Source organism: Sphaerodactylus townsendi, linkage group LG15 (assembly GCF_021028975.2).
Source record: "Sphaerodactylus townsendi isolate TG3544 linkage group LG15, MPM_Stown_v2.3, whole genome shotgun sequence".
Classification (NCBI taxonomy): domain Eukaryota; kingdom Metazoa; phylum Chordata; class Lepidosauria; order Squamata; family Sphaerodactylidae; genus Sphaerodactylus; species Sphaerodactylus townsendi.
In genome coordinates, this window is record NC_059439.1 from 39,127,580 (window position 1) to 39,228,892 (window position 101,313).

General features: G+C 52.1%; 6 protein-coding genes across 13 annotated transcripts; 3 read left to right on the plus strand and 3 right to left on the minus strand.

Annotated features, from left to right (window-relative positions):
• Window positions 1-2,656: 2,656 nt before the first annotated feature.
• On the plus strand, window positions 2,657-7,245 carry PPP1R35 (protein phosphatase 1 regulatory subunit 35). 2 transcript variants are annotated; one of them, XM_048516985.1, is made up of 5 exons: window positions 2,657-2,832; window positions 3,223-3,405; window positions 3,646-3,964; window positions 4,435-4,565; window positions 6,904-7,245. In XM_048516985.1, exons 2-5 carry the CDS (start codon window positions 3,223-3,225, stop codon window positions 7,075-7,077), a joined length of 807 nt encoding a protein of 268 aa, XP_048372942.1. In that variant the 5' UTR covers window positions 2,657-2,832; the 3' UTR covers window positions 7,078-7,245. The 2 variants fall into 2 exon arrangements, with proteins under 2 accessions (XP_048372942.1, XP_048372943.1); XM_048516986.1 differs by having other exon boundaries at window positions 2,823-2,906.
• A 337-nt stretch (window positions 7,246-7,582) lies between these two features.
• MEPCE (methylphosphate capping enzyme) lies at window positions 7,583-14,544 on the minus strand. The gene is made up of 4 exons (XM_048516966.1): window positions 12,745-14,544; window positions 10,412-10,630; window positions 9,882-10,008; window positions 7,583-8,410 (listed from the first exon to the last, which is right to left on the minus strand). The coding sequence occupies exons 1-4, from the start codon at window positions 14,188-14,190 to the stop codon at window positions 8,358-8,360; spliced, it is 1,845 nt and encodes a 614-aa protein (XP_048372923.1). The 5' UTR covers window positions 14,191-14,544; the 3' UTR covers window positions 7,583-8,357.
• ZCWPW1 (zinc finger CW-type and PWWP domain containing 1) lies at window positions 14,492-34,878 on the plus strand. The gene is made up of 14 exons (XM_048516847.1): window positions 14,492-14,529; window positions 17,138-17,274; window positions 19,763-20,040; window positions 21,499-21,577; window positions 23,042-23,090; window positions 25,745-25,902; window positions 26,255-26,407; window positions 27,450-27,566; window positions 28,181-28,301; window positions 30,971-31,046; window positions 31,770-31,874; window positions 32,247-32,330; window positions 33,398-33,452; window positions 34,143-34,878. The coding sequence occupies exons 1-14, from the start codon at window positions 14,492-14,494 to the stop codon at window positions 34,463-34,465; spliced, it is 1,773 nt and encodes a 590-aa protein (XP_048372804.1). The 3' UTR covers window positions 34,466-34,878.
• A 4,130-nt stretch (window positions 34,879-39,008) lies between these two features.
• On the plus strand, window positions 39,009-68,461 carry LOC125444496 (phosphatidylinositol 4,5-bisphosphate 3-kinase catalytic subunit alpha isoform-like). 5 transcript variants are annotated; one of them, XM_048516942.1, is made up of 24 exons: window positions 39,009-39,479; window positions 39,919-40,131; window positions 42,145-42,403; window positions 42,880-43,042; window positions 43,170-43,379; window positions 44,727-44,977; window positions 45,724-45,966; window positions 46,311-46,396; window positions 47,605-47,710; window positions 48,153-48,305; window positions 49,392-49,526; window positions 49,609-49,733; window positions 51,207-51,288; window positions 51,413-51,577; window positions 53,411-53,514; window positions 53,845-54,016; window positions 54,327-54,433; window positions 54,596-54,717; window positions 62,115-62,193; window positions 63,537-63,707; window positions 64,728-64,845; window positions 65,184-65,335; window positions 67,562-67,630; window positions 67,662-68,461. In XM_048516942.1, the coding sequence occupies exons 3-24, from the start codon at window positions 42,215-42,217 to the stop codon at window positions 67,753-67,755; spliced, it is 3,096 nt and encodes a 1,031-aa protein (XP_048372899.1). In that variant the 5' UTR covers window positions 39,009-39,479; window positions 39,919-40,131; window positions 42,145-42,214; the 3' UTR covers window positions 67,756-68,461. The 5 variants fall into 5 exon arrangements, with proteins under 5 accessions (XP_048372899.1, XP_048372897.1, XP_048372895.1 ...); XM_048516940.1 differs by having other exon boundaries at window positions 39,010-39,479; window positions 54,333-54,433; window positions 67,562-68,461; XM_048516938.1 differs by having other exon boundaries at window positions 39,011-39,479; window positions 67,562-68,461.
• A 770-nt stretch (window positions 68,462-69,231) lies between these two features.
• TFR2 (transferrin receptor 2) lies at window positions 69,232-87,343 on the minus strand. Of its 3 annotated transcripts, none has more exons than XM_048516954.1 (19): window positions 87,213-87,343; window positions 84,312-84,368; window positions 83,987-84,207; window positions 80,163-80,349; window positions 79,499-79,639; window positions 79,305-79,416; window positions 78,355-78,477; window positions 78,051-78,167; window positions 77,817-77,956; window positions 77,471-77,643; window positions 76,647-76,766; window positions 76,281-76,363; window positions 75,616-75,679; window positions 75,414-75,481; window positions 75,007-75,083; window positions 74,371-74,455; window positions 73,076-73,303; window positions 70,941-71,081; window positions 69,232-70,175 (listed from the first exon to the last, which is right to left on the minus strand). In XM_048516954.1, exons 1-19 carry the CDS (start codon window positions 87,293-87,295, stop codon window positions 69,933-69,935), a joined length of 2,463 nt encoding a protein of 820 aa, XP_048372911.1. In that variant the 5' UTR covers window positions 87,296-87,343; the 3' UTR covers window positions 69,232-69,932. The 3 variants fall into 3 exon arrangements, with proteins under 3 accessions (XP_048372911.1, XP_048372913.1, XP_048372912.1); XM_048516956.1 differs by having other exon boundaries at window positions 83,987-84,212; window positions 87,213-87,257; XM_048516955.1 differs by lacking the exon at window positions 87,213-87,343 and adding an exon at window positions 85,649-85,727 and having other exon boundaries at window positions 83,987-84,212.
• Window positions 87,344-87,795: 452 nt separating this feature from the next.
• EPO (erythropoietin) lies at window positions 87,796-92,486 on the minus strand. The gene is made up of 5 exons (XM_048516988.1): window positions 91,908-92,486; window positions 90,780-90,910; window positions 90,247-90,336; window positions 89,966-90,136; window positions 87,796-88,869 (listed from the first exon to the last, which is right to left on the minus strand). The coding sequence occupies exons 1-5, from the start codon at window positions 91,918-91,920 to the stop codon at window positions 88,726-88,728; spliced, it is 549 nt and encodes a 182-aa protein (XP_048372945.1). The 5' UTR covers window positions 91,921-92,486; the 3' UTR covers window positions 87,796-88,725.
• Window positions 92,487-101,313: the final 8,827 nt, after the last annotated feature.

The window sequence follows — 101,313 nt, forward strand, 5'->3', positions numbered from 1 at the left end:
ATAGGCTCCAGAGCCATTGCTTTCACCTCCTGCATGTGATCTCCCAAAGGTGGGCCACTGCGAGTAGCAGAGAGCTGGACTAGAAGGACTCTGGTCTGATCCAGCTGGCTTGTTCTTATGTTCTTATGTTCTTATTACAGACATTTCTGATGTACAAATCAAAAGTACATTCAAAAGACAGACAGATAAATTGTATCTAGAATTGGACGTTACTTAGAAAATTCTGTCACTTGTAAAAGAAATTTTGCTACTTTTTCCAAGAGGGCCTCTGTGTTATTTAATAAAAGCTCCACAACAGAGTTGTCAGAGTCTTTTTCAGATTTGTCTAAGACCCGCCCAGGAGAGAAATTCCTAATACCCACATATCTCGGACAGTCAAGTATAATGTGAGCAAGAGTCTCCATGATGCTGGCAGGGGATGATGGGAACCGTAGTCCATAACATCTGGAGGGGCACAAGTTTGACACCTGTGCTTTAGACAGATGTTAGCCAATCAGCTTAAAAGTCAGCTGTCCAGTCTCGACTGGTTTCAGTAAGTTTCAGCTAGGACCTTTGACAGATACATTACCCATAATTCTTTGGGAAGATGTGTCACTTAGATCATTGTGATCGTTCTGTTTACAAGATGCTCTCAGTTAATTGCTATCTCTGACACAAATCTCCTGTGGCCAACGAGAAGCCTCCTCGCTGGGCAAAAATGACGCCTGTCACCACCCACTCGACAGGCACCTGACAGTCCTTTTGGCAGGCACCATGTGGGGGGACCTCTGATTTAACAGATCCGATTGCAAGTCTTTGGGGCGTGGTCTCCCGCCTCCGGCTCCTTTTGCGGGACATCCAGCTGCCGGTGAGGCCTTAAATAAACAAACCACCCTGCTCAGTCAGTGCAGTTATGAATCAAGTTTTCACCAGAGCCATCACGCTTCAGGCTGCCACCTTGTGGGAAAACCCTCAGAGCCTACATTTGGAGGGGGACCGTCCTCTTATCTTGGTTGATCTCACATCTGGTTGCTGTGCTGTGCTTCTGCTCACAGGAGACATTTCTCTCACATCAATGGCGCATGAAGGCCACATGTGAAGTCAATGCTGGTGAAGTCCTGGGGGCTTCACTCAGCACCTTGCAGACACTGGGTTGCTACCCCTCTCAAGCCACTATGCATCTGGTGTCCCACGTAGCTGTTTTGCACAGGTGAAACCCTGGTTCCCAAGATGTTCCACTTGCGGGTGAGTTGAGAGCCAAAACTCCTCGGAGAGTGGTCCAGTCTCAGCCAGCGTTATGGTTAAAACAAAGAAGTCTGAGGTCCTTGGCAATTCTTACAAGACAGCTGGTGCGCCAGGCTTAGATGTGGGAGGCCCAGCCTCAAATTCCTGCTTAAGGCACATGCTTTTTATTATCAGGTTATTGATAGTCTGCCTTTCTCTCACTGAGACTCAAGTGGATTACCTCCTAGTGTAAGTCACGTACAATTACCAGGATGAGACTCCCACTGAACAGCGCAACAGGGTCTGGGCCACAGAAATCTGAAAGCAAACCGAAGTCTCGAAGCTAAAAACAAGTCGTGGGCTTTTAAAGGTGATAAATGGTGCGGAGCCACAGAGTCCAGATAACACATACAGAGACGGACAGCAATACGGCCCTTAGCCCTGGACCAATGCAGCTTTGTGAACTGTTTCATCACAGTGCGGCCGTATTTAACCTTTGCAAAGAAGCCCCTTTGAATAAAATAATTCTGCTTTGCATAATTCGTGGAAAGCCAGGAGAGTGCGACCTTCCCTGACTGACCTTGTCAGGGAAGCTATTCTACGTGGGGCCACACCAGAGCAGGCAGAGGGCAGGCTTCCCATCCCACCCCTTGCAAGGGGGCTGTGGTTTCAAGCTAGAGCCCCCGCCTCGCATGCTCTGTCTGACTTTAGGCCGGCGGCAATACTGAGAAACACCAAGCCAAGCTCTGTGGTCCTGCAGTCTGGCTTCAGGCGCCCCTTGGAGTCCAGCGCCAAATCATACCACTAGGATTTGAGAGCAGCTACCTTTTGTGCACCCCCTTTGCACGGCTCTGAGGTTGGCTCTTGAAAAGTGGCAGGGAATCCCTCCCCCGACTTGGCACTTCTAGGAACAAAAATAACAGATTATTTGGTGTTTTGTGTGAGGGGGAGAAGGGGGGCTGTGTGTGAAGACTAATTGGCTTCAATTGGCTGAGGGCGAGTCTGGACTTGCAGATCATAAAATTGCAAAATGTTCCTGGGATACTTTAAACTAATAATTATCTCTAGGGATCAAACTCCTGCTTTTTGGCTTCAGCACTTAAGTTTGCCCCTATCATTAAAATGGATTTTGCATTAAAAAAAAAACTTTAATCACAGAAACCGCAGAGTAGGACTCGAACTCTAAGCAAACGCTTTTTCCAGGCGTCTTTCTCATGCGCATGCGTACTGTCACTGCCATCTCCACAGGGAGCTGTCACCAGCGGTCAGTTCGGCTCTATATTGGCCATAGGGCGGCTTCACTTGGCCGCCATGTTGGCTTGGCAAGCGACTTCAGAGAAAGTTCCCCGCCCCCTTTGATGTCATCGGAACGGCGCGCCCTCATTGGCTGAGTGACTCTGTGGGCGGGGGTAAAACTTTTGTCATAGAGATTGTTATGAAGACCAGAGAGATGTGCATCAATGTGCGGCGGAAAAGGAAATCCGCCCTTGCCCCGAGTCGGCCTCGTTGCCGCTCTGAGCTCCTGCAATCTATCGTAGAGCCCCTCGCAAAGCTTCGAGATAGGGCCCTTTCTGGGTGGGCCGTGGGCGCCATGCTTGAGCTGGGTGTCCTGAGGCTTCGCAGGGCCAGGGTAGAGGGTAGCGCTTTTCCTGCCCGCAACGGTCCCTCCGTTCAGAGGAGCTGCGGGGAAGGCTTCGGGGGAGGTACGGCAGGGGGGCGACGGAGGCTGGAGAAGGACACTCCGCTACAGAAGGGAGAGAGGCTGCAATTGGCAGCCTGCAAACTGCTCCCGAATTCGTGGGGGCTTGCAATTGGCGGGGGAGGGAGGCTGGATACTGCCCCCCCCCCCCGGAGAAGCACTGCCCGGGCTCCCTCCTTTCTCTTGCATGCAAAAATGCAAAGGGGGGGGGGGGGGGGCTAGAAAGAGTTTCGTGCGGCCGGTGGGGAGGCCGAGGGGGGCCGCATCACCTGCCCTGCCGGCTCGGACCGTCGCCCACGCCCGCCTCCTTTCCCTTGCAGATGGACGGCCCCGGGGGCAGCGACGAAGACAGCCGTCCGTGTGCGGCCCCCGCCCCCCTGCCGGCCCCGCCGCTGCAGCCCCTGTTTCCGGACCCCGAGGTGGCCCTCACCCCGGACAGGGCGGTCTGGGCTGGCGGGGGGATCCTGCGGCGCCATGGCCCCGGTAAAGCGCCCCGCAGACAAGTGAGTGCAAGGGAGAGCCTTTGCGGGGGTGGGGGCGCTCTTTCTCAGGAGCCTGGATCAGATTCTGGAAGATGGCCATTGGGGTGCTTCTCTGAGCATGTGCAAAAGGCCCCCCAATGCAATATTCTGCCAGATCTGGGCCCCAAAAGCGCGTCTTTAAAAGAAGTTCGTTTACAAATGGAATCCCACCCCACACCCGGAAATGTCCTCCCTGGCCGCCTGGCCTCTCTTCCCTCATAGGTTCGTTTCCAGCTGGACTCGGGTTACTGTGAGGCCAGTGGCGGCAGCCTGGATCCACTGGGGCAAGCAGAGGAGCCCCAGAGTGCCTCTCTTGCTGCCAGCCTGCTGAGGAGGGAGCCGCCCGGCAGTCCGATGGAGGACCAGCAGCCGGAGGAACCCCACGGCCTCCTCATCACCCCTGTTCTCCACAGCACGGCTGCCTTGGGGGCTGAGGTCCAGGCCACACGGGAGCAGGGCTTCGATGCCCAGCGGGCAGCCAGGGACCTCCTCCAGCGCTCCTTCCTCACCCGCTGCGCAGTAGAAGCTCGAGTAGGTGAAGGTACGTGGGAGTTGAGTTCCAGTATATAACCTCCTTTTGTACCACTGTCTGGCAGCGTCCTGCAGCTCCTCCTCCTCGGGCAGGGCTCCCCACCCTTTTTGAGCCCGTGAGCACCTCTGGAATCCTGACACAGGATAGCGGGTGCAAACCATTATGCAGAACCCAAGCAGCAACTTCAAAATTCCAGGCAGAAGTCATGTTTACCCTTTAAAAATATTTCTGTGCATGTCCGTCACTTCACTTCAGTTCTGCAGTAAAAGAACCCTGCACTCTGATGGCACCTGGTCCCAAAGAAACGTACTTTAGAAATCTGCACAGGCAATCAGAAGCCCGGTCGAGCAGAACTCGATCTAGTCCCACCCACTTTCTAAAAAGGCACTATTGGTGGGGACCCCTGTTCCAGAGGAGAGCGGGACAGACACGGCTTCTGCTCCTTCCCAAACCGTCCTTGGCTTATTCTTCCCCCACAGGGATGAACATCCCTCGAGAACAGCAGCTCTACCAAGGACTGATCAGCCTGCAGGTGCCTGAAGAGGAATTGCTGAGCTCTGCCATGCAGGAGAAACTAGTGCTTGTTGAGCCCCGGCGTGAAGCCAGAAAGGTGAGCGGGGGAAGAGGGTGACTTCCTGAGCACCTGGTAGGTGCTTATACCAATCTTGATCCTCCTTGATCTGAGGTTGCAAATGCCTTAGACCAGGTGCTCGGGAGCACCATTGCTTTCACCTCCTGCACGTGAGCTCCCAAAGGCACCTGGTGGGGCCACTGCGAGTAGCAGAGTGCTGGACTAAATGGACTCTGGTCTGATCCAGCTGGCTTGTTCTTATGTTCCTAAGGCCATTGCTTTCACCTCCTGCATGTGAGCTCCCCAAGGCACCTGGTGGGCCACTGCGAGTAGCAGAGAGCTGGACTAGATGGACTCTGGTCTGATCCAGCTGGCTTGTTCTTATGTTCCTAAGGCCATTGCTTTCACCTCCTGCATGTGAGCTCCCCAAGGCACCTGGTGGAGCCACTGCGAGTAGCAGAGAGCTGGACTAGAATGGATGTCCTGGTCACAGTCAGCAGGCTCCTTCTTATGTTCTTAAGGCCATTGCTTTCACCTCCTGCACGTGAGCTCCCCAGAAAGGCACCTGGTGGGCCACTGCGAGTAGCAGAGAGCTGGACTAGATGGACTCTGGTCTGATCCAGCAGGCTAGTTCTTATGTTCTTAAGGCCATTACTTTCACCTCCTGCACGTGAGCTCCCCAAGGCACCTGGTGGGCCACTGCGAGTAGCAGAGAGCTGGACTAGATGGACTCTGGTCTGATCCAGCAGGCTCTTTCTTATGTTCTTAAGGCCATTGCTTTCACCTCCTGCATGTGAGCTCCCCAAGGCACCTGGTGGGGCCACTGCGAGTAGCAGAGAGCTGGACTAGATGGACTCTGGTCTGATCCAGCAGGCTCCTTCTTATGTTCTTAAGGCCATTGCTTTCACCTCCTGCACGTGAGCTCCCCAAGGCACCTGGTGGGGCCACTGCGAGTAGCAGAGTGCTGGACTAAATGGACTCTGGTCTGATCCAGCAGGCTCTTTCTTATGTTCTTAAGGCCATTGCTTTCACCTCCTGCACGTGAGCTCCCAAAGGCACCTGGTGGGCCACTGTGAGTAGCAGAGAGCTGGACTAGATGGACTCTGGTCTGACCCAGCAGGCTAGTTCTTATGTTCTTAAGGCCATTGCTTTCACCTCCTGCATGTGAGCTCCCCAAGGCACCTGGTGGGCCACTGCGAGTAGCAGAGAGCTGGACTAGATGGACTCTGGTCTGATCCAGCAGGCTCCTTCTTATGTTCTTAAGGCCATTGCTTTCACCTCCTGCACGTGAGCTCCCCAAGGCACCTGGTGGGCCACTGCAGGAAGTAGCTTGAAGAGCTGGACTAGATGGACTCTGGTCTGATCCAGTAGAGCTAGTTCTTATGTTCTTAAGGCCATTGCTTTCACCTCCTGCATGTGAGGCTACCCAAGGCACCTGGTAGAGGCCACTGCGGAAGTAGCAGAGAGCTGGACTAGATGGACTCCTGGTCTGATCCAGCAGGCTAGTTCTTATGTTCTTAAGGCCATTGCTTTCACCTCCTGCACGTGAGCTCCCAAAGGCACCTGGTGGGCCACTGCGAGTGGCAGAGAGCTGGACTAGATGGACTCTGGTCTGATCCAGCAGGCTCCTTCTTATGTTCTTAAGGCCCTTGCTTTCACCTCCTGCACGTGAGCTCCCCAAGGCACCTGGTGAGAGACCCTCTGAGAGTAGCAAAGAAGCTGGACTAGATGGACTCTGGTCTGATCCAGCAGGCTCCTTCTTATGTTCTTAGAGCCATTGCTTTCACCTCCCTGCCATTTGAGCTCCCCAAGGCACCTGGGTGGGAGCCCACTCTTGGTAACAAGGTACTTTGGACTAAATGGACTCTGGTCTGATCCAGCAGGCTCTTTCTTATGTTCTTAAGGCCATTGCTTTCACCTCCTGCACGTGAGCTCCCCAAGGCACTTGGTGGGCCACTGCGAGTAGCAGAGAGCTGGACTAGATGGACTCTGGTCTGATCCAGCAGGCTAGTTCTTATGTTCTTAAGGCCCTTGCTTTCCCTCCTGCAGGTGAGCTCCCAAAGGCACCTGGTGGGGCCACTGCGAGTAGCAGAGTGCTGGACTAAATGTACTCTGGTCTGATCCAGCTGGCTTGTTCTTATGTTCTTATGCTGGGGCCTAACCTTGCTCCTCTTGAGAAGCAGGCGAAAGCAACCGAGTTCCTTTTCCTCTACACCAGAGCTCTAGAGGACAAGTGTCCTGCTGCTAGAAAAGTAGCATCAGTTCTGCAGAGCAACCTCCCACCCATTCCTGCTTTCTCTGCTGCTCTCCCTACGCTGGAGTAGTACAGAAACATCCTGAATAAAACACTAACATCCTCTCCAACCTTGCCTGTTAGGAGCCAACCTGCAGCGGCCCAGACCTCATGGCCTTCTATGACGCGGAAGAGATGTTCACAGAGACCGCTTTCTTGGAGGTGGAGGGGCTGCCCCCCCTGCAACTGAAGCCTCGCACCCGAGATCCAGCAGCCACCTTCCTGATGTACCACAAGCTGCGCCAGTGGGACAGTTGAGGGGAAAGGTGGGAGCACCAGCCACCCTCTGTGGATTCCCCCTTCACCGGACCCAGAAGAGACTCTCTTGTATGGAGCAAAGAAGCTACAGGGCTGTTTATTCACAGGTGACTCATTCATACTCTGCGTCCAGCACACTTTTATACATAAACCAAGATACCAGCACTACTCCTTGGAGTTCCTGCCTCCTTCTGATACTGCTGAGGGTGGGGAGGGGAGCCCAGAGTCCACAGGGGTGGGGACACAGGCTGGTTCTGCCGCTCAGTGGCACGGCCTCTACTTGGCGTGGAGAAGGTCACAAGTTCTACCCCCAGCATCTCCAGCTAAAAAGACTGGGTAGCAGGTGTTGCGGAAGACCTCCACCTGAAACCCCGGGAAGCCACTGAGCAACCAGTCCTGATGCCGACAGGCCAGCTGTCTATCTCAGCATAAGGAAGCTTTACACACATGGACCGCAGCGTGCCCCGCCCCCTCTCCAATGGATGGGCACAAGGCCGGCCGTTGGTAATTGGTAGGCTTTATTTATATATAGAATCAACATCTGTGTAAAGATCAAAGTCCTGGGTGGAACCAGGGCCCCCCTCGCAGCAAGGGGAGGGCACGGCAGGGAGCTTGGGGCGGGGGGTGGGCTGGCTGGCTGGCTGGCTGCAGAAGGGGAGAGTGATGGAGGTGCCAGGGCACTGTTCTTCCTTCCTGGCACGCCAAAATCATCCAAGGGAGCTCCTGGGGCAGTAGTCCAACCAACGAACCAGGGGAAAAGCTTCAGTGTTGCACGTGAAGAATTTTGCCCTGCTCTGGGGAAGTAGCTGTTTAGGAGTTGCCCTGCCCCCTTCACTGCCCCACTCCAGGAGCACTCCACAACTCCTCCAGGCATCCGCTGCTCCCAAATGGAGACCACAGAGGCTGACGGTGTGTTTGTACGAGTTCTTATTGTGGGCTGTGAGCTCAGCATAACCACTAGGAGGAAAGAAGCCAGCCAGCCAGCCCCCATGCAAAAAGGGGCATCACCCGCTCACTCGCCCCTGCCCCCAGTCAACATAAGGATCTTGGTAGCAGCTCCAGGCATCTTGGCTTGCTCTGTTCTTCGCTCTGCCAGTCGCAGGCAGGCAGACAGGAACCTCACAGGTCAAGCAGCTCCCATTCACTCCAAGGGCTCAGGCAGCCAACCTGTTTCCTGCGATCTTTCCCGTCCAGGTGCTTCTAGCAGACGCCCCCGGGGGGCTCAGAAAGATACGCTGCAGCCCAGCTGCGGACTGGCTCTCAGGCCTGGGCCCAGGTCCTCAGTGCGTTTTCAGGGGGGCCTTATGGAAGAGATAGATGGGGCGCTGGAATCCTGTGGAGAGAGCCCAGACGAGCAGTCAGTGGGAAGGACCCCTAAACTCAGCCCACGGGGCCCATCATGGGGGTCTGCCACTGCTGTGATCAGAGGAGGCAATTCTGTGCAAAACGGGCCAGAGGGAGGACGCCTCGTCAGCACGCCTTGGGGGTCTGGTCAGCAAAGAGACCCCTGCTGCTACTCCTAACACAGGGGTGGGCAATTATTTTTTCCATGGGGTCCCATAAGAAACAGAAAATATTGTGGAGGGCCGGGCCAAAAAGCAGGGGGGCGAGGCGCTTTTGAAAGCCCCACAGAAGCTGGCAGCCAAGGCAACCGGCTTCTGCAGGGTTTTCAAAGACGCCTCGCTCCCCAGCACAGAAGGGAGGCCAGTCAGGGTCATCCGGCGGGCCAGATGTGGCCCTCGGGCCGTATAATGCCCAGGTCTGTCCTAACAGATCTCAGAAAATGGAAAGGTGAAACCCTAAGTACTATCAAACAGAACAAAACACTCTCCAAGAGCGTTTTGTCTGACCTTAACTTGCCATAATAGTGTGCTGCAGCACTGGGGAGACAGCATGTAGCAGTATAAAAACAGGTCATGAGCGCTGGGGGTTTCTTTTGGTTTTTTTTAAAGGGTTCCTTGGAACAGCCCAGCCAGGATGCTGAGGCCCTCCGCTGGGTTCGTGTTCACGGTTCTATAGTGGGGTAGCCATCTTGCCTCCTGCTGGCGCTGAACAGCTGGGTCTCATCCAGCCACAGCCCTCTCCATCCGACCTTCGCTAGCTCAGTCTGAGATCAAACCCGCTTCTCCAGACTGGAGTCCACATCTCTGAACCCCAATTCAATAAGCCTTCATTGGCATATACACGATAGTATAAAAATACAGTTCCAGTTAAAAAGTGAATAGTAAAAAACTATCTCTGAACCCCACTGTATGGCGCTGGCTCTTGGAGGCATTTGACTGGCCCAGTGGTCTGCAACCTGTGGCTCTCCAGATGTTCATGGACTACAATTCCTACCTCCTGATTTGGCCATGCTGGCAGGGGCTGATGGGAATTGTAGTCCATGAACAGCTGGAGAGCCACAGGTTGCAGACCGCTGGACTGGCCCCATTTCAACAGTCTCAAGTTTGCTTGGCCTTCTGGGTCAGTCTTCATGCTTCCTACACACTCCCCCTGGCTTGACCTGGACGGCTGAGGCCAGCCTGCTCACACCACATCTGGGAAGCTAAGCAGCTTCAGCCCTGGTTAGGATTTAGATGGGAGACCACCAAGGAAATCAAGGGCGGGCAACGGCAAAGCCCCTCTGCTCACCCCTTGCCCTTGGGAACCCTCTGAGGTCGGCCAAAGTTGGCTGCAGCTTGTCAGCCCTTTAGGCACACAGCCTGGTTTGTGCAAAAATGACTGGGGAGCCAGGGGCATCACTCTGCCTTCACCCCCCCCCCCAAGCCCACCTGACAGACTCCAACCTGACCTGCCCCACTTGCCTTTGGAGGTGTGCCTGGGCGTGGCCACCAATTCATAGCTGGAAAAGCCCACATCAGGTGAAGTCAGGTAGGAGGGGAACTGGTCCGGCTTCAGCTTGATGCGGTGAAAGTTCTTGCATGTTGTTTCCTGGGAGGGGGAGGGAGGAATAAAACACCTGGTCAGCAAGGCCCTCACGTTCCCACATTGGCAATCAGCTGGGCATGCTCAAGCATGACCTTCAACCAAGCAGGCAAGGTCAGAGCCCCCCAGCATCCTAGTCAGAGGCTGGACCAGGAAATATCACGAAAGCAGCCCCCATCAGAGTGGGCAGTGCCCGCAATGGATGCTGCTGCTGGCCGCCTCCCCCGCCTCTGCGACTAGCAGCATCTCTCACGGAGATCTCTGCCCTCCTACATGGGCGCCCAGCCGAACAAACCACCCCAGCTGGCTCTGCCTCTAAGGCTACTCCTCTGAAAACGAGCAGCCACAGAAAGCCAGCTGGCCACCCCCTGCAGGCTCCGCAGCCAGGGAAGGCCAGCCTGCCACTCACCGTCAGGTTCTTCCTCTTGCCATAGGAGGCCCAAGCTTGGGGCTCCAGCAGAAGGATGCCACCGGGCCGCAGGTGGCGGAAGAGGCGCTTGAAGAGGCGCTTGAGGCCCTCGTCCCCCCAGTTGAGGTGCACCCACTTGGTGAGGCTGAGGCAGAGGATCACGTCGTACTCCGGCTTCTGAGCCTCCAGCAGCTCGTCACGTTCCAGGACGTAGTTGCCCTGTGGGGGGAGGCAAGGAGCATTGAAAGGGGGGCGGACGGCACCAACTGGCTCAGAGCAATCCTAAAGTCAGTCACACACACACACCCACACCACTGAGGCCAGGCAGCCAGCTTCTGCTAGAGGCCGCTCAAGCTGCTGTGCCAAAGCCAGACCGATCCTAGCCCAGTAGAAAAGCAGATAAGCTGGGAAGATTCTAGCATCCCAGGCCAAGGGGGTGGAGAGAGAGAAGGGTGGAAGTGCAGGGGGTTCCAAGGCCAGTGGAGCGAGAGGTGGGGCTGGCATGGAAGGGGGTGGGGGGGTGGGAAAGCCTGCACAGCTGAAAACTGCCCCCCCCGGCTTTATTCCAAATTCCGCCCTTTCCACCCCCACCCAGTGGATGTGATCCCTGCAGTGCCTCTCAAGTCAACCTCTCCCAAATGCACTGGCAAGATGCCGCTTTCTGCGCCCGCTGGGACTGTGCTCTTTGGCAGCAGCTGCCCATCCGCCTGAGGGCAGGGGTGCGCCTGGTACCCTGGAATCCAAAGCATTCCTGCAAAGTGCAAAAGCTCTTCCGGGTCTGGTAAGAGCTCCTTTCGGTGGGGCTCCTGCTCCTGCTGTTCATGCTCTCAGAGGCTCTGCCAGGAGCCACGAAGGGCGAAGGGACAGGAAGGCCCACCTGCAGCCAGGCTGCTTTGGCTCCTCTGCTGCAAGTGTGGAGCTGCAGGCATCCTCCGCATGGATTGCTGCACCTGGCCAGCACAAGACTCCTCCGCATGGATACGCTGCCGGAAGCCAAGGGACCACTGGCTGCTACCTCCCCCACTGCCAGCCTCTTTCAGGCCTTTCCGCCACCCTCCTTGCTTTAATCCAGCCAGGTGGCTGAGAAAGGAGGCACAACGCCCTCCACAGGTACTAACCAAGATCATTTTAACTGGGGGTGGGAAGACTCCGGCTTCCCTTGCAGGCCAGGCACGCAGGATGCTGATGGCCAGGCCCTCTCTGAGCTGCCAGGATTTGGAAAGCAGGAACCCATTTGAGACAAACCACGTCCCCCTCCCCAAGGTGGACAACTACTCCTCTCCACCTGCACCCGGCTGGCTGCCTAAAACCATTCCCCTCCCACGCAACACCACACCGAGGCTCAGATGGCCACAGACTGCTCCTCAACCTCCCGTGGTTCATGCCTCCCCTGCAACCCGGCGAGAAGACAAGCAAAGCACCTGGCGGGGGTGGGGCAACAGAAAGCCAGGAAATGCCCAGCAACAATTGTCAGCAGAACCAGGGGTCCCAGTGGAAAGCAGGACTTTCCAAGGCAAGCAGCTCTTCTGGGTCGTCCCGGCTCCCAAGGCAGCCATACTGATCCTCTAGTCCTGTGGAAAGAATGCCTCTGCTCCCTTGAGGGCTGCTCAGCTGAGCTGCCACCCCCACCCCCAGATCCCTGTCTTCCCCCAGCACTGGGACACCCATCTCTCAGTTCTCCAGAGCCAAACATCCGGGAGAGTGACCCCAAAGACCCAGGCCTCCTCCCGCCTAAGGAAGTGGGGACCCCCCTCCCCCCAAGAAAAACCAGCCAACCCTTTCCTTTCACAGCTACCAGAGGATAGTTGGGTGGTTGTGCAGCAGAAGAGCTGGAATCGAGTCCAGCAGCACCTCAGGAAACCAACAGGACTATTATTCAGGGTTTGTTCAGGCAAGAAGTTCTGACTCTCAGCAGCCCCCACCCTGAAAATCTTGTTGGGTCTTTCAAGGTTCTATTGGACTTGCGATCTGGACGATCAGCACTGATCTTCTACTCTTCCCAGCTTAGATGGGCATTAAACAGAAGACACAGGCTAACTCCTCCCATATAAGTCCTCCTCCTCCTCAGAGGGGCAGGGCTGCACATGTAGATAAGGCAGCGGCTGAGGCCCACTCAGGGTCCCGGCTTTCAAGAGCCCAGGAGCTGAAAAGTGGCTGAGAAAGGAGGCACAACACCCTCCACAGGTACAAACTAAGAGCCAGTAAGAAACAGGCAGGCCCAAGAACCCCTCCGCTGGAGCTACATCCCGCCCCAGTTAAGCCAGCGGAGCAGGTCGTGGACTCCTGCAGGCGCCCAAACTTCTGCAGAGGCTGCTGCCCCTTCTCTGCCTGACCTTGACAAAGATCACGTTGTTGGGGAAGACGGCAGCATCTGACCCGTCCTGGGGCACCCTTGGCGCAGCGATGGGCCCTCGGCTGGCCGTGAGAGACACAGGGAAGGTCTTCTTGGCGAGGCTGGCCCCCCCGCCGCCCTGCTGCTGCTGCTCCTGGATCTCCTCGGACAGGTAGTGCCGGATGTTCTGGCGCGCCGAGTGGATCAGCGCCCCATCAATGTCCACGCCAACCATCCTGCGGGGAGCCCACTTCTTGGCCACGGTCAGAGTGAGGTGCCCCACGTTGCAACCCACATCCAGGACCTCCTTCCCCTGGAACCACTCGGGCCTCATCGCCCGCAGCCGCGAGTCCTCACAGTCAGGGTTGCGGTAGCCGTAATATTTGCAATAGTTGCCGTACTGGAACTTGCGATGCGACCGCCACCGAGGTTGCTGGGTGGAAAGAGGCAGCTGGTGCCGGCACCCGGGTGCGGTCCGTCCCCTGTCCGGGCTGTTCCGGTAAGGCGCTTCGCTGGCCACAGCTGCCCCCTGGTGCTTGGCCCCTGCTGCCCCCTCCGACTTGCTGCAAGTCCTGCGCCTCTTGCGGTGGTGGTGGTGGCTGCGGCTACCACCCCCCGCAGAAGAGGCCGCAAAAGCACCAGAGGGGGTGATGCCACCAGAGCCCTGCTGGCCGCCTCCACTGCCCGGCAGCAAGGGGGACACCACCTCGTCCCGGCAGTTGATGGCCGTGTTGAGTTCGTAGGGCTGTGGGGTGGCCCCGTTGACTGCCTTCTGGCACGACTTGCATGAGGGGGCAGCCTTCACCGCCTCGGCGTTGCTGGCTGCCCGCTGTGCCCCCCGGTGGCGGTGCCGCTTGCGCCCTGTTTTGACTGGCGAGGCCAGCACCGGGGGATCGTCCTGGGCATTGTTCAGGCTCAAGGGGTCAGTGATGTCCTTGGGGATGAGAATCTCCACGGGGTCGCGGCCCTTGGCCGGCAGGGGCGACGACTTGGGGGTCTCGGCATTGAGGGCCTGGTTCACCTCCTCGTCCAGCAGGCTGTTGAGGTTGAGTGGGTCGAAGATGTTGCCCCCCAGGAGGAACTCCGACGGGAGGACAGGGTCGCAGTCCGAGTTGACCCGGCGGCGCCGCTTGAAGGCGGGGTGCTTGAAGCCACCCACGTGACAGCTGTTGCGCCTCTTGCCCCCGCCGGGGGGCTTCTGGTGGGGCTGGAAGCCGTTACGGGGCCGCTGCAGCTCGGCCACGCTGTCCTCCGCCTCCGCCGCCCCCTGGTGCGCCTGCGCGAGAGGCTCATCCCCGCGGCCGCTCTCGCCACCCTCCGCCGCCGCGTCCCCCTGACGGAGCCGCACCGGGGACGCCTCCACGCCGCCCCCTCTGGGCGGCGGCTTGAGGGGCGGCGGTGGGGCCGGGACGAGGAAGGTCTCCTTGTCCGTGGCCATCTCCAGCATGCCTCGCGCGCACCGGGGCTCCTCCGCCCGCGCCCGCCGCCTCAACCGCTGCTCGAAGCGCTCGCCGCTCCCCCCCGCCCCACCCCGGCCCCTTCCTACGCGTGCGCCGTAGGGCTCCTTCTTTCTGCGCAGGCCCGGTGCTTCCCAGCGCGCAACCGCAGTGCTCCGGTGTCAGTCAGGTTTCAACGCCCATGCGCAGACGCGCTCGTCTATAACCGTCGACTACGCCTCCCCTCCCGGCGCATGCGCAAGCCCAAAGGCTGCTAGAGGAGCAACGCTTCGCGCCTCCTGCCTTCCCGCGATGGCTCGCGTCCCCCTCGACTGGGAGTTATATATGCGGTGGGCGGGTTCCCAAAAGGCCTCGCCTCCCTCCCTCAAAAGAGGCCAATCGGAATTCGGTATTATGGCCACCCTCGTGGAATTAAAACCAATCGCGGTCTTTCCTACGGAGAGCTCTAGAAGCCGCCTCCCCTCTCTTCCTCCCGCCTCCTCGCTTCCATTTCAGCCAGTAGATGAATAGATTTAGAATGACTGGAGCCAATTCAATCGCAGCAGTTTTTCTCCAGAGGGCGGTTGAGGGTCCTCGCCTTTCCCGGGTAGTCTGTGCTAAGCGCCTGCGTCAGTATTTTCCTGTCGCCAAAATAACCATAAAAGGATTAAATGAGTACCATTTGCCTACCTAGATCCATTAATAAAAGTTTTCGAAATAGAGCGGACGCTGAAAGTTGTGGAAAAAATATGTTTCCAAACGCTAGCGACTGTTTTTTTCCAGGCACTGACTTAGTCTCCTCAGAGAACGCCTGAGAATAAAACGTTGCGGGTTTCTAAGGTTTACAGAGACCTTTCCACAAAGGGCTCGGGCTGAAGGGAGAGATTATTGTGAATCGGTGCACCGAACCTTTTGTGTACACAGAAGTAAACACATTTAATGCTTAATAGCCTTTCAATACGGACAGTTGTCAGCGATCACGTGACACCAAATGTCCCTCGCAAACTTGTCTTGCGCTAGTGGCACTGGGACTTGTAGTTTCAAAGGGCGCCATCCCTGAACTTTGCGCCTGCGCGGAAGAATTTTGACTGGCCAAAAGTGGGAAGGCTAGATCAACGCGCATGCGTGCTTTCTGTGTAAACAAATAGCTTCCTCAGTCCCGTGGTGGAGGAATTACACAAAATGGCTCTGCGATTTGTTCAAAAGAGGCTACTCTAATAGCTCAACCAGTTTTCAGCGATTCTGAGCATGTGCCAAGTGCTCTCCCAAACCTGATAGAAGGAGGTATCGAACTTTCAGAAAAAGGGTGGAAAACTTCCCTTGACAAGTCCTTCTTGCTAATAACAAAACCCTTCTGGTTAGCAATAATATCTAGCATATATCAAAGCGCTTTTGCTCTTCAAAAGGTTTCACGCACATTGTCTTGCTGGAAACTGTGCAACCCATGTCCCTGTAGTCCAAATGAGGACCTGAGGCAGGGAGGGACAGTATCTTTCCTAAGGCCATCTAAATGCATTTGTGGTAGAGAAGAGATGTGAAAAGGACTACCAGGTCACAGCTTCCTCCTTGGCAACACCAACTCTGCACAGTAATGAGCAGCAGAGACAGGATCTTTTTTTGTGGTAGACCCAAGGGTAATATTCTTCCTCCAGTCCTTCACGGAAAAAAGCTATCCTCTGATGGAGGATTGGTTGAATATTTGATTACCCTCCAAAGGAAGAGCTGATATTGCCTTGCAGCTGTCTCTGATAAATCTTGCCTCTTCCACAAACCGTTCAGCTGCACGTTTTCAATATCTTTCAGCAAAGCGGAAGCCAAGATCCTGTCAGGCAACAGTTTTTCTACAAAGGAGATAATGTTCAGGAAGTCCTTTGAACTGTGAACACAGTTTGCAACAGTGTTGTTATTTAATGGACAAAAACAAAAATGCTCTTAAATTGTCCTATCTTCGATCACTGTCCAAAGGCTGTCTTCTGGCTATCACATTGCCCAGCTTTGCCTTTTGCCAGTGTGTAGTTAATCACAAATATGGAGCAAAACAGTAGGTCATGCACCACAAGGGATTCAGGCATGAATGGTGGAGATCTGCCCCACCTCCGCCTCCCACCATGAAGGACCTGAAGTACAGGCAGATGGGCCAATGTGGGTGGCCAGGTCCAGAGCAAGCTGAACGAAGTTCAGGCCCAGAGCAAGCTGGACAGCTCCTTATGCATGGTCCAGGCTTGGTTGCCACTTGATTCAGCAAACTCCCAAGCTGAGCCCTGCAGAATTTATCTACTTCATTTGTGCAGACTTTCTCCCCAGTGGAGATCCAAATCAGCTTACTTCATTCTCCCCTCCTCCATTTTATCCTGACAACAACCCAGCCAGGGAGGTTTAGGCTGAGCGCATGGGACTGCACCAAAGTCATCCACTGAGTTTCTATGGCAGAGCAGGGATTCAAATCTAGGTCTTCCAGATTCCTAGGCCCACACTCTAGTTGCTACACACACCGCCTCTTAAAGGATGACCACACTTGCCCCTGCATCCCAAGAACCCTTTGTGGAAACACACAAAAAGGGGGTTGTGGATTTTTGCTGAGATTAGATTTTGTTGGTTCACATATTTGCATTTTCTGCACTATGTGTTTTCATTTCTGCCCTGGAGGGCTTTTTCCCCTCAGGCAAGAGGGAAATGCACAAAAATGTGTTTGAATAAATAAATACTCCCCTGCATTCCCATGCATGCATTCCAAGGTTACTTTTCATTACTTTCCTAAGGCCAGAAAATCCCCAGCCCCACTCTCAAATGGTATAAGTAAACAATGAAAGCACTTTGCGCATGCCCAGAGTCTGTTGTCCCTCTGAGAGGGGTGGGGCTGAGGCCTGGTCCACGACGGGAGGCAGCCGCCTGGAGTAAACACCACGGAGGGGCGGGCACCCTCCGCCTGCAATGCCAGTGCGCATGTCTGTCGTGCAGCTTCGCTCCGAACCTTTGCGCATGCGTCGTGTGTACCTTGCCAGCCCTGAGTCATCCGTCGCCCCTGGGCAGCGGGACTGGCAAGGGGGAGAGGCGGGGGCGCATGCGCAGCTCGCGTTTTCTCCTCCAGCGCGCGGGTTAGGGGAGGCGCAAAAGTGGCGGGGACGCGAAGGGGGGAAAAAAGGCGCCAAAAGCCCAAGCGGGAAACGAGCCTTTGCCTCAGTCTTTGAATGCTTTTTACTCTCGTGAGGCAATTAAACAAGAGGTCCAGTTTGGGTTTAAACAGCGAGTGAGCGACGAATAATCCAACAGGCCCCTTTTTTTTACCTCATTAAAAAAAAAGCTGAGGTAAAATCCTTCTGTCAAGATGAAAGGCATGATTTGTGGGACAAAAACACGTCGTTTTTACTTTGGTGGGCAAGGAAGCGCTGGTGCTGCCAGTCTCATCCTATGAAGTGCTTTCTGGGAATCAAGCCTCAGCCCCACTGAATAAAACGAGACTTACTTAAAAGTAGGGTAATTTGGTTAGCTGTGGTGGGTTTTCCAGGCTGCGTGGCCGTGGTCTGGTAGTTTTTGCTCCTAACGTGTTGCCTGCGTCAATGGCTGGCATCTCCGGAGGCATGTCAGATATGGGCAGGTGGTAACAGCAAAAACTACCAGGCCACGGCCACGTAGCCTGGAAAACCCACCACAGCCGGCCGATTCGGGCCACTAAAGCCTTGGACAGACCTGCTGTGTAGGTTTGCTCCCTGTGGTTTCTTAGGCCCCTTCCGCACACGCAAAATAATGTGTTTTCAAACCACTTTCACAACTGATTGCTAGTGGATTTTGCTATTCCGCACAGCTTCAAAGAGCACTGAAAGCAGTTTGAAAGTGCATTATTCTGCATGTGCGGAATGAGCCTTTATACCTTTCCAGAAAGGGACAATTGCAGTCCTGAACAAAAGCAATGGGGCATCATCTGGACACACCTGGCCTCATGTTCAACGAGGGGAAGCCGCCCTTTGAGGCAAAGCCAACAAAACAGGTTGGCAAAGGGGAGCCCAGGTTGACATGCTTTGGACAGGTCCCAGCCAAAATCTCAATTTTTAACTGCCTGCCACCATGGATTTCTTTTTTTAAAATTTTTTATTGTATCATTTGAATATTCCATTTTATATTAATACTCTTCTTCATTCATTTTCAAACAATACGTTTTCCCCTCCCCCCTGTATTTTCTTCATAATTTTATCAAACAAACAGCAGTAAGTTCATTCTTTGTAATCTCTTCTCCCATTTCTCCTCATTGACTCCAGCTTCTTTCATCCAGTCCGCATATATTGTCCATATCTTCAAAATTTCGCTCTGTTTATCTTGCCCTTTTTTGTTATTATATCGAATATATATTATATTATATATTATATTGTATATTTTTGTTATTATATCGAAAATATCCAGTGTCACTTGCTCCCAGATGTATTCCAACCATTTCTGGATTGTCCATTTTTTCTTTTCTTTCCAGCCTAAAGCTATTGTTGCATGTGCTGCTTGGATCATTATTTTATACATATAGCTATATTTTTAATCTACCTTTCTATCCTCCGTTACACCCACCTGCCCATCATTATGTTACCACCTGCCCATCATTATTTATCCCAATATTAATCTTCATCAGTTTCTCGATACATTACGGTTGTCCAAAATTTTTTCACTTCTATACATTCCGTCCCACCATGGATTTCTGATGCAAGTGAAGTCCAAATGTTTCAGTCACCCCTACTGAAAAAAAATCAGATTTCAAAGTGCTTTCAGTATGACTGGATCATGCCCATTTCATCTAGAGCCGGCTTTCAGGGATCCCTGAAATTGCTTCATTTATACTCTCCCAGTCTTCATCTTCTCAAGGACCATTACAGTTTTGTTTTTAAGGAAATGTGCTTCTTTATTGCTTGTTCTCTTTTTCTCTCTCCCCTTCTTTATAAAAAAAGTTAGGTTGGAAACAAATACAAAGTTGGATTGGACTGGAAACAAATACCTCCAAAACACACAGGTTGATAATGGCAAGTCAGAACAGCGGTAAGCTCAGCTTGTACTCTATTTATGTCAAAGGAAGTACAGGGAGGGGCTCTTGTTTCACTTGGGCTTCTTATCAATGCAATCCTGCAATGCACAGACCAGCCGTTTTCTCGCTTTAAGTAAATTTCTCAAGGAAATAAGAACGTTCTGTTTAGTCCCTTAAGGATTCTAAATGAGCAATGGAGAAATAGCTGTGCCTTTGTTCCCCTCCTTTTTAAAAAAGCAGGCTGGATATGAGCACACCAATGGTAGGGAGAGGGGCTGCATTTCTGTATTTCAGCACAGTTCCTGCTGTCCCAAGGCTGTGACTGAAAATCCTTAATTTTACTTCTTTCAAAAGAAGGCAAGGGAAATTGACAAGAATAATTCACAATGCTGTGAGGGGGAGAGAGGGGACCCACATCCAAACAATTCACTAATTAATAAATGATGTTTTCTGTGTATTGTCGAAGGCTTTCGGTGCCAGAATCACTGGAGTGTTGTGGGACTGCTGGAACACGGCCATACTACTGGAACACGGCCATACAGCCCAGAAACCCCACAACACTCCGATGTTTTCTGTGATTTCAGAACTCCAGAAGGTGTCAAAGAGACTCTTTGCCCCTCCATTAATTAAATCCAAAACTGCCTTTGCTCAAGGGGAACAAAAGCCTCACAGGAAACAAGAAGACGACCGGGCAAATGCTGTTCCTCTGAACCACACATCAGGCAATGGACCTGCAGCCAAACTCAAAAGAGCACATTGTCCAAAGGTCTGTACGAAAGATCAAGATAAGAAGCAGACTAAAGTAGAAGAGGAAGTAAAGCAGAAGAAGCAACGAGACATTACCAAGAAGGAAGGAGGAAAGGTAGATTTGGCTCCTTGAGTTTGTAGTGGCAATGAGGAATTGTGGACGAGCAGGGAAATACATCCAGTTCTCCAGATAAGAATCTACCATTCATGTAGAGGAGTGGGAAAACCTGGTTCTCCAGATCAGAGTCCACCACTCTTAACCACTACACCATCTGACTCTCTGACCTTGATGGACCAAAGATCTGATTCAGTAGAAGGCAACTTTGTGTGTTCCCTGTAGTTTTTCTTCTGCCCATGGGACTGCCAGTTCAGCTCAGCAGCAGCAAGGGAGCTTAGCAGTGGTGGATTTCCCACACTTGCTCTGCCAGGCTGCCATTCCCCCTTTTGCCACTAGAGGCTTCTTCCATTTTTCTTTTTCTTTTTAAACCAACCATGGCTAGATAGTGATACCATTTCAATACAATCTGTTAAGTTCTCTGAATTCCCAGGGTTTTTAAAAAAGTCCCTAGACCCCTTTGTTCTGGAGAAAGAATTTTAAAAAGGTATATCTGGATAACAAGAAGAGTTGGAGGCTTAGTTTTCTTTAAAAAATGAAATCTAGAATTTAGAGGATGTAATAGGTAAATTGTTATAACTATCTAGCTATTGCTGGGAGAGGCACTCCCCCCCCAAAAAAAACCCCTCCAGTGGTGGCCTGGAAGGGGAAATGCCAGCTGTTGGGTGACAGGGCAGGAAAATGGTGGCCAAGTGGGTGACCCCTTTTGAAGTGCAGAAGGCAAATGTGCTTTGGTATTTGAGAACCTATGGAGGAAAGCATGGGAAGAGATGGATGAGCTGTGGTGTCGTGTGGGCATTTAGAACTCATCCATTGCCTTTGGGAGCCAAGTCAGAGCAGAAATTCCCTGTAGAAGTCCTCTGCGTGATGGACAGAGGATATCTGTGCCTCAGGGACCACCTTTGCTCTTAAGTGTCCTTGGTGTTTGTTTCTTCTCAAGGGAAAGTTTAGAAATGTCTTGTTTGAGAAGACATAGAGGAAAAGCCACAGCTCATGAATGTCTCTCTTTTCTTGAGAGACAGTCGCACTTAAAGCCCTCAGTAGTTCTAATTCTCCACCCACACACACACACCATGATATTTTGCATGATAGTGGATATTGTTTCTTTTAATTACTCACCATCTTGCATCAGATGTTCAACAGGGCCTCTCCAGCAGAAATTAAATAACAGTCATGAAAAAAGCAAGTAGTATGCTGCCCAGGCATGAATGAACTTAACTAATGTGTGGAAATAACTTGGGGCTAAGAGAGAATGCAGCCATGATAAACAATTAGACAAAACTTCTCCTGGGGGAGAGGATGAAACTCTATTGCACTGAAAGAGCCCCATTACACTGTCCTTATCTTTCAGCTATGTATTTGTGTAAGCCACCGCTGCTGGCTCGGGCCCTGTATTTACTGCCTGATCTAGTTGCTGCAGGCTTGTTGTAACTGACCTATTTTTTCATCTTTTGACAGGAAAGCAGTTGCCTCAAGGACTCCGTGTTTGAAGAGGTTGTTGAGAGTGTGCTTAAGAAGTCTTTGGAGGAGTGCATGGGTATGTGGTAGAGGCAACTTGAGAATGGGCAAGAGTGCTTCTCAAGAAAATAAGTTCTTTGCTCACATAGTAATTCAGTTGTGGAGTTCTCTGCCTCTAGTTTAGATGGCTTTGAAAAGAAATTAAATGGATTCAGTGAACAGGATAAGTCTGTCAATGGCTGTTAGCCCTGGTGGCTCAATTGATCACCATGTTCAAATAGGCATAAGAACATAAAAAGAGCCCTGCGGGATCTGACCAATAGTCCATCTAGTTCAGCATTCTCTTACACACACCAGCTGACCAGTGACTCTGGAAGGCCAGCAACAGGGCATAGTGGCTGAGGTTTTCCCCTGATTGTTGCCTTCTGGCACTGGGATTCAGAGGCTGACTGCCTCTGAATGAGCAAGTTCCCTTTAGTCGCCATGTCTACTCGCCACTGAAAGTACTATCCACGTGACAGTACTGTTCTGAATTCTAGTGCTCTGGGGGGTCAGGAGGGGAAAGAGGATTTTGTACCCTCCTGAAAGGACTTCTGCGAACATCTGGCTGGCCATGGTGTAAAAAAAGATACTGGAGTAGATGGGACATAGTTCTGATCCAGCACAACCAACAGCTGCTCCAGGTTCTTATGAGAGTGATAAAAAGAAACGGCAGTGTTATCAGTGAGAATTACAATCTGTGCTGTTACACAGAGCTGGTCATAATTTAATCTGTTTTTACTTTTTTGCTTGTTTTTTTAAACAAGTGGGAGGGAGCAGTCCAAGTATCTTGTACTGTCTCCATTTTCCTTCCACATGGCCCCATCATTTTAGCAGTAATTTAATATTGTGCCAGAAGAAGGCAGGAGTGGAAGATTTTAAGGGGAGGGTGGTGTTAAGAGATAGATGGTGCAGAGCTGAACATAGCCAGTTGGGCCACTTTAGCTCTTGGTATGCAAGAGCTTTGGTTCAGATACTTGATGGTATCTTGGGCAGTTGGCTTTAGACGTCTGTCAAATTTTGAAGATCATATCTAGGAAGAAGAAGAAGAGTTTGGATTTATATCCCCCCCCCCCCGCTTTCTCTCCTGCAGGAGACTCAAATGGGCTTACAATCTCCATTCCCTTCCCCCCTCCCCACAACAAACACCCTATGAGGTGGGTGGGGCTGAGGGAGCTCCAAAGAACTGTGACTACCCCAAGGTCACCCAGCTGGCGTGTGTGGGAGTGCACAGGCTAATCTGAATTCCCCAGATAAACCTCCACAGCTCAGGCGGCAGAGCTGGGAATCAAACCTGGTTCTTCCAGATTAGATACACCAGCTCTTAACGTCCTACGCCACTGCTGCCCATACCATCGCACGAACTCTTAACCTCCTATGCCACTGTTGCCCATACCATCGCACAACACAACATCAACCTTCTTTCGTTTTTCACACTTGATGAAATCATGCTTTGAAGCTTAGGTTGCAAAGCTGCTTAAATACATTTAATTTTTATTTCCAGAAGACTTTAGGAAGATAGCTCCGTCAGCTGAGGAACACAGTCTGGAAAGGTAAGTTTCTCAGATCTGTTTGTGTGTGGCGGCTGTCCTGACTCCATATTGAAGGCAGAGCACATTCAGCGCTTTTTTCCAGGCACTCACTACTGTAGTGCATACAGTGTTGGTGTGTGGTTGTTTTCTGCAGAGGACCTGACAATAAACCAAAGTGATACAAAGACACAAACCTTAAAATGAATCTGATTAGAAATTGTGAGTAACACCTGTTTCATTGATCTTTCGAGTCTGTTTTCCTTCAATCCATCATAGGGTGCAGTGAACAAAGGCTTTTTATCTTGCTTTGCAGGGATGTTGTAAATAGAGATGTGAAGGTTTGGGGGAAAAACAGGAAAAATGGGGGAGCTGAGTTTTTTTAGACCTTTTTTTCCCACATTTTCCAATGGGAAAATTGGGGGAATTAAAAAAACACTGTGAAATATCTTCTCTTGAATAAGTGAAATGCTTTTAGAGATTGTAGATAGACATACATATGCAGCCTTTATATCCAAGCTTTTCTTCCCCTTATTCTTATGAGGGGAGCAGGCAGGGCTTTCATTGCTTTTCAAATGTTGCATGCCTTCTGTTGTCCTGTTGTCCTTTTGACCTGATTTGTGGTTGACCTTGTGGTTGGCCTTTTCACTTCTTCCTCTAACCACTGTAAAACATATACCCGCATGTTGGGTAACAAGTAGTTAAAGAAGAAGTTTGTTTTTAACGCACTTTAAATTTTAAATTTGCATCCCAGTTTAAGCCTTGGGTCAAGAGGTGCTTTTTGTGGCCTCACAGAAGCAACTTGTGAAAACACCCAGATACTCCCCAGGACAGAAAAAAATTCCGCAGCCTATATGTGTATGAAATTACATTTTTGGCCTCTGGGTGGTGCTCACGTGCAGGCTATGAATATGGCCACACTTCATTCTTGACAGTTGCCAGCCTCTCCCAAGCACACCCCTGACTCCACATTACACACAACTTTGTGTGATGCTGTTTGTGCGTTTTATAGCATAGAAAAATTAGTGAGTGGCAAAAACTGAGTAGGAAAACAGTGAATGGACCGGAGAAGGTACGTAAAATTTCCCCATCCACCCCTTCGTTGCTGTAAACAGAACTTCCTAACCACTTCCCTGTTTGCGGGATTCAAAATTCAGACTAAAAACACATTTCGGGCCCTGCTACTCTCAGTGGGGAGAAGATACATCCCAGGCAAGTGGAGAAAGAGAGAGAGACATACAGTGGAGAAGGGCTAAGTGCCCCTTTCAGTGGCGTGTCTGCCTAGGGACAAGGGGTACCCCTCGCCCCCGGGCGCCACTCTTCTGGTCACGTGGTGTGCAAAATCAGCCCCCCACGTGACCAGGAAGTCCTGCTGTCTCATCGTTTTTGCGTGCCTCTACCCCGTCCGAGGCATGCAAAAATGACAAGACAGCAGCACTTCCTGCTGCCTCCAAGCACCCTCAACCCCGCCCTGGACTCCTCCCTCCCTTCCTTCCCCCCTGCCAGCTGGGCTCCCAGCCGGCAGCCGGCAGTCTCTTCTGACCTCCCCTCTGGGCAGGCCAGAAGAGACTGCAGTCCCGGCCTCGGAGACCTTACTTTATAAGCACTGAGGCTGGGGGGTGGGGCTTGGGGAGCAGGAAGGGATGGGACTTCCTGCACCCCCAGCCCCACCCCCAGCCTCAGTGCTTATAAAAGAAGGTCTCCGAGGGGTGGGACTTCCTGCACCCCCAGCCCCACCCCCAGCCGGCAGGGGGAGTCTGGGGGGAAGGTGGGCACCCTAAACCTTGCCCATGTCCATGGTGACATGGGCGAGGTCGAGGGCAGCGGGGGTGGAGCTGGGCAGGGCGGGGTGGGGGCAGAGCCTGGGGGGTGTCCTGGAGACAATTTGTCTCCGGGCACCATTTACCCCTGGTACGCCTCTGGCCCCTTTCTCTTTAAAAAAAAAATTGTATTGGGAATCCTTTCTGTGTGTTTGTCTACATATAACAATCAGCTGGGCATCTCAGGCAGAAGAGCACGAGTGCCCGTCCTTTTCTTTCTCCTGAATGCTAGGACATCCAAGAGGTGCTCACTTGGAAACATCTCTTTCCCTTGGCAGTGAAGTTGTGTTCTGAGCTGGTTCCGGTAGAAATGCAGGAGACCAAACCAAAAACCTTTAGAAGTGAGAGGAGTGATTCAGTGCTGCTCTACATGCAGCGTTCTGTCAGTGGGACTCACTCCGGACATGTAATTTAGTTCTAAAAACCTGGAGAAATGGTCAGGGGAAGAAAGGCAGATGTAATTCTTTTCTTCCTGTCCCCTCCAGGCTGTTTCCCCTGCAGGAAATCTGCACGCATGCACATGTGCATGGATTTACACATGCGCACATGTTAGAGAAAAATACTAATATCTCTCTTGTCCCTCTTGAGTCAAGCCTGGAGAGGAGGGATTTCTCAATTGTGCTCTTGGTGGGAAGCCTTGGTCCAGATAAGGCCTCCTGTGGCTATTTTTAGGGCCAAATGATAGTGCTGAAATTCTGGTCACATTTGTACCACATGCCATTTGGCCCCTCGGTTTCTCCTTGAAAATACCCCCCCCCCCCCCCGTGGCTAATTTTAATTGCTTTAAGAAGCCATGAATGTTCATCGCAGGGGAGGCTGAACTGTTCCTCGGGCTTGTGCTTTCCCTGTTTGTCTCAGAGAGAATGTGGCAGCCTCTTTCCCTACAGAGGAAGCTGTTCCAGGAGAAGCAGGCAGAGTTGAAGATGAGAAGATGCTTCTAGAAACAGAACAGCAGAAGCCTCAGCCCGGGAAGAGGAGACTCAGCAGGGCATCTCCAAAGGACAACAGTAAGAAAAGTATGTCTCTTGTGTGGAGCAGAACTCCCTGAGAAGCATCCTTCCATGGAAAGAATGGGAGTCTTGATAAGGCTTAGCACCAAGAATGTGTCAGGCCCAGGTTGGGTGGGAATCAGGGTAAGGGGGAGAGACAGCATTCCCTAGTGAGAGGGTCCATGGGGAGCAACTGTGTAGAGTGGACAGCCGCATTCTTCCCTGGGTTTAAAAACAAGTTGCTTCTGTTGACTGCTAGACAGCGCCTGGTTTCCTCCTCCAGCCGCTAGGTCCAGTGTCTCCGTCCCATCACTCCTCTGCTGTTTTTCTAAAGAGGCAACAACACACACAAAGCTTGTTTTTCTTTGTCTCCTGGCAGATGAGGACCCAGAAGCAGACAATGGGGGGCGTAAAGAAAGCCGGAAAGGAGCGCCCAAGAAAAAAGTTCAAGGCAACGCCCAGATTGTTCACCAAGAGGAAAAGCAAAAAGAGGGGGAGGAGGAGGAGGAGGCAGCAGATGAAGGAAGTTGTAGTGAGCCTCCCCACCCCACCCCCACCCCCTCCAAGGGGTTTTAGGACGGGCAGACAACATGGGTGGTGGCCAAAGACCCTGGGTGTCAGATGAACTTGGGAGCACCGAAATGCCACACAGCTGTAACCTTTCAGACAGTTCCCAGACAAAAGTCTTGTGTTCTTAGTCAGACTAAAAACAGTCTTCAGTAACTACCAATGAGAAAATAAACTCTTTGGCTGTCGTCATTATAAGATGCATGACATAAAACCTATCAGAGTTGGTGGGTTCTTCCCTTCTTCTTTAGTTGCCAGTGCCAGCAATCTAGATTTCCCATCAGATGGGCTCAGAGTTGTGAATAGCAATAAATTAACAATTAAAATTCGACAACTTTGAAATTCCCAAATGGTGGAACCCATCCATATACACACCAGTAAGGACTAGGACACCAGCATAATCTAATAACCTAGCAATCAAAAGAAAGAAGAAAGAGGAAAGGCCAACTAAGCTGGAATACCAAGGCTGCCCTCAACTATCGGCCTGGCAGAACAACTCTGTCTTGCAGGCCCTACAGAATTGTAACAGATCCTGCAGGGCCCTGGTCTCATGGGACAGAGCGTTCCACCAGGCTGGGGCGATAGCCAAAATGGATCTCCAGAAAGTTGTTATTTGCTTAGGTAACAATCTCCAAACGGGCGAGGCGGTCACACAGATATGCTGATCCCAGACCATTTAGGGCATAGGTGTCAAACTCGTGGCTCTCCAGATGTTATGGACTACAGTTCCCATCACCCCCTGCCAGCATCATGCTGTGGTCCATAACATCTGGAGAGCTGCGAGTTTGACACTTGTGATTTAGGGCTTTGAAGGACAATTCTGTGGAAAAACCTCCTCCTGAGACCTTGGACAGCTGCTGCCAGTCTCAGTAGACGACACTGACCATGAAGGACCAAGGGTTCAGTTCAGAATAAGCCAGCTTCATGTGTTCGTTTGATGCCTCTTCACACCACACCACGAGCAGCACCAAACATGCTCATTCTGCTTTTTCTGTTTCTCAACCCAGGCTGGTGCGTGGTGTGGGTTCAGTGCTCCTATCCAGCCTGTGGGAAGTGGAGGCGCATCCGCAGTGACGTAGACCCATCAGTTCTGCCTGATGACTGGACCTGCAGCCAGAACCCAGGTAAGCTACAAGGCCCATTCTTTTGCTGGCATTTGGCAGCTTCTGTTCCCCTTGGTTCATCAAGCAAGATGCGCCAGTTTTACTTCTGCCTGTTGTTTGTCCTCAGAAATCACTGTCTACCTAGATAGAAAAGATTTGACTGAGTGATAAAAGGTAGTGAGCACAACATCAAAATGGCTGCCCCGGGAGATGGAGCCAGCCACGAAATGTCAGGGGTTATGCTTGATTCTCACAGTAACTTAATCTGCACCACCAGTCAGAAGGCTTGCTGGGCGCGGCCCCCCACCCCACCCCCATGCCCTGCCCACTTCCTAAGAACATTTTGTAGGTATTGTTGGGAACCCTCAAGCAGCCCCGGCCCAGCCACACACTGGTGAATATTTACACTAAGTCAGGTCCCTTCCTTTGAATGTTTCAGAGGATTGTAGAGAGCGACCGTATTTCTCTGAACTGTGACTTATCTATTCGCAGCCGTCTTGCCCCACAACTAAGGCAAGAGGATGACAAATTATACTCTAGCAAAATAGGGACGCTAATACTAAGCTTCCTCTCACAAGCACAGGAGCAGGTCATTTGTAAAATGTAATTGTCATCGTGCCACTTCTTTGTTGCAGATCTTCAGTACAACAGCTGCAGCGTTCCTGAAGAAATGTGGTCAGAGTCTGAGAGTGAGGTGGTCTATGCAGTTTATATTCCCGGGTCGATTGTGTGGGCGAAACAATATGGATACCCGTGGTAGGGACCCCATCCCCAATTAACTCTATTCGTATTAAAATAGTATATCACTGCCCTGAACTTTGTCTGGGATTCTAAAGATGTGTGTGTGTGTGTGTGCTCTTGAGCTCCACTTAAATGAATGCCACACATTCATGTGCCAAATGAGCAAGAGGGACCTTGTGTCAGACTGAAAGGATATTTTACAGGGGGGGGCTGATATTTTACAGTGGTGGGGAGGGGGACAGTGCAGTCCTAAGCCGAGTTACACCCTTATAAGCACGTCTGCAACCTGCGGCTCTCCAGATGTTCATGGACTACAAATCCCATCAGCCCCTACCAGCATGGCCAATCTGTCAAGGATTCCACTAACAGTGTGAGAACGTGGTTCTCTGCTAAGCTGACAGATTCTGTGTTTCAGCTGAGAGCGCAAAACTATTACCTCATGCTGCCCCCCCCCCTTATTCACTATAGTGCAAATACTTGACTAAGGCCCCCCCAAAGTGATTTTATTTTGAAATTTCCCAGTTCCACTCTACTGTAATCAGATCTACAGTTCCCAGTCAAATGGCTCCCTGCAGTCTATGCTATTGCTTATCCTTGCTGAAACACTCAGCCACAGTATCCAAGCTTTCTCAGCACCTTTGCCAGTGCAGCAGCTGCCGGCTTTTGATGGAAAACTGGCCAAGAATGGGGCCTCTGGTCCACAGAAAGGGAAATTCCAAAAGGCGGCCCTTTTAATAGATTTAAGAGATTCCACCTAAAACATCAGGAAGAACTTCCTGACGGTCAAGGCTGTTCAGATGCGGAATATGCTGCTGCCTCGGAGCGTGGTGAGGTCTCCTTCTTTGGAGATTTTTAAACAGAGGCTCAGGCTGGATGGTCACCTGTCAGGAGTGCTTTGATTGAGCATTTTTACATGGCAGGGGGTTCGACTGGATGGCTCTTGTGGTATCTTCCAACTCTACCTCACAGGGTGTTTGTTGTGGTATCTTCCAACACTTGTGGTATCTTCCAACACCTACCTCACAGGGTGTTTGTTGTGAGGGGGGAAGGGCAAGGAGATTGTAAGCCCCTTTGAGTCTCCTGCAGGAGAGAAAGGGGGGGATATAAATCCAAACTCCTCCTCCTCCTCCTCCTCCTCCTTCTTCTTCTTCTTCTATGATTCTAATAATCTGTATGCTTCTTTGATGTCCTTCATGCATCTTATGTTCTTGAAGGAGTTATTTGAAGCAGGGCAATGATATTTTACTTTTTTGTTTGGTACCTTCCATGAGGCTTACAGTTAATGGAGTACAAACAAAAAATAAAATAAAATCCAAAATTTGACACAAGGCAGAAGAGTTCAAGGCAGGGAAAAATGGGAGGGACATGTACTCATTCCCATCCCAGGGATGTAGGCTCAGGGTCAAGCTGCCTGTGACTCTGGAATTCTCTGCCTGGACTGCAGACATGCAGTTGGGCCCACAGAAGCTCAGAGGGAATACGTGGATTGGGGCCGTGGCACTCAGCTCCCCCAGGCCCCTTTCCGTAGTTGGAAATCCCCCCCTTTCCTCCAGCTGCTTTAAGCTTTAGTAGGAGAAAAGAACATAAGAAGGAGCCTGCTGGATCAGACCAGTCCACCTAGTCCAGCACTCTGCTACTCGCAGTGGCCCACCAGGTGCGTTTGGGAGCTCCCATGGTGTGTGTGGGGGGGGGGGGAGGCCTTCTGCTGCTGCTTCTGCTCCTGAGCACTTGGTCTGCTAAGGCATTTGCAACCTCAGTTCAAGGAGGATCAAGATTGGGAGCCATAGATCGACTTCTCTTCCATCAATCTGTCCAAGCCCCTTAAAAGACAGGTGTCCAAACTGTGCTGCTCTTTTGATCCTTAAATGATCAAAAAGGAAGGGCTGTGGCTCAGTGGTAGAGCCTGCGCTTGCCATGCAGAAGGTCCCGTGTTCAATTCCTGGCATCTCTAGTTAAGAGGTGATTTGAAAGGCCTCTGCCTGAGACCCTGGGGAGTGGCTGCCAGCCTGACACGACTGACCTCGATGGACTATGTTTGCCTCCAAATTTCACCACTTCACATCACTTTGCTGCAGCTTCTGTCAGACAGTCTCATTATGGAAACCCGATATCATGTGTGGCTTGACTCACTCAGTCCCGCTATGAAGAAGCCATGGTAAAGAAGCAGCAGTGGCGTAGTGGTTAAGAGCAGGTGCATTCTAATCTGGAGGAACCGGATTTGATTCCCAGCTCTGCCGCCTGAGCTGTGGAGGCTTATCTGGGGAACCATATTAGCTTGTGCACTCCAACACATGCCAGCTGGGTGACCTTAGGCTAGTCACAGCTTTTCGGAGCTCTCTCAGCCCCACCCACCTCACAGGGTGTTTGTTGTGAGGGGGGAAGGAAAAGGAGATTGTCAGCCCCTTTGAGTCTCCTATAGGAGAGAAAGGGGGGATATAAATCCAAACTCTTCTTTTTCTTCTTCTATTAGGAACAGGTTGTTTTTGTTAGTTAAAAGGTCAGCAGTTTTACATTTGAGATTTTTGGGTGTTCCCAGGTGAATGCCTTCTGGAAGATTTTTTTTTTTAACCAAAGAAGCCTTTTCTTGAAAATATACCTCCTGCGGAAAAGCTGTTATTAGAAATCAGGGCTGGTCTGGTACGTCATAATAGTGTTTTCTGCTGTTTCTCATCTGTGCCTTACAGGTGGCCTGGGATGATAGAAGCCGATCCTGACATTGGCGAATACTTCCTGTTTTCTTCTCCTAAAGATTCACTTCCTGTAAGTATTATAAACATGTTTTTTCATTAGCAGAGGACATATATTAGTAGCTGCCTCTATCCCAAAGGCAGTCATGTCTTGGCTCTGGCAAAGGGTGTCCACAAATAATGACCTTGGGTATTTGAAAAGAATCCAGGATGCTGCATGGTGAAGGGAGACGAAAACGCGATAATCCATGAAGAAGGCAGACGAAAACGCGATAATCAGCGCGAAGCGTTTGGGAAGTACAATGGAGTGGATTGAAATATATACAACTGAAAATGATGAGAAATTTGACTGCCCTTGAATTGGGACAGTATTTATAAGTAATTCAAGCCACCAATTCAGGATTTTCATTAATTGTTATGAACTTGTATTACAGTCACAACGGGTGACATTGACGCAATAATATTTACAAGATTATGGACATTGTTGGTTTAACAAATACATGATTATGGACTTGAGAGAAGGTTGTCTTGTAATAAATTACAGCATGAATTGGATTTAAAGCGGAGATATATATATGTAAGGTGGAGATATAATAGTTTGATAAGTCTAATAGCCAACAATTTGGCATACTTTACAAGTCACTAACAGGTCATATAAATTGCTTGAGCCAGCGCCTATGTGCCACGCGAGTTTGTGAATCTTATATTGTTTTGGACGTAGCACATTAATTTCATAGATTGAGGATTCAGGTCACCTACAGCAACCAAACACAGTCTATTTTATTTCCAATTGCAGTCCAAGTACCATGTGACATTTTTTGGTGACCCTGTATCCCGGGCTTGGATCTCTGCTTCTATGCTGAGGAACTTTGGTGAACCAAATGCAGAGGAAAATTGTCTGGTAAAGAGCCTTTTGTTAGTGATTGCTAATTGCAACAGAAGATGACTTGATTGGTAACCAGGCAACAGGAAGCTATGGGTGATACCTTTTGACAGCAAACACAAATCAGCAGGAGGTAACAAAGATTTGGGGATAGTGATGCCATGGCCTATGGGCACAGCTGGGAAGGAAGAGAGGTTGTGTGCATGTGTCTTGGGGGGAGATACTAGTGATAGGAGGAGTTCAGTTCCTATTTGTTCAGAAAGTCAAGAGGGTTAAACCTATGCCTGCTTGTAGTGTGCATAACCTGTGGAAAGCAACAAAGGAGTCATTTTTGTTTGGGGGCTGGGAGGACTGAGAGAAACAGTGGATCAGCCTCACTTTCTCTTTCAGTCCAAGCCCAAGAGCAAAGGAGACCCAAAGAATCTGAAAGCTGCTCAAACAATGGCTAAAGAAGCGGAACAAATAAGCATTCTGGTAGGATGACGGGCAACCGCCCTCTGCATTTGGAAATGTTACCCTTTGGCCTCTTTTTGGAGTTCTTGGGAAGCTTTTAGAACACATGGAGGAATTCTCCAAGTGAAGAGTGCTGTCCAGAGCTGCTTCATGAGAGAACAGCCCTGCTGGATCAGGCCAGTGATGGTCCATCCAGCCAACATCCTGTCTCACACAGTGGCCAACCAGTTCCTCTGGAGGCCCAACGGGGCACAGAGGCTGAGGCCTTCCCCCAATATTGTCTCTTTGCATTGGGAAGTCTGCTGGATAGCCACCGGGTAGCCACTCCTCCATGAATCTGTCTACTCTTTTAAAGCCATCTATGCTTGTGGCCACCACTACATCCTCTGGCAGCAAATTCCACATTTTAATCACTATTTCTTGCTTCTTTGAGGCTTGCGGGGAGGGGGCTGTAAAACCCCCCATTAAAGTGAGGGGAGAATATACATTCCTAGTTTGCCCCTTAGTTTGGCTTTTTACCTTTAGAACACTAGTGACAAAATTCAGTTTTTTCTCTTGAAGTTTGCCATGACGTGCTTCCGATATTTTAAAAATATTTAATGGGGAAATGGTGAGCCCTGTCCTATGGTATGACGACGAAATTCAATTGAAAACATTCTCACAGCACTATATTGGACTATCAGATCCAGTTCTCCATCAGTTTCGTTCCCTTTTGTCCTGATGGAGGTGGCACCTGAGCCTTTAGGAAGATGGACTGCAGAGATCCCCAGGGCTCTGCACGGACACTGATCTTATTTAACATTGGCATGAAGTCACTGGGGGACATAGCTGTACATGATGATGATGTTTTGATGCGCAGCATCACATTATACTGATAACACCCAGTTCTTCTCACAGACACCCAGGCCTGGCCTGCTCTGACCTCAGCCAGTGTCTGGCAGCTGCAACTGGGTGGATGAGGCAGTCAGACTGAATCTGAATCCAGACCCTTCTCATTTTGGAATGCAATCGGTCCAGGTTTTTTTTGTTGCTTTGTTTTTGTAACAGTATATTAATACCTATCTTGTTCTTCCCTTTTACTGCACCAGGAGAGAATAAGAATATTTGGATTCTGCAACCGATTCAGTGGGAAAGACCACAAAGGTATTTTGGCTTTGTTTCTTGGAGGGGCAGGAGTAACCCAAAGCTTGATAATTGTCACAGAAGCCAGAAGGCACCCAAGATGTCCCTTACAGACTCCCTGTTCTTTTGTTGCATTGAAGATCTTGACAAGATTTCAGCCTCTTTTGCTTTACTTGTGTACAGGAGAGGTTTGTTCTGTTTGATGCTAAAAATATGTTGTTTCCAGCTGGGCAACTGTGTTAGTCTGTTGCTGTTAACCTTAAAGGTTAACACTTTTATTGTGGCAAACATTTTTGCACACCCTGGGTCAAGCTCAGCCAGTAGTGTGCACTGCTTTAAGCTTTAGTAGGAGAAAAGAACATAAGAAGGAGCCAGCTGGATCAGACCAGAGTCCACCTAGTCTAGCACTCTGCTACTCGCAGTGGCCCACCAGGTGCCTTTGGGAGCACCTGTAAATATTATGTAAGCAGAGAGGCAAAAATACACAAGTGGACCCAGAAGGAACTTTGTGAGTTTCAACTGGGAATGGAACTCCAAGGTCCGACACCTTTCTATAGTTCACATGATTATTTACTGTTCATTTAGCATTGCCAAGACAAGGCTATGGAAGAGACTGGTCTTATTCAGCAGGAAAGGATCTTGCTGTGCCACACAGGGCAACCATGTGGTCCAGGGGGCGGAATCATAATTGGTTTTTGTGTTCCTTTCAAGGTCATAAGATGCCACTTGTTGTGCCAAGGTGTAAGGACGCTAAAGCCAAACAGCCCAGTTCTTGTACAGACAGCAGCCATGCTAACTTATTGCCACCTGGCCATCCTGGTGAGAAAGGCAGCTTGAACAAGGCTAAAACTTCTCAGGTGGAAGAAAATAATCTGGTGTTGAATAAGATCGCTACGAACCACGAGGAGCCAGGTGCGTTGAGGGTGTTTGGAGATGAAGAAGAGGAAAATTGTGGTAGTCAGAAAATTACTGTCTTTGTTGAGGAGAAAAATAACTCCCCTGAAGAGTTCTCCTTGGCCTTGTTTGAAGAGTAGCTCTTTGAAGGGATATAGCCTTTGGGAAAGATGGATTCTTTTCCCCATGCAGTCAGTGAGAACAAAAGTGCACAACCAGACTATTGGAGAAGATGCCAATATAATTTTACTTGAATTTAATCTTAAATCTGACTGGTTCTAAACATGGCAGCAAAACATTTGTCTTCCATTTCTTGATTAAACTGGGAACTGTGAGCATAGCCATAAACATGACAGAGAAATTCTTGCTCCAACCATGGTGCAAAAGAAAATTCAAGCAAAATTGTATTGCAGTATGGGCATTTCCTGAACATTGTGTGGTGATTTGTTAGTTCACGTAGCGAAATGTTCACCTTCAAAACGTATGGCTTTTTGGTGAAATCAAATTGTTTAACTGTTGTTTGGTTTAATTATAATTAAAGGCTACTTCTGGATTTAAGTGGGAGTCTTCTGGATCATTTCGTTTTGATTAAAACCACAGTTGAAACTGTGTGCATGCAGTTTCAGAGGGGAGCCCTTTGTAGTAAAAGAACTAGATTTGAGTTTAGAGCCATCATGAACAATTACTGTATAATATTTGATACTGTATAATATTTGACTCCTAATTTTATTTTTTCCCCTACCTAATTGTGGTGTCCCTAAATCTAACAGATTAAACTACTGGTACAGTTTACCCTTCCTCCTATAACAGACAAGGGTCGCTCATTCCCATTCCAAGGAAGGGATATGAGAGAGAGTTTGAGAGGTACATCTCGCTAGCCAACAAAGAGGTCAGCATAGGGCAGTGATGGCGAACCTATGGCACGGGTGCCAGAGGTGGCACTCGGAGCCCTCTCTGTGGGCACGCACACACAGAGTTCGACATGTGGGGGGCAGAAAATCACCACACACCCCCACACACACATCTAGGCTGGCCTGGGCCACTGAGCACGGCATGCGTGCACTGTGGTGAGCAGGAGGACACAGCTGGCAGGCCTGGTGCCTGTGCTCCAGGTGGTTGCTACCCGAGGGGGGGGGGGCGCAGAGGAGGCAAAGATGCTATAGAAGCACAGAGCGGTGTGTGTGGGACTTGCTGGAGGCTACAGCAGGCTGGCCCCTGCTTGAGCGGGTGGGGTGGAGGAAGAGGGAGCCAACCAGTTTTTTCTAAACTTAAACCTCAGCATTCAGGTTAAATTGCCGGGTTGGCACTTTGAGATAAATAACTGGGGGTTGGGTTGCAATTTGGGCACTCGGTCTTAAAAAGGTTCGCCATCACTGGCATAGGGCGTTTCCCCACTCATAGGGATCCCCCCCATGCCGCGCGCCCAGGCGTCCCCACGACCCCACGGGGTCATCAAAAGGCGCCGTTTTCTCTAGCGCCAGGGATGCCACGTGCTGAGGGGGCGCGACAGCGGCAGTGTCGGGGCGGCTGTGCTGTTGCCGCCCCTGTCGTGGGGGGTCCAGGGGGACCCCGCGCTACTTGAGGAGAGTAGCGCGGGGCTTAAGGTAAGTGGGGAAAGGCCCCTTGTTACAATCCTCAACCCTGATTTTTAAAACACCAAGCGTTTGCACAACTGCACAGAACAGACTGAGACTATCTTGATATCCTCTTACTCTCTTTCTTGTAGTCATCTCCCTGCAAAAATGAGTATTTAAAAACACGTATCAAAAAGCAGAATAATATTTGCTCTTTTTAAAAACAAGATTCATTTATAAGCTTATTTACATAATTTATTCTAATTATGGGGTGTGGCCTTTCTGTTCACAGAATCTAAATTGTATGAGTGCAGAGGTATACACTGTTTGTAGGGTTTTAAGATTTGGTTTTAATGTTCTCTAGGAATTCCCTTTCAGTTAAGTTGGCTCTAGCTCAGTTGGCTCACTCAGGGCGTGCTGGCATTATGGGGCAGAATGACATGAGAAGGTGGGTGGACCATTCCCACTTCCGCTTGTGTGGCTTCCTCTGGACCTCGCTTCTAGCTGCCTCCAGCCTTCTGGAAGAGGCTCCCTACATCCTGACCTGAGGAGTCAGCCCTCACAGGCCTCCCCACCGCTCTCTCAGTCCAGCTGCCTCATGCCCTTGGAGCAGGGAGGAAAAAGATGCACATCACAGTGCTGGGAAGTGGCTTTTTGCCCAAGGTCATCTCAGACAGAGACAGGAATAGAAAAATCTCCATTTCCTGGCTTCCTGTCCTATGTGCGCCACAGCCTATCGATAGAAAATTGGCGTGTAGTTCATAGCAATTTAATACATGGCTGGACACAATCACACAGAGTCCATTAGCTGAAGAGTATCTAACAGAACATGCCTTGCCAGCTATACTCACATGTGATTTAAAAAAAAATTCGCTATGTCAAATATAATAAATTTATGATGAGTAAACAGTAGACTCCTCGCACAGCAATTTGTCTGGAATTGCTGAATAAATTAGTGAGACATGAAAGGACTGTAGATTTGTAAAAACAAAAAGTCCAACCAGGATTCCCCCCCCCCCCACACACACACACATTTCTTTCTTTTTAAAAGAAACATTCCAAATTGTTGGAGATGGAGGGAGCATTTTTGGGCGGTGACTCAGCATCTGTTTGCCACAGGCTGAAAACGGCAGATGAATGGTCCGTTGCCCTGGCGTAGAGGTTGAGAAATTTTCATTTTTGTGGTCTGCAGCTTGAATGAAGTCAGTCTACCCAGAAAGCATTATTCATACAGGAATTAGTATTTATTTAACAAGCTCTGAGGGAGGGCACAGCTGCCCCTCACTCTCTCTTGGTTCACTATTGAAGGAGTCCTGTGTGTCTTATGTCCCATCAAGTCGCTTTCCAACTTCTAGCAATCCTGCGAAGGAATTACCTCCATAATATAATTATCTGCCTTGCTCAGGTCTTGCCACTGAAAGCCATGGCTTCCTTTGTTGAGTCAATCCATCTAATTTTGGATCTTCCTGTTTTCCTGATGCCTTCAACCTTTCCTAGCATTATTTTTAAAATGTATTTAAAACATCTACTAGCCACCTTTTCCAGGTAGTCTTTGTAGTGTATTCCAGACTAGTCATTTTAGCTTCTTGGGTGAATTCTGGCTTGATTTGCTTTGATCTGGGATCCACTGATTAGCTGTTTTTGGCAGCCCAGAAAACTCTCCTCTGACACCACATTTCAAATGAATCGATTTTCTTCCAATCAGCTTTCTTTGTTGTCCAACTTTCACACCCTTGCATAGTAATGGGAAATAATATAGTATGAATTATTTGGTCTTGGTTTTCAGTCACGCCCCCTATGCTTCAGGATCTTTTCTAGTTCTTTCGAAGTCTCCCTCTCCTGAATTCTTGATTGCAGTTTCCCTTTTAGATGATGACTGAGCCAAGGGATTAAAAAAATGATTAAATCATCATCTCCAAAGTGTCCAGTTTGATCCCCCCCCCCCCCCGTTTCTTCCTGAGGTTGCCCTTTTAATTTGGGTGAGACTGACTCTGGCAACACCAGAAGGCAGAACTGTGGGCAAAACTCCCCCCAGGCGATGTGAGATGGGCTGGCTGAAACCTGGGCTCTCTCCTAGACCCATTTTATTCCAGCCTTCCTCCCAAGAGCCCCAGGAGGCTTACCTTTCCCTCCAGGGCAAGATCTCAGCCCAAGACAGCCCAGCCACAGCTTGGAGTGACACCTGGGCATCTCCCCACCATTGGCACAGGGGAAGATGATCCTTGTGGCCTGGAAAGACCCCCTACCACCATTGGCTAGGGGCTGCCACCTGAGGCTCATCTCAGATCCAGCTAGGGCCACTGTGCTTGAGACAACAACTTGTGGTTCTGGTGGGTTTTCCGGGCTGTGTGGCCATGGTGTTGAACTATCCCTGGACCCTGACTCCTTCCATCCCCACCCCACCTCCAATGTCATCCTCACCACCAACCTGTGAGGTGGGTTTCCTTCCATCCCAAGTTCCTGCCCAGGAGTTAAGATTGAGGGGAGAGAGAACCCCTCCTGAATTTCCTAGAATCTCGTTGAAGTGTGTATATGTGTGTGTGTGTGGGGGGGGGGGTGTTATGCTGGAGAGGGACTTTTTGGTGGCAGCCCCAAGATTGCAAAATCACCTCCCAAGAGAGAGGGGCATCTGGTCCCCTCGCTTCAGTCTTGCAGCTGGCTGGTTTTATTTAGAACCACATTTGGGTACGTTGACTAGCAGTCCCGAATTGTGATTTTTAAAGCTTTGGCTTTATCTGTTACAGCTCCTTTCTTCTTCGTAGTATTGTTGGCCGCCTTGAGCTCAGTAAAGAAGAAAGGGGGGCAACAGAAGCGTTATCGTTGTTATAATTTGGGGGGGGCATGAGGCTTAGAGCAGCAGCAGGGGCCTGGCTTGAGCTCAGGTGGGGAGCTGTGGGGCTGAACCAGGGCCTGGGTGCCTGCTCTGTCTCTGCCCCACTGTCCAGCTGTCCGGGGGCACCTCAAGGCCTCCGTGCCCCCCAGCTGGCACTCCGAGCGGGTCTCTCCCAAGGCTACCCCCTAGCGTGCTCTCTGTCAGCGTCTCTGTCCATTTGCCCGAGCAGGGATGAATCCATTTTCTCCAGCCGCGCTGCTCTTTTCTGCGGGCGAGGAGGAGGAGGAGGAGGAGGGAGGCGAACCCTGCAGCAGCTGCCTGCAGCCCCTTTCTTCTGCCTCCTTTTGCAGCCCTCTTTCTCCCCAAGCCGCCCCCCCCCCCCAAGCGCCGGTGCCCTTCCTGGAGGCGAGGGGGGTGGGGGGTGGACTATGTCTTCACTGGCACAGCCCGCTTCCATTTGGGTGTTGCAGGAAAAGTCCCGTTTTTCCTCCCTCCCCTCCCAGCTGCGAGGAACCGTGGATCCAACGGAAATCCTTGCTTTCCCATGCCGGATACACCACTCGCAAACGCACTCTCTAGCTGCTGGCGGGTGGAAGAGGGGATCCGATGGTTGCAGTAGCAGCGGGAGGGGAGGGAGAAGAAGAACCCTTCGATGTGGGGAGGAGGAAGAGGAGGAGGAGGAGGAAGACCAGCTTTTGCATCCTGCGAACCAAGACGGAACCTGGTGACTCCCGGATCCAGCGGCACGTAAGTGGGGTTCTTTTGTTATCCAAAAGCCTTTCCAGCAGCAGGTAGAAGACGGAAGCGTCGCCGGGACAAGTTTCGGGGGAGGGGAGGGAACGGCTCTCGGATATTGTCCCGGGCTCGCCGCCGTCGAGGTGGCTACGGCTACGCTCGGGGGACTCGCTCGGCTGGCGAGGGGAGGAAGGCGGCGTTTGGGTTTTTTGCAACGGTCGTGAGCCATGCGTCAAACACATCCTTCGCTCCCCCTCCCTTCCTTTGCATCGTGTTATGCACAGAAGAGCCCTTGGCCCGAGACTTGATCATAAGAGCTATACTAGTGGCTTTGCCCCCCGGGGGGGGGGGCATTGTTACAGAGAGGCAGACATTCCAGACGCCTATTAGGGCTTGGGTTTACATCCCCCTCCCCTTTCAGACGTTTCGAATTAATTTATTTTCGCCACAGTTTTTGACTGCAGAGAGAAGGATGGTCGGTTGGCAAAGAAGGGGGACAGCTGGAAGGCCAGGAACGGAGGACAGAAATCCTGCGACGACGCATTCCTAAGGAAGCCTAAGGAAGCCTGCCTGCCTGCCATCGCATTGGAGCAAAGCCCACCAGTCCAGCCTTCTTCAGGAGCCTCTCTTCAGCCCCAGCCATTTGCTCATCCTTTGCTCTTGAGTAAGCTGCTGCATGCATGGCTAGGATCCTTCAGACCCTGGTGGAAAGGGATCCCAGTGGAGACAGCTGAACAAAAAGTGTTTAGTGGGAAATCTTGGGGCAGAGGGAAGGCCTTCTGCTCTGATGCTTGTCATGTTGCGAGTGTGAATCAGGCCAGCGTAGGGTTTCCCAGCCGTGGCGCTGATGGCTGACTGGTGTTACTCTGTGGTATTTCAAAGCTGGTGGGGGTGGGTTTTTTTTAAGTAGCTTTGAGTGTGCTTCAGTGGGAAATTCTCTTGTGCCCATCTAGATGAAATGAGCAGGATTACCCAGTTATTCCAACGGGGTTTGCATGGGAGAGGTTTCCACTGGACTGTTCCCCAAGCCCCTCTCACAAATTGGGCAATGTAACCCCTCGGAAGAGGACCTCTTCCTGGACGCAGGACTGTCAGGAACCATCATGGGCCCTCAGGGCAGGCCCAAACCCAGGTCACATGACTTGCCTAGTTCCATGGGCCCTGGGATTTGGCCCTCTTCCCTGGTCTGGTAAACCTGCCACGATGCTTAGGCTGCACAAATGCAATGCAAGATTCACATGCAGAGGGACTGTTTCTTCCCATTGCCTCTTTCCCCCAATTTTTTTGTGTGTGTGTAAGATGCCATTAAGTTAGTTTTCAAGCCAAGTGAGGTTCAGAGGTGTTTGTCCCTGCCTGCCTCTGTGTTTCAACTCCGGATGTCCATTGAAAATGCTGGGGGGAAGAATTAGGACTAATAAAAGGAAACACTTCTTCACGCAACATGTGATTGGTGTTTGGAATATGCTGCCACAGGAGGTGGTGATGGCCACTAACCTGGATAGCTTTAAAAAGGGCTTGGACAGATTTATGGAGGAGAAGCCGATCTATGGCTACCAATCTCGATCCTCCTTAATCTCAGATTGCAAATGCCTTAGCAGACCAGGTGCTCAGGAGCAGCAGCAGCAGAAGGCCATTGCTTTCACATCCTGCACGTGATCTCCCAAAGGCACCTGGTGGGCTACTGCGAGTAGCAGAGTGCTGGACTAGATGGACTCTGGTCTGATCCAGCAGGCTAGTTCGTATGTTCTTATGTGGTCCCAGTTCCAAATATTAACCAGGGCCAACTTTGCTTAGCTTCTGAGATTTGGTGAGCTCCAGCTGGCCACATCGCTGAAAATAATCCCCTTTTTGTACGTTGGTGTGCTTCATTCAAACAGGAAGGCAGAGCAGAGCTGCTTTGGCTTCAAGTCTCTCTTGCCTGTGGAGGTTCACCAAAGTCTGAGTCCTGAATACTTCCTTGTAGGCCCTCACAGGTGTCTTTAAAAAAAACCCATGCTTCTGGAAACACTTCTTAAGTTTTTCCAACTTTTATGTCAGCCCGACTTTATTTAAAACCATGTCCCTTTTTCTCCTTTAGCATTTTTATGGTAAATGTGCTTTGCAGTTGGCATAGCAAACTTGAAGGTGGCGGGCCTAAAACGGAGCTCTTATTCCAGAATGAACCCTCATCCTTGCCAGGACAGAACACTGCTGTGTAATCACAGAAGTTGCTGACATATAATGGTGGGGCTTACAGAAATAGGGATGCCTGTGTCTCCAAGTCATGAATTGCACCCAGTTACTGTGTGGATTGGGCTGTGTTTTGCGCTGGGGTTGCTCAGGCAATACGAGGCTTGGGGTATCCTGCAGAAAAGGGCTTATTTGCAGATGCCAGCATGGGGCAGCAAGCTTCATCCAGATTTGGAGCAAATGGAGACTCTTGAAGTGGACTTCTCCCAAGGGCCAGCATAATATCCTGCTTCTGACTAAGACAGTGACTTCCTGGTTCCGGTTCTTTATTCATATGCCGAAGTGGCCAATAGAAGGTTGTTTGGGGGGTGTCAGTGGGTGGGACGTGGTGGGGAGGCCGACTTCCAGGGTCTGGTATGTCTTCAGAGCTAGCACATGGTGATGAGGCTGAGTTCCAGTCTTGAAAAAGGCCTCTAACCCCCCTCCCGCTCTTCCTTCTCCCCTTCAGGTAAGCAGTATGCTTTAGTTCTTGGATGCGTCTCTAGTGAAGTGCTGGGTCTTCCTGCCCCACCACAGCCATGCCGCCACGACCCTCCTCCGGGGAGCTGTGGGGGCTCCACCTCATGCCCCCACGGATCATGGTGGACTGTTGCCTCCCCAATGGCATGATTGTCACTCTGGAATGTCTGCGGGAAGCTACTCTTCTGGGCATCAAACACGACCTTTTCAAGGAGGCCAGGAAATACCCCCTTTTCCACCTCCTGCAGGTCAGTTGGAGGAGGACACAGGACTCCAGTGGGTTAGAAGAAGAGCTGGGGTGGTGGGGAGGGCTCTCAAATTGCAGCCAACTTAGGCAACCCCGTAGGAAGGTTTTCAAGGCAGAAGGTATTGGAGGCCATCTGCCATTGGCTAACTTTGTGTCGTAACCCAGGACTTCCTTGATGGTCCCCCAAGTACTGACCTGGTCTTCTCAGGGCGTTTCCCCACTTACCTTTGCTGCGCGCTACACTCAGTGCGTGGCATCTCTGGCGTGTGCCCGGGCGTCCCCATCAGTGGCCAAGCCAAGGAGCCTGGTGGGATGCTCGCGGGCGCCTGAGGGGAAGCGAGCCGGGCAGCGTCGGGGCGGCTGCGCTTGTCATTCCTGTAGTAGACCCCGCGCTACTTGAGGAGAGTAGCGCGGGGCTTAAGGTAAGTGGGGAAAGGGCCTCAGTGTCCCCAAACCACTTTCCCTTTCACACCCCAGGATGAATCCTCCTACATCTTTGTGGGGGTGACTCAGGAAGCGGAGAGGGAAGAATTCTACGATGAGTCACGGCGTCTGTGTGATCTGCGCCTCTTCCAGCCTATCCTTAAGGTCATCGAGCCTGTGGGTAACCGAGAGGAGAAGATCTTGAACCGAGAGATTGGTGAGTCTCGAAGCCAAGGCCAAACCAGGTCTGACCAAACTTGTTGCGGGAGTGGGGAGGGAGTGGCATTGAGAAACAAGTTTGACAACAGCTCGACTGGCCCTCTGACCTGTCTTCTTTGGCCCAGGGTTTGCCATTGGGATGCCCATCTGCGAATTCGAACTTGTCAAGGACCCTGAGGTGCAAGAATTCCGGAGAAATATTCTCTCCGTTTGCCGTGAGGCTGTGGAGACACGAGGGGCAGTTGGGCCCCAAAGTCAGGCTTTATACGTCTATCCCCCCAACGTGGAGTCCAGTCCGGAGCTGCCCAAACACGTCTACAGCAAACTGGACAAAGGTAACTGTAGGGATGCCTGCTCCGGAGTTGGGGGTGGAACCTGAAGGAGGAAGGCAGGGTTTCTGGAGAAAACGAATCTCGGCAGGCTATGACATCACCTAGGTCACCCTCTGAAGCTGCTGTTTTCTCTTGGGGAACTGATTTCTGTAGTTGGGTCAGTTGTAATTCCAGGAAAACTTGAGGGAAAGGGGGATCCAAGGGCAGGGGTTTCATGTATTTGGTGGGGTGGTTGGGAGAAGAGAGTTAAGGTTAGACTCCATTAGCAGGGTTCCAACCGTTTTGGGCACGCCTTTATTTTTTAAAAGCCGTTTGCCACAGTTGCTGTATGTCTGCAGGGAATCCAAGTTGGATCCAGGAAACCAGATCTGGTTTGTTAAAAACTCTGCCATGTAGTTTTGGCCCTTTGAAAGCCAGAAAGGAAGCACCAGCACTTCCTGTCTTTTAAGGGTCTGCAGGTTCTGTCCTTCCAGGAGTTTCTTTCTCCTAAAAAGCCTTCCCTGGTGTATTTTTCAGGCTGTCGTGTAAATTTCCCTCAAGGACTGAGCTTGGTTACAATTAATAAAACAAAACCAGCAGTATAGCTATCATGAAATGTTACTAGAAAAGATCATTTTTTTAGGAAAAGCTATCAGATTGGGTATGGCATTTTTTTTTAAAAAAAAGCTATCAGGCTGGATATACCAAATATCCTCCCAAGACGAAAGGTTTCCCGAAGTGATCCAAGGAGATGCCCAATGGTGGGATCCAAAAATTTTAGTAACAGGTTCCCATGGTGGTGGGATTCAAACTGTGGCGTAGCGCCAGTGGGGCTGGGCAGGGCATGACGGGGGCGAGCCGGGCATTCCTGGGGCGGGGTATTCCTGGGCAGGGCTGTGGCAAGGACACAGCCGCTGCGCCAGTCCTTGGGCGGGAAACGAATGCACGCAGGCGCAGGCTGCCACGCACGCTGATGCACCTCCTGCTAGACTGCTTCAAGTTCTGCGTGCTACTGCTGAGAGGAGGGGCGTAACTAAGGCAAAAATCATGTGGCAAAATCACCCATTAGTAACCCCCTCTCGGCACACACAAATAATTAGTAACCTACTCTCGGGAACCTGTGAGAACCTGCTGGATCCCACCTCTGGAGATGCCTGAGGCAGGGCTGGCTATAGCTGTGGCTGCTGCCCCTGGTAGCTGCCAGCCTGGCCTTTGGGGCAGAGGCTCTGGGGAGGCTGGCCATGCCAGGAGTGGGGCTGCCCCCCTCCTTGCACAGCTGTCTGACGCCCCTCGCGCTGTCCTCTGCACACGAGGGCCCGGCTCACACGAGTGACTCTTCCTTGTCCTGCTTTCCCCCTCCGTCTCCTGAAGGTCGGATCATAGTGACCATTTGGGTTATTGTGTCTCCAAACAACGACAAACAGAAATATACCCTCAAGACTCCGCATGATGCGCTGCCGGAACAGGTGATTGCCGAGGCCATCCGAAAGAAGACCCGCAGCATGCACCTGTCCCCGGAGCAGCTGCGCCTGTGTGTGCAGGAGTACCAGGGGAAGTACCTCCTGAAGGTGTGCGGCTGCGACGAGTATTTACTTGAGAAATATCCGCTCAGCCAGTACAAGGTGAGAGGCCCTTCACACCCACAAGGAGCGGCCCTGTCTGGCAAGGGCTATTTCACCATATGAGGAACACCCGTACCCCAAAACCCAGCAGTGGAGGGGTTTGCGTGTCCCAGAAAGATCTAGGTGACTGAGGATCAAATGCCTGTTCTGCTACTGGACCAGTCAGGCTGGCCTACCCCATGGGGCTGTTGAGAAGACCCACGAATGCAGAATCAGCCATGCGCAAATGGTTGACTTGCTGTCTCTTCACCAACGAGTTCAGAGGCTCCGCTAAAAGCAGCAGAGTAGGAGACGAAACTATTGGATTCCAGGACACCCCCCCATTCAGCGGGAAGTCCTCCTGTCTGCTGCCCCTCTGTTTGTCTAGTACAGGGGTCTGCAACCTGCAGTTCTCCAGAGGTTCATGGACTACAATTCCCATCAGCCCCTGCCAGCATGGCTGATGGGATTTGTAGTCCATGTACATTGTACATTGCTTTCGCATCTCTTCTTCTAAAGATACTGGGCTGCTTTCCCTTTTTATCTTCATGACAGACCAGTGTACATCATAGCAGAACAGGCATTCAGTCCTCAGACTCCCAGATCTATGTCTGACTTGTGAACGCCTCTTCCGCTGCAGTTTGAGCGGTTCCTTTCCCAAGGCCCCATTGAAATGAATGGGAACTAAGAGAAAGCCCCGTTGGCATAAGGGAGATTGAGCCCCTTTGCTTATGGTCCGTTCTTCCTTTCCCTGTCTCAACCCCCAGTACATGAGGAACTGCATTGCCATTGGCCGCCTTCCCCACCTGATGCTGATGAGCAAGGAGAGCCTCTACGGCCAGCTGCCGGCCAACGTGTTTGTGCTGCCCTCCTACGCGCGCCGCTCCGCCCCTTCCTCGCACGTCAATGGAGACGTCCCCTCCAAGTCACTGTGGTCCATCAACAGCCTTCTGCGAATCAAGATCCTTTGCGCCACCTACGTCAATGTCAACATCCGCGATATCGATAAGGTGAGGCGTGAGGGAGGCCTGGCTGAGCCTCTGGGCAGAGCGGAGGGCTTTGGGCCATCATGTGGCGGTTGTACTCCTGGCAGGCACCCAGCCCCTTCCCCTGACCTGCTGCTCCCCTTGCAGCTCCCCTTGGGCAGCAGTTCCAGAGTCCATTTTCCTGAACTTCTGAGAAGTCTGAACAGCCCAGATTGGTGGGGAACTGGAAAGGGGATGGCCAGTGTGGCTGGGTTTTCTCTGTTGGAAGCACGGAGCTCTTACCTAATCCTCTGGGAGAAAAGGAGCTAGCAGTGATAGAGCAGGGCGACCCCCAAGGTTTGTTCTCATCTTTCTCTCTCTCTTTGTAGATCTATGTCCGGACGGGAATCTTCCACGGTGGAGAGCCCCTTTGTGACAACGTGAACACCCAGCGCGTCCCCTGCTCAAACCCTCGGTAATCATGGCACAGGGAAGTCATGGAGAGTGGCAAGGCAGGGATGAAGTGCCTCCAAGGGGCAAATGAGACGTCTGCGTTCAGCTGTTTTATAAATGCTGTTCTGGAGCACCTTCCCTATGAGGAGAGGCTGCAGCATTTGGGACTCTTTAGTTTGGAGAGGAGACGTCTGAAGGGGGATATGATTGAAGTCTATAAAATTATGCATGGGGTAGAAAATGTTGACAGAGAGAAATTTTTCTCTCTTTCTCACAATTCTAGAACCAGGGGGCATTCATTGAAAATGCTGGGGGGAAGAATTAGGACTAATAAAAGGAAACACTTCTTCACGCAATGTGTGATTGGTGTTTGGAATCTGCTGCCACAGGAGGTGGTGATGGCCACTCACCTGGATAGCTTTAAAAGGGGCTTGGACATATTTATGGAGGAGAAGTCGATTTATGGCTCCCAATCTTGATCCTCCTTGATCTGAGATTGCAAATGCCTTAGCAGACCAGGTGCTCGGGAGCAACAGCAGCAGCAGCAGAAGGCCATTGCTTTCACCTCCTGCATGTGATCTCCCAAAGGCACCTGGTGGGCTACTGTGAGTAGCAGAGAGTTGGACTAGATCAGGACCAGCAGCCCAGATAAATCCAGGAACTCCACTTTCTTATCAGTTTCGTCAGCATGGCCAATTGGCCATGCTGACAGAGGCTGATGGGAATTGTAGTTCCTGAACATCTGGAGAGCCGCAGGTTCCCTACCCCTGGACTAGATGGACTCTGGTCTGATCCAGCTGGCTTGTTCTTATGTTCTTAGGGTAGCCATTCTGGTATTCAGCAGAAGGTTCAAGTTCAGGAGTATCTTACAGACCAACAAGACTTCCAGGGATTCAAACCTTTTGAGAGTCAAGATTTTCAGGGTATAAGATTTCAAGAGTCAGAGTTCCCTTTGTTGGTATCTGACGAAGGGGATTTTGACCCTCGAAAGCTTAGACTTCCCCAAATCATGTTGGTCTCTTAGCGCGATGGGACTCAAAGGTAGCTGTTCTCAGGAATGAACACAAGTGCCTGAGAACCGAGTTTAAAAATATCTGGGAGCTCCAGAAACAGAACCCCAAGTGCACACCTGATTTGACCGTGCCTTGCAAGGGGTAGGGCGGGGGCCACTTTGGCAGCGCCCACCCCCCTCCCCTTGGCTGACTCCAGTATGACTCTCTTTATTGGCAGGTGGAACGAGTGGCTGTCGTACGACATCTATCTCACTGACTTACCTCGAGCCGCCCGTCTCTGTGTTTCAATATGCTCAGTGAAAGGCCGGAAGGGGGCCAAGGAGGTGAGCGTCCTCACGGCAGGTCGGAGGGGGCGGCTTCTACAGGTGCTTCTGTTGCCACGCTGAGGCTGAGCCTTTGGGCCAGTGAATAGCAAAGAGGGTGCCTTTGCCCTGTGGAAGACGCTGAGCAGCCAGGCGGGGGTATGGTGGGGTACCTCTGGGCGGGCGTAAACTCCAGCCCCTCTCCTCTTGCAAACAGAGCGTGGCGTGGGAGCTGAGTCTCATGCAGCCCTTCATGGCCACTCTGATCCGCAGAGGGACCACCAGGGCTCAGCAGAATGGCCTCTGCTTGACATGCGGAAGGTCCCACGTTCAGTCACTGGCAGCAGCTGATGTGAAAGACCTTGGAGAGCGGCTGCCAGTCTGAGTCGGCCATGCTGACCTTGGTGGGCTGAGCACCTGAGGCAGAATAAGGCACCTTCCTGTGTGTGTGCCCACTCAACAGGAGCACTGCCCCCTCGCCTGGGGCAACGTCAACCTCTTCGATTACAAAGACACCCTGGTGGCTGGGAAGATGGCGCTGAACCTGTGGCCCGTGCCCCACGGCCTGGAGGACCTGCTCAATCCCATCGGAGTGGGGGGCTCCAACCCTAATAAGGTGAGGCTGTTCCTCCCCTGCGCAACAAGACTCTTCTCGCGTGCAGAGCACTTTCTCCAGCTGTGTTGTGCGGTGGTGACTGTGGGTTCTGTCTTGTGGACGGGGAAGGCAGAGGTTTAAAACAGGCACCCCCAGGGGGAAAGTGCAGTTCTGGAATTTTCTGGCAGCCAACATTTTTCCGTTCATCCTGATTGTCTCTCCGCCCACCGGTAGGCCCACCCCATGCACCTTCTGCTTCCAGATTGTGGGGGTTCTAGGGAGGGTTGCCAACTTCCAGGTAGGCCTGGAGATCCCCTGGAATGGTCGCTGATCTCCAAAGCACAGAGATCAGCTCCCTCGGAGAAGATGGCTGCCTTGGAGGGTAGTTATGATGGCGTTATACCATCCCGAGTTCCCTCCCCAGGCTGTACCCCCAACCCAGACTTGTCAGCCGCCAAGCATCCCCCTGCGGGGGAGGCAGCTGTTTCTGGAAGGGTGCCCCCTGTGGACACAAAGGGGATGACTCCTGCAGTGGTGGGATCCAAAAATTTTTAGTAACAGGTTTCCATGGTGGTGGGATTCAAACTGTGGCGTAGTGCCAATGGGGCTGGGCGGGGCATTCTGGGGGCGGGGCATTCCTGGGCGGGGCTGTGGCAAGGACGCAGCTGCTGTGCCGGTCCTTGGGTGGGAAACGAATGCACACAGGCGCAGGCTGCCACGCACGCTGGTGCACCTCCTGCTAGACTGCTTCAAGTTCTGTAGGCAAAAATCACGTGGCAAAATCACCGATTAGTAACCCCCTCTCGGCACACACAAATAATTAGTAACCTACTCTCAGGACCTTGTGAGAACCTGCTGGACTCCTGACCTTCTCTGAAGCACCTCCTTGCTCCAGTGAGGTGAAAGGAAGTCAGTCTGGGCTCTTTGCCTTGAAGAAGAAGAAAGTGGGCACCAAGAAAGCAGGTGCCTGGTGTCAACGGAGGCCACAGCAGCAATAATTCCTGGAGAAGATTCAGTCCAGGAATGAATGAGAAATTAGCTGCAGGGGAAAGGGGAAAGTTCCGACTTGAGATTTCTTAACTTGCTGGCCCACTTCTCCCTTCGCAGGAGACCCCTTGCCTGGAGCTGGAATTCACCTGGTACAGCCACACTGTCAAATTTGCTGACTCTGCTGAAATAGAGGAGCACGCCAACTGGGCCATGTCTCGGGAGCTGGGGCTCAACTACTGCATGGTGGGATTGGTAAGGGGGCCAGCTCTGAGCTTGGGGAAGGGGTGGTGGGAGAAGTGAGGCTGGGAGGGATAATCTTTCTTCCTTTTTCCAGAGTAACCGTTTGGCCCGGGACAGCTCTCTCGATGAAAGCGAACTGGAGCAGCTCCGCAGTATTTGCAACAGGGACCCCCTTTCGGAGATCACTGAACAAGAGAAGGATTTCCTGTGGAGGCACAGGTGTGTGGGCAGGGGCTCTGAGGTTCCCATCTAAAGGAGATTTTAGTACATTTTTACATTATTTTAGTACATTTTTATCAAGCTGTATTTTATTTTATTTTTTTAATATATTTTTATTATTTGTGATAAAGAAAAAAATAGGAGCATTGGTTACAAGTATTAAACAAGTATTTAAAGCATAAGTACATAAAAACATTCCATCTATATATATAAAGTTGTGAATATATAAAAGAAGAGGGAAAGAAAGAAATAATAAGAGAGAAAAAAAGAGAAGAAAAACAAAGTTATGGACTTCTCCTTCAAATTACATTAACTTTACAAATCATTCATAGTATTCCTAGCTGATTGTTGATCCTGAACCCATCGGTTCGGCTTATTTATTTGTTCTAATATTCCTTAATCAAACTTCTAATTCATAAAGAAAAAATTAATTTAAACAGTTAATGATGTAACATTGTTATTATCATTCCTTTCAGTTAATAGTCAATTGGAAGAAAATTTGTGCCTAAAGTTGCCTTTTGATAGTTGATCCACGGTCGCCAGTTTTCTGTGTATATTTCTGCCGGTAACAGTCTTACTTGGTGTACCCCTTTGTCAAGGATAAAAAGTTGCTGGACTTTGGTTTTCCAGTCTTCCAGGGAGGAGGTTATTTCTGTTCTCCATAGTTTCGCCAAATTTAAACGTGCTGCTATAATTAAATAGAAAAGCTGTATTTTATCAAGCTGTATTTAGTACATTTTTATCAAGCTGTTCTTCCAAGGCGTGATAGGCATTGTCCTTCATTCCTCCATTTTAATCTCTACAGTAACCCTTTGAAGGGCCTTTTCAGTGGCAGCCCCACAACTACGCAACAGCCTCCCGAGGGAGGTGAGCCTGGCCACCTCATGCCTTGTCTTTAGGATATGGTTAAAGATGCTTATATTTAGGAGTCCATTTGCTTAAATTTAGTAGGAGTCCTGAGTAATTCTTTTAAACGTTGGTTTTATGTTTTTAGTGTATTTTTATTCTGTGTGTTTTATCTAAGTTTGGAAGCTGCCTTGAGCTTTGCAACGAAGAAATGCTGCTAATGTTTTAAATACATAAATGAAAGTTGGTTAAGGCTGAGACCTGGGCTGGCCAAGCTAGCCTGGTCTGATCTCAGAGGCTCAGTAGGGTTGGCCCTGGTTGGTATTTGGATGGGAGACCACCAAGAAATACCAGGGCAGCCACCTGGAGACAGGTAATGGCAAATCACCTCTGAACATATTTTGCCTTGAAAATCCCACTGGGATCACCATCAATCAGCTGAGAATGCCTGGGCTGTGGATGTCCAGCAAGCTTCCGTGGCAGAAGAGGATTTGAATCTGGGTCTTCCAGCTCCTAGTCCTCCAGTCACCACTACACCCCGCTCATAGATGGAGCGAAAGAGCAGGAGGCAGGATTCAGTGGCAGAATGGAGCTGCTTGGGTCTCACCTGTCCTGTTTTCCTTCCAGACACTACTGTGTAAACATCCCAGAGACCCTCCCTAAACTACTGCTGTCTGTCAAGTGGAATTCACGGGATGAGGTGGCTCAGGTGAGATTATAGTGTTCTGTGTGTGGCGAGGCGGGCCTCTGTTTCCTTCGGCCTTGCGGCTGGCAATGGCCGTTTCCCCACATGGTCCGTTGGTCACCTCCTGCCTGCTGTCCTGCCGCCCTAGATGTACTGCCTCCTCCGAGAGTGGCCACTCATCAAGCCTGAGCTCTCCATGGAACTCCTGGACTGCAACTTTCCTGACCCGGTCGTGAGAGAATTTGCCCTGAAATGCCTCGTGAAGGGCCTGACGGACGACAAGCTCTCTCAGTATCTCATCCAACTCGTTCAGGTAAGAGATTTGTGGTGAAGCAGAGCCGACCTTGGTAGCCAGGGGGCTGGGGTGGGTCACAGGAAGACGGCAGGTGGTTGTTAGCCTGTGGCCATACCGGATAGCCCCTCTAGGGCACTTCAAATAGAGTCTGCGCGACAAGCACTGGGTGCAGATCGGCTCTGGTCGAAACAGGTATAACTGTTTCGTTTCTCAGGTCAAACATGTCCCAACTCCCATTAGCAAAAAAAAACTGGGGCTCAGTGTCCCTTGGAGTTTTATGCTTCCTAGCACATGCTCAGCTGGGTTTTGAGCCCGAGGTTCCTCTCTGTTTTGTTTTTTAAATTTAACAAAGTCATTTAATTTCAGAGTTGGAAGGGACCATCAGGGTCATTTAGTCCAACCCCCTGCCGGTGCAGAAACTACAACTATAATATCTCAGACCATGATACTTAAAAACCTTCAATGTTGAAGAGTCCATCACTTTATGAAGGAGATAATTCCAGTGTCAAATACACCTCACCCTCCGGACTTTCTTCCACCAATTTTGATGTGACCTCCTTTAAATGTAATTGGTTCCCATTAGTCTGAAATGTTTTAACGTATAATGTTCTGGTTTTTCTGTATACCTGGGGAGTATTCTGAAACTCCTCATTTGTGGGTGACCCTTTTGCTGCCCTGCTGATAAACCCTTGACCACCCAATGTGAGGCTTGGGGGACGTTTGTCAGGCCCCTTCCGCACATGCAAAATAATGCGTTTTCAAACCACTTTCAGAACTGTTTGCAAGAGGATTTTGCTATTCTGCACAGCTTCAAAGAGCACTGGAAGCAGTTTGAAAGTGCATTATTCTGCATGTGCGAAATGAGCCTCAGTGTCCAAAGATCATCAGCAGATAGGTGGGAATCTTTCTCTGCTTTTGAAACATGATGTTCATCAGAGCCTGGCCAAAGTGATACTCCTCTTCCAGGACCTTGTGGGGGCACCTCTGCTGTTTCTTGTGCAGAGCAGCAGTGGCGTAGGAGGCTAAGAGCTCTTGTATCTAATCTGGAGGAACCGAGTTTGATTCCCCGCTCTGCCGCCTGAGCTGTGGAGGCTTATCTGGGGAATTCAGATTAGCCTGTGCACTCCCACACACGCCAGCTGGGTGACCTTGGGCTAGTCACAGCTTCTCGGAGCTCTCTCAGCCCCACCCACCTCACAGGGTGTTTGTTGTGAGGGGGGAAGGGCAAGGAGATTGTGAGCCCCTTTGAGTCTCCTACAGGAGAGAAAGGGGGGATATAAATCCAAACTCTTCTTCTTCTGCTTACATATTTGTCAAGGCAGCAGATACTACACAGGCAACATCCACTTCCTGTATTCAGGCTGCGCTCTCTCCTAGCTGCAAGTTTCATTGAATGAAATGGGACTTGCTTTCAAGGTGACCTGCTTAGAATTGCTTTCTAAATCCAGGGTCCCTGTGCCTGAGACCTTTTGCCACTGAGAGGTGGGAGAGGCAGGCAGGCATCTGGGATTTTTTTATTTGCATCTGGGATTGGGGGGGGGGGGCACGCCAGATAGTCATCTCATTGCCTTGATGCTGCCTGTTTGTGACATTTTCAAAATAAAAATACAGAAATGTCACTTGTGACTCCTGCGATTGTAAGTATGTGTAAAAATCTGGGACAGGGGCTTATACTACATGTTTATCCCACACTCTGTGGAGAGGCAGTGATTGGGAAGGCGGTGCCTGTTGAATTTCTGTCTGTTGTTCAGTTGATTGTCCTACCAGTGGAAGAGACTGAGACCAGTAGCAAACTGCTTCTTCTAGCAGCTAGAGCTTAACCCCTCCCCCTGACTGTCTCCTTTTTGGAAGGTTCTCAAGTACGAGCAGTATTTGGACAACCCCCTGGCCCGATTTCTGACCATGAAGGCCCTGACAAACCAACGGATCGGGCACTTCTATTTCTGGCATCTCAAGTAAGTGTGGCCGAGAGGGAAGAAATGGCCGAGGCTGACAGAGGGCGAAGGGGAGCTCTCGGTCACTGCTGGGAGATCTTGTCCCGTCCCTCTGATTGTACTGGACTTACTTCATGTAATCGGTCTCAGTGGGAAAGACAGACTATAAGCAGCATAATAACAACAATAATAAACAGTGTAAGCCGTTCACGAGAGAATCCTGACAGCACCCCATAGCGCAATAAAACCAGCCGCCACCATGTTGAGATCTTTTCCACCGGCTTGGTAGAGGAAAAGAATTATAGAGCCCAGAAGTGGGCTGTGAGACGATTCCTGTCTTGCCTCCTGCAGGTCCGAGATGCACAGCAAGCCCGTTTCTCAGCGCTTTGGGCTGATGCTGGAGGCCTTTTGCCGTGGCTGCGGGATGTACCTGAAGCACCTGAACCGGCAGGTGGAGGCCATGGAGAAACTTATAAACCTGACTGACATCCTGAAGCAAGAGAAGAAGGATGAGACGCAAAAGGTACCTGCCACGGCTCCTCTTTATCTTTTGTTCTCCTTGCTAAAGGTATTCCGCAGCAACCCTCCTCCACTCTGAGGGGTTAAGCCCGTCTTCCGTTTCCTGAGCAGGATCGCCACGAGAGGAGGTTGAGGAAATGCAGCTCAGGCGCAGCAGCTCTTCTAAAAAGAAGGGAAACCCCCTTTCTCTTCCTCTGGCATGTGTGAGTGGCTATGGCTAATGAAGTGCTGACTGAAAACACTTTGCATGTGCTCAGAGACTTCTGTCTTGCTCCCTTCTTGTGTCTTTTGGTCCTCTCCCCCCTCCTCCCAAGATGCAGATGAAGTTTCTGGTGGAGCAAATGAGGAGACCGGATTATATGGAGGCGCTTCAGGGCTTTATCTGTCCCCTCAATCCTGTGCACCAGCTAGGCAATCTCCGGTGAGACCCAGTTTTCTCCGGGGCAACAGGAAGGTCAGCCTAATAGCTTAGAGGGGAAATTGGCCAGGTCTCCGGGGTCCCTAGGGGGAGGATTGGTGGGCTGGGAACAGCGGAAGGCCCGCTCCAAAGGGGCCCCTCTGACCAACGTTCCCCCTTCACCAGGCTGGATGAGTGCCGAATCATGTCCTCTGCCAAGCGGCCCTTGTGGTTGAACTGGGAGAACCCCGACATCATGTCTGAGCTGCTCTTCACAAACCACGAGATCATTTTCAAGAATGGAGACGGTGAGCACGGCAGAGCGAGCGGGGCGGGGCAGGGAGGCCGGACCGGAGGAGATGAGGACAGGCGGAAGGAGCATTTCTGCTCAGCCTGTTGGTCTCCCACTTGGAATGGGATTGGGATATTCATGGTGTGGAGGGAGGACGTTTGCTTGTCCTGGGTCTTCCCTGCTGTGTTCGTGTGGTGACCGTAGGTTCCAGGGTGGGAGAGGAAAAATGTCTTCCTCCACATTGCCCTTGCCCTCCACATTCCCTGAGCTTATTTAGTCCAGAGGTCGCCCACCTTTCTGAGCCGGCAAGCACCTCTGAAATCCTGACATCGTGGGCTCAGCCACAAAATGGTTGTTGCGGGAGGTGGAGCCAGCCACAAAATGGCTGCTGCAGCTTACCTTCAGTCACACAGTGATCCTTGTGTGGTGGCGGCGGCAGTTGGTTCTAGTGCAGGGGTTTGCAACCTGCGGCTCTCCAGATGTTCATGAACTACAATTCCCATTAGCCCCTGCCAGCATGGCCTGATGGGAATTGTAGTTCATGAACATCTGGAGAGCCGCAGGTCACTGACCCTAGTTCTAGTGCACTATTCTAGTGTTCTAGTGCAATAGTGTTCTAGTGTTCTAGTGCAATATTCAAATCTCCAGGGGCCAGTCAGACGCCTTGCTGGGCAAAAGCTCCACCCTGGCCCACTCACTTTCTAAAAATGCTTAGCGGGCACCAGGAAACATGCTGGCAGGTGCCCGTGGGGTCCATGTGTAAGGAATTCCATAGAAGCAGAAATAAAAGGCTCTTTGGTGAAAAAAGACCGTTTATTCAGACATCTTAGAAAGCTCAAGTACACGCAGTGGCAGGAATGACACTTCCCGCCAGAAGCACAGGTTATAACTCTATTCATCCCATCCCCCTCCCGGCTTCCTGATGGGAACGAGACCTCATCTCCCACAAGAGATAAAGTCTCCACCGATGAAGAAGCTGGCGCAGCGCTCGGGCTGTGGAATGTACTCACGGTTGGGCGGCTGCTCTTTAATGCCTATCAACACCATTGAAACCTTTACACTCTGCCTCCCTTTAAAGAAGACCCTTCCCTCAGGCTTATATGAAAGGCTGCGAAAGCAGAAATAAGGGTGGGGGGCGCCAATATTTTCGAATAAAACCCATTGATTATAATTCCAGAGGAATATCCTAACCCAAGAGACTAAATAATATTGCGTGCGCTTTGCTAATAAAGCGTAGAGTCCAGGATGGCGCCACTCTCAGAGTGCTTGTGGCCATCAATAATAGTTAGTGGGCCCTCCGCTGGTCGCGCTGGCATCGGAAGCTGGAGCCCTCCTTTAGTAAACTGGAATGGAAGACAGGATGAATGTTACTAAGAGAGTTAGGGCAAATCCAATCGGGCAGTGACATCATTAATCACTTTAGTAATCTGAAAAGGTCCTACAAATCTTTTGGCCTAGTTTGGAAAAATTTATGCACGCCTCTGAGATTTTTGGCAGACAACACACCTGCTCTACACGCAGAGTGGAAACCTGAAGCGGTAGCTTATCCGCTGCAGCTTTTGGGAGTCCTTAGCCTGTTGTAAGGTTGGTTCTGATCCCGATTTCCATCCCTCGGCTAGGGATGAAATCCATTGTTGAAACTCTGAGGATCCAAAGCTGTCGGTGAAGTTGGGCGGCAACGGGCGGAACGAGCGACCAGACAATACAATTTCAAAGCGGGGTTTCTTTGTACTCGCTATGAACCGCATTGTTATAGGCTGCATTCGCGAACGCAGAATGAGCCTCGCACTAACCTCATCTTGGCGGTGGCTGGGTGTAACAACGTGAAATACTGCTCTAGGGTTCTGTCTGCTCTTCTCCGACTCAATCCGGCCACTTCTGAACGCGGTAGGGCGGCGATCGCCGGGCGGCCCCCAACAACCCCAAAAAAACGCCTTCCAGAACTTAGAAATGAATTGGGGCCAAGCGGGGTCGGAGACCACCTTTAATGGGGCGGAGGCAGACGGTAAACATGTTGGAATGAACAGCCGTGCTAACTTAGGAGCCGGAGGGGATGGGCTTAACATGGAATAAAATGGGCCGTTTAGAAAATAAGTCCACCACCACCCACAAGACCGTGGTTAAGCAAGGACTTTCGGCAAATCTGTAATAAAATCCATGGAGATGACTTCCTAAGGGGCGGGAGGAGGCCACCGAGAGGGTTTCAACAGCCCATGGGGCTTTCTCCCCGAATGGTTTTAGGCTTCTGCACAAACAGAGCAAATCCCTTTAATATACCACGTCCTTTAAGCATTGCGCCGCCACCAGAACTGACGGGCGGGCCAAATGCAGAGTTTTCAGAAAGCCAAAATGTCCAGCCGAAGGGCATCGCGTGGCAGGCTTCAAGAACCTGCTTATGGATGGGGAGGCACGTAATAACAATCCTCTGGCCACAAACTCCATTCTCCTCCAAACGCGAATTGGGAGTCACTTTCCTCCGCTTGAGGCTCGGTGGCAGCCCCGGGCCTCGAAGTTCCCGCAGGGAAAGGGAGAGACGCAGGCTAGGAATGGGCGTGAAGGAGGAGTGGACGTTTGAGATCGGGTGTGACAGCCAGTCCTAACTGGGAGGGGAGAGAACAGTGCGGAATGTCCCGTGAAGGCAGCTCCTGCACCCTCCGTGGTGGTAGGCGCCAGAGCCGCCTGGCCAGCTAGCTTATTGGTTTTCCGGGAAAAAATGGACTGTGAAAGAGAAACGAGAAAAGAAATCGGCCCAACGGAGTTGTTTTATGGACATCTTGAGGGGGGGTGGAAAGAGCGCCAGGTTTTGGTGATCCGCATCAAACCTGAAGCAAGCGTGTTTAGCCCCTCCAGCCAGTGGCGCCAAGTGGAGAGTGCTACTTTTGATGGCTGCAGTCTCTTTATCCTCCTACAGTCCAGTTGAGTTCAGCACCGGAGGAATTTCCTTTGATAGGTCAAGCACGGAACCAGCCTACCATCTTTATTTTTCTGCAACAGGGTTGCCCCTAAGCGCTGTCCGAGGCATCCACGCGGAACTACAAACGGGAGATCTGGGTCAGGGTGCTTTAGGATAGGTTCGCGGTAAAAGCAGACTTTAAGAGCTGAAAGGTGCCTGTTTGGCATCTCTTCAGACTAGGAAAGGGGCCCCCGGCTTGGCTGGACAGTGATTCTACCCTTAGTGCTGAAGAGGTCTGTGAGAGGGAGAGAGTCAGCTCAGCTAATTGTGGGTATAAAGTCACGCATGAGAAATTATTAGCAAAACCCAGAAAAGCATTGGAGTTCCTTTATGGGTTGGTGGGGCAGGCCATATTGAGGGACCGGCTACCAATTTTAAAGCAGGATCCATTTTAAGCTCCTCTCCATGCAGATCCGTAAACGTAACCCAAATGGTCAAATGAGGTCTGCGTGAAAACAGCATTTGGAGAGTCGGCAAAGAGAGGGAGTTGTTGAGCAAGCCGCTTCAATACCTCCCCTAACCAATGCTTCATGCTCTTCTATGGTTTGTGAATAAATTAAAATCGCTGTCATCTGGAAGCATACCTACAACTCCCTTTGTATTAATAATAAATCATGGAGAATCTTCGCTGATGGAGGGCCATAAAAAGCCTTTCCGGGCCCCACTCTAACCCGAATGGCATTATTAAGTATTCAAACTGTCCAAACTTTGTGTTAAACGCGAGTCAAGTGTTCTATATAGCCTTCTAGCAATTCTTGACTCTGTAATAAGCTTCTTCTCAAGTCCTAATTTAGTAAAGATGCTCTCTTTGCTCCAGTGCGTGCATCTGGGTAAAAGGTCCCTTGATCAAAGGCAGCGGATATTTATTGGACAGGGAGACTTCGCATTCGAGACTCGGTTAATCTGTGCAGCTTCGCGAAGACTCCATCTTTCTTTTACAAAACAAACGGAGCAGCTGCGGTGTGTGTTTCATAGCCCGGCCGTATGAACCCAGCGAGCGAAATAGGTTCTTGTCCAAGAAGGGCACGAAGTTCCTTTCTTCTTCATTGGGACTCACGGTGCAGATTCTACCTTAGGCAGTTGCTCTGGCTGTATAACGACGGCAGTCAGTGTCTCTATGGGTGGTAAACTGATCGACTCTGGTTCTGAAAAAACTCTGGCTAGATCTTGGTATCACCGTGGGATGCCAATAGAATCGGAGCAACGCTGATGAAGCCAGGGAGGGGTGTCAGGAGAAGCTGAGTTTTCCCCCAATTCATGTGGTTCACCGCGAGGGAGGGTCAGTGCGAATTCTAAGATCCGTTTTCCAAAATGAAACTTTGGTTCATGTAATAATAACCATGGCATGCCCAAAACTTTCATGGAGGCTTCCATTACTGGCCATGCCAAAATAAAATCCACTTTTCTCCTAAATGGTCGGGCGTATTTAACGGAGGAGAACCGGGTTGTGTTTTTTGAACTGGGCCGGTCCTTTCGCTCCTCGAAAGGAGGGCTGCCAGCCCATTTGGGTGAATGGTAGCTGGGCTTAGCCTAGGGGAATTTTATCCAGACTCAGCTCCTCTGCTACCTAAATGCAGATTAAGCAATGGGATAAGCCAGAAATCCACAAGGGCCGCAGGCTATAATGCAGTATGTTTAGCTGGGTTACGCCAGAAACGCTTTGACAGCAATGGGAGCTGCCTTCACTCACCAATGGCCAGGATCGGACCTATATCCATGGGGGGCTGAAGAAAGGCAAACAGCTGCGTTTCCCTCCTCTGGGTCGCCTTCGATGACCGCCTCTTTAGAAGAGCCCGGCCGGAGGCGCCCCCGGTTTTGCGTGGGTGGCTTGGCAGATGGGGTGCGCGGGCTGAGAGCTGCTGGTTTTGCTCTTCTTCGACAGTTGGCTGCTAGGATGACCTGGTCCTCCGCAGTAAAGGCATAATCCCAGTCGGCATGACGGGCGCCAGAGGTGGTCTCGGTGGGGGCGGGCTACGGGCTTGCACTTGGTGACGAGTAGCAGGCTTCGGCGCATGGCTCCGCACGAAGCTTATTCCAAGACGAAATACCACCTGGGGATCCTAACTGATCCAATCAGCACAGTGCGAGAACCCGAATTAAAACACCGCTTTCACGCGAGCTTGTCATTAACAGCATCTGAGAAGCATTCGTGATTCTGGCAGCGCTCAGGCTACTCAGAGGGAGCTCTCGAGCAGCCGCGACGCATCTAAATTCAATGGGCACCTGCAAACGGGTCGGCTGCCCTGCGGCTGGATAGTTTTGATGGTGCTGGATAGCCCCATTTTCGCTCGGATCTTGGAAGCGCCATTCTTAAGGCTTTCTGAGGAATGCGGCACCGTATGCAGAGTCTTCATCTTGTAAATCTAAAAGGGTCACAAATCCAGTCGGGTTGCTGCCCTATCCAGGACTGGAGCCGATGGTCCCGTGATTTTTTCGCCAGACCGGGTATAAATCATCATAGTCTTCCCATGTGGGCATCGAGTTGCAAAATGAAGTAGGGAAGCTTGGAAGCGGTCCCCATCAAAACGGGCAGGTATCGGGGCCTATAGTAACCCCCCTTCCATCGGCTCTTGGCGCTCGCAGGGGCCAGCGCTGCACGGGTTGAGCAGGTTAAGCGGGCAGCTTGCACAGGGGCCGGAATCGGGCGGTCATCGCCAATGCCGCTGGCGCTTAGTGGCAGGACTCCAGCCACGCTGCTCTCCATACTGGCTGCAGTATCAGTAACAGCATAGACTCCAACTTGGGCTTCCTGGTCTCGTCTTGCCTTTGCCCTCAGTTCCAACGCGCCAGCTCTCAGCTCTCCTGGCGGGTCAGACGCATCTTGCGCGCGATGCAGGGCCGCTTTTCTCGCTCCAATGCTTAGCCAGTTCGTCCCGCTTAATAGCTGCAGTAAGCTCATCACTTTGCGCGGCGCAAGGCTCTGAACGCTTTCGCTGCCGCTGTAAATCCAGTCTGGAGTGTTCCAGGACCTTATCATGGACTGACAGATTCTGGGCGATATTGTCGCTTGGAGCGCGATTCTGGCAACGGTCCAACTTCGAAGTTGGACTTCATTGGCGCTGCTGTTCCCGGTCCCTCTGCAGGTTTCGCCATTTGTTGCGTAACTGCAGCCCGCTCCTCCTCCCATAGCTGGCGCTCACGGTCCATGCTTCTTGGGCATCTCGAAGTCGGCCTTTTACTCATCCCAGTTCTCTTCGATGGGAGAGGGAACACATCCGGCTGAGCGCAGGCTTTCTTCGGACTTCTTCCTTTCGCCTGGAAGCTGACATCGGAGACACCGGTGAGCACCGTGGCTCCCCAGTGCAGCTGCTGACCCGGGATCAGGGGGGTCCGGATCGGAGACGGTAATGACACCCCTCCCAATCCCAGGTTTAGTCCCAGTGTCCTTCTGGATCGGCCGCGGTGCGCTGTGCCACGTGGTTCTTTGGGAGCATCACCAAAATAATGGAAGTCCAGGAATCGCTCATCGGACTCCTGGGTTGCCGCGATGAAAGGTGGTCAGGCCCCGCCTTCCTCCCAGCTTTATTTGACAGGTTGCATCTCCAGAGGTTTGTAATCCATAATGGGGTAAACGGGTAGAGATCCGGATCCACAGGCGCCGACCATCCAGACAGCCGCCTCCAAATCCACTCATGTAAGTTCCCATGGTCGCCGCCACGCTCCTCGCTCCAACGGGAGTAAAGGAAGACTGCGTGTTGGATATCGCAGGGGATCGGGAAGAGTCACCAGCGAGACCTCGCTCTCCCGCCTCGGGGTTCCTCCAGATCCAGAAGGGAAAGGTCGGAGCCTCTTTGGGGCTACCTGACCTTCCGCAGGCCATATCTTAACCTCTCCATGCCGGTAGACAATTCAGGAGGTCTCACTGCACTAGGGATATAGGATGTAATTAGGATTCCTGCTACAATGTAAGGAATTCCATAGAAGCAGAAAACAAAGGCTCTTGGTGAAAAAAAAGACCGCTTATTCAGACATCTTAGAAAGCTCAAGTAATAATTTAGTGGCAGGAAATACACTTCCCGCCAGAAGCACAGGTTATAACTCTATTCATCCCATCCCTCCCTGAGCTTCCCATGGAACGGAGGACCTCATCTCCCCACAAGAGGAGATAAAAGTCTCCGCCGATGAAGCTGGCCCATCGCCCGGGCTGTGGAATGTACTCAAGGTTAGGCGGCTGCTCTTACCATCAACACCATTGAAACCTTTACACCATGTTAGGGACACCTGCTCTAACTCTGCTCTAGAACCCTGCTAAGGGCCATTCTAAAACCACACGTTCTCACAGAGACAAGGAGCTAGACCCCGACTGGGGACACCATGATTCCTCCTTTCCACTCTGCTCCTGCACTGTCCTTCATTCCCCACTGCCATCCACACAAGCACATTTTGACCCCTAGAAAGAGGATGCCCCCCCCCCCCCCAGTGTGGTCCTGATACTCGTCTCTGCTGTTTGTTGCTCCCAGACCTCCGGCAAGATATGCTGACGCTGCAGATCATCCGGATCATGGAGAGCATGTGGCAGAACCAGGGGCTGGACTTGCGGTAAGGAGACGTGTGGGCCCGGAGGCCTGCTGCTGACCCCGGAGGCCCACCCTTTCGGCCCCTCTCCAGCCTCCTCTGGCGCGGCTTTTTGTTCTGTGAGCAAAGGCTGCTCTTCTTCTGGAGGTTCTCTAGAGTCCAAGCCCGAACTGTGAGAAGTGCCAGGAGTTTCCACCTGCCTGTGTTGTTCCTGGCAGGGCTGGCAGACTCTTCCTGGGCTTGAGGCCGGCAGTTTGAAGCTGGGCCCAGAAGAGCCGGGTCCACCATGAAATGGGCTCAAGCCACATCCAAATACCAGGTGGAGTTCAGGGGTGGGCCGAGCCACGGCCTCTGCCTTGAACTCCATGGGGGGTTCGGGGTGAGGCCCAGTTGTGAGGGGGTGGGGCACAGCCCAGGGCGAGCCCCAGACACCGTTTTGCACAGAAAACGCACCTGTTCTTATAGCGTGCTTTGCAGGCTTCTGCCTGGCCTCAGAAGCAACGGAGATGTGATTCCTGTGTACGTTGTTGCCAAGGCTCAGGGCCTGGATTTGCCCTTTGCAGCCACCGTATGGTCCAGCACAGCAGCTTACCAAGCACAAGGGAAGACCCTTACTTTTCTTTTTCTTTTTTTTGAAGTGTAAATCTTTATTAGTTTCAAAATTATAAAAAACATAAAAAACACATAAGTTACATAGTTTCCATTTCATCCATATTCTAATGTAACAATTATTGACGTGTTTTGCTTCCTCATTATTACAATCTTAAACTTAAGTCTCAAATTAATTCCTAATTTTGTATAACCATTCTTTCTTTTTTCTTTACTTCCTTCAAAGCTTGAAGACAAATTTCTGTTATACTTATATACACCTTAATTTTGACATAAACTTGGAACTACATCGTCATTTTTTTCCTTTTATCATGTATTTCAGCAGTGAATCCCAATCTTTTAAATATTTGTCGATAGGTTTTTGATTGATTGTAGATGACAATTTATCATGTCCAAGATATTCTATTAACTTGTTCATCCAATCTCTTTCCTCTGGGAGCTCTTCACTTTTCCATTTTTTTTTGCGATCAGTGTCCTTGCTGCTGATATCATATATTGAAAAAAAAAATTCTATGTTCGCTTCTTATCCCTGAATCTGTAATATTTAATAGAAAAGTTTCTTTTTTCAAATCAAAGGGAAGACCTTACTTTTCACTCTGTTGCTCCATCCTTCTCTGTGCAGCGAAGAGAAGCTCAGTGCGAGCAACTCGCCTGCTCGTGGAGCAATCTCAAGTGGGCCCCACTAATCTGCTCGTAGCTTAGGAGCCTCTTACGCCGCCTCTCCGTGTGACTTCCTGGATTTCTGTGGCCCCTTGCAGGATGCTGCCCTACGGGTGCCTGTCTATCGGAGACTGCGTGGGCCTCATCGAGGTGGTGAAGAGTTCCCACACCATCATGCAGATCCAGTGCAAGGGAGGCCTGAAGGGAGCACTGCAGTTCAACAGCAACACTCTGCATCACTGGCTGAAGGACAAGAACAAGGGCGAGGGGTCAGTTGCAGGGCTGCCGGGGGGCAGGGCCAAGTGAGTAAGGCTGCCACCCTACAGGTGGGACCTTGCAACAGATCCCCCGGGTGTATGGATCTGTCCCCCTGGAGAAAACGGCTGCTTTGACTCGGTGGCATTGGACCCTGCTGCCGTTCCTCCCCATCTTCACTCCAGATGTTTCCCAACCCAGGGTTGGCAGCCCAAGGAGCCAGGGGGCTTGGGATGTGGTGGGTCTTTGTTGGAAGGGCCCTGCAGGACCAAATGCCCACCCTGGGCCACAGCTCCGCCTCTTCTCCCAATGTTCTCTTGCAACCCATTAGAGCCAGCAGCTATGAATTGCCAAACCTTGGAAAGCACCAGTTCCGCATCCTGAAACAGCAAATCCCATAAATTGAAGACCCTTCCCTCCTGGGAAGAAGTACTTGCTGTGGGGTGTGAGGGCAGGCTGGTCCAGGAGGCAGGTCGGAGTCTGGAGAAAGGGACGAGTTGGCGGAGGGTTCCATGCAGTGGTGGGATCCAAAAATTTTAGTAACAGGTTCCCATGGTGGTGGGATTCAAACTGTGGCGTAGCACCAATGGGGCTGGGTGGGGCACAACGGGGGCATGGCCGGGCATTCCGGGGGCGGGGCATTCCTGGGCGGGGCTGTGGCAAGGACGTAGCCGCTGCGCCAGTCCTTGGGCGGGAAACGAATGCACGCAGGCGCAGGCTGCCACGCACGCTGGTGCATCTCCTAGACTCCTTCAAGTTCTGCGTGCTACTGCTGAGAGGAGGGGCGTAACTAAGGCAAAAATCACGTGGCAAAATCACCAATTAGTAACCCCCTCTCGGCACACACAAATAATTAGTAACCTACTCTCAGGAACCTGTGAGAACCTGCTGGATCCCACCTCTGGTTCCATGACATGGGCAGGAGGAGGACAGGGGTCAGGGGATACCCGATTGAGCCTAGGTCGGCCTGGAGGGTAGCTGGGGTGGGTGAGGAGGGTGCCTTTGTGCAATTAACCCTTTCTTCCCTGGCATAGTTACGATGCAGCCATTGACCTCTTCACCCGCTCCTGTGCCGGCTACTGTGTGGCCACCTTTATTCTGGGCATCGGGGACCGACACAACAGCAACATCATGGTCAAGGATGATGGACAGGTGAGTGGGTTCCAATTGTCCCCCTTCCTGCCTTGTCTTCTCTCCCACCAAAATGGCTCAGTGGCAGAGCCTCTGCTTCACAGGCAGAAGATCCCAGGTGCGCTCGCCAGCACCTCCAGGTAAAAGAGCCAGGCAGAAGGGGATGGGGAAGACCTGTCTGGCATTTGGGAGATCTGCCTCCAGTCTGAGCAGGCAATTCTGACCCCAGTGGACCACAGATCTGATTCAGTGTAAAGCAGCATCATTTGTCCCCACCGGAGAAAATGGGTTTCTGTGGCTAGCTGTGGTCAGCCTGTATCTGCCTTCCTCTTTCCCCTCCTCCCCCTTTGTCCCTCCAGCTCTTCCACATAGATTTTGGGCACTTCCTGGACCACAAGAAGAAGAAGTTTGGCTACAAGCGGGAACGAGTCCCCTTTGTCCTCACCCAGGACTTCCTCATCGTCATCAGCAAAGGGGTGCAGGAGTGTACAAAGACCAAAGAGTTCGAGAGGTAACAGCTGAGGCATCCTGTGTGAAGTTAAGCTTTTTGAGTGGCCTGGCTGGCTACTCGGGGTGGCTTATCACTGGCCTGGTGGGCAAAATGTTACAGGCATTATAGCTGCTATAGCAGCTCCACACAGACAGACACATCAGCAAAGAGCCTGTAACTCCTCCTCCTCCTCCTCCAGCAGGGGTCCCAACCCTTTTTCCGTCTGAAGGCACCTTTGCAATTTTGACACAGGGTGGCTCACACAACCACAAGGGGCTGCCTTGTGAGGCAGGGCCAACCACAGAGTGTCAGCAGGTAGACTGTGCATGACTCACACTGATACTGTTCAGCATCCGGGAAGAAGCTCTGCTTAACAGGATACCTCCTTTTAAAATTAATATATTGCTTACGTTTTCTTGCACAGCAGTGGCGCAGGAGGTTAAGAGCTCGTGTATCTAATCTGGAGGAACCGGGTTTGATTCCCAGCTCTGCCGCCTGAGCTGTGCAGGCTTATCTGGGGAATTCAGATTAGCCTGTGCACTCCCACACACGCCAGCTGGGTGACCTTGGGCTAGTCACAGCTTCTCGGAGCTCTCTCAGCCCCACCTCACAGGGTGTTTGTTGTGAGTGGGGAAGGGCAAGGAGATTGTCAGCCCCTTTGAGTCTCCTGCAGGAGAGAAAGGGGGGATATGAATCCAAACGTCCTCCTCCTCCTCCTCTTCTTCTTCTTCTTCTTCTTCTTCTTCATCATCATCACATGAACAGTCACATAGTGAAGATCCTTGTGCTGGGTGGTCGCTACTGCCAAGACAACATTTTTTGTTCTGAATCTGCACAAGCCATTCAGAAGCCCTGCTGGGGGAAAGCTCCCTTTTGAAAAACATTTGGACGCCAAGCAAGGGGTCAGTCACCAGGTTGGGGGCGCCTGCTCTAAGGGCATGGCCAAGACTTCCGTAAAGACAGGAGGCAGAGCCCTGTGCTGCGCCTGCACAGTCAGAACACCTGGCTACCTGCCACTGGCTGTGGCTCTCAAGTGATGCATTTCCAGTTTCTGACTGAGTCAGGTTGTGAACTCTGTGTGTTTTTCTTGTGGCTGTTTAAACTGAACTGACATCTAAATCAAAACAGCACCTGACTTAAAGCAGGGCTGGGGCGGTGGGGGGCGGGGGGAGAGACAGAGCTGTTCTAGGCCATCTAGTCCAACCTCTGGCTCAGTGCAGGAAGTATCTGTCTTTAAATCGCAAGACTGTTCTGGAGAGGAGGGGCAGGGTGGTCTGCAACATGACAAGCACACAGATATCCAGGCTCTACACGGCCTCCTCTGCTTCAAGTAGACAGCACTTTCCTTGCTAAATCAGAGCCCCAAGGAAACTTGTGCATGCAAGATAGGTTCAGAGGCTGGTTAAGTCAGTAGAAAAGCTAGACTTGAATCCCAGAGCACCTTAGAGACCCACCACAAGACTCCTTTTGTCAGATAAAAGAGGATTCTTATCTCACCACAGAGATCATTGTCTGCCCCTGAACATTTCTCTCCTGGTCTAATGAAGCTGGTTCCATTTTGCATTGCCCATCAGCACCTTGAGTTCCTTCTTTGCAGCTCCTCTCCCGCTTTCTGGCTGGGCTGTAAAGATTTGGAGATCTCCATTCTGACTTGCATCTGACGAAGGGAGCTGTGACTCTCGAAATCTCATACCCCAAAAAATTGGGTTGGTCTCTGAGGTGCTACTGAACTCGAATCTAGCTTTTGTACTTGCCACATCAGCTTGGTAAGTGCTTGAAGAAGAAGAGGAGTTTGGATTTATATCCCCCCGTTCTCTCCTGCAGGAGACTCAAAGGGGCTGACAAGCTCCTTGCCCTTCCCCCCCCCCCTCACAACAAACACCCTGTGAGGTAGGTGGGGCTGAGAGAGCTCCGAGAAGCTGTGACTGGCCCAAGGTCACCCAGCTGGCATGTGTGGGAGTTCACAGGCTAATCTGAATTCCCCAGATAAGCCTCCACAGCTCAGGCGGCAGAGCTGGGAATCAAACCCGGTTCCTCCAGATTAGATACACGAGCTCTTAACCTCCTACGCCACTGCTGCTCCAGAGGGCCTCAAAATGCCTGCCGATTTCTACAGAGGACAGGCTTTTGTTTTTGTGTCTGCTTGGGCTCTCTTGGGGGTCTTGTTCCTGTTCCAGGAAATCCAGGAGCACAAGCCCACAGCCCTCCTCGCCTACTAAGGCAACAACCTGCCTATTTCCCCAACAGGTTCCAGGAGATGTGCTACAAGGCTTACCTGACCATCCGCCAACATGCCAATCTTCTGATCAACCTTTTCTCCATGATGCTGGGCTCCGGAATGCCGGAGCTCCAGTCTTTCGACGACGTGGCCTACCTGCGCAAGACCCTGGCACTGGACAAGTCTGAGCAGGAGGCCCTGGAGTACTTCACGAAGCAGATGAACGAGGCCCACCACGGTGGGTGGACCACCAAAATGGACTGGATCTTCCACACCATCCGCCACATGCCCTTGAGCGAGGCAAGCCACGATTGACAAGCACAGCCAGGGGAGGGAATGTGCAGGTGCTCGGAGAGGCCAGGGGCCAGGACTGTCCACTCCCTGCCTCGGATTCCTTAGGGGCCCTGATCCCTCGTTCTCTTTTGGGACCAGCAGAGTGATTTCAGGGAGCCTACTTTGCCTAAGGAAGGGGAACAGAGAGGCCCAGAGGTGAAGTTGGGTCAAGAAGGCGGCAGAGGAGAAAGCGGAAGCCAGGCAGCCAGGCTCCCCAGGTGCCTCTTAGAGACAGGTGAGAGAGCGGTGGTCAAAGACTCTCTCCCCTTCCCATTTTTTTCTCCCACAGAATCTGAATTATCTCTTTTTTCGTTTCTGGGTTAAATAAGAGCGCCCTCCTCCCCCCACCCCCTGGGCAGCGTTATACTTGAAACCCCCCCCCCCCCATCTTTCCTCCTGCCGCCCCTTGTAATTCTGTGGGAAGATAGGGAGAATGGACTGCTGATGCTGGTGGGGCGAAGTCTGGGGACCCCCTTTTCCCCCGTCAGAGTGGACAACAAGGGAAAGAAACAATACTTGAAAATGTCCAGGATTGGAAGGGGAAAAAATAATAATTTTCTTCTTTTTTTTTTCAAATAAAGATTTAAAAAGAAAGAGTTTGAATTGTGGGAAAAAAAAGTGTGGCTTCACTTTAGACTGGAAAGAGGGAAAGACTTTTGAAGCTCTTTATGGCTCTTCTTGAGGTGGATCATATCCCTGCCTCTTTGGGCTGCCTGGGGACAGGTGATTCCTGTTCCACTCACGTTGTTAATCAGATGCAGCAAACACAAGCTCTTGGCTCCTGTCTCAGGTGCCAGCTTCTGGCCAGCAATCCCTGGATGAGTAAACCTCTTGGTCCTGCAAACATCGTGGCCTCTTTACTGCAGCAGAAACTTCCATGGCTCAAATACAATGAAGGTCTTTTAAGATGTCACAAACCCCCACTTTTGTCTTTGCAGGAGCACCACTCCCTTGCTAGGATTTGTGGCTTGAATGACGGCAGCTGCTTAAAACCCCTGCCCCCTTCAGGAGCAATTTGCACCCCTGAGGGAAAGCGGGAGCCAGGAGGATCAGGCAGGGCTCAAAGGAGGAAAACATGAGGGGTCTTATGGATGCAGGCCGGCCTCCCACCTGTCTCAGCTCCCACGACCCCTTTGCATAGAAAATGGGTTGGATCCAGCCAGCTTCTTCACTCTTCTGTCCTGCCCAATTCCCTTCCCTCCCACAGAGCTTTTATCCATGCAGGTTTTGGGATTCCCAGCATCACCTTTTCGAGACCCTTCCTTCACCAGGTGATTGGCTCCAAACCAGTATTTGAAACTGAAAGGAAAATGTAATTTGCATATGTACTCCAAGTGGCACGGAAGAGCGATTCATGACACAGATGTTAATAAGAAATAATTTATAGCGATCTCTGCCACTGATAAATTAACAAGTTTTCCAGTTACCATTGACGAGGTAGGGTGGTATTTCATTCTATCACATAGCAATAAACATTTATAGTGATCTCTGTCACTGATAAATCATTAAGCGGAGGAGTTGGGGGTTTAACAATGGTATCATGAACATGTCAGAAGGTGAGGGGAACAATTAAGACAGCTGCAAAACGAAAAGGTAAGCACAGGATTATGCCCTATTACATAGCAATAAATCAATCCAATTTATAGCAGGCTCTGCAGCTGATAAATTAGGGGGAAAGGAAATTTGGAAAGGGGGAATTAAGAGGGGGGAGGGGGGACTACAACCCCAGCCTCCTATCCTATTGCATAGCAATACGTGAATAATTTATAGTGACCCCTGCCACTGATAAATTAAAACTGGGAAGGGAAAGACAATAAGGAGGGGGGTGGGGGTGGGATCAGTGCTGAAATGATGAGACCAAATTGTGGAATTTACTTGCCAGGATTTCAAGGCCTCCCTTTCCCAAACGGAACGGATCTGCCACACGGCCAGTGACGGCAGCTGGCAGAGACTAGGAAGTTCAGTTGGGATGAAGTACTGACAATTTGAAATTCTGAACAAGTTTCAATTCCGAAAATCACTCCAGCTCTGATAGGGATGGGGATTCCACTCTGTATCTGGCTGGAATCAAAAGTTGGTATCAATGTCCCAGACATCCCCGCCCAGGGCGTTGGCTGCCCCCTGCAGCGTCCAGGTGACGAGGGCCAGCTGGCGCCGGAAGAGGACTTCGTCGAAGTTCTCCGGTGCTTCTCGCAACAGGCTGACATGCTCTAACAGGGCCGCAATTGTGTGGGGCCCCCGGCCGTGCAGGATATGCCGAAAAGGGGTTTCTGTGACCGCCACGTACTGAGAGAGGAAGTAGAACTCCACCTGGGCAAAGAACAGGACCCGCAATCAGACACAGAGAAACACAGACCTTCACTCTAAGTGGGCTTCTGCGGGAGGGACCACAGACAGGACAACATCATGGCGTGGCATGGGGGCCTGATCTATGACTGTGCGAGGGGGAAACTCCTACACAGCAAAATGACTGCCCCTTTTTATTTCAGATTTATTCAACTGGAACAACTACCTTTCTCTTATTCTGCATTTGCTGTGGATTCTAATATGAAGCCAGCATTGGAAATGCAAATTCCTTTTTGCCACTGTTGAAGAGTAGTGAGAGGTACTTGCTCTGTGTGAAACGTTCTGAAGCTTGCATCTGAATAGGTATTTATCAACATGGTGCTTTTCTTAATAGAGCGGGGATTTCCAACGTGATGCCCACAGGCACCAGAGACGGCCTCCAGCACCTTTTGTGGCTCCCACGAGTTTTGAAAAAGTGGACAGTGCCAGGTGGGGGCTTTGTCCAGCAAGGCTTCTGACTGGTCGCTGGAGCACTGAATGGCTTTGCAGGTTTTTAAAAACATCAGCGTGGCATTAGTGGCCACCAGAGCACAAGGTAAGATGTGGTAGACATTGTGCGACTGGTTCTGCCTCCCGTAGCCGTCATTTTGTGGCTACGTCCATAAAGCTGTGACAGAATTTCAAAAGGGGCCACAGTCTCAAAAAAGGCTGGGGACCACTGCTATTGAGGAATGCAAACACAGGTTGACAAACCCCCGCCCTCTCCCTGCAATTTTTTGATTCTCTCACCCGCATAATGCGGACATTGTACATGCGCAAGAGCCTTTCGTTATGTTCCTCGGAGCTGTAGATGTCCTTGCGCAGTTTCTCGGCCGCCCGCACGTAATCTCCTCGGGCTGAGTAAATCCACTGAAGGGTCAGACCGCGGCTCTGGATGGGTGGGAAAGACAACATGGAGAACGTCCCGTGTTCTCAGGGGGAGCCCAAAGGCTGGTGCGTTTTGGGATGAGAGTGAAGGAAGGCATCTTAGCAGGTTCACACACACCTCTCAGGGAAGAAGGGCAGTGGCAGAACTTATGTAGACCAGAGAAAAAGTATGTGCGGCAGCAGAAGCGTACCAGGGGCAAATGGTGCCCGGAGACAAATTGTCTCCAGGACGCCCCCCCAGGCTCTGCCCCCCACCACCCTAGCTCCACCCGATGCCCCCAGGCTCCACCCCCACTGCCCTCAACCCTGCCCATGTCACCATGGACATGGGCAAGGTCTAGGGTGCCCACCTCCCCCCAGACTCCCCCTGCTGGCTGGGTTCTCAGCCGGCAGCCTGCAGTCTCTTCTGAAGAGAGGGGGGAGTCCAGGGTGGGGTTGAGGGTGCTCGTCGTTTTTTGCGTGCCTCGGATGGGGTCGAGGCACACGAAAACAATGAGACAGCTGGACTTCCTGGTCACATGGGGGCCCAATTTTGCGGCCCCCCATGTGACCAGAAGAGTGGCGCCCGGGGACAAGGGGTACCCCTTGTCCCTAGGAAGATACGCCACTGTGCGGCAGCGACTCTCACCTGGGACAACTGAGGAGAACCTCCAAGTTCAGTTAGGTTTGAATTTAGTAAGACCTAAGAGACCAAGAAGACTCTCATGGTGCAAGCTTTCGAAAGTCACAGCTCCATGTGTCAGGTACCAAAGGAGCGTCGGCTCCTAAAGCTCATACCCTGGAAAGTGCATCTGGATTCGATTCTACCCTGTTTCCCCCAATATAAGACATCCCCTGAAAATAAGACGTAGTAGAGGTTTTGCTGAAGTGCAAAATATAAGGCATCCCCCGAAAGTAAGACGTAGCAAAGTTTTTGTTTGGAAGCAGGCCCGACAAACAGAACACAGAAAAATAAGACATCCCCTGAAAATAAGACACAGCGCATCTTTGGGAGCAAAAATTAATATAAGGCACTGTCTTACATACGGGGAAACACGGTAGCAGTTCTACTGCAAGCCACCCTCGGAAATGACCTATGTGCTCAGGGGCTGAGTGCCTTTGCATGTGTGGGCTCCTAGGATATAAGCTAGGGTCAGAGGTCTGGGGAGAATCTGATCAGGGAACCAGGAGGACGGCCCCTGGTCTGAACGAAGGGGACAGGAGCTTTCAGGGCCGCAGTGGCACAGCTAGGTGGTGCTACAGCATGACAAGGTGCATCTGAGAAGGCTGGTGGAAGGGCTGAGAACACCCACCGCCGGGCAGAGCTGCAGGTTCACTAATTGGGCAGAGCTGCAGGTCCCCAGCCATTGGGATCAAAACAGGAGCTAAAACTGGATGCTCCCCCTGCTGCTGAGAATTGAGACTGCAACCTTTACGGGCTGTGTTAGAACAAGCATTTGGGCACGCTGATCCCAACGGCTGATGGTGGGAGGCAGGGGAGGCCCACAGAAGACCTGATGGTGGGGTGGGTGGGTGGGGATTCTATCTGAAAAAATAGCAGATTTTCCTGTGTTTCTTGCGTACTTTTGAACTCAGGAAGGAGCGTGTGAAGAGACCATCTTGTCGAGCCTGGCTGAATTCACCTCCAGGGTTTCCCAACACATTGCCTGTGAGCACTCAGGTGCACACCAATGTATTTTTTTTTAGCCAACGTGTGATGAGACGGCCCCTTCATGTTTTCCGCCTTCCCAGAAAGAGGGAGGTATTCTATGTGGCTCAGCCTCCCGTGGCAACCATTTTGGGGTGGAGCTCACCAGCCCTCTCAAAATCCCAAATGTTCCAGTGGGCTCCAAAAGGGTGGGGGACACTGGGGCTAGGAAATGTCCCTAGGAAGTCACTGGGTCCTGTCAGAGGTGCATTGACAAGGCTGTAGGTATAACAACAGCGGTAGGGATCCACCGTCTAAGAGGAACTCTCTCCCCCCCCCCCCCCCCCCCCCGCAGTTCCCAACTGCTCACCTTCAGCAGTGCCGTGTATTCATTGAAGCGGGCGACGTGCTGCAAGAGGACATCTCCGTAGCATCCGTAGTCAAGAGGCAAGAGGTGGTCGTGGGTCAGTTTCATCAGCAGGTGACCCACAACCTCAGCCACAGTTTTGGCGACAGCAGGGAGGCGCCCATGGAGAGCTCGGTTTAGGTTATCGTAGGTGTCAGCCATGGTGTTCAGGAAGGGGTAGGGACGGGACTCCTGCAAGCCGAGAACAACAGGAACGTTGAGGGAGAGCAGCTAAGCTACGGGAAGGCTGCAACAGGTGCCCCGTTGTCCTGGGCCAGAGAGCCATAGTTGCCCTGGCTCATGTGTAGGGCTGGCGGAGACGGCTGCCCTACTCAGTTTCCCTTCTCTTTATTCTAGTTTCAGATGTGCAATACCTGAGATGTGTTCTTGTTCCTTTCTCTTTGGGAAAAGGGGAAAGAGAAGAGCTGGACCATTCTGAAGCACAGAGCTGAGACTCATTTATGGCTTTAAAAAGGTACAGGAGTGGAGCTCATTGCAGGGGCGGGTGTAAGGAGAGACTCCTTCCCCTGCACCCAAAATCTGTGGCAGGGAGGGCCAGTGCTAGGGAGCTGCACGGCCTCCTCCTATGTTGCTGCCTGTTGGGTGGGAGCCATCTAGATGCAGGCAGTGGCCACAGAGGTTGGCAGTTTTATTTATTTAATTTATTTATTTATGGGATTTTTATACCGCCCAAAGTCCCGGAGGGACTTGCCTTCCATACAGCTTTTGCCCCAGTATCCTGCGCCTCCATAAGAGAGAAGAAGAAGAGTTTGGATTTATATCCCCCCTTTCTCTCCTATAGGAGACTCAAAGGGGCTTACAATCTCCTTTCCCTTCCCCCCTCACAGCAAACACCCTGTGAGGTGGGTGGGGCTGAGAGAGCTCCGAAAAGCTGTGACTAGCCCAAGGTCACCCAGCTGGCGTGTGTTGGAGTGCACAAGCTAATCTGGTTCCCCAGATAAGCCTCCACAGCTCAAACGGCAGAGCTGGGAATCAAACCCGGTTCCTCCAGGTCAGAGTGCACCTGCTCTTAGCCACTTCGCCACTGCTGTAACCTCCCCAAGCAGCCATTTGGAGGGCTTGACTGGAGAACTGGCCCAGGCAGTGGGAGACGGGAATAATTCCACCCCTTCCTCCCTCTCCTGGAAATGCAGAGAAGTCTGAAAAGCCCATCTATTTGCAAGAGTGAAGCAAGCACTCATTCAAAACCCATTTCCTCCCAGGATGAATGCAAAGGGAAAAATGGGGCGGGGACTCACTTCTGCGAAGGAGAATTCCACAGCAGGGACCCCCCCAAATGCGGTGAAGGCGAAGGCACTGCTGTCCATGGGGAGAGGACGGATTCTGAGGCAAAGGGGGTTTAAAAAGACTTGTCAAAGGGAGAAAAGGAAGGTGGTGACACAGGGCAGGGTGGTCCCTCTTCCAGGTGGTGGTTAGCTCTGGGTGGTGAGGTCACAACTCTGCATATGTCCTGGGGCACTGTTCCCTTTCGAAGAAGAAGAACAGTTTGGATTTATACTCCGCCTTTCTCTCCTGTAAGGAGACTCAAGGCGGCTTATAAACTCCTTTCCCTCCCTCTCCCCACAACAGACACCTTGTGAGGTAGATGGGGCAAAGGGAGTTCTGGAGAACTGTGACTAGCCCAAGAACAACCAGTGGGCTTCGTGTGGAGGAGCAGGGAAACAAATCCAGTTAACCAGTCCGCTACTTCTGGGGAATCAAACCTGGTACTCCAGATTAAAGTGCACCTGCTCCTAACCACTACACCACTGCTGCAGCATTCCACGTCCTAGCCCCAACATCACAAGTGGGCTCAGGAGTTCAACCCTGACTCAGTTAAAGCGAAGGGGTCAAGCACAGAGGGAAGGGCAGGGTCAAAGGTCATGGGTCCTTACACCTCATTCTGCCACTGCTGGCCGTGTTCCACCACTTGGTCAAAGATGCTTTGGTCACTGCGGTTTGGACTGTCAACCTGGAGAAGAGGGGGTAGGAGTGATGGAGGGCAAGGTATGGCTGTTCTGCTCAAGCGAGCCTCTACCCCAAAGCCAAATTCTCTCCAGCCGTGGGGGCCTCCAGCGCCAAGAACGGATAGCCCCTCGCAGGGCTGTCTGCGCCCTGGCAATGATGCCCAATCTGTTCATCTCTGCTCAGGGAACCAAGGTGCCCTGTATGCCTCCACTCCTGGCTCCTCTCCCCACTTCACCACCAGCCCCTCTTGCCCGCAGCTGTGTGGGGTCTCAGCCTGCCCCCCTGACCTCATCTACCGTCAATCTCCCCAGCTCCAGAGGGACAGACTTCTCACCTGTTTGATGATGCTCTCAATGAGGCTGCTCAGCGCGGGGCTGGTCTTGGCAAAGAACTTGTCATCTCCTGCAAGGAGGTCCAGGGGAGCATTTTACCTTCACATCAAGATCCTGGGCCTCCTAGCTGCCCTCTTCTCTTCTCCTGGGCCGCACCCTCTGGCCTCGCCACCCAGGCACCGCTCTTCCGGTACCCCCACTCACCTAGGACTGCGTTGTCCAGACTGATGTAGGCGGCGGCCTTCAGGTGCAACATGGTGAGATATCCCTGCAAATGGGGGGAGTGGGATTCAATGGCAGGTTAGCAATACCCGCAGACTCCACGAAGGGGGAGCTGCAGAGAAGTCTGGCCACAGAACCATCATGCGGCTCAGGACCCCGCGGGCTCCTTGACCAGTATCCAAACCCCTCCACCCCTCAAAACCACCAGGTTACCTGGTGACGTTCCTTCTCCCAAAACAATCCACTCGCTGGGGGTCCCGTGGGGACTATGGCACCCCCTAATCCCTTTCGTGGCACCTGCCACATGTTTTTAGAAAGTGGGCAGGGTCAGGTAGTGCATCCGGCCAGCAAGTCCTTTGACTGACCACTGCAGAGTTCACTGGCCGTGCAAATTTTTTTTAATGTTGCTTCAGCAGCTGTTGCTGCCACCACAACAGAAGGAACTTCACTGTGTGAATGAAGCCAAGTTGCGGCAGTCCCTTTTAATGCCTCCTGCAGCAGCCATTTTGTGGCTTTGCCCACCTGCTGTGTCAGAATGCCGAAGGCCTCTGCAGGCACCACAAGCTTGGCGGTCCCTGCCATAGACTACCTGGGGCATCTGCATTGCAGGGAAGGAACGACCCAGAGAACCCACAGGCCCGGCTCACCTCCAGCCATTCAGTGGAGCCCACGCTGCCAAAATCGCCCGCATCCCAACTCACAAAGAGCAGGCTTCTTCGCAGCTGGAACCCTGGAGGGGTTGGAGAAACTCAGAGGGGGGCGGAAGCAGAGAGGCCAGCTGTTTTCAGAGCGAAGCCTCCAGATTCCACTGATCTCTTCCCAGATCTAACAGACTGTCATTCTGTCAATAGCGGATCTAGTTTCATTCACTTACACACACAAATCTACATGAAGCCGCCTTGTTCTGATTCAGACCTTCAAGGTGAGTATTGTCTACTCAGGGAAAAGGTGGCCTTGAGATGTTAACTTGCCTCTATGGTCTACCTGCGAGCAAATCCCGCTCCCTGGCTTACCATTCCGAACCATGGCAGCAAAGGTACGGGCTAGTTCCAAAAGAATGGCCGTGCCCACACCAGAACGGGCAGCCCCCGGTCCCAGGGAGTCTCTCTGAGCCCCCACAATGAGATAATGATCTACAGGTAAAGATAATCCAAAAAGACATGCATTAAATGTCAGAAGGATCTCCAGTGGCTGGTGGGGAGGTAGCTGTTGTTAAGGAAGAATCTGTTGTTAAGGAAGAAGCAAAATGCAAACGCCCTCCCTCCCATCTTGCCCCTCTCTCAGACACCACAGGAGTTTGAGGCTCTCATCATCCCAATGCATCTTAGTCCCTGGTCCCCACAAATTTATATTTATTTACTTTGTTTACATCCTACCTTTCCCCCAAACAGGAACCCAACGTTGCTTACACTGTTTCCTTCTCCTCCATTCTATCCTCAGAGCAACCCTGCAAGGTAGGTTCGGCTGAGTGTGACACTCAAAGTCACTCAGCAAGCTTTTGTGGCAGAGTGGTGATTTCTAGCGTGAGAGTAAGTCACATTACACTAAGGTGACCAGATGGTCACCTTTGTGAACCGGGACGGAGGGTAGGCGGTTGCGCCCCAGAAGGCCATGCTCCTGCGGCTGCGCGTGCGGGAGGCTGCTGCACTACCTTGCGCCCCAGAAGGCAGTGCGGCAGCCTCCCAAAAATCGGGACAATTGAAATAACCCGCGGGACGTGGGACAAATTGTTTGAAGGTGGGACTGTCCTGCCAAAAGTGGGACGTCTGGTCAGCCTATGTTACACTGCTCTCCAGTCCCCATTTAAAGAACCACAGAGACCTCTAGGGCCTTTTACCTGGTTCAAATCTGCCCTCGATGCACCCAAAAATGTTGCTGATCATGACAGACTGCTTTACATTGTGGACTCCCAGCTGCAACCGGAAAGCAGGATCCCCTGGGCCGAGCGCATAGGGGACGTCGGGAAGGCGTCCAATCCAATCACTGGGGCCAATGGGACCGGTCAGCTGTCTGCCAGGAAGGGAGAAGAAACCCCCAATGTTTGGCAACAGAAGAGGGGGATTTTGCTTCCTGATCTCACCCCAAGATTGCGCTGGTCCAGAAGACCTCTGTCTTCTCCTGGAGGCCCCATCACTGGGTCCCCCCCCTCAGGCTCATTTCCCCACCCCCTTAAGCTAACTCACCTGAGCAGGTGTGCAGCCACATTAGCACTGATGGGGTGTGCTGGGATTTTGGGGAGGCCAGAGGACTGTACTGGAGGGAACTGTGTGTGGTTGAAGGAAGGGAATCCAGGGCTGTAGGGATCTCCAGCCCCCATGTGAACCTGCAAGTGCGGGGATAGAACCGGGAGCTGAGCCACAGACAAGGGCAAGCTCCCAGCTCAGGTGTCTCTTGCCCAGGTGCACCGTGCCACTCACATGTCCGTAGATGCTCGTATTCTGGAGCAGCCCCAGTTTGCGAGGATCTTGGGGGATGTCGAAGGAGTCTGGATAGAGGAGGACCCCGATGGCCCGGAAAGACTCTGCATTGGCTACCTGGGGCAGAGAGAATTCTGGGATTCAGGAACGGAGAGGTGCAGAGGTGGCTCGCCATTGCCTGCCTCTGGAATTCCTCTTGTCCGATTAACAACCAGGGCTGGCCGTGCTTCGTTCCTGAGACCTGAAGAGATTAGGGGGGCCTGGGCCGTTCAGCCCACGGCTCATAGGAGGTCTGCAGGCTCACCTTCTCGGCATAGCTGATTTTCCCCACACGAACAATGACCAGCTGACCCTGGGGGTCAACGCCACGCTGCCTCAGAACAGTAAAGTCCTCTCGGCGTCCGTAGTTGGCAAAGACCAGGCCACCCTGCAGAGAGATGGGGAGGAAAAGCGGAAGCACTTCAGAAAAAGAAAACTCTCATCAGAAGCTGTAAGTGGGGCGGGGTGGGGTGGGGGGAATAGAGAGGTGACAGGACGCAGCGGGTGCAACTACATCTTCGGCCCACAGTTTTTTGAAAGTTTGTGCTCCCAATTTCTTCCCCTTGCGGGCAACCACCCGCTCTGACAGGCAGGTTAATATTCCAGGTCATCGTTTGTGCACATCTCCATCCCACCCCCCAGAGCACAGGTGTCAAACTCGCAGCCCTCCAGATGTTATGGACTACAGACCCATCATCCCCTGCCAGCATCATGCTATACTTGCTATAATCTTTGAGAACTCCTGGAGAACAGGAAAAGTCCCAGTGGACCGGAGGAGGGCTGATGTTATCCCCATCTTCAAAAAGGGGAAAAAGGAGGACCCTAATAATTACCGTCCAGTCAGCCTGACAGCAATACCAGGGAAGATTCTGGAGCAGATCATTAAACAGATGGTCTGCCAGCACTTAGAAGGGAATACTGTGATCACAAAAAGTCAGCATGGGTTTCTGAAAAACTTCTCTCTTTTTTTGATAGCTTGGTAGATTAAGGGAATGCTGTGAACATAGCATACCTTGATTTTGGTAAAGCTTTTGACAAGGTGCCTTGTGATATTCTTGTGAGTAAGCTGGAAAGATGTGGACTAGACAATTGTTGTGGACTAGACAATCATGCGGGCAGGGGATGATGGGAACTGTAGTCCATAACATCTGGAGTGGCATGAGGCAGAACCTATGCCCCAGAGGCAGAATTCCCGGTCTACTGTACACACGTTACCGTGACGATGCCGGCGGCGCTGTAGGGACAGTAGACCTCTGGGTCCTCCAGGGACAATTTCTCCAACACAGCCCCATCAGCAGCCACCCGGTGGAGGAAATTCACCTTGGACCTGAGAGAGGAGGGCAGAAGGTATCAGAAGGGGCAGCCACACGCCCCAAAACAAGCCCACCACGCCTGCATGCTCCACTGACCGGCTGGGCTTCTGAAGCCCCACATAGTGGCTGTCGGTCCAGCTGTGGTCCAGACCGTACGAAGCGAAGGAGCTGAGGATGAGGCTGGAGAGGACATCCAGACGGGGCGAGCCAGGAGGGTGGGGGGCCTCACTAATTCTTCTGCAGGGGGGGGGGAGAGAAAGGGCACAGCATCAACCACAGGGATGCAGAGACACACCCCTCCAACACAAACCCACCAGTGACAAAATTATCCACAGGGGGAGTGTCTCCGTCAGATGGAAGGAGGACCAGCGGTTCTAATGTTAACTGGGCGAACGCCATTCTCATTAAATGGATCCTCCTGATGCTGCTTCTTAGATATTAAAATCTCTTTGCAGGAACCCAGATGACAGACGCAGCCTGGCCCCACAGTGCCTGCAGGTGGGCCTGCCCCCTTGCAGCATTTGAGCAGAGGGGAACAGTCAGAGCTGACCCATGGGGACCACAGTCTGAGATGTACGGCTCCCGTTCGTGTCCATGGGGCTTGTACAGGAAAAGCCCCCCCCCCCCAATTGTGTTTCAATTAGTGGGCTCCCAGCCGCTTCTCTGGTGCTGTCTGTGTTTTGGAGAACCAAGGAGACTCACTTCCCTGTCACTCGCCTATCTCTGCAGAAATGTGGAAGGCAGGGGGAGGCGCACTCACCGGATCGTCACTTCAATCTTCTCCCGGTTGAGGTGCTTCTGGAACAACTCCCGCAGGTCAGCCCAGTACAAGGGAGCTCCTCCCGGGTCCTCCTCCATCCCGGACGGGCGTTCGTCACTCACCACAGTTAGGAGGTCTCCACAGCCTCCGCAGCCCCCCCGGGAGGAGATGTACCCCAGGAGGAAGGCTGGGAAGACCGAAGAAGAAGGGTGAGTGGGGATTTGGGTGGCTGGACCAGTTTGGGCCAGCGGGGGGGGGGGGGGCATTCCTGCAGGCATCTAAACCACAGTGTGGAATTGGCAACTCAGACCACCCCCCTCCAATTGTGATTGCAGCTCACACCTCACTGTGGAGGAACATGAGGTGAGGCAAGTTTTGAGGGCTGTGAATCCAAGGAAGGCTGCTGGACCGGATGGTATTCCCGGTCGGGTGTTAAAGGAATGCGCTAACCAACTGGCTGGTGTTTTTACTGGGATCTTTAATCGATCTTTATCCCAGTCCACCATTCCATCTTGTTTGAAAGCTTCCACCATTGTTCCACTACCAAAGAGATTTCCTGCTGACAATCTTCAGGATTATAGACCAGTGGCACTCACCCCCATCATCATGAAGTGTTTTGAAAAACTGGTCCATAGGCATATTAGTTCTTGCCTTCCAGATACATTTGATAAACATCAGTTAGCATATCGGACCTAATAGATCTACTGAGGAGGGCATGTGCCATTGTTAGCCTCCCACACAGCTTTGGCAGCATCTGGAGACAGCTTGGGGGGAATTATGTCTGAATGCTCTTCAGGGACTTTAGTTCCGCATGTAATACAATCTGGCCACAAAGACTGGTGACAAAACTTGTGGATCTTGGACTCTCACATTCAATCTGTTTGTGGATTAGGGACTTCTTGTCTGGCGTTCCCAGAGGGTTAGACTTCAGAAATCGGGTTTCCCTCAGTTCTTACTCCTAAATATGGGAAGGCATACACAGAAACTGATGATGTTGAGCCACTTTACTGTTCACCCTTTATACATATGATTGTACTCCTGTCTATCATAGTAACACCATTATCAAATTGCTGATGACCTGGCAACGGTGGTGGGGGGGCTCATCTCTGGAGAGGGATGAGTCTTGCCTATCGAATATGAAGTGGACCGACTGCTCTCATGGTGCAGGAGGAAAATAACCTGGTTCTTAACACTAACAAGACAAAGGGAGCTCATAGTGGACTATAGAAGGGAATAGCTCAGAAATTCAGCCCTTGACTATAAATGGAGATCAAGTGGGCCGGGTGGCTAGTTTTAAATTCCTGGGCGTTATGATTAAAGAGAAAGTTTGACCTGGGGGGTACAGACCCTACGGCGGTGGTTAAGAAAGCCCAGCAAAGACTGTACTTTCTGAGACTTTTAAAGGAAGCAACAACTAAGATGGAGGAAGGAAACTTCTGGTGTCCTTTACCGCTGTGCTATAGAGGGTGGCCTAACCTACTGCATCTCTGTATGGTTCTCCAGTTGCACAGTGGCGAATAGGAAGAAGCTGGCTCCAAAGGAGGTGATCAATACCTGCACAAAGGATTATCGGCCATTGCCCTCTCCCCTCCTTGGAAGAAATCTATAATGCCCGAAGTCTAAATAAAGCCCAAAATATTCTAAGGGACCCGTCTCATCCAGCACACTCTCTTTTTAAACTGCTACCATCTGGCAGACGATACAGGGCCCTCAGAACTAGGACAAAGAGGCTTAGAGACAGCTTCTACTCTAGAGCTGTGGCTATGCTAAACTCCGCTGCTTCATATTGATGTATTTGGGGCTATGTAGGGATGGGTGGAGGATGATGATGTATGAGTCTGAAATTGCATGAGTCTGAAATTGTATGAGTCTGAAATTGTGTGCATCGAGGAATGCTGCTGTAAATTTCGTTGTGCGTGCACAATGACAATAAAATGCTTATGCTTATGCTTATGCCTCCATTTAGACCTTGAACAGCCAGTCCAGAAGCAATGATATGCCTGATTCTCTGAAGGGGGCTCTGCATGTGGGCACCCCGAGTCACACGCCTTGGTTCTAGGCTCAAGTCTGGCAGCCCCTGAGACGTGCATGGCTCTGGACACAGGAAGGCACAGGCGCCAAAGTCGGGCGACTGAAGTAGCGGCCACGTCCTGTGGGCATCGTCTAAGCCAGTGATGGCGAACCTTTTTGAGACCAAGTGCCCAAATTGCAACCCAAACCCCAGTTATTTATCTCAAAGTGCCAACCCGGCCATTTAACCTGAATGCTGAGGTTTTAGTTTAGAAAAAAACGGTTGGCTCCCTCTTCCTCCTCCCCACCCGCTCGAGCAGGGGCCAGCCTGCGGTAGCCTCCAGCAAGTCCTGCGTGCACCGCTCTGTGCCTCTCTAGCATCTCTGCCTCCTCTGCGCCCCCCCCCTCCCTCGGGCAGCAGTCAGCCGGAGCACAGGCACCAGGCCTGCCAGCCGAGTCCTCCCTGCTCACCGCAGTATGCACACATCGTGCTCAGTGGGCCAGGCCAGCCTAGATGTGTGTGGGGGGGAGTGATTCCCCCCCCACATGATGAACTCTGTGTGCGTGTGCCCACAGAGAGGGCTCTGAGTGCCACCTCTGGCACCCGTGCCATAGGTTTGCCATCACTGGTCTAAGCAGACGGGCAGCTGTGACCAAATAGATGGCCAGGTGGTAATGGAGCAGTGCCCAGCAGCCAAGGCGGGCCAAGTGTGGAACCAGGTAGCCGGACCCAAACAGTGGTCAAGATGCAGGGCAGATGCCAAAGGGAAGAGGGGGACTTTGGAGCAGAGGTGGGATCCAGCAGGTTCTCACAGGTTCCCGAGAGTAGGTTACTAATGATTTGTGTGTGCCGAGAGGGGGTGACTAATTGGTGATTAGCCATGTGATTTTAGCCTTAGTTACGCCCCTCCTCTCAGCAGTAGTGCGCAGAACTTGAAGCAGTCTAGCAGGAGGTGCACCGGTGTGAAGCAGTCTAGCAGGAGGTGCATTTGTTTCCCACCCAAGGACTGGCATAGCGGCTGCGTCCTTGCCACAGCCCCACCCAGGAATGCCCCGCCCCCGTCATGCTCCGCCCAGCCCCATTGGCGCTACGCCACAGTTTGAATCCCACCCCCATGGGAACCTGTTACTAAAATTTTTGGATCCCACCACTGCTTTGGAGGGATCTGTTATTAAAACGCTGCCAGTGAATGGAGTGATGGTTGCTGGTGAAGGTAGCTTCAAAAGCGGATCAGAAAGATTCACAGAGGACGGGTCTTTGAGCAGCTCCCAACCATGGAGCCTCCATGTTCATAGGCAGTCAACCTCTGAATCCCAGTGCCAGGAGGCTATCTGGGTATGGCCTTGGCCCTGCAGAGCAACTTCTGGGTGAATTGGGATGCTGGCCTGATCCATTTGAACCCTTCTGGAGTTCTTCCTGGGAAGCCAAGGCAACCTGGTGTTTGGTGGCCAGAGAGATGGACATTATGGATGCCTGCAGGGTTGAGGGTCAAGGGTTGGCAGGGAGCCTTTGCACCCAAGAGGGACGGGAGCTTGGGAAGTGGCCGCCGGAAGGGGCTTCAGGGTTTTGGCTCCCAAGGGAGATTCAGCTAAAAAGGCTCTGTGGGAAGCAAGCAGGATTGGTGCGCAGTGGAAGGAGTCCACGAGGAAGGGAAGAGTGCTCATGAAGAGAGCCGGCCCCCTGGTGGTATTAGAAGAAGGGACGTGTTTCTGGGAGAGACCACGCAGGGTCATGACTAATGGCAGACTTTCTGGCCAGTGCCGTAACAGCCTGTAGCCAGGCCGGATGGGGCTCATCAGAGCAGGATACTTACCTACAATGAAGACCAGGAGGCCCACAAGCACCATATAGGATCCAGCCTTCCAGCGATCCTGCCATGGGCAACAGGCGGGCCTCACAGGCCTCTCGCTGGCCATGCTCCCCTCGTGCCCCTGGGCTTCCGCCACCTTCACCTGTAGCCCCTCCAAACGGCAGTCTCCCTCCCCCTCGGGAGCGTTGCGGTAGATGGTATAGGACCGCCGAGTGGGCTTCTTGCTGTTCTGGGGGCAGTCAGAGAAAGGGGGGCGGAGTGTGGGTCAGGATTAGGGGTGGGTGGGCCAAGACCCCAAGGGCAGCCAGTTTCCCAATCCTCGCCTTACCGCACTTTGCAGCAGAGATCTGCACCAGGCCATGCTGCCTCGCGGGCGGTTTCTGCCCTGCGGAGAAAAACACACAACAAGCCCTGAAGACCAAATTCTGCCCCCCCCCTTGCCCCAATTCTTATCAACAGGACGTCCCACAACCCTCCCACGCGGCTGTTTCTCCTACGTGACTTGGGGGCTTGGATTATCAGTCACTCGCACAGAGCACCGTTATCACACGACGCAGGCAGGCGCCCTGCCCAATGGAGACGGTGGCAGCCCTAAGGCCCCTCCCTCCGTTGTATGCCAAACACTTGGGGAGGGGCCCACATGAGGGGGGGCGCGCTTTTCACCTCAGGCAGGATCTGTGGCCATCCTGTTCCCTCTGGGCCACCTGGCTACCTTCACCCAAAAACTCCTTGGGGAAGCTCGGGTGGGTGGGTGCCCACTCATGCCCCACATATGACGGAGACACTTTGTGGGGCCATAAGAACATCAGAGGAGCCCTGCTGGATCAGAGCGATGGGGGTCCGTCTAGTCCAGCATCCCACCTCACAGTGACCAGCCAGTTACTAGGGCCCACCCACGATAGTGGAGACAGGGCATTGGGTGCTACTGTTTTCCCGGCAGAGACTCTCGTGCTTCCAACGCTGGCATGAAAACTTATCGGTATGAAAATGGCATCAGATGAATTTCTGCCTGCCATGCAGTCCCAAAAGGCACATTCAGGTGACAGCTGGCACGGTGTAGTGGTAAAGAGCAGGTGAATTCTAATCTGGAGAACTGGGTTTGAGTCCCCCCCCTTGCCACCGAGAGCCCAGGGGTCTGAACGGGGAATCCTGACATAAGAACATAAGGAGCCTGCTGGATCAGACCAGAGTCCATCTAGTCCAGCACTCTGCTACTCGCAGTGGCCCACCAGGTGCCTTTGGGAGCTCACCTGCAGGAGGTGAAAGCAAGGGCCTGCTGCTGCTGCTGCTCCCTTCTGCTGCTGTTGCTGTTGACCTTTGCCTGCTCTGGGGGCTTGGGATTGCAGCCCCCCCACCCTCACCCCAGCCTGCCCATCCCACCCCTCTCCCAAGAGACCCCGGGGTCCTGGCACCCAGATCCTCTTCCCCAGAGTGACAGAGGCCCATCAAAGGAAGTCGCCCGTCCTTTGGGGACTGTCCCACCCTTGATCTCCAAACATTTCTGGGGCGGTGGGTCAGTCATCCCCTCCTGTTCCCCTTGGATTGCCTGCGTGCCCCCACTTAAGAATCCCTCAGTCAGTGCCCAGGATTTCGGATTTGGGAGAGGAGGTGTGGAAGCCCCCCCCCCGGGCCCCAATCCTCCAACTGCCCCCCCACCCCACTCACTGGCTTTGTGGAGTCGGCGGCTTGGGAGGCTGTTAGTGGCCGGTCTTCTCCCTCCCTGCCTGGGACGCTGGGCTGCTCCCTCCCCCACCCCCGCCAGCCTTCCGGGTCGTTCACCCCGTGCTGCCTCCACCTCTGCCCGGCCGTGGGGCAGGAAGAGGGGGACGAAGGGAAGGGAGACCCCTCTGCTTTCCTTCCTTCCCCCCTCCCCCCAGGGCCCAGCAAAGTGGAAGGGGCACCTCTCCTCCCAGGAATGGGCTTGCCAGCTCAGGGGCGGGAGATTCCTGGAGATTTGGGGGTGGAGCCTGCAGAGCGGGGGAGCAAAAAGGTTGCATTGCAGGCTGGACTCTGCACGGCTGAGGCCCCTCCCCTCCTCAAGCCCCGCCCTCCCCAAGTCCCATCCCCAAAGTCTTCTGGATTTTCCAGAACCCAGAGTTGGCAACCCAACATGGAACTGTTGGGTTTTTTTAAAAAAAGGAACCGGAACTCCTCCTGGGCCTCTAGAAGTCACAGAGCATCTCGTGAGTTAAATCACAGTTCTGTGACCGTATCAACATTTCCAAAGCACTTTTTAAACAATGTTGGGATTCAAGTGGATGTATGGGGGTTAATGAGTGCAGACAGGGAACTATCAAGAGATCTGGGGGCAGAGCCCCCCCCCCCCCAAAAAAAACAGCCACTTCCTCCAGGGCAAGTGATCTCTGTCATCAGAAGATACAGTTGGAATTTCAAGAGAGCTCCAGGCCTTCCCTGGAGATTGGCAGCCTTGTGGGTTTCCTGGCCTGGCCTGCCCTGCATCTGAGACCTGAACCCCCCCCCCCCCCCAGGAGCTGCTGGTTCTTCCCTGGGGCTGCCCAGCCCTTGAGGAACTGCGTGGATGCACCACAAGACGATTCATGCAAGACTCCAGTGGCAGTCTCAGTCCATCTGAATGCAGAGATCACAAGCTGCCATTTTCAAATCTCCTCTGGCCCACAGTGGGCGAAAGCAGGCATCATCGTGTCCATGAAGCCTTTGGCCCTCCTCTGTGCCCTTTTTAGTAGTTGGCACCCACTTAAGGGCAAAGCGGAGGTGTGGATCTGGGCAAGAAAAAGCTGTGTGTCGTGCACGGAAATGACCAGGGGGTTGTGCGATCAATGTAGGAAGTGGAGGAGGCCGGAAACACAGGCCACAAGCCGGCCTCCAAACTTCCCCCGCGCCAAGCAGGCTCGGAAGTGCCACAGTGGGCCCTCAGCGCAGAGCACCGAGGCTGTGTGGGAAAGGCCTGCTGGGAGGCCGGTGCCTTCTGGGGCTGCCAACAGAGACACCTCAGACCCGGGGTCAGAGCAGCTGTTTGCTTTGTGCAAGAAGAGGGTAGAGATAAGAAGGGCCTGGACCAGACTGCCAGACACAGTGGCACCAGCGAGGGCGGGGCTAAAGGAGAGGCCCGCCCCCTTTGTGGAGGACCACGCCTTTCAAACCATTCCACTTTTTCTGCCCCTTCTCCCCACCCCACCAAAGCAAAGAGAACCGGGCTGCTGATCTCTCCCAGCTCTGGGATGAAATAGATGCACAGAAATGGACATACGTGTTTTGTCGAAGCGTTTTCAGTCGACGGAGGACTGTGAGGATTCGCAGAAGTCTACACCTGTGCCGGCAGAAAGCTGGCATGATGAGGAACGCACCAGTCCCAGTCAAGCTGTACCCCTTCTCACTGGGTTTTGCCATACTGTGAGCATGTTGGTTCCCAAGTGTACTGTGTCTCTTGCCCTTTTGAGTTTTCCAGCAGTGTGTGTGTGTGGTGTGTGTGTGTGTCTGTGTCTTACTGGTGCCCGTAAATTGTTTGCAGTGATCTAATTCCATGTGGTATCCAGTAAACGGGTTTGTTTTCTCAAGATAAGAGAGATTTGACGGAGGGAATTTCAAGGACAGAAGTGAACCCAATTCCCTATTATCTTTCAGGGCAGTTTGCAGGACAGGAAATCTGCTGTCTTACCCCGGATGCTGACCCTTGGGAACAGAAGGGCCCCCGGGAAAGCCCCACCAAGGAGGAGGCCTCCGATTCAGAAAGAAAACCCAGGTTGCTCTGGGAAGCGAAAGGGCCTTTAATGAAGACAAAAGAAATCGACCAAACGCCCCCAAGTCTCCGCCCAGGGACACCCCTCCCCGTCCCAAACCCGACTTCTGCTGAAGCTGTGACAACATAAATACACAGAACATTTTACCCCTTTAACTTAATATCAAATATAAACTCTCCCAAAGTCCCTTGGAACAAAACTGTAGACGTATGTACAAAGACCTCTCCGGCGCCGGATTCCGGAGCCCCTTTCCTCTTTCTGGGGAGGAGCCGCAAAACAGGCCCGGGGGTGCCGTCGAACGGCAGCCGTCCGTCGCTCCTCTTGGCGTGGGCATCAGTGCTGCTCCAGTTGGTTCTCCAAAATGTCCTCTAATGTCTTGTTTGTAACCCCTTCCCAAACCAAGTCCTGCCTCCCAGTCACTCCCTCCAATCCTCCCTTTAGTGGATTTCAGGGAACAGCCGCTGCCAGGCTGTGGGCAGACCGGTAAACTGGACCTGGAATTTGGCAGGAGTGGTCTGGTGGGTGCTGCCTGCCAGGAACCAGGAGTCAAGAGGCTGCATGGGGCTGGCAACCCCTCCAGGCCTGGGCCAATGCAACAGCCGGTTCCAAGGAGGTGAGTCCAGCCCACCTGTGGCCTCCACAGCCATAGCCAGGCTGAGAGCAGGTGGCAGCAGAGGCCCGTGGGATCAGCAGACTCCAGGGCCCTGATGCTCTTCCTCGTTCAAGGCCCGAGTGGCTCCTTGGATGCCTGGCCTCTTGGCATAGATGCGCGCCCACCAGCTGTGGCTTCCACTTGTGCAATCAGAAGGACGGAGCGTGGGACGGAGCACTGGCGCTCCTGAGCAGGTGGGAGCGTGCAGGTTTCCGACACACGGTGCAGCGCCATGCCCAAGGAGTTGTGCCTGCCTGTCTCTACACGACCAACGTTTGCCAGTCACTTGCACTGCTGGCTGGCGACCCGGGGGGGCCCCTCCTGCCATGGGGGCTGCGGGCAGATTGGTAAGAGGTGCCCGTCCCCCGCTGTCACCTGGCGTAGCTCCGACAGGCTTCGGTGACGTACAGGTTGGCTTTTCCACGGAGGAAGTTCAGGTAAATGCTGAGGAGTTTCTCCACGGTGTGGATGGTCAACGAAGGAGTTGGAGCCGCATGCAGCGATCGGGCCTCTGCCTGCAGGAGAGACGCAAGGAGGGTCTCAGGGCTGCTGAGGCTAGCAGGCCTCTTGGTCCCCCTCCTTGAGAGAATCAGCCCTCTATGATGGAGGGTCCCCGACTCTGCCCCAGAGGGGCTGTTTGAGGTCACACATCCCTCGGATGGGATCAGACCTCCCTGTATGTCAAGGTCAGGTGCAGACCGACAGTTGTCCTCCAGAGCCTCCCTTGGTCCATCTAACTGGAGATGCCGGCAATTGAACCCAGTACCTTCACATGCCAAGCAAATGCTCTACCTCTGCCCCTCCCCTGCACCTGCTTCTGAGCATGCACAAAGTGCCTGGATCTCTCATCTCAACCAAGGCATCTGGCTCATCGCTTCCGAAGGCAATGTTAGCAGAGGGGCTCTAGGGACGTGCTCAGAGGTGGGATCCAGCAGGTTCTCACCAGTTCCCGAGAGTGGGTTACTAATTATTTGTGTGTGCCGAGAGGGGGTGACTAATTGGGTCTGCTTTTCTGTTAGAAATTCCATTAGGTCCAAAAATCATAAAGTCCTGTTGTTTCCTATGTGGCTGGTTAGCAAAGGTAGAAAACGGGATAATTCTCCCTGTTGGGCTGTTTTAAAAACAGGTTTTAGAAATATGGTAAAGTTCCTTGTTTAAGGAAAGTATCCTTCTTTTGATTTCTAGAAACAAAATGAAGTATTTGAAAGTATTAAGTATTTGACATGCAGTCAATTAGCGGAGAAGTAGTTGTTTCTGTTGGCAGTAGACGATAGGACTTGCTATAATGAGTTTAAATTATGGACAGAAAGATACCAGCTGGAAATTAGGAACTTTTTTTTTACAGTAAGAGTTTTTTACAGTTTTTTACAGTAATTTTTACAGTAATTTTTACAGAAATTATTAATGCCCCGCCCACGGAACACCCCTGTCGTGCCCCGCCCAGCCCCTTTGGCGCTACGCCACTGTTTAAATCCCACCACCATGGGAACCTGTTATTAAAATTTTGGACGTGCTGATTGCTTTTCTGCCCTTGAGAATGGTCTCGAGGCTCCCTGACTGCCAAGCAACGTCAGTGGCCAGTGACCAGCCTTCCTCCCGCCCGATGCTCACCTCCACGTTGACGCTGCGGAGGATCTCCTTGACGCTGAGCAAGGTGCTGCTCATCCTCGCCACCTGGTCCCGGAAAGAGGGCAGCGTGGCAGGCGGGCCTTCTTGCGCTCGGCCCAAGGCCGTCAGGAGCAGGGCCAGGCCTCCCCAGACCTCCGATGCCTGCCTGGCTCTCTGGCGGGGTGGGGGGGGGGAGGGAGAGAGAGAGAGAAGAAGCCAGGTGAGCAGACCCACCGGCCGGCGATCAGGCCCACCCACCCACCTCCCGCCAGGCTCCAACTTACAGTCATCATTTTCCACTCGAGAAAATTCACCTTGGTGTCCGGCACCAGGACGGCCTCCAGTAAGGCACAGGAAGTGGCACAAAAGCTCCCCTGCGAATAAAGGGACGCTTCAGCACACCCGCCCTGCAGGCTCCCGGGGGCTGGAGGGACCCTACAAACGGCAGCTTCCTGAAACGCCGCCGCAGGTCCCCAGATCCGCACCTGTGTTTATTTCGACCCTGCTTTTCTCCCCAGTCGGGCTTTTAGAACACTGTTCTCTCCTCCTCACACAACAACCACTCTTCAGGTAGACCAGACTGAGAATTTGTGGCTGGTCCAAGTTCTCCATGGTAGGATTTGGACCTGGATTGCTCATGCACCACCTGTCCACTATACCCCACTAGGACCACCACCGTCTGCCCCATGCAGACTTGGCTTGGAGGACAGATGTTCCGTGGAGAGACTGATGGGATGGAGAGGTCCTCAGCAGAGGGGCACCGAGAAAGGGGCTGCGGGGGGGGGGGGGGGGGTGAAATCCCACCAGGGGTACGTACGATGTCTTGCTCAGCCTGCTGGGCTTCTAGGATGTATTTGTCCATGACTCGGGGGTCGCAGATGGGCTGCAAGGGAGTCAGCCAAGCCGGCGGGACCAGAAACTCCAACATTAACAGGAAAGGAATCAGACCTGGGGAGAGGGAAGAAAGTACCCTCGTCTTTCAGAACGCCCAGATATGCCTCTAGGCCAGTGGTGGCAAACCTATGGCACAGGTGCCAGAGGTGGTACTCAGAGCCCTCTCTATGGGCACGTGCAAACAGAGTGCCCCCCCCCCCAACATCTAGGCTAGCCTGGGCCAATGGGCTCGATTATTAGCATTAAACCTAAGATCTAGTTTTGGGGAAGCAGTGTAGGTAACCCTGTTAAGCGCTGTTAAACCTCACTGATTTTCATGCGAAGAACAAAAGTGCAATCCTTTACCTGGGAGTGAGCTCGGTTGCTGGCAACGGGGCTTGCTTCTGTGTAAACCCTCCTAGGGTTGTGATTCACCCGTTGGAAGAGATGCACGGTTGCTTCAAAGCAAAGCCACCAACTGCCACCAAGCTTACTCCCGAGTAACGCACGCCTCGGAGCCAACCATTTTTTCTAAACGAAAACCTCCGTATTCAGGTTAAATCGCCGTGTTGGCACTTTGCAATAAATAAGTGGGTTTGGGGTTGCAATTTGGGCACTCGGTCTCGAAAAGGTTCGCCATCACTGCTCTAGGCCAAAGCCCCTGTTGCAGGGCCTGCCCTCGGTGGCCCCTGGATCACCCCCCCCCCGGGCATCTCAAGGGGCAGGGGGCGCCTGATACCCCACAGAGCAGTCCAAATCCAAGGACCTTGGCTGGAAAACTGTCCAAAGCAACCAGGGGCTGCATTCTTCAGGGGTCCCCGACACCTCCGCTTTCCCTCGGCATCACGGACCTGGGTCTGCAAAACACCCCCTCAAGGACCTTCATCCCATGACTGCCCACCTGCTGCTAAAGAGTGAGACCTCGATCACTTTTCCTCCCAGGATTTCCTTCTCCTGGTTTAGGAGCACTCTGCCATTCCCTTTGGCACGGGCCCAACCCCAATCGATCGCGGTGGCTGGCACCCGCCAGCTGACCTCCCCCTTGGCAGCGGCAGGAGTGATTCCTACTCACCAGATATCCCCATAGCCAAAACTTCATGGTCCTAGCAACTAGCGGACCCCGCGTGCTCCATCGCTGGCCATGTGTGGTGGTTTTGGCGCTGCCAGCCAGGCAGGCTATCAGTCCTGCGAAGGAGTGGCCAGGGACCCCTTTCTCTGTCTCTCCCCAGAATGCAGGACTCTCAGCGGGACTCTCCAAGGAAGACTTTGGGGGCGACAAGAGGCGTTCAGCAGAGCCAGCCCAGGAATGCGGTCCGGCTGCCCTCCCTTGGCACGTGTGGTGAGCAAGGCCTCTTCGCCAGCACCCAACCACTTGGAACAGCCTGGCATCCCCTTCTCAAGAGCACGGTGGGTGGATCTCCTTCTGCTTGGCTCTTCGGACCACGGCAGCCACCCGTGTGATTCTCTCGCTGGCAGGTCTGAGCGCAGGAAAACTTCCAGAACTCCCTGAGGGTCTCGGGACCTTGGAAACTTTTGGCTGTTTGCAGCGTGGTCTCCTAGCTGTGCTTGCTTGTAGAAACGGAGACCCCCCCCCTTTCCCTTTGTAGACCCCAGAGATTGCCAGCTACGCCACCAAACCCACGAGTCACAGTTAATGTTTCATCCGCCTGCTCTGTGCTCCCGGCGCCCGAGGTCGATCTCACACGCTCCCCCCCACCCCTTTGCTGCACGCCCGCACTTCGCTGACAGCAGGAATGCCACTGGACAGGCCTCGAAGGAGATGGACAATTCCTCTCCGCCGGCCGGAAGGCAAAGGAGTTTCCTCCCGGCCACAGTGGAGTGGGGAAGAAAAGGCCCATGCTAGGCCAAGCACGTCGCCCCTGGCCACACGCCAGCCACAGGTTGAGGTGTGAAAGTTGGCGGAGGTCATGTGGAGGGTGCCAAAAAGGCTGTGAGGATGACCACGTCCCAAAGAGAGCCAGACGGATGACTCTGCCACATGCCGGACCTCAAGTGAGGCCTTTGCCAAAGAACCAGGATGCACCGGGGCAAGGGACCCAGGAGACTGGGCACAACAGATGCCCTCGGGGGAGACCCCTCCTCTCTCCCCCTCCCCACATCTGCCACTCTCCGCCCAAAGTCCAGGCTGCTCCCCCGACCTCCTGGCTCATGTTATATTTGCTTTGAGCTGGCTGACTCCTCCATTTCATAAGCTCTTTTAACCACTGCATGGCAGATAGACATCCAACAGGTAATGCTTTCTGCACAATTGCCTCTTCTAATGCCCATTGGGCACCACCTTGTGGGGGGGCATCAAAATGCAGGGCTCATTTTTGGGTATTTTTAGTGGTTTTCCATTTTTGGCCTGTAGGGGGCGCAGTTTTTAGGCTAGTGGCACCAAAATTTCAGGGTATCATCTGGGGACTGTCATGATGGCACCCCCCAAGTTTGGTGCAGTTTGGTTTAGGGGGTACAAAGTTATGGACCCTCAAAAGGGTAGCCCCCATCTCCTTAGCAAAGAATGGGGGATGGGGCACCCCCTTTGAGGGTCCATAACTTTGTACCCCCTAAACCAAACTGCACGGGCAAGAATACTACATCATGTTCCAGTCAGATATACAACCTAGTGCTGAATATATCCAAAAATGCACCCCTGCAGAGAACATCCCAGAAATTTGCCCAAGAATCTTTGTTCTGCATTGAGTTTTCTGTATTGCTGTCAATGGGGGTTGCAGGCTGGGGGGGGGGGCACATTTCTGAAGGCAAAGTCTCAAAACTTTCAGGGTCTCATAAAGAGACAGCCCTGATGATACCCCCCAGGTTTGGTGCAGTTTGGTTCAGGGGGGCCAAAGTTATGGACCCTCAAAACTGTAGCCCTCATCTCCTATTAGCTCCCATTGGAAACAATGGGGGATGGGGCACCCCCTTTGGGAGCCCATAACTTTGGACTCCTTGAACCAAAGCTCACCAAACATAAGGACAGTCTCCTGATGATACGCTGAAATTTTGGTGCTGATATGTCTAAAAATGCACCCCCTGCAGGCACCAATGTCCTGGTGCAAAAAAAATTTGGTCGTGGTAGAGTGGCCGCCCGTGTGTGTGTGTGTGTGTGTGGAGGGGGGGGCATCCAACTCAGGTTTTGCCCAGGGCTACAGTTTGCCTCGTTACGGCCCTGCTTCTGTTTGCTGGAGGGGTTTTAAGATATAGAATGTTCAATATAGTGAGGTTATAATGGTGCCCGTTGTTTAGGGCTCCTGTGCACGGCTTCAGGTCCTCCTTGCAGGGAATGGCTTGAGGAAAGTGACAAAGGAATGCATGGCGCCGGCCGAAAATGGCAAACACCCTGCAGGAGATGGTCAGAAAGAAGACTGGAGCCAGATGGTCTCCATGCCTAGTGGGAATACTCCAGGCAGTTCAGATTGCCCTATCTCAAAAACAGGCCTGCAGAGCAGGAGAAATGCAAAAGAGGGCAACCAAGGAGGGGAAGGGGTTGCAGCCCCTTCCCCACAAGGCTTGTTAGGTTGGAGTAAACATGCCTAAATGGGGCCCTGACAGAAGTTTATATGGTGAGGAGATGGAGGGGGGGCGGGGCAGGAAGTATGGCAGGAAAGAGAGAGTGGGGGAGTAAACTTGGTAGTAAATCCAATAAGATTGACTTGCAGGAATTTCAGACCAGAACGAAAGGAAGGCGTCTCCCACAACGTGGGATTAGTGGAAATCGCTTGCAGAAGATGCAGGATCACCACCACCACCCCACCCCACCCCCCCACCCCCGCTTACTTTATAAAGGTGTTAGACCTGAAGTGAGAGTTAAATGGAACCTCCATGATCAGTAGCAGGGTACCTGTGGATAACTAGATGAAGAAGACTTTATTTACAGTCAATGACCAAATATATTACAAATCTCCAAAATATCGACAACAAAACAAGAATGCAGATCTCTCTCCCATATTCCAGCACTATCCATCTATATATCATTATACTTTGTAGACACACCAAACAGCATAAAATTACTAGACAAAACAAAAATATCTAATGGGGATGCCATATTCAGATCATTTTTTCTTTTTCATAATGAATAGACAGAATTTTGCTACCCATTTAGTAATATTCTCCTTCTTATCTTGTGATAGTTTTTCACAACAAACTTTATCAGAACTATATGTCATTTTGTGTAGTAGATGTGACAGGCATTTTTTCCTTGCCTCCTCATAAAGGGGACACTTTAATAACATATGCTCTATATAGTTTCTACAGAATTCAGAGAGCAGGAACATAACCTTGCAGGTGGATACTAGATGGAGGGCAAGAATGTGGGAAGATTGCTGCCTTCTGATTCCTCTCGTGGGCTTCTGGGTAGGGGGTTTGTGACCCCAGAGAGCTTTGGGTTGAGATTTGATTTACCCCACCCTTCTTTCCTTTGGAGCGCAGGATTTTCCTTCCAATGTTTACCCTCACGACAGCCCTGCAAGGTAGGTTAGGCCAAGAGAAACGATGACTGGATTAAGCAAGACAGCTCAGTGGGCCTTTGAGCTCCAGTCTGCCAGACCGTATCCTTGCTTTTTTCATCCTAACCTCTACATGGCACGGGCTGTTATGCTCGGGACTGCACCAGGAGATTTCTGCCTGCTGAAATTTTTGCTGGCTCCTACGTGCTTTTGTGCCCCGACCCACTCGGGCCACGTGCAGCCAGGGTGTCTGACCCAGCAGCGGCCTATTGTTGCGGTACTTCCTCCAGCCAGGAGGAGATGGAAAGTCCACCTTTCATGTCCCCAGCAAGGAGAGGAGGCCAGCCGGCACGGAGCCGACCCTTGGCCCCCGGCAGGCGTGATGTGACCCCTGAGGATGCTTCCCAGCCCCCCCCCCACACCAGAAGAGAAGCGCTGCCAGCAGCAGGCCGTGTGTCTGACCAGCCCCCATTTCTGTAAGTCTCCACCCCATCCCCAACCTCTATCTGTCTGGCTGGTTGCCTTGCTGGGGAAGCTGAGACTTCCCACAGAGCCATAGACTGGGCTGAGTGTGTGTGGCTAAGAACAGCCAGGCTTAAGTGTGGCAGGAAGGAGGAGGAGGAGGAGGAGGAAGCAGTGGGAGAGCGGCAGTTTTGCAACCAGAGCCTGCTGTAGCCACTAGACACCACTGCTCTCCTGCTGTGTTGGAGGAGGCCCCAGGAGACTGATGGACGGGGGTCAGAGGTCACCTTTCCTGCCTGACCTTGACCAAGGCAGAATGGCTAAGAACATCCAGCACTCCACCCACCAATGGCTCTTGCCTACCGCTTTGCTATATCTGCTTTATTAGAGAGCTGGTCCCCCTCTTAGGAGGTTCCTGGATCCCTTCCTTCCTTCCAGCCCAGCCTCCAGTTTAGAGGTCTCAACCGAGGACTGGAGAAACCACCTCAAAATTCACATTCACCGTGAAACTTTCCAAGTATCCTTGGAGCCATCGTTCCTTCTCGCCCTAATCTACCTTGCAGGATTGTTGTGAGGATGAAACGAGAGGATATCTCTGCTCATTGCCCTGAACTCTACTGGAAGGGCAGGGTGAAAACCCACGCAAAAAGAAAGTCGCCTGCTTCTTTTGGGACCTCCTCTGGATTGCATAACAGGCAGGAACCCGGGAGCCCTGCTTCCCACAACACTCCACCGTGGCAGGAAATGACTCTGCCGTTGGATCTCTGCCTGCGCAGCTGCAAACAAAAGGTGCCCCCCCACCTCCTCCCTCCCAAGAGGACTCAGGATCCCAGGATCCCCCCCTGCTCTGTTCTGATACACGACAGCTGAAACCTCTTCAGGAGAACCCAGGTGCCCAGATGTCACTTGCCCGAGGCTGGAGCGAGAGCAGTGCCACCCTGCCCAGGGCTTTTTCCACCCTACGTCTGGGAACAGGCCAAGGATCTCGGTGACTCCCAGCAGTCATACGTGCCCGCCGACACACGCCAAATCCTTGATCCGCCGACCTGGCCGCCAGCTCCATCGATCCCGTCTCTGTCCCCAAATAGGACCTGGGCCACGCAGGCGCCAGAGACGGTGACAGATCATCAAGGTCAGGCAGGAAAGGTGACCCCTGACCCCCGTCCGTCAGTCTCCTGGGGCCTCCTCCAACACTGCAGGGCAGCAGTGGTGTCTAGTGGCTATAGCAGGCTCTGGTTGCAAAACTGCCGCTCTCCTGCTGCTTCCTCCTCCTCCTCCTTCCTGCCACGCTTAAGCCTGGCTTATTTTCTTTACTGTGGTTCTGGAAGGTGCCTGGAAGAGCTCACTCCGTCCACACAACAGTTCTCCAAAGGATGTCACCATGATGCCCATTGTACATGCCAGGAGCCCTCGTGGCTGTGGTTCAGGGCAGTGGGATGGAGGGGGGGGGGGGCGGCTCAGCCTGCCACATACAGCTCCTTTCCTTCCAAGCTTCTCTCTCTTTCCCATCCATTAGTTGCAGCCCAGGCCGCCTTCTGCAGCTTCAGTCACTGGTCTTCATTTTTACCATGGGCCTTTTGCCACAACTGCGCCTCTCAGGGCTGCTTTCCTCTATGCCTCCCCCCCCCCTCCATTTAAGCCCCCCCCCCCCCCCCAATCCATGTTCCTCCTTGCTAGCCTTCCTAACAGGAAGCCGGCAATTGAAGAAGAAGAGTTTGGATTTATCCCCGCCCCCCTTTCTCTCCTGCAGGAGACTCAAAGGGGCTGACAATCTCCTTGCCCTTCCCCCTTCACAACAAACACCCTGTGAGGTAGGTGGGGCTGAGAGAGCTCTGAGAAGCTGTGACTAGCCCAAGGTCACCCAGCTGGCGTGTGTGGGAGTGTACAGGCTAATCTGAATTCCCCAGATAAGCCTCCTCCACAGCTCAGGCGGCAGAGCTGGGAATCAAACCCGGTTCCTCCAGATTAGATACACGAGCTCTTAACCTCCTACGCCACTGCTGCTCCTAAGGCATGAGGCATGAAGCTGCCGCTCTTTCTCAAAAGACAAGGATGCAAAATCACGTATTAAGGAAAGTTTCCTCCAGGAATGCATTATTGACCTGTGGAACTCTCTGCCTCAGGCTATCACTTTGGCTGGTGGCATAAATCACCTAGCAAAAGGGTTCAGCATGTCTGGCTACTGGCCGCAGGAGCTGGGGGGGGGGGCAGTCTCGCTACTCACAGCCAAGGCACCCCTAATGGGTGATGCCCTGGAGGGATATTCCCAGCATGCTTTGCATGCGCCCTTCCTCTGAGCATCGTCAGGAAACGAAATCAGAGCACCCCTGATTTGAATCTTCTCTATTTATTTATTTATTTGGATTTATTAACCGCTCCACCCCCGTAGGGCTCTGCCACGTCCGGAACTTTCCCCCTGAAAGCAGCTACGTGGCTCCCTGAGAAAACGGGTCACTCGATGCCAGGAGAATCCGGCAGGCTCCCTGGGATCACAAGGAAATGAATCTGGGAAGGGAGCCCGCAGAGTTCTGGAACAGCAGGGTGAGTGGTGGTAAACACAGATCTGAGCCGAGGAACTCCCTGAGCTCATTCCAGTGATATAACTTGGCTGTTTGAAGCCGCCGCGGCAATAGCCAAAGGCTCCTGAGCCTGCACAGAGTGCTTTTTGCTCACCCTCATGCTACTTCCACCCCCACACCTGCAGCAACGCAGGAAAGAGGCCTCCCTGTTTAGAAATGCGTCTCCTGCATGACAAATACCCCTCCCCCACATTCCACCACCCCCTCCCCTCCCCGGACCGCCAAGGGCAAGCAGGAGCCATTTCTTGTGCCCTGGGAACATTCTGGGATCTTCTATCTTATCAGAGAATTGTGTCAGGAGGACACATATGGAAGACACATTTCTTGGAGTGGCAGTGCGGGACTGCCTGCCCAGTGGAAAAAGTTATTTCCGGCCTCATGCGATAAAACTGTCCTGCAACACTTAACTGCGAAGACAGGATGAAAAAGATGCTTTTGGGAGCAGTCGCCAGACCCTGCCGAGCACCAAAGATAGCTCGGCCTGCAGCAAATTGTCCCTTCCCCCATTATCGTCCCACACAGGGGGGGGGGGGGGAGAAAGAGAAATGAATGGGAGGTCAAGTTCTGTGCCTGGCCAGCAAGCCCCAATTCCAGATTCAGTTGTTCTGCTGCTCAGCAACCGGGTGAGAAGTTTGGACTTCTGAGGCCTCTTCAGTGGAACAAGCAAGAAGGACCGACATAGCCCCCTCCCCCCCCCAGCATGACCGTCACCCCCGTACCATGTTGACAGGCACAAGGAAAGGAGCAGCAGTGGCGCAGGAGGTTAAGAGCTCGTGTATCTAATCTGGAGGAACCGGGTTTGATTCCCCGCTCTGCCGCCTGAGCTGTGGACGCGTCTCTGGGGAATTCAGATTAGCCTGGGCACTCCCACACACGCCAGCTGGGTGACCTTGGGCTAGTCACAGCTTCTCGGAGCTCTCTCAGCCCCACCCACCTCACAGGGTGTTTGTTGTGAGGGGGGAAGGGCAAGGAGATTGTCAGCCCCTTTGAGTCTCCTGCAGGAGAGAAAGGGGGGATATAAATCCAAACTCCTCCTCCTCCTCCTTCTCTTCTTCTTCTTCTTGTTCTTCTTCTTCTTCTTCTACCCTCAAGACTGTCCAGCGGACCAGCAGGCAAGCGAGCCCTTAGGCATATGCTGAGCGCTAGTCACAGTCAGACTTCGCAGGGCTGTCCTTTGTGAATTCTCCCAGATGTCAGTCTGACTCTAACCACTACACTGCTGCACTTTGTGAACAGATACTATGCAGATTCCTCCAGACTGTGTGAACAGAGGGAGAGCCACGAAGGAGGAGGGCTTTCCATTCCCAGACTGGGCTGTGCTGCTGCTGCTGCAGGCAAGCGACAGGTGTGTTTGGACTGTTCGCCTCTCCCCCGTGAGAAGTCAGAACCAACGCAGCATTGAAGATAAACAGCCTGGCTTCCTCCAAGTCAAACTCTCCCACAACTTCAGCCGTGAATTTCCCAAATTTGAACGGATCACCCTGACAGTTTGCTGTCAGAGGCACAAACTCTGACAACCTTCTGAAGAAAAGAAGCCCTTGGTTTTGGTCCAAGGGCGTCTTCTTTATCTCAAGAAATGCCTGCTAGACTCAGGCAGGGCTCCGGGCCCCGCCCACACCTCTCCCTGAAGGGGCCAGCACATGGGAGCTCCTGGAACAGTGAGCCTTCGTAATGCCGCGACCCTTTAATACAGTTCCTCATGTTGTGGTGACCCCCAACCCTAACATTGATCCATTTTACAGATGGAGAACACTGATGCAGAGAGTCTTAGGCGACCCCTGGGAAAAGGGCCGTTCGACCCCCAAAGGGGTCCCGACCCACAGGTTGAGAACCACTGTCCTGGAGGCTAGGTGGACGGGGACAGCCACTGTTGGGGCCTGCGTGGCCACCTCTGGAGCAGTGGTGGGATCCAAAAATTTTAGTAACAGGTTCCCATGGTGGTGGGATTCAAACAGTGGCGTAGTGCCAATGGGGCTGGGTGGGGCATGATGGGGGTGTGGCCGGGCATTCCGGGGGCGGGGCATTAATAATTTCTGTTACTGTAAAAAACTCTTACTGTAAAAAAAAGTTCCTAATTTCCAGCTGGTATCTTTCTGTCCGTAATTTAAACTCATTCTAGCAAGTCCTATCGTCTACTGCCAACAGAAACAACTACTTCTCCTCTAATTGACTGCCTGTCAAATACTTAATACTTTCAAATACTTAATTGTGTTTCTAGAAATCAAAAGGAGGAGACTTTCCTTAAACAAGGAACTTGACCATATTTCTAAAACATGTTTTTAAAACAGCCCAACAGGGAGAATTATCCCGTTTTCTACCTTCGCTAACCAGCCACGTAGGAAACAACAGGACTTTATGATTTTTGGACCTCATGGAATTTCTAACGGAAAAGCAGACCCAATTAGTCACCCCTCTCGGCACACACAAATAATGAGTAACCCACTCTCGGGAACTGGTGAGAACCTGCTGGATCCCACCTCTGCTCTGGAGCGTGGATGGGAAGGGGACCTGGCCAACCCCTGACATCTTACACTTTCTAGCAAAGCCGTCCCCAGGGCCAGGAGACATCCCTGGGGCAGGGCACCTTTGCTCCACTCATCTGGGCCAGATGCCAAGTCATCTGTGTATAAATCAGCTGCAGTAGATCCGAGAAGGGCTTTTTGCATTTGTAAAGAACAGGGATCCCCTTCTGCCACCCAGCCAGGCTCAAAGGGTCCCCTGGCCCCAGCAACGACGCACAGAAACACCTTCACCTCCCCATAAAACACCAGAAAACTGTTTTATTTCCTAGATCTGAGCAACAGGCACAGTCTCAACCCAAACTGCTACAAAGACACAGGCACACGGGCAGTCTGGGATGGACACCCGGATACAACAGAGTCCCCTCCCCATTTCCAGCGCCCCAAAGCCACCTCCCCACCACCACAACACGCCCTTCATGGATGAATGGAACGGCTGCTCTCCTTCTGCTCTGGGGCCCAGTTCCTTT

Excerpts from the sequence above, each read along its gene's own strand:
- PPP1R35 (XM_048516985.1), top strand. The coding sequence starts at position 3,223 with ATGGACGGCCCCGGGGGCAGCGACGAAGACAGCCGTCCGTGTGCGGCC. Across the intron at positions 3,406-3,645 it reads GTAAAGCGCCCCGCAGACAA|GTTCGTTTCCAGCTGGACTC; the intron begins GTGAGTGCAAGG and ends CTTCCCTCATAG. Across the intron at positions 4,566-6,903 it reads CCCGGCGTGAAGCCAGAAAG|GAGCCAACCTGCAGCGGCCC; the intron begins GTGAGCGGGGGA and ends CTTGCCTGTTAG.
- MEPCE (XM_048516966.1), bottom strand. The coding sequence starts at position 14,190 with ATGCTGGAGATGGCCACGGACAAGGAGACCTTCCTCGTCCCGGCCCCA. Across the intron at positions 10,631-12,744 it reads ACAACGTGATCTTTGTCAAG|GGCAACTACGTCCTGGAACG; the intron begins GTCAGGCAGAGA and ends CTCCCCCCACAG. Across the intron at positions 10,009-10,411 it reads GCAAGAGGAAGAACCTGACG|GAAACAACATGCAAGAACTT; the intron begins GTGAGTGGCAGG and ends TCCCCCTCCCAG.
- ZCWPW1 (XM_048516847.1), top strand. The coding sequence starts at position 14,492 with ATGGCTCGCGTCCCCCTCGACTGGGAGTTATATATGCG. Across the intron at positions 20,041-21,498 it reads CCAAGAAGGAAGGAGGAAAG|GAAAGCAGTTGCCTCAAGGA; the intron begins GTAGATTTGGCT and ends ATCTTTTGACAG. Across the intron at positions 26,408-27,449 it reads AGCAGATGAAGGAAGTTGTA|GCTGGTGCGTGGTGTGGGTT; the intron begins GTGAGCCTCCCC and ends TTCTCAACCCAG.
- LOC125444496 (XM_048516938.1), top strand. The coding sequence starts at position 42,215 with ATGCCGCCACGACCCTCCTCCGGGGAGCTGTGGGGGCTCCACCTCATG. Across the intron at positions 43,380-44,726 it reads CTACAGCAAACTGGACAAAG|GTCGGATCATAGTGACCATT; the intron begins GTAACTGTAGGG and ends CGTCTCCTGAAG. Across the intron at positions 54,017-54,326 it reads AGAAGGATGAGACGCAAAAG|ATGCAGATGAAGTTTCTGGT; the intron begins GTACCTGCCACG and ends CCTCCTCCCAAG.
- TFR2 (XM_048516954.1), bottom strand. The coding sequence starts at position 87,295 with ATGCCAGCTTTCTGCCGGCACAGGTGTAGACTTCTGCGAATCCTCACA. Across the intron at positions 79,417-79,498 it reads GGGCTTCAGAAGCCCAGCCG|GTCCAAGGTGAATTTCCTCC; the intron begins GTCAGTGGAGCA and ends CTCCTCTCTCAG. Across the intron at positions 71,082-73,075 it reads AATACACGGCACTGCTGAAG|AGCCGCGGTCTGACCCTTCA; the intron begins GTGAGCAGTTGG and ends CCACCCATCCAG.
- EPO (XM_048516988.1), bottom strand. Across the intron at positions 90,337-90,779 it reads AGCAGGCTGAGCAAGACATC|GGGAGCTTTTGTGCCACTTC; the intron begins GTACGTACCCCT and ends CTTTATTCGCAG. Across the intron at positions 90,137-90,246 it reads TCGAGTGGAAAATGATGACT|AGAGCCAGGCAGGCATCGGA; the intron begins GTAAGTTGGAGC and ends CCACCCCGCCAG.